This window comes from Loxodonta africana, chromosome 25 (genome assembly GCF_030014295.1).
Source record: "Loxodonta africana isolate mLoxAfr1 chromosome 25, mLoxAfr1.hap2, whole genome shotgun sequence".
Classification (NCBI taxonomy): Eukaryota; Metazoa; Chordata; class Mammalia; order Proboscidea; family Elephantidae; genus Loxodonta; species Loxodonta africana.
In genome coordinates this window covers 20,053,010-20,197,188 of record NC_087366.1, presented here as the reverse complement: position 1 = coordinate 20,197,188, position 144,179 = coordinate 20,053,010, and the positions used below count along the sequence as shown (strand labels likewise).

General features: G+C 40.2%; 2 protein-coding genes and 1 pseudogene across 2 annotated transcripts; all 3 read left to right on the top strand.

The window, feature by feature from the left end:
- Positions 1-24,402: 24,402 nt before the first annotated feature.
- Positions 24,403-25,956, top strand: LOC100673287 (transmembrane epididymal protein 1-like). Its single transcript, XM_003410855.3, has one exon. It carries the CDS (start codon positions 24,915-24,917, stop codon positions 25,686-25,688), a length of 774 nt encoding a protein of 257 aa, XP_003410903.1. The 5' UTR covers positions 24,403-24,914; the 3' UTR covers positions 25,689-25,956.
- A 17,355-nt stretch (positions 25,957-43,311) lies between these two features.
- RGSL1 (regulator of G protein signaling like 1) lies at positions 43,312-135,900 on the top strand. Its single transcript, XM_064276482.1, has 20 exons — positions 43,312-44,103; positions 48,148-48,222; positions 49,655-49,784; positions 51,922-52,026; positions 53,190-53,351; positions 54,411-55,390; positions 59,614-59,676; positions 60,899-61,124; positions 66,957-67,064; positions 74,560-74,662; positions 87,287-87,480; positions 92,096-92,213; positions 93,021-93,135; positions 96,632-96,761; positions 100,732-100,906; positions 114,352-114,490; positions 114,737-114,861; positions 117,472-117,581; positions 121,136-121,231; positions 135,797-135,900. The coding sequence occupies exons 1-20, from the start codon at positions 43,975-43,977 to the stop codon at positions 135,898-135,900; spliced, it is 3,387 nt and encodes a 1,128-aa protein (XP_064132552.1). The 5' UTR covers positions 43,312-43,974.
- On the top strand, positions 82,833-84,419 carry LOC100673000 (thiopurine S-methyltransferase-like; annotated as a pseudogene).
- Positions 135,901-144,179: the final 8,279 nt, after the last annotated feature.

The window sequence follows — 144,179 nt, the reverse complement described above, 5'->3', positions numbered from 1 at the left end:
TCCAGTAGGCATCCAAAATAAAACACCAGATGAATTTCCAGTAGAAGAAAAGGCACTAGAACTACCTGATAGAGAATTCAAATCTCTAATATTCAGAGCTATCCAAGAGTTAAAGCAAAAAGCAGACAAAAATGAGGAAAGAATAGACAAATTCATAGAAAAGGCAGACAAATTTGTCCAAGTCACAGGCAAAAAAAATGGAAGAATTCAGGAAAATAATACAGGAACAAAATGCCAAAATAAATTCACAACTAGAAGTCATACAAAAACAATTAGAAGTCCAAAAGATAAACAACAAGATTTCAGAAAGGGACGGTGTCGTAGAAGGGCCAAGGAGCAAGCTTAAAACAATGGAAGACAGGATCAGAAAAGACAAACACTTGGACACAAGTTTGTTTGAAGAAAAATCAGGAAGAAGAATGAAGAAAAGTGAAGAAACCCTGCAAATGATGTGGGATACAATCAAAAGCAAAAATTTGCAAGTGATCAGAGTTTCAGAACAGGGGGAGAAAACGGAAAACACGGAGAGGATCACTAAAGAATTGCTGAGAGAAAACTCCCCTAATATCATGAAAGATGGAAAGCTGACCATCCAAGAAGCTCGGTGAACCCCATATAGGACAGACACCCCCCAAAATCACCAAGGCATATCATAATCACACTCAATAAAGACAAAGACAAAGAAAGAATCCTGAGAGAGGCTTCAGAAAAAAGAAGAGTCATACACAAAGGGGAGACAAAGAAAGAATCCTGAGAGAAGCTTGAGAAAAATGAAAAGTCACATACAGATGGGAAACAATAAGACTAAGCTCTGATTATTCAGCAGAAACCATGCAGGCAAGAAGGCAATGGAATAACATAGATAAAACCCTGAAAGAAGAAAAAAAATTGCCAACCAAAAATAACATATCCTGCAAAAAACTCTTGTTCAAATATGATGGTGAAATTAGGACATTTCCAGATAAACAGAAATATGTAAAAGGGAATATGTAAAAGCCAAACCAAACTAACAAGAATTATTAAAGGGAGTCCTTCAAATTGAGAACAAACAACATCAGGCCACAGCCTGAATCTAGGACACAAGATTGTACAAGCCAGATACCAACCTAGGAAGTGAACTCTCAAGGACTATCCAAAACCAAAACGATTGCAAAAGGGAACCAGAGAGGTTAATCTGTAAATGACAACAAAGTCAGAACAATAAAAGAAGGAATGAACAATGTAGGCATGGAACTTTCTAATGGAGAGGAAGGCAAGGCAATGCCAAGTAATAATAGACTGGTTCTAACCTAGGAAGATCAGGATAAATATCCAGGTAACCACGAAGAGAGTTAATAAACCTACTCATCAAAATAAGGAAGAAAAACATAAAGCCTCAGTAAAAACAAAATTGACAAAAATAAAAGAAATGAAAAAAAAAATCCACAAACAAAAGGAATTCAGCACAGAGGAGTAAGAGGAACAAAGAAAATGTCAGCAATAAACTCACACCAATCAATAATTACACTGAATATAAATGGCCTAAATGCACCCGTAAAGAGACGGAGGGTGACAGAATGGATTTAAAAACAGGATCCATCAATATGCTGTCTACAAGAGACACACCTTAGAAACAAAGACATAAATTTATTAAAAATTAAAGGATGGAAAAAATATATCAAGTAAACAGCTATCAAAAAAGAGCAGGAGTGGCAATACTAATCTCAGATAAAATAGACTTTAAAACAAAATCCACGGTAAAAGACAAAGAAGGGCACTATGTAATGATTAAAGGGACTATCCATCATGAAGACATAACCATAATACACATCTACACACCCAATGACAGGGCTCCAAAACACATAAAACAAATTCTAACAGCACTAAAAAGAGAAATTGACAGTGCCACAATAATAGTAGGAGACTTCAACACACCACTCTCGGTAAAGGATAGAACATCCAAAAAGAAACTCAACAAAGATACAGAAGAGCTAAAGGGCACAGTCAACTTGACCTCATAGACATATGTAGAACACTCCACCCAACAGCTGCAAACTACACATTCTTTTCCAATGCACATGGAACATTCTCCAGAATAGACTACATCTTCAGCCACAGAGCAACCTTCGACAACATCTAAAACATTGAGATAATACAAAGTATCTTCTCTGATCACAATCCCATTAAGGTAGAAATTAACAACAGGAAGAGCAAGGAAAAAAAAAATTAACAACAGGAAGAACAAGGAAACTGAATAACAATCTTCTTAAAAACCACTGGGTAGGAGGCGGAGCCAAGATGGCGGACTAGGCAGACGCTACCTCGGATCCCTCTTACAACAAAGACACGGAAAAACAAGTGAATCGATCACATACATAACAATCTACGAACCCTGAACAACAAACACAGATTTAGAGATGGAGAACGAACTAATACAGGGAAGCAGCGATTGTTTTCAGAACCTGGAACCAGCGTACCAGTCAGGTACGGCACAAGCACAGAGAGCTGCTCCACCCCCCTGAACTAACCCCGGGAGGGGAACCAGCCGGTTCCCCGGGCGGCGTGGGATGCCGCCGGTAGGAGAAGTCTCCGAAAGGCAGTGACTGGTCTTGGAACGGGGAGAGCAGCGTCCCAGCCGGGGAACCATCCCGCCGGGATTTGGGCTGGACGCAGGTACGGCATAAACAGGGAGAGCTGCTCCACCCCCCTGAACTAACCCCGGGAGGGGGCCCAGTTGGGTCGCACGGGCGGCGTGGGACGCAGCCGGTAGGAGAAGTCCCCGGGAGGCAGCAACTGGTATTGGAGCGGGGAGAACAGCGTCCCAGCCAGGACACTCGGTCACGGCACAAGCACGGGGAGCTGCTCCACCCACCTGAACTAACCCCGGGAGGCGGCCCAACTGGTTCTCAGGGGCGGCACGGCAACACGGCTGGAGGGACGAGAAGTCCCCGGGAGGCAGCGACCAATTTTGGAGTCGAGAGTGCACCGTCCCAGTAGGGGAGCCTTGACGCTGGGCGTGGGGCTGGAAGCGGAGGATCTGACCTTGACTCCAGCGGGCCAGACCCCCCGGGGGCAATCTCCACACAGCCAGCACACATAGGCGACGCGCCCCGCGGGAATCTCAGATATAATAGTCATTCCAAGCAAGACAAGCAATTCTGGCTATATTCTGAGGTGCTACTCTCCTATCTCTCTGTTCCCTCCCACACCCTCCCCAGGTGGCTTCATTAACATCTGAATAGCCTGAGCCAGAGGGAGAACTCTGATAGGGATCTGACTGCATTTTTTTTTAGCGGATTTTCTGGAAAAACTAGTTTCCCAGTGATGGCTCGGAGACAACAATCCATATCAAACCACTTAAAGAAGCAGACCATGACAGCTTCTCCAAGCCCCCAAACAAAAGAATCAAAATCTTTCCCAAATGAAGATACAATCCTGGAATTATCAGATACAGAATATAAAAAACTAATTTACAGAATGCTTCAAGACATCACAAATGAAATAAGGCAAACTGCAGAAAAAGCCAAGGAACACACTGATAAAACTCATGAAGAACTCAAAAAGATTATTCAAGAACATAGTGGAAAAATTAATAAGTTGCAAGAATCCATAGAGAAACAGCATGTAGAAATCCAAAAGATTAACAATAAAATTACAGAATTAGACAATGCAATAGGAAATCAGAGGAGCAGACTCGAGCAATTAGAATGCAGACTGGGACATCTGGAGGACCAGGGAATCAACACCAACATAGCTGAAAAAAAATCAGATAAAAGAATTAAAAAAAATGAAGAAACCCTAAGAATCATGTGGGACTCTATCAAGAAGGATAACCTGCGGGTGATTGGAGTCCCAGAACTGGGAGGGGGGACAGAAAACACAGAGAAAATAGTTGAAGAACTCCTGACAGAAAACTTCCCTGACATCATGAAAGACGAAAGGATATCTATCCAAGATGCTCATCGAACCCCATTTAAGATTGATCCAAAAAGAAAAACACCAAGACATATTATCATCAAACTCGCCAAAACCAAAGATAAACAGAAAATTTTAAAAGCAGCCAGGGAGAAAAGAAAGGTTTCCTTCAAGGGAGAATCAATAAGAATAAGTTCAGACTACTCAGTAGAAACCACGCAGGCAAGAAGGGAATGGGACGACATATACAGAACACTGAAGGAGAAAAACTGCCAGCCAAGGATCATATATCCAGCAAAACTCTCTCTGAAATATGTAGGCGAAATTAAGATATTTACAGATAAACACAAGTTTAGAGAATTTGCAAAAACCAAACCAAAGCTACAAGAAATACTAAAGGATATTGTCTGGTCAGAGAACCAAAAATATCAGATATCAGCACAACACAAGGTCACAAAACAGAATGTCCTGATATCAACTCAAATAGGGAAATCACAAAAACAAACAAATTAAGATTAATTAAAAAAAAAAAATACACGTAACAGGGAATCATGGAAGTCAATAGGTAAAAGATCACAATAATCAAAAAGAGGGACGAAATACAGGAGGCATTGAACTGCCATATGGAGAGTGATACAAGGCGATATAGAACAATACAAGTTAGGTTTTTACTTAGAAAAATACGGGTAAATAATAAGGTAACCACAAAAAGGTATAACAACTCTATAACTCAAGATAAAAGCCAAGAAAAACGTAACGACTCAACTAACATAAAGTCAAACACTATGAAAATGAGGATCTCACAATTTACTAAGAAAAACGCCTCAGCACAAAAAAGTATGCGGAAAAATGAAGTTGTCAACAACACACATAAAAAGGCATCAAAATGACAGCACTAAAAACTTATTTATCTATAATTACGCTGAATGTAAATGGACTAAATGCACCAATAAAGAGACAGAGAGTCACAGACTGGATAAAGAAACACGATCCATCTATATGCTGCCTACAAGAGACACACCTTAGACTTAGAGACACAAACGAAAACTCAAAGGATGGAAAAAAGTATATCAAGCAAACAATAAGCAAAAAAGAAGAGGAGTAGCAATATTAATTTCTGACAAAATAGACTTTAGACTTAAATCCACCACAAAGGGTAAAGAAGGACACTATATAATGATAAAAGGGACAATTGATCAGGAAGACATAACCATATTAAATATTTATGCACCCAATGACAGGGCTGCAAGATACATAAATCAAATTTTAACAGAATTGAAAAGTGAGATAGATACCTCCACAATTATAGTAGGAGACTTCAACACACCACTTTTGGAGAGGGACAGGACATCCAGTAAGAAGCTCAATAGAGACACGGAAGATCTAATTACAACAATCAACCAACTTGACCTCATTGACTTATACAGAACTCTCCACCCAACTGCTGCAAAGTATACTTTTTTTTCTAGGGCACATGGAACATTCTCTAGAATAGACCACATATTAGGTCATAAAACAAACCTTTGCAGAGTCCAAAACATCGAAATATTACAAAGCATCTTCTCAGACCACAAGGCAATAAAACTAGAGATCAATAACAGAAAAACTAGGGAAAAGAAATCAAATACTTGGAAAATGAACAATACCCTCCTGAAAAAAGACTGGGTTATAGAAGACATCAAGGAGGGAATAAGGAAATTCTTAGAAAGCAACGAGAATGAAAATACTTCCTATCAAAACCTCTGGGACACAGCAAAAGCAGTGCTCACAGGCCAATTTATATCGATAAATGCACACATACAAAAAGAAGAAAGAGCCAAAATCAGAGAACTGTCCCTACAACTTGAACAAATAGAAAGTGAGCAACAAAAGAATCCATCAGGCACCAGAAGAAAACAAATAATAAAAATTAGAGCTGAACTCAATGAATTAGAGAACAGAAAAACAATTGAAAGAATTAACAAAGCCAAAAGCTGGTTCTTTGAAAAAATTAACAAAATTGATAAACCATTGGCTAGACTGACTAAAGAAATACAGGAAAGGAAACAAATAACCCGAATAAGAAACGACAAGGACCACATCACAACAGAACCAAATGAAATTAAAAGAATCATTTCAGATTATTATGAAAAATTGTACTCTAACAAATTTGAAAACCTAGAAGAAATGGATGAGTTCTTGGAAAAACACTACCTACCTAAACTAACACATTCAGAAGTAGAACAACTAAATAGACCCATAACAAAAAAAGAGATTGAAACGGTAATCAAAAAACTCCCAACAAAAAAAAACCCTGGCCCGGACGGCTTCACTGCAGAGTTCTACCAAACTTTCAGAGAAGAGTTAACACCACTACTTCTGAAGGTATTCCAAAGCATAGAAAATGACGGAATACTACCCAACTCATTCTATGAAGCCACCATCTCCCTGATACCAAAACCAGGTAAAGACATTACAAAAAAAGAAAATTATAGACCTATATCCCTCATGAACATAGATGCAAAAATCCTCAACAAAATTCTAGCCAATAGAATCCAACAACACATCAAACAAATAATTCACCATGATCAAGTGGGATTTATACCAGGTATGCAAGGCTGGTTTAATATCAGAAAAACCATTAATGTAATCCATCACATAAATAAAACAAAAGACAAAAACCACATGATCTTATCAATTGATGCAGAAAAGGCATTTGACAAAGTCCAACACCCATTTATGATAAAAACTCTTACCAAAATAGGAATTGAAGGAAAATTCCTCAACATAATAAAGGGCATCTATGCAAAGCCAACAGCCAATATCACTCTAAATGGAGAGAACCTGAAAGCATTTCCCTTGAGAACGGGAACCAGACAAGGATGCCCTTTATCACCGCTCTTATTCAACATCGTGGTGGAAGTCCTAGCCAGGGCAATTAGGCTAGACAAAGAAATAAAAGGTATCCGGATTGGCAAGGAAGAAGTAAAGTTATCACTATTTGCAGATGACATGATTATATACACAGAAAACCCTAAGGAATCCTCCAGAAAACTACTGAAACTAATAGAAGAGTTTGGCAGAGTCTCAGGTTATAAAATAAACATATAAAAATCACTTGGATTCCTCTACATCAACAAAAAGAACACTGAAGAGGAAATAACCAAATCAATACCATTCACAGTAGCCCCCAAGAAGATAAGATACTTAGGAATAAATCTTACCAAGGATGTAAAAGACCTATACAAAGAAAACTACAAAGCTCTACTACAAGAAATTCAAAAGGACATACTTAAGTGGAAAAACATACCTTGCTCATGGATAGGAAGACTTAACATAGTAAAAATGTCTATTCTACCAAAAGCCATCTATACATATAACACACTTCTGATCCAAATTCCAATGTCATATTTTAAGGGGATAGAGAAACAAATCACCAATTTCATATGGAAGGGAAAGAAGCCCCGGATAAGCAAAGCACTACTGAAAAAGAAGAAGAAAGTGGGAGGCCTCACTTTACCTGATTTCAGAACCTATTATACAGCTACAGTAGTCAAAACAGCCTGGTACTGGTACAACAACAGGCATATAGACCAATGGAACAGAATTGAGAACCCAGACATAGATCCATCCACGTATGAGCAGCTGATATTTGACAAAGGACCAGTGCCAATTAATTGGGGAAAAGAAAGCCTTTTTAACAAATGGTGCTGGCATAACTGGATATTCATTTGCAAAAAAATGAAACAGGACCCATACCTTACACCATGCACAAAAACTAACTCCAAGTGGATCAAAGACCTAAACATAAAGACTAAAACGATAAAGATCATGGAAGAAAAAATCGGGACAACCCTAGGAGCCCTAATACAAGGCATAAACAGAATAAAAAACATTCCCAAAAATGATGAAGAGAAACCAGATAACTGGGAGCTCCTAAAAATCAAACACCTATGCTCATCTAAAGACTTCACCAAAAGAGTAAAAAGACCACCTACAGACTGGGAAAGAATTTTCAGCTATGACATCTCCGACCAGCGCCTGATCTCTAAAATCTACATGATTCTGTCAAAACTCAACCACAAAAAGACAAACAACCCAATCAAAAAGTGGGCAAAGGATATGAACACGCACTTCACTAAAGAAGATATTCAGGCAGCCAACAGATACATGAGAAAATGCTCCCGATCATTAGCCATTAGAGAAATGCAAATTAAAACTACGATGAGATTCCATCTCACACCAGCAAGGCTGGCATTAATCCAAAAAACACAAAATAATAAATGTTGGAGAGGCTGCGGAGAGATTGGAACTCTTATACACTGCTGGTGGGAATGTAAAATGGTACAACCACTTTGGAAATCTATCTGGCGTTATCTTAAACAGTTAGAAATAGAACTACCATACGACCCAGAAATCCCACTCCTGGGAATATACCCTAGAGATACAAGAGCCTTCATACAAACAGATATATGCACACCCATGTTTATTGCAGCTCTGTTTACAATAGCAAAAAGTTGGAAGCAACCAAGGTGTCCATCAACGGATGAATGGGTAAATAAATTGTGGTATATTCACACAATGGAATACTACGCATCGATAAAGAACAGTGACGAATCTGTGAAACATTTCATAACATGGAGGAACCTGGAAGGCATTATGCTGAGCGAAATGAATCAGAGGCAAAAGGACAAATATTGTATAAGACCACTATTATAAGATCTTGAGTAATAGTAAACCTGAGAAGAACACATACTTTTGTGGTTACGAGGGGGGGAGGGAGGGAGGGTGGGAAAGGGTTTTTTACTGATTAATCAGTAATAAGAAATGCTTTAGGTGAAGGGAAAGACAACACTCAATACATGGAAGGTCAGCTCAATTGGACTGGACCAAAAGCAAAGAAGTTTCCGGGATAAAATGAATGCTTCAAAGGTCAGTGGAGCAAGGGCGGGGGTCTGGGGAACATGGTTTGCGGGGACTTCTAAGTCAATTGGCAAAATAATTCTATTATGAAATCATTCTGCATCCCACTTTGAAATGTGGCGTCTGGGGTCTTAAATGCTAACAAGCAGCCATCTAAGATGCATCAATTGGTCTCAACCCACCTGGAGCAAAGGAAAATGAAGAACACCAAGGCCACACGACAACTAAGAGCCCAAGAGACAGAAAGGGCCACACGAACCAGAGACCTACATCATCCTGAGATCAGAAGAACTAGTTGGTGCCCGGCCACAATCGATGACTGCCCTGACAGGGAGCACAGCAGAGGACCCCTGAGGGAGCAGGAGATCAGTGGGATACAGACCCCAAATTCTCATAAAAAGACCAAACTTAATGGTCTGACTGAGACTAGAGGAATCCCGGCGGCCATGGTCCCCAGACCTTCTGTTGGCACAGGACAGGAACCATCCCCGAAGACAACTCATCAGACATGAAAGGGACTGGTCAGCGGGTGGGAGAGAGACACTGATGAAGAGTGAGCTAATTATATCAGGTGGACACTTGAGATTGTGTTGGCAACTCTTGTCTGGAGAGGGGATGGGAGGATAGAGAGAGAGAGAAGCCGGCAAAATTGTCACGAAAGGAGAGACTGAAAGGGCTGACTCAAGAGGGGGAGAGCAAGTGGGAGTAGGGAGTGAGATGTGTGTAAAGTTATATGTGACAGACTGATTGGATTTGTAAACGTTCACTTGAAGCTTAATAAAAGTTAATAATAATAAAAAAAAACCACTGGGTAATGTAAGAAATCAGAGACGGAGTCAAAAAATTACTAGAATCAATTGAGAACACATCATACCAAAACTTTTGAGACACAGCAAAGGTAGTCTTCAGAGGTCAGTTGATAGCAATAGATGCACACATCAAAAAAGAAGAGCTAAGTCAAAACATCAGCTACACAACTTGAGCAAATAGAGAACAGCAAAAAAAAAAAAAAGCCCACAGCCACCAGGAGAAAGGAAATAATAAAGATCAGAGCAGAAATAAATGAAATAGAGAATAGAAAAAGAAGAGAAAGGATCGACAAAACCAAAAGTTATTTCTTTGAAAGGATCAACAAAATCGACAAACCATTGGTCAAACTGACAAAAGAAAAACAGCAAAGGAACCAAATAACTCAAATAAGAAATGAAATGGGGGACATTACAACAGACCCAAATGAAATAAAAGGGATCATAACAGAGTATTATGAAAAATTATGCTCCAACAAATTTGAAAACCTAGAGGAAATGGACAAATTTTTAGAAACACACTATCTACCCAAACTAACACAAAGTGATGTTGAAAATCTGAACAGACCCATAACAAAAGAAGAGATTGAAAAGGTAAAAAAAGGAAAAGAAAAAGAAAACTCCCAACAACAACAACAAAAATCCCTGGCCCAGATGGCTTCACTGGAGAATTCTACCAAACATTCAGACAAGAACTTACACCAGTACTATTCAAACTATTTCAAAACATAGAAAAGGAAGCCATACTTCTGAATTCATTCTATGAAGCCAGCATAACCCTGATGCTGAAACCAGACAAAGACACCATAAAAAAAGAAAAAATTACAGACCAATATCTTTCATCAATATAGGTGCAAAAATTCTCAACAAAATTCTAATAGAATTCAGCATTATATCAGAAAGCTAATACACCACAACCAAGTAGGAGCCATACCAGGTATGCAAGGATGGTTCAACATTAGAAAATCAGTCAATGTAATCCACCACATAAATAAAAGGAAAGAATCACATGATCATCTCGATCGATACAGAAAAATCATTTGACAAAGTCCAACACCCATTCCTGGTAAAAACTCTCGATAAAATAGGTATAGAAGGGAAATTTCTCCAGTAATAAAGGGGATCTATGCAAAACCAATAACCAACATCATTATCAATGAACTGAGGCTAAAAACATTCCCCTTGAGAACAGGAACAAGACAAGGATGCCCTTATTACCATTCCTATTTAACATTGTGCTGGAAGTTCTAGCTAGAGCAATAAGGCTAGAAATATAAATAAAAGGCATCCATGTCGGTAACAAAGAAGTTAAACTGTCCCTCTATGAGGGTGACATGATAGTATACATAGAAAACCCAAAAGACTCCATGAGAAAACTATTGGAACTAACAGAAAGATTCTACAGAGTCGCAGGATACAAGATAAACATACAAAAATCAGTTGGATTCCTATACACCAATAAAGAGAACAATGAAAAGGAAATCAGGAAAACAAAACCATTTATAATAGCCCCTAAAAAAATAAAATACTTAGCAATAAACCTAACCAGGGATTTAAAAGAGCTATACAAAGGAAACTACAAAATACTACTCCAAGAAATCAAAAGAGATCTACATAAATGGAAAAATATACCATGCTCATGGATAGACTCAACATTGTGAAATGACAATTCTACCCAAGGTAATTTACAAATACAATGCAATCTCGATCCAAATACCAACAACGTTCTTTGATGAGATGGAAAAACTTGTCATTAACTTTATATGGAAAGGGAAGAAGCCCCGGATAAGTAAAGCACTTCTTAAGAAGAAGAGTAAAGTAGGTGGATGCGCACTACCTTACCTCAGAACCTACTATACAGCTACGGTAGTCAAAACAGCCTGGTACTGGTACAACGACAGATACATTGACCGATGGAACAGAATTGAGAACAGAGATGTAAATCCATCCACCTATGGTCAACTCATCTTCAACAAGGGCCCGAAGTCCATCAAATGGGGAAAAGACAGTCTTTTTAACAAATGGTGCTGGCAAAACTGGATGTCCATCTGCAAAAAAATGAAGCAGGACCTATACCTCACACCATACACAAAAACTAATTCAAAATGGATCAAAGACTTAAATATAAAGCCCAAAACTATAAAGTTCATAGAAGAAAAAGTAAGATCGACGCTAGAGGCCCTAATACATTGCATTAACAGGATACAAAACACGGCCACAAGACACAAATTCCAGAAGATAAGCTAGATAACTGGGATCTTCTAAAAAAAGTTATGCTCATCAAAAGACTTCACCAAAAGAGTAAAAAGAGAACCTACAGACTGGGGAAAAAAAATGTTGCCTATTACAAATCAGACAAAGGTCTAATCTCTAAAATCTACAGGAAAATCCAACACCTACAACAAAAAGACAAATAATGCAATTAAAAAATGGACAAAGGAAATGAACAGGCACTTCACCAAAGAAGACATTAAAGCAGCAAACAGACACGTGAGGTAAAAACTTGTGAACACTAGCCATTAGAAAAATGAAAATCAAAACCACGATGAGATACCATCTCACCTCAGCATTACTGACATGAATCAAAAAACAAGAAATAACAAATGTTGGAGAGGCTGCAGGGAGATTGGAACTCTAATGCACTGCTGGTGGGAATGCAAAATGATACAACCATTTTGGAAGACGATATGATACTTCCTTAGAAAGCCAGAAATAGAAATACCATATGATCCAGCAATCAGACTCCTAGGAATATACCCTAGAGAAATAAGAGTCGTCACACGAATAGACATATGGACACTCACGTTCACTGCAGCATTTTTCGCAATAGCAAAAAGATGGAAACAACCTAGGTGCCCATCAACAGATGACTGGATAAACAATCTGGTACACACACACAATGGAGTACTGCACAACAATAAAGAACAACGATGAATCTGTGAAGCATCTCATAGCATGGATAAATCTGGAGGGCATTAAGCTGAGTGAAAGAAGTCAATCACAAAAGAACAAATATTGTATGAGACTACTACTCTGAAAACTCACGAAAAGGTTTACACACAAAAAGAAATAATCTTTGATGGTTACCGGGGAGGGGAGAGATGGGGATGAAAAAGCACTAAATAGACAATAGATAGTGGTAACTTTGGTGAAGGGTAAGACAGAACACAATACTGGGGAAGCCGGCACAATTTGTATAAGGCAAAATCATGGAAACTCCATAGACATATCCAAACTCCCTGAGAGATCGAATTGCTGGGCTGAAGGTCATGGGGACCATGGTCTCAGGGAACATCTAGCTCAACTGGCATAACATAGTTTATAAAGAAAATGTTCTACATTCTACTTTGGTGAGTAGCGTCTGGGGTCTTAAAAGCCTGTTAGCAGCCATCTAAGATACTCCACTGGTCTCACCCCTTTGGGAGCAAGGAAGAATGAAGAAAACTAAAGATACAAGGAAAAGACTAGTCCAAAGGACTAATGGACCACATCTACCATGGTCATCACCAGACCGAGTCCAATACAACTAGATGGTGCTTGGCTACCACCACTAACTTCTCTGACAGGGATCACAATAGAGGGTCCTGTACAGAGCTGGAGAAAAGTGTAGAGCAAAATTCTAACTCACAAAAAAAGACCACTTACTGGCCTGACAGAGACTGAAGGAACCCCGAGAGTATGCCCCGGACACCCTTTTAGCTCAGTAATAAAGTCATTCTTGAGGTTCACACTTCATCCAAAGATTAGACAGGCCTGTAAAAGAAAATGAGACTAAAGGGGCACAACAGCCCAGGAACAAGGACTAGAAGGCAGGAGGGGATAGGAAAGCTGGTAATAGGGAACCCAAGTTGGAGAAGGGAGAGTGTCGACATATCGTGGGGTTGTTAACCAATGTCATAAAACAATATATGTACTGTTTAATGAGAAACTAGTTTGTTCTGTAAACCTCCACCTAAAGTGTAATTAAAAAAAAAATTACATCCCAGGAAACCCTATGGGCAGTTCAGCTCTGTCACATGGGTCTCTATGAGTTGAAATCAATTCAATGGCACCCAACAACAACTTTTTCCTTGAGGGCAGGTGCCATGTCTTATTCATCTTTGTAACACTAGCTGTTGGCACAGTGTCTAGCTGATTATAGGTGGTTAATAAATATTTGTTGAATTGAAATGAAGTGGGTTAAGGCACTAGTGTTTTGAAGGTGTCCCAGTTAAATGCAAGTATGCTATTGGGGTAGTATCAGAATACTGTTGTAGCTGAGATGGCAGAAGGTAGGAGGGGATGAGGCTTACAGGAAGGCAGGATGAATCCTAAGCAGGATTCATGAATCCCTAAGTCCTCAGCTTTGCAGAGCCAGAAACTCAATTTTATCCATCTATTTGGGTTAACAAGGTTCTGAAGGACTCAATTACACTTATATATAAACCAGAAGACCAATTTTTTCATTAAAGGGTATCTTTCCAGTGCCTACTTAAGCAACATCACCACCTATGCCCTCCCTGCCCATCAGGGTAATTAGGAATAACTTTAATTAGAACCTTCTGCACATAATGGCTCAGAGGGTAGATACTAGAAGAACTCATGGGAGAAATAACGCAAGTAAAGGAAAAGCTTGGCAAATCTTTCCTTCTACAAAAAGATTTCATTTCTCTTATGATTAGAATATTCACTGCCCCAAATAAAGTCTTTCTCCTTGGGCAGCATTGGATAAAGGCAGATAAATTCTGGACTCCATGTTGACCAGCCTCTACCCCCTTCTGTCAACACATCCTTTTACCTGGAAGCCCAGCTTCAAAGTAACTGATTCACTTACAACTTTTTCCAGTTACACTTGATTGAGGATATGCTGTGGGCACTTTAATTGTAAGATGGGCGTGGCACGAAGCAGCGTGTGTGGTGCAATCAGTTGAGCATTCTACTACTAACGGAAAGGTTGGAGGTTCAAACCCATCTAAAGGCCTGCTGATTTGCTCCGAAAGGTCACAGCCATTGAAAACCGTATGAAGCAGCTCTATTCTACACACATGGGATTGCTATGAGATGGAATGAACTCGAGGCAACAGGAGAGAGAGTGTGACACCCAGAACTTCTGACAGTAGGACTCTTCTGCAGAGATGGTTCCACTTGTTTGCTGTAGACTTCTCTTTTCTTCCAGTTCTGGGGAACCTCACTTTGACCTTTCCTCTAACTGCACCACTGAGTGGTGACAGAACATCACGGTCCAGCCTGTGGGCCTGGAGTCCTGGGCCCTCATGTGACTGAGGGCACTGAGGGCTGAGGAGGCTCCCTCATGAAGGAGAATGCATAGGCTATGCTGACAAACTTGGTCGACTTTATTTTTGCCTTGTTTTGAGCTGGGTTTTTTTTGCACTCCTTGTTGATAATCAGTTTGTGACTGAATATACCAGTATATATTTTGTAACCAACTAACCCTCTAATAGGAGTCCCTGAGTGGTACAAATGGTTAAAGCTCTCAGCTGCTAACCAAGAGGTTGGAGGTTCAAGTACAGCCAGAGGTGCTTCAGAAACGAGTCCTGGCAATCTACTTCCCCAAAATTAGCCATTGAAAACCCTATGGAGCACCGTTCTACTCCAACACACATGGGGTCACCATGAGTTGGGATTGACTTGATGGCTACTGGTTAACCCTCTAGTCATGTGGCCAGCGATGGATTAACCAGTAAGCAAGGTATGCACAGACCTACAGTAAGCAAGGTCCTTATGGGCTTACTTGGTTTACTTACTGATCTGTAGTACACAATTTCACATGGGTTTCACCACATCTTTGAGTTCTCTTCTCTAAATTGCATAGCTTTGGTAGTTTGTTCCACTCTTTTGGCATTTAACACTTAGCGTTAGTGACCTCGCATCATTTATATGTACCTCTTCTTTCTTTGATGGCATACTAGTTAAGTGCTACGGCTGCTAACCAAAAGGTCAGCTGTTTGTATCCACCAGGCGCTCCTTAGAAACCCTGTGGGGCAGTTCAACTCTGTCCTATAGGGTCGCTATGAGTTGAAATAGACTCGATAGCAATGGGTTTGGTTTTGGTTTTTGCTTCTGTCTTCGTGGCTAGAGTAAAAAGCCTTCAATGGTAGAGATCACACATTGATTTGATAGTTCCTTCATTTATTCATTCACCCATCGGACATCTCCAGATGGCAGCTAGATTCTAAAAAGACAAAGATGAAACGACAGAGTGCCTAACTTGAAAGGCTTCCCAGCAAATAAACAGTTGTGAAAAAGTGTGGTGAGTGTGATGATAGAGATATGTACACATTGCCGTAGGAGCACAGAGAGGCATCCTGCCCAGTGGGGAGGAGACGATGCTTGAACTCAGCCTTGGGGAACAAGGGAGGAAGAGGAAGTTTTCCAGATGGAGTGGGAGACAAAATGGCCATTCCAGGCCAAACTGGAAGCTTCTGATATGCCTAGAGACAATGGCACATGTGGAAAGAGACTGGACATGAAGCCAGGCCATAGCATGAAGGGCCTTGAACCTTATTCTAAGGGCCTGTATTTTATCCAAAAGGCAATGGGATGCCACTGGAGAGTTCAAATGAGCCAATGACATGATTGGGTCTCTAATTACAAAGTTCACTCTGGCTACATGTTGGAGCCCAGTTAAGAGGTGTTACAATAATTTGGATTAGGTGGCACCTGAACAAGGATAATGTTGGGAATGGAGTGGAAGGAACTGATTGGAAAGTTACTTGGGAAAGAGAATCCAGAGAACTTGTTGATTAATAGGCTATGGGCCCCAGTAGAGGTGAGTGAAAATTGGTGCTACCACTTTGAAGGGAGATTTGTCATTATCTATTAAAACTTGAAAAGGGAATAGTCTATGATCTAGCAATTTAATTTCTGAGTGTCTACCCTAAGGAAGAATATTTACCTCAGCATTGTTTGTTAAAAAAAGAATATCAGATGGACTAAAACGTCCATCAATAGGAAACTGGGTAAATAAACAACACTAATTTTTTTTTAAGAGGAATAAGTAGCACCTCTATATTTTTTTCTATATAATAAAATGGTTCTATCTCCAACATACATGACTGAGTGAAAAAAAAAAGTGATTGTAGAATAATATTTAGAGAATACATGTAAACCACACAGAATTGTGATACAATCAACACTCCCGTACTCAACATTAGGTGTAAGAACAGAAAAACACTGTTATTTTCAATGTCCTGTGTGTCCTTCTCAAATCTAACCTTTCCTTCCCCTCTCAGAGGCAACCATTTTTCCTAATTTTTTTTATCCTTTCTTTGCTTTTCTTCTTAGATTTACCACATATATTTTTTACATTGTGTGGTTTTGTGTTTTTGAACTTTATATATATGCAATCATATTGTATGTATTCCATGACATGCTTTTTTCACCTAATATTATGTTTTTCAAGTTCCATGTTATTGTTAAATGTTGTAATTAATTCATTTTCACTTCTATTTCATTTTATGAGTGTTATAAATTTATTTATACATTGTAATACTGAAGGACTTTTTTGTTGTTTATCTTTTCCTTTGCCAGTTGTGAAGAGTCCTTCTATGACCATTCTTGAATATGATCCTGGTATATATGTATGATAACTCACTGTCAGTTTGTCGTATTGTGGAGGCTTGCATGTTGCTGTGTTGCTGAAAGCTATGCCAACAGCTTTTCAAATACCAGTAAGGTCACCCACGGTGGACAGTTTTCAGTAAAGCTTCCAGACTAAGGGACTAGGAAGAAGGACCTGGTGATCTACTTCTAAAAAAATTGGCCAGTTAAAACCTTATGAATAGCAGCAGAACATTGTCTGATAATAGTGTTACCCAAAGCAGGTCCTGCTCGGTGTGGTTTCTCATCAATAAAGACACACAAGGGTGAGGAGGGAGGAAGTATACTTATCGAAAGCACACAGCAAGGAGCAAGGAGGTGTATACTTCAAACCAAGCTCCTCAAACAAAGGGAAGCAGAACCTTTTATACCATCTCTTACAAGGAAGTACATACAAACATTATGGACTACATAGGTTATCATGGTAAGCAGGCACAAGAAGACAAATTGCATGTTTTCTTTGGCATGTAGGCTAGTAAACTGGGTTTGACTGCTTTTGAAATACCCAGCACTTTGAGGACAATGGACAGGAGGACAATGGTCTGAACAGCTCCCAATTGAGCCACACCCAGTGCTATCACTTAAGGCTTCATTTGATAACAGCTAAGCAGCTTTTGGCTGTGCTGGGTATCAACAGTGCTGGAAGATGAGCCCCTCAGGTGTGAAGACACTTAAAATGTGATGGGGAACAGCTGCCTCAAAGTAGGGGGAAAAAAAAAGCTTTTTGCCATTGAGTCGAGTCCAACTTATAGTGCCCATATAGGACAAAGTAGAACTGCCCCACAGGGTTCCCAAAGACCGGGTGGTAGATTTGAACTTCCTACCTTTTAGTTAGCAGCCAAGCTCTTAACCACTGTGCCACCAGAATTCTCCTCAAAGTAGAGTCAACCTTAAAGACAAGGGTGGAGTATAGCTTTCTTGCGTAGTCTTCATTTGTTGATGTGGCACAACTCAAAATAAGAAGAAATAGCTGCAAACACAATAATAATCAGAACGTAGAACGTATGAAGAGTGAATCTAGAAAAATTGGAGGTTGTCAAAAATGAAATGGAACACATAAAGATCGATACGCTGGCCATTGGGAGTCCTGGTGGCATAGTGGTTAAAAGCTCAGCAGCTAACCAAAGGGTCGGCAGTTCAAATCCACCAGCCACTCCTCGGAAATCCGATGTGGCAGTTCTACTCTGTCATAGGGTTACTATGAGTCGGAACTGACTCTATGGCACCTAACAACAACAACGAGCTGAAATGGATTAGAATCAGCCATTAGGAATCAGACAATCATGTGGTCAATTATGCCAAGAATGACAAATTGAAAAGGAATGGTGTTGCATTCATCATCAAAAAGAACACTTTAAGATCCATCCTGAAGTATAATGCTGTAGTGATAGGATAATATCCATACTCCTGCAAGGAAGACAAGTTAATAGGGCTATTATACAAATTTACATGCCAACCGCTAAGGCCAAGGATGAAAAATTGAAGATTTTACCAACTTCTGCAGTCTGATCAAGCATGCAATCAAGATGCATTGATAATTACTGATGATTGGTATTCAAAAGTTGGAAACGAAGCAGAATCAATCAGTAGTGGAAAATATGGCCTTGGTAACAGAAATGATGCCGGAGATCCCATGATAGGATTTTGCAAGACCAACGACTTCTTCATTGCAAATAACCTTTTTTTCCATAACAAAAACAGTGACTATACACATGGACCTTGCCAGATGAAATACACAGGAATCAAACCGACTACATCTGTGGAAAGAGATGATGGAGAAGCTCCATATCATCGGTCAGAACAAGGCCAGGGGCAGACTGTGGAACAGACCATCAATTGCTCATATGCAAGTTGAAGTTGAAGAAAATTCAAGCAAGTCCACAAGGGCCAAAATACAACCTTGAGTATATTCCTCTTGAATTTAGAGACCATCTTAAGAACAGATTTGACATATTGAACATTAATGACTGAAGATCAGATGAGTTGTGGGATGACATCAAGGATATCATACATGAAGAAAGCAGAAGGTCATTAAAAAGACAGGAAAGAAAGAAAAGACCAAAATGGATGTCAGAAGGGACTCTGAAACTTGCTCTTGAATGGAGAGTAGCTAAAGTGAATGAAAGAAATCATGAGGTAAAAAAGCAGAACAAAAGATTTCAAATGGTAGCCCAAGAAGACAAAGTAAAGTATTATAATGAAATGTGCAAAGATCTGGCGTTAGAAAACCAGAAGGGAAGAACTTCCACAGCATTTCTCAAGCTGAAAGAATAAGGAAAAAAAAAAAAAATTTAAAGACTCAAGTCAAAATATTGAAGGAGTTGGTGGATGATCAACCATTTCAGGAGGTAGCATATGATCAAGAACTGATGGTACTGAAGGAAGAAGTCCGAGCTGCACTGAAAGCGTTGGCAAGAACAAGACTCCAGAAACAGGACAAAACACCAATTGAGATGTTTCAGCAAATGAATGCAGCGCTGGAGGTGCTCAATTGTCTATGCCAAGAAATTTGGAAGACAGTTACCTGGCCAACCAACTAGAAAAGAGCCATATTTGTGCCCATTCCAAAGAAAGGTGATCCAATTGATCCAACAGAATGTATAAATTATCGAACAATATCATTAATGTCACAAGCAAGTAAAATTTGCTGAAGATCATGCAACGGTGGTTGCAGCAGTGCATCAACAGGGAACGGTCAGAAATTCAAGCCAGACTCAGATGAGAACATGGGACACTGCTGACGTCAGATGAATCTTGGCTGAAAGCAGAGAATGCCAGAAAGATGTTGACCTGTGTTTTATTGATTATGCAAAGGCATATGATTGTATGGATCATAACAAATTATGGATAACATTGCAAAAAATAGGGCTTCCAAAACACTTAGTTCTGCTCATGAGGAACCTGTACACAGACCAAGAGGCAGTCTTTCGAACAGAACAAGGGGATACTGCCTGGTTTAAAATTAGGAAAGGTGTGCATCACAGTTGTATCCTTTTACCATAATTATTCAATCTGTATGCTGAGCAAAAAATTGGAGAAGCTTGGCTGTATTGAAGAAGAACATGGCATCAGGATTGGAGGAAGACTGATTAACAACCTGCTTTATGCAGATGACAAAACCTTGCTTTTGGAAAATGAAGAGGACTTGAGAGGCACTTACTGATGGAGATCAAAGATTACAGCCTTCAGTATGGATTACACCTCAACATAAAAACATAAAGAAAACAAAAATCCTCACAACTGGACCAATAAGCAACATCATGATAAATGGAGAAAAGATTGAAATTGTCAAGGATTTTGTTTTACTTGGATCCACTATCAACACCCAGGGAAACAGCAGTCAAGAAATCAAACGACTCATTGCATTGGGCAATTCTGCTGCTAACGACCTCTTTAAAGTGTTAAAAACCAAAAATGTCACCTTGAGGGCTAAAGTATGCCTGACCCAAGCCATGGTATTTTCAATGACCTCATGTGCATGCGAAAGCTGGACAATGAATAAGGAAGACCGAAGAAGAATTGATGCCTTTGAACTATGGTGTTGGCGAAGAATATTGAATACATCATGGACTACCAGAAAAACGAACAAATCTGTCTTGGAAGAAGTACAGCCAGAATGTTCCTTAGAAGCATGAATGGCAAGACTTCATGGCACATAATTTTGACTTGCTATCAGGTGGGACCAGTCCCTGAAGAAGGACTTCATGCTTGGTAAAATAGAGGGCCAGTGAAAAAGACCCAGATACTGTGTCATAATAAACGTATGTTGTTTTAAGCCAAAGTTTCTGTTAATTTGTTATGCAGCCTATCCCATTGCTGTCCAGTCAATTCATAGTGACCCTATAGCACAGAGTAGAACTGCCCAATAAGCTTTCCAAGACTGTAAATCTTTATGGAAACAGACTGCCACATCTTTCTACCATGGAGTGGTTCGAACCACTGACCTTTCAGGTAACAGCTGAGTGCTTTAACCACTGAGCAACCAGGACTCCTTTGTTATGCAGCAACAGATAAAGAATACAACATTGGATCCATGGAGCAGAAAATATATTCTCAACACTGCTCAGTTCTGCAGTAAATAGAATTTATGTAGTCTATGAGAGAGCTAAGGAGCCCTGGTGGCCCAACAATTAAATGCTTGGCTGGTAACCAAAAGGTTGGTAGCTAGAACCTGCCCAGTGGCTTCATAGGAGAAAGACCTGGATGTCTGCTTCCATAAAGATTATAAACAAGAAAACCCTATGAGGCAGTTCTAATCTGTCTGTCATATGAGGTCACTATGAATTGGACCCCACTGGTAGCACCCAACAAAACAACATGAGAGAACTGACTTGTTTTCTTTGATTAAAAAATATCCTGATTAAAGATGATATGGCGCTTCCTTAGAAAGCTAGAAATAGAAATACCATATGATCCAGCAATCCCACTCCTAGGAATACATCCTAGAGAAATAAGAGTCATCACATGAATAGACATATGCACACCCATGTTCATTGCAGCATTGTTCACAATAGCAAAAAGATGGAAACAACCTAGATGCCCATTAACAGATGACTGGATAAACAAACTGTGGTACATACACACAATGGAGTATTACACAATGATAAAGAACAACGATGAATCTATGAAGCACCTGATAACATGGATGAATCTGGAGGGCATTATGCTGAGTGAAATAAGTCAGTCACAAGAGGACTAATATTGTATGAGACCACTACTCTAAAAACTCATGAAAAGGTTTACGCACACAAAAAACACAATCTTTGATAGTTACGAGGTTGGAGAGGGGTGGGGATGAAAAAACACTAAATAGATAATAGGTAACTGGTAACTTTGGTGAAGGATAAGACAGTACACGATACTGGGGAAACCAGCAAAACTTGTACAAGGCAAGGTCATGGAAGCTCCATAGATACATCCAAACTCCCTGAGGGACCAAATTGCTGGGCTGGGGGCTATGGGGACCGTGGCCTCAGGAAACATCTAGCTCAATTGGCATAACATAGTTTATAAAGAAAATGCCCTGCATTCTACTGTAGTGAGTAGCGTCTGGGATCTTAAAAGCCTGCGAGCAGCCATCTAGGATACTCCACTGGTCTCATCCCTTCGGAAGCAAGGAAGAATAAAGAAAACTAAAGACACAAGGGAAAGATTAGTCCAAAGGGCTAATGGACAACATCTACCACAGCCTCTGCCATACTCAGTCCAGTACAACTAGATGGTGCCCAGCTACCACCACTGACTGCTCTGACAGGGGTCACAATAGAGAGTCCCGGACAGAGCTGGAGAAAAATGTAGAACAAAATTCTAATTCAAAAAGAAAGACCAGACTTGCTGACCCGATAGAGACTGGCGAAACCCTGAGAGTATAGCCCCTGGACACCCTTTCAACTCAGTCATGAAGTCACTCCTAAAGTCCCCCTGTTAGCCAAAGATTGGACAGGCCCATAAAACAAAATGAGACTAAAGGGGTACACCAGCCCAGGGGCAGGGACTAGGAGGCAGGAGGGAACAGGACAGCTGGGAATAGGGAAACTAAGGTTGAGAAGGGAGAGTGTTGACATGTAGTAGGGTTGTTAACCAATGTCATAGAACAATATGTGTACTAGCCGTTTAATGAGAAACTAGTTTGTTCAGTAAACCTTCATCTAAAGTACAAAAAATAAAAAATGTGAACCCCCCCGCAAAAAAACCAAACAAACAAAAAAAGATGCATTGATAATTACTGGTGATTGGAATGCAAAACTGGAAAGAAGGAAGTAATAGTAAGTAATATAAAATAATACAAAGTATTTGATTACCTATGTATGATGTTGCATTATTTAAGGTAAAACTAGTTGCTGTAATAAATATGTCTCAAAATCACAGTGACTTAACACAATAAAAGTTTATTTCTCACTCTTAAAAAAAAAATCCCGATGAGGGGCTTACATTGGCCTAACTGGGTCAGGTGCCTTCTCTTGGTCAATCCGTGACTAGTAAAGCAGAATTTGTTAGAAGATGATTCTAATTTAACCCACACGGTTTGAGGGGCATTTTCCAGAGAAGTAGAGCTGTCATAGCTGAAATAACAATATATTTCTACCATGGTAATGCAATCAGAAAAGGTATTTTTTTTTAATAGGAAAAGAAAAAAAATATCAAAAAGGAGGAATCCAAAAAAATTTTTTTGCAGATAATATGATTATATAAAATCAGCTGAAAAATTAGTAAGAACAATGTGATAAAACAAAAAGATGATTAACAGGAAGATCAATATAAAATTATAGCTTCTTATAGGATTATTAAAGGTTCCTAAGTACCACAGTGGTTAAGCACTTTGCTGCTAACCGAATGGTTGGTGATTCGAACCCAATAGCTGCTTCAATGGAGAAAGATGTGGCAGTCTGCTTCCTTAAAGATTATAGCCTTGGAAATCATATGAGGCAATTCTACTCTGTCCTATACGGTCGCTATGAGTCGGCATTAACTTGACAGCAACGGATTTGGTTTTTTGGATTTAGATAGTGCGAACGGTTTACGCTTGACTGCTAACCTAAAGTTTGGTGGTTTGGACCCACCCAGTGACTCTGTGGAAGACAGGCCTGGTGACCTGCTTTCTTTAAGACTACAGCCAAGAAAACCCTATGGAGCACATTTCTACTCTGTAATACGTGGGGTTGCCAAGAGTTGGAATTGACTTGATGGCAACCAACAACATCGTATTAATATTAATTAGAAAATAAAACAGAAGACCCATTCGAAGTAGCAGCAAAAGAAAACTTACCAACAAATAAAACTCAGTGGAAATCTTCGGGATCTATATGAAGGAAACTTTGAGACATTTTCTATACTCAGTTGGCTGTCACAAAAGGTAATATGACCATTACATTCTAAATTAAATGCCTATTTCATGAGATAAAACATTAGATGGGCTAACTTGCACTAAGATTACTTCAGTGGTCCTCAAAATTAAGTGTGCACAATTACCTGGTGATGTTTATTGAAATACTTATTGCAAAACACCACCTCAGGGGATTCCAGTTCACTACCTCTGGGTACAACTTATTTACCTGCATTTTAACTTGGAAAAACACTGCTTCAACCTTAAGGAAGGAATCTCAGATGGTGGCATTCCAGCTTTATCGGGAGATCAGAGAAAGAGAGATTTTCAGGAGTGAACATTTTCCTGGCAGTCTTTACATTGTGTCAGAAAATTGAGCATTGTGTATGCTTCTTGTAGCTCTTAAGACTATTTATACCCAGGGGGACATTTTGTGTTTGTATGAGTAGGGATGAACCCTACTTTGTGGGTTCTCCATGCTTTCTGTGGGTTCTCCCTTATGTTCTGTGAATATGAGAGGAAAGCAAGGAAGGTAACAATGGAGTCAAGGACGAGAAAGAGGAGAAGCAAGGTGGGCCCTATAACATAGCCTCTGAGAATGGCAGGTGCCCAGATATTGTGCTGGGGAATATGCTTGTTTCATTGCGTTAGTTAGTTCTCAGTGGACCAGAGCAGAGGACAAGAACGGAAGCCGTGACACCCACCCTACCATAAGTTTGGGCTTCCTCCAAAATCATTTCCTTTCTTTGTGTGGATGCAGTGGGCTGGATAGAGAGGATAAGTAGGCTGCAGGAAGCTCCCTCCACACCCTAGAGCCTGAGGTGGCCCTGAACGAATGGTCATTGCTGGGTCTTTTGCCTCTGCCCTTGGTCAGATCTGCCTTCAGTTCCATGGGAGGCTTTGAGGGTCATCTGTTCCCGGGGCTATCTTTCTTCTTCTATGGTCTTTATCATGCACGACTGTTCTCCAGGGCCTCGATATGCAACTACCCTGTCCAGTATCCACCAACCCGTCCCTGGAGCAAGGGAAGATGGGCCAAGCTGCAGCAAATATACTATGTTGGATTGCTGAAGATGTTGAGCGCCTGTGTTTTAGTAGCTCAAGAGCTGCATAATGTTCCTGGAGAGTTTGTACTTATCACCAGGCTATTTCACCAGAGAAACTTTATATACCACAAAGAGTGGCAGCATCTCACTCTATACATGAGCTTCTTCCTGAGCGGTTGTGTGGATGCGGTAAGCCAGAACCTGCTGCCCCAGCGATGTGCTGCTCTGGAGCAAGGTGCACAAGCGCTGGCCTTTTTTATGTGTCTGCCCTTGATGGTGTCTCATATTCAGGACACAGAAGGCGTAGAGCTTCAGGCTCACATCCTGCTCATCCAGGCTATGTTCCTGCTGATGCTGGTGGTGACCGCTGAGCTGTGGGCTCCCAATATGCCTCAGATCTGGGTGATGAAGGCCTTTTTACATATGGTGGTAGGCTCTTGGCTGATTCATATAGGCTTTATGCTGTTCAAACCAATCTCTGGCTATAAATGGATGGATGATGACAAAAATGACATTATGTTTGTCACCACCTTCTTCTGCTGGCACGTGGCCTTTGCTGCCGTTTTGATGACCTGGATCTATGGCTTCTCCTTTGTGTGGTATTGTTACATTTGTTGATGCCTGAACCAGCCCCAGCTGGCTCTCACCTGCACACTCTGGGACATCTGGAAGAGAAGCTGTGAAAGGTGGAGCTGTCAAGGTGATCAGGCCTCCTCCTTTCAGAGGACCTACCTGAGGCAGCTGACTCTGCTGGGGCAGGGCATACCCGTTACTAACCTCTCGCTTTTCTTGATCTTATTTGCTGAGCAGCATGCGAAAGACGGGTAAATTAAACAAGACAGGCACATCAGTATGATCTTCATTCTTGATCCCCCAAGTATTTCCCCATCCGCACTTCCCTCTCTTCAACTCTAGCAAAGGTAATCTGCTTACACTGATCCTCTCTGCACGCCCTGCACTCCCCTCCCGTGAGAGCTTTAAGTTTACTACACCCTGTCTTTCAGACTTTATAAACATCCCTCTCCCCACCATATAGAATACCAACCACCAATCACATTCTTTAGTACATCATATTATTCCTACCCACCCTAATAATCGCACCCTCATAATTTCTGGATCCAGACCTCTTCAAAGTCCATACAAAATCTGAACTGTTATTTTGACTACATAGAAATGCATTGAACTGTTGAGATTTTTCATTTAATTACTTGATGATTCATCAACAAAAAGTCAGATCCTTAAAGGCAATTTCTTCTGCAGAGTCTAATAGAACATAGCAACATCCTGTTCACTGTGAAAGCTCAACAGGCCACGTCTGCTCCCAGGGTTTCTCTACCCCCGTCTCCTCAATCACAGAGTGTGTCAGATTCTTTTACCTGGGCAGATCAAACCATTGTTCTGTACGTGCTTGAGTCAATTTCCAAGAAGTGGACTCACCTGGATCAACATCTTTCTGGTTCAGATGTGTAATAAAATCTAATCGCTTGTTTATTCTGCATGATTTTCTTTTTAATCCCTTCAACCATACTGTTGGGTAGGGTTATAGGTGAGTAATCTAAAAATCAAAAGAACAAAGGTACTGGCTTAAAGTACCTAGACATTTACTTACAACATATAATGCTATAGCTGGGTGTTGAGGGTGGGATTCTGAGGAGTTAGATTCTTGGGGACCTGCAAAAGAATGTCTTTATACCAAGCATGTCTTTATAGCACCCCATCTGCTTCTCTCCAGGATATGGAGAATATGTCAAGCTTCCCTCACTCCTAATAAAAAATGTCACAGCTAAAACATTCAGGCTTAGGACAGAGTAGGAGTGGGGCAGGGATTCTAGAAGGCCATCATCCTTCTAGTTTCCCTTTCCGTTCTAGTTCCTTGAAGAATTACATATATCCCTGTTCCTTTCATTCTGACCCTACCTGTTCTTGTACCCAGTTAAGGTGTAACAATGTGAGTTGTGGTCTGGCTGTCAGGGACCTCCACCCTCTGGTTTCTGAAGGCTTGTGAGCATCCAAGTTATTGTGAAGGGAGGAGGTGCTTCACAGTGTCATTTAGATGGGGTTCAGCTAAGTGTCAGAATGTGGGGTATCATGCTCATGTTGGACTTTCAGTGAGCGACCAGCAAGCTGCTCTCCACAGAAAGATTACACCTCGAGAATAATGCTGCTCTTGACTGAGACAGCCCGTTGGGTGGAAATAAAAGTATTCCTCAGGCATTAATTCAGCTTCATGCTGCTCCTGGTCGTTGAACCAGTGGAGTTCCTCAGCCTTTCCATGTAGGTTCTGCCTCTTTCCAGACTGTCACCTGGGTCCTATCCCCTGGTACCTCCCCACAACCGTGGTTATCTTTTCAAGCCTTGACCTAGTCTTGGAGCTACTCCTTCCTCTAGCCCAGCTGAACTTCCTTGGGGGTCTAGTCTCCTTGGGGTGGGTCAGTGGAGAGCCTGTTCTTCATGTAACTCTTTCTAATTCTATTGATATGGCAGAAGCACAGTTTTCTGCTTCATTTGGGCTTCCTTTTTTTTTTAATGTTAAAAGCATATTTTGGAATTAAAAAAAAAACCTAAATATCAACTGTTTCTTTTTTTCACATGCTATCTTGTTTTATCATAATCTGAACTCATCTTGAGCCAATATCTTTGACTAACTAGAAGTCATAAAAAAAATATTTTTTGTTATCTTGTTTTATCATAATCTGAACTCATCTTGAGCCAATATCTTTGACTAACTAGAAGTCATAGACAAGATGTGGAAAATCAGAGCCCAAATGTTAGTATTTCAAGATACTATCTTTCTACAAAGGTGAAAGTTGAAGAGATACCAAAGCCACTTGTTCACCTTTTTGTCTGCCCCTTTTCTGAGTACTTTTGAGGTCATGTTAAATATTATGATGTATCAAACATGTATCTTCTAGAAAAAAAAAAAGTTAACTGAGAGCACTTGGCTGCTAATCGAAAGGTCAGTGGTTTGGACCCACCAACCTCTCTGTGGGAGAAAGATGTGGCAATCCGCTTCCATAAAGATTTACAGCCTTGGAATGCCTATGGGGCAGTCCTACCCTGTCCTATAGGATCACTAAGAGTCAGAATCAACTCGATGGAAGTGGATTTGTTTTTGGATTTTCGTTCAAAACCACAAAGAATTATCCCTAATGCCTGATATAATGGTGGAATGGAAGGCCTTCCTGTTTGGATGATAAGGGCCTATCTGTACTCGCATAACTGTCAGAATGAACACTCTGATAATAACCCTAACGATGTTGCAAAGTAAACCCAACTGAAGATAAACGTAGAGTACAACAAAAAACCTGAAAAGAGCTTTGGGGAGAAAGGTGTAATATTCACCATAGCCCACCAGAGGGCACCATCTTCACATTAGCCCGGAAAGGGCACTTGGTCTCCATTTGGTGTTGAATCATCAATTTAAAAGAAGTGAAAGAGGGATGGAGGGGAGAGCAAGAAGAATACGTAAGCTAACTAAGTTTGCCCAAGCATGCAGTAAGCATAATGTAGGTCCATTTGTTTTCTGTTAAGCTTAGGTATGTAGACATGAGGCACAGAATTCAATTTATGTAAACCACATAGATAAAAACAAAACAAAACAAAACAAAAAACCCCATTGCCATTGAGTTGATCTGACACATAGTGACAGTACTGGGCAGAGTAGAACTGCCCCATAGAGTTTCCAAAGAAGCGCCTGGTAGATTCAAACTGTGGAACTTTGGGTTAGCAGCCTTAGCTCTTAACCACTACACCACCAGGGTTTCCATATAGATAGATACAATAGAGATATATAGACTATGCGTGTGTCTGAACCTCAGAAGCATAACAGTTTCAAAATTTACAGCACTCAACTCTAAAAAAATCATCAAAATGCCCTAGTTTACTCTATCATGTAACAAAACCAAAACTGAACCAGTAGCTCTTGAGTCAATTTCAACTCACGGCTATCCCGTGTGTGCAGTAGTGTAGAACTGCCGCATAGGGTTTCCTTTCAGAATCACTGCCAGGCCTTTCTTCTGAGATGCCTCCAGGTAAGTTCGAGCCACCAACCGTTTGGTTAGTAGCCCAGCAATTAACCATTTGCGCCACCCAGCACCTCAGCACATAATGTGTTAAGTGCCATCAAGTCAGTTCTGACTCACGGCAACCTTATGTATAACAGAACAAAATGTTGACCAGTCCTGTGCCGTCCTCACCATAGTTGCTATGTTTAAGCCCACTGTTACAGCCATGGTGCAAAAAAATAGTTGGTGAATGGGTAAATCAAGTGTGTATCTGGTTCAGATGTGACACAGGTAAAATGTCTATTTAATTGTTTTGAAGAATAAACAGAAGTTTCTTGAGCAGAAGAGCACAGGACAGGCATTCGGAGATCTAGTATATTCCTCTACTCAGACACTGAAGTGTGGCAGTCACACACCAGGCAGTGCAGTTGCAGGGATGGAGATTTCATGGCCCTGTGGTACCAAGAGAAAACTACTGAATTTCTGCCTCCAAGGTGGGGTGGCTAAGGCAGAGCCGGACAAAATTATATTTGGAAGGGTCCAATGATTTACTTTTCAAATTGAAGGCAGAAGATTATTAATGGGCTTTTACTAGTTGAGGGGGAATGTTGTGCCCAGAAAAAAGTGCTTATAATTACTTGTATTATAATAAATATTCAAGTTACTAACGCATACATTTTCTCTGGATAACTCACTGTCACTTTGTTTTGTATTTCCCTGATCAGTTACCAATAACCTCTAACATCTTCTCACACGCTTGTCAGAATTTTGGGTTTCCTGTCCATACTTTTTGACCATTTTTCTTTCTGGGTTGCTGTCTTTTTTCTTGTTGATTTGCAGCAGTTTCTTCTGTGTGCTAATATTAATTTCTCATTCACTTGAAACATTGTAAATATGTTTTCCCATTCTGCCATCTGATATTTGTCCCATGGTGACCTGGGTGAACAGGAATCCTTATTTGGATGTTATCAAATGTATCACTTTTTCTGCCTTATGTTTTTGTGGTTTGATTCAGATGTCTTTTCCTTTGTGGTTGTCAGTGTTGTTACTGTTGGCATTAAGTATCCTTATGGGCCTTGAGGAGCCCAGGTGGTGCAGTGGTTAAATGTTTGGCTGCTAACCAAAAGGTTGGCAGTTTGAAACCACCAGTTGCTCCTTGGAAACCCTATGGGGCAACTCTACTCTGTCTTGTGGGGTTGCTATGAGTCAGAATCAACTCGAGGGCAATGGGTTTGGTTTGTTGTTTGGTAGGCCTTGAGGAAGGCCTGCATCTATACAAGTGCCAGGGCCTTTTCTGATGTCCTTTCCGAGGCTTCTCTGAGTCCCTAGAGCCTGGGAACACTCTCACACAACAAGCTCGGCTCAGCCAAGAGCATGATGTCACATCTTCAAGGTGCAGGTGCTGCAAGAGATGGGCTGAAGACAGACGACACATCATAGGGGCTGATTAAGGCATACATTTAATAACCTAATTACTAAACTTTAAAAATTGACATGTAGAACTATTTATAAATTTAGTAATTTTATATAAAACTTGCTTTCACTTATTCTTTATTATTTTTCAATGAACTTGTTGTTAGGTGCTGCCAAGCTGGTGCCGACTCATAGCGACCCTATGCACAACAGAACGAAACACTGCCCGGTCCTGCACCATCCTTACAATCGTTGTGATGCTTGAGCTCATTGTTGCAGCCACTGTGTCAATCCACCTCATTGAGGGTCTTCCTCTTTTCCGCTGACCCTGTTCTCTGCCAAGCATGATGTCCTTCTCCAGGGACTGATCCCTCCTGACAACATATCCAAAGTATGTAAGTTGCAGTCTTGCCATCCGTGCTTCTAAGGAGCATTCTGGCTGTACTTCTTCTAGGACAGATTTGTTCATTCTTTTAGCAGTCCATGGTATATTCGATATTCTTCGCCAACACCACAATTCAAAGGCATTCAATTCTTCGGTCTTCCTTCTTCACTGTCCAGCTTTCACATGCATATGATGTGATTGAAAATACCATGGCTGGGGCCAGGTGCACCTTAGTCTTCAGGGTGACATCTTTGCTTTTCAACACTTTAAAGAGGTCCTTTGCAGCAGATTTTACCCAATGCAATGCGTCTTTTGATTTCTTGACTGCTGCTTCCATGGCTGTTGATTGTGAATCCAAGTAAAATGAAATCCTTGACAACTTCAATCTTCTCTCCGTTTATCCTGATGTTGCTCATCGGTCCAGTTGTGAAGGTTTTTGTTTTCTTTATGTTGAGGTGCAATCCATACTGAAGGCTGTGGTCTTTGATCCTCATTAGTAAGTACTTCAATGAACTCATACATTTGATAAATCAAATTTTCCTAACAGATATCATTTTAATGCTTAATTTATCAAAATTGCTTTAACATTTTAATTATAAATTTAAAGTACCTGATTCTTTCAAATATCTAAATTCTCCTAAGGACCTAAAAAACTCTTGTGAAATAAGTCAGATTTTAAAATAAATTATAAGCATTTTATCTTATAAAAGAAATAGGATAAACAAATTTTAAAATATGTTTGCATAAATAAAACTTAAACAAAAAGGAAACTTATTTTTTTCATGTATTTGTGTTTTAAATTACCCACCCAACCAAAAGGAACAAAATCCCTGCCTCCAACTAGTTAAGTATGGCTTCTCTGTCCAAAACTTAGAGCTGTAATACTTATTATAGGTCAAAGAATAGCTGACCTATAGGGACCCTCTAAGACAAACCTTACAAGTGTTGGGATAGACTACTTTGGTCATATACTTGAAAATTAAAAAAAAAAACTTTAGTCAGGACTTAACCAATTACTAATCTTAAAAGATTCTGCTTCTTATAACTCATTATCTTTCCAAGAAATGGCCTGTTATTTAAACAGGTTATTTTAGTGGAAGACGTTCCAGTCCTTGGGTTTTTACCCTCTTTCCGTATGAGTATAGTATAACTGCAGCAAGGTCTGCCCCGAGACCTGGAGGTAGCAAACCAAAAGGGAAGAACAAGCTCAGCATTTCTCAAGCTGAAAGAACTGGAGAAAAAATCCAAGCCTCAAGTTGCGATATTGAAGGAATCTATAAGGAAAATATTAAACTACACAGGAAGCATCAAAAGAAGATGGAAGGAATACACAGTCCTTATACCAAAAAGACTTGGTCAACATTCAACCATTTCAGGAGGTGGCAGATGACCGGGAACCAGTGGTACTGAAGGGAGAAGTTCAGGCTGCACTGAAAGCACCGGCGAAAATCCAAGGCTCCAAGAGCTGACAATATCGACTGAGATATTTCAAGAAACTGGAAGTGCTCACTCGTCTATGCCAAGAAATTTAGAAGACAGCTACCTGGCCAACCGACTGGAAGAGATCCATATTTATGCCTATTCCCAAGAAAGGTGATTCAACCTAATGTGGAAATTGTAGAACAATATTATTAATATCACACACAAGTCAAATTTTGCTGAAGATCATTCATAAACGGCTGCAGCAGTATATCGCCAGGGAACTGCCAGAAATCCAAGCCAGATTCAGAAGAGGACGTGGAACCAGGGATGTCATTACTGATGGCAGATGGATCTTGGCTGAAAGCAGAGAACCCCAGAAAGATGTTTACTTGTGTTTTATTGACTATGCAAAGGCATTCGACTACGTAGATCATAATAAATTATGGATAACACTTCAAGGAATGAGAATTCCAGAACACTTCATTGTACTCATGAGGAACCTGTACATAGATCAAGAGGCAGCCATCCGAACAGAACAAGGGGATATTGCATGGTTTAAAGTCAGGAAAGGTGTGTGTCAGGATTGTGTCCTTTCACCATACTTACTCAATCTGAATGCTGAGGAAATAATTCAAGAAGCTGGACTATATGAAGAAGAACCAGGCATCAGGATTGAAGGAAGGCTCATTAACAACCTGTCTTATGCAGATGACACAACCTTGTTTGGTGAAAGTGAAGATTTTAAGCACTTACTGATGAAGATCAAAGACTGCAGCCTTCAGTATGGATTACACCGTAACAAAAAGAAAGCAAAAATCCTCACAACTGACCAATAAGCAACATCATGATAAACGGAGAAAAGGTTGAAGTTGGCAAGGATTTCATTTTACTTGGTTCCACAATCAACAGTCATGGAAGCAGCAGTCAAGAAATCAAAAGACACATCGTATCGAGCAAATCTGCTGCAAAGGACCTCTTTAAAGTGTTAAAAAGCAAAGGATATCACCTCGAAGGCTAAGGTGCACCGGACACAAGCCGTGGTGTTTTCAATTGCCTCATATGCATGCGAAAGCTGGACTACGCATAGGGAAGACCAAAGAATAATTGATGCCTTTGAATTGCGGTGTTGGAGAAGAATATTGAATATACTACGGACTGCCAAAAGAATGAACAAATCTGTCTTAGAAGAAAAAAAAAAAAGAAGTGCAACCAAAATGCTCGTTAGAAGCAAGGATGAAGAGACTCTGTCTCGCATACTTTGGACATGTTATCAGGAGGGATCAGTCCCTGGAGAAGGACATCATGCTTGGTAAATAGGAAGACCCTCAACAAGATGGATTGACACAGTGGCTGCAACAATGGGCTCAAGCATAACAATGTTTGAGGGTGGTGCAGGACCGGGCAGTATTTTGTTCTGTTGTACATAAGGTCGCTATGAGTCAGAGCCAACTCGACAGCACCTAACAGCACCTAATATATACTAATAACATTTTAAAAGCTTTGTTGTTGTTGTTAGCTGCTGTCAAGTTGACCCCTGACTCATGGTGATGCCATATGCTACATAGTAGAGCTGAGCTCCGTGGGTTTTCTTGGCTATAACCTTCATAGAAGCAGATTGCCAGGCCTTTCTTCCATGATACTGCTGGGTCATTCAAACTGGTAGTAGAGTGCAAACCATTTGCGCCACCCAGGCACCTCTTTGCACCCTTTACTCAAGCTAATATCACACCCCTTCTGTCTATTAAAAATTGTATCACTGCACTGACCACCATTCTGAAGTTTTTTATTGAAATCTATTATATCCACAAAGGTGACAGCAGTTTGGGGTAAGATATAAATTCTACCTGCTTGTGCCTTTTGCATTATGTAACCAACCACTAGCACTAGAAAACATGAAGTTCTGGTTCTGGGGGCAAAGTTCTGCCCAAGAGAAGACTGTGGTCTGTCAGTGTTATAGAGATAAAGTTTATAAGTTGACACAGGGACGATGACTCTATGTTATGTACTCAGTCTCTTCCTCAACCCCTTTCGGTATCCCAAGCCCCTGATCAGATGATTTTTACACCTTTGTATTTGCACAGGACTTAAAGTTTTCCAAATTGCCTTCACATCCATTTCTTAGTTGAATTCAACAAGTATTATTAAGCATCCACTATTTTTTTTTTTTTATGTGCCAGGCACTAGAGGCACAAAGGTGAATAGGACAGTGTTTAAACATTACCTAGAGTACCACCTCCTCCATGCCATTTCCTTGCAGCTGAGTTCTTCCAATCACTAATTACTGTGATTTATTAAAACAGGGTGTCCGTTTGAGAGAACAGATTGGAAAGGCGGCAGCTAGTTCAATTCTTTGTCATCCAACTTTTTGATTTGTTAAATAAGCTCTAACTGTGTGACTCTTGACTTTCTCCTATAACCCCATCCTCTCCCACCCTAACATGAATTTTGCATTGCTAAACTCAGCTCCTACGGGTTTTATAAACTATTACATTTGATGTCATTGTATTAAGTCATATTCTGTATATATTCTCTCCACTTAAGACAACAAGGTCCTAGAGGTTTGGATTCCTTTCCTCACCATGAAGTCACTGAGGACTGTCAAACACATGGCTTTCTCATGACACTGCTCTTAACGTTTTTCTTGTCCTCTTCTGAAAGGAAGTGAATATTGAGATGAAAGTCCAGCAACCCTAGAAACCTTAATAATTTAGCCAAAAATTATTGACAGAAGAGAAGGTTAAAAGAATTTAAAAGTCCCAGGATTGTTGGAAAGCTTATATAATGTCTAAAAAACCTGTTTCCTAAAACAAAGGAACTTTGAAGTTGGAAGGAATGTTGTTAATAATGAATAACCAATAAAATATCACATTTGGAAAAGTGTTATACTTGCTTTTCTTTTTTTTCCAGTTGTCATGGAATTGATTCTGACTCGTGAAAACCCCATTTGTGTCCAAGTAGAACTGTGCTCCACAGAGTTTTCAATGACTAATCTTTCAAAAGTAGACAGCCAAGCCTTTCTTCCAAGACACCTCTGGGTGGACTCTAACCTCTAACCTCTTGTTAGCAGCCGAGCATATTAACCATTTGCACCCGTAGGGACTCCATATTTGCTTTAGTATCTGTAAAGACCAGGCACTGTTTTCAAAAGTGATTTTGGTGAGAAGAGATGTTTTCCTTACTGCTTGGTGTTTTTCTTCAATCAATTATAATTACGTTATTCACTAGACCATGTAACATACACACACACATCTTAAGAGAGCTCAAGGTAAAACTCTGGATGGTTCTATAATTTTATTTCATTTCTTGGATTAACACTTCCTTTGGAAAAGGGCCATCACGACCCGGGCAAAAGAAAGAGTTGTGGTGTCTTTCTGAAAGAACGGCACATGCAAGCTGATGTATTCCCATATTCCTTGAGGTGGTATGCTTTCAGACTGGTCTTCAGTCGAACTGTGTGAAGCCATTCTACAGTCCTAAGTGATGCCCTCCATCTTCCCCACAGCTTGCAGAGGCTAACCGTTAGAGCCATTAATTACCACAGGAGGGTCTCCCCAACAACGGCAATGGCAAAAAGCCAACTTTACTGGCTAGAGGTTTGAATTGAGTAATGGCTGGATACCTGATCCTTTTAAAACCTTCCAGTCCCCAAAAGGAAAGGGTACCAGATGTCTCCCAAATTTGCATGGTAATTAAAAATATAAATTCCCAGACCCTTCTTCTGTCAACTCTGATTTAGAAGGGCTGGCATGGGACTCAGGAACCTAGATTTCATACAAGTGCCCAGATAATTATTATCATCTGGAAAACACAGGAAAAATTGTTTTTTTTAATTAGATAGGCTTGAGTTCACATCTCATACTTACTAGCTATTATTGGTTCAGACCCAGCGTCCAGTGATTTCCAAAGGTCTGGGCATCTCCTTTACCCCAGTACATAGTTACTCTGAAAATGGCAACATGTTCCTTTGGAAAAAATTAGGAAGAATATTCACAGTAAAAACTTGAAAATATTGCAAGGTTCTACCCAAAGGCAAAATGCTTTCTTTTTATTTAAGCTTCTAGGCCTGACTCAGGTCTGAAAATTTAATGAGGGGCCTGATTCTCTATCATGATGGCTGCTTTGAGGCTTCTACTTATTAATTCATTTATTCAACAAATATTGGTGGAGCACTTTCATGTGGTAGAAATCGCTGTAGACGTTTGGGATATGTCATTGTGTAAAGCAGTGAAAAGTTCTGCTGTCCTGAAATTTGTATTCTCAAGTAGTATCTTAGTGGGTTGCCCATACACTTTGATACCAGGGGCCCCATGATCAGTAGTCACAAAAAAAATACGAGGGTTGAACCCTCCTGGTATTTACACTGGCTTAGCTGCGTGTTATGACAACCAATCTACTTTGTCTTTGGTGCTTGTCACCACCTTCCACTGAAACCAGAAAATCCTTTTTAAACCATAGCATCTTCTTCCAGGATTTTTGGCCATCCCCGCTGGGCACTTGTGCCACTACTGCTGGCAACACTGCCATTGAATATTTGCTGCCACTCCATGTATAGTCTCTAATTGACCCTAAGTCTTTGAGCCACCCCTTCGAGAAGAAAAGTTCTGTATGGAGGATGTCGTTTACTGGTTCTTGGACTGTTGCCTATGTCCTTGCTGACAGGGGCACGGAGAGTGAGTGTCTGGCCCTGTCTGGCATCCATAGTAGGAGAAAGTCCTACCAAGACCCACATAGTGATTTTTCATACAAGTTGAAAGATGAACAGAGACTGGACAACTAAAACCTAAGAAAACAAATTCCCACTAAGACCCACTAAGAGCCCTGGGGGCACAATGGTTAAGCACTCAACTGCTACAAAATGTTGGTGGTTCGAACCCACCCAGTGGCTCCCTGTAAGAGAAAGACCTGCTGAACTGCTTCATAAAGATTACAGACAAGAAAACTCTATGGGGGAGTCCTACTCTGTCACATGGGCTTGCTATGAATCAGAATCCACTCGGTGACACCTAACAACAACCTGACCCATTAAGTGTCCAGGATCCCTTTTCTTGGACTTATTTACAGTATCCTTGGACATCGCAAGAAAGAATGTCCAAATGTGGTAAATCGGACCCAAAGCCTGGATTAAACCAAAATGATTTACCTTGAAGTGAAGAAAAGTTTAATCTTCCCATACTTTTAAGGACAATAAAAAAAGAAAGAAAGGACAAAAGTTAACTTTCTATATTAAAATATTTTGAACACTTGTGTCTAGTCACAAATTAGTCTATGTGAGCAAATTCATGCTGAGTTCCAAGTTTCCAACTCATAAAGGTTTTAGACCTTGGTAAGTTGGAAATACTCTAGAAAACCCTTCAGTTTTCTTATCTGTTGTAATTGTTTGATCATTTCTAGGACTGTCTCTATGTGGACAAAATGGCTTTCTCCTCTTCTCTTTGTACTGATCCTGTTCACATCTATAAGAAGGCATGATCCAGTACGCAGTTGAAAAACACTATACCGTATTGGGAAACCAAGGTGGTATAGTGGTTAAGAGTTATGTCTGCTAGTCAAAAGGTTGGCAGTTTGAGTCCACCAGGCTCTCCTTGGAAACTCTATGGGGCAGTTCTATTCTGTCTACTCTATGAGTCAGAATCGACTCCATGGCAATGGGTTTATATCATATTAAGAAAAATGAAAATGAAAGACAAATATAACTCCTTTCTCATGTTGTCTCTTCCTCACTTCTGTCTTATGTAGAGTAATTGCTCTTGCTGAATGGGAGAATGATCAAGAAATAGAAAATCTGTGGTCAGAACTGGTCTGGGAAAATCTCCAGTTTTTGAGTATGCTGTAATTTGATGAACATTTTAAGTGGCTTTGTTTCAGTCTTTGGGTAAAATTATTATATATGTAAGGTACCATATACCTTTCTGTATAGATAGATAGCTTGTCTCTTCCTTTACAACAGCTATACGAAAGAATGTCTAATTAAACATATAAACACAAAAAGTGGTTGGGTTTTAAAGAACTTGATCATATAAGGTCCAAGAGGGCTTTTTTTTGCTTCAGTACTTATGTTAGTTGAGATTTCCTTTTGATTTATAAAAATACAATTTATTTTTAGAGTAGTTTTAGGTGTGCTTAAAAATTTCTCAGAATGTACAGGGTCCCCATACCAAGGAGGTTTTCTTTTTCAGTCTGTTAAAATGCATTCTTCAGTGGAAAAGGGGGGAGAGGGTTGATTTTACTGACATAGTTGAAATATGGGCATATTTGACATAACAAGAACTCTTGAATTAAATAGGTCAGGATCAAACCTCAGTGTTGCCACTTACTATCTTTCAATGAACAGGGGATGATAATAATCTCTATTTTGCAAAGCTATAGGATCGAACGAGAACAAAGTACAAAATACCCAATCTAACTTCTACCTCATGGAAGGCATTCAGCTAGTGTTTATTCTATCCCCCCTTAAAGCCAGGAGTCCTTAGATGGACTAACAGTTAAGAGCTCAACTACTAGCCAAGCTGCCAGGTTGGCTGTTCAAACTTACCTGGAGGCTCCTTAGAAGACAGGCCTGGTGATCTGCTTCCAAAAGGCCACAGCCTTGAAAATCCTATAAGCGGCTCTACTCTGCACACTTGGAGTCACATGGCATCAGCTCGACAGCAAGCAACAATACCTTAAAGCTGATGAGTAATGAAGTAACCCACAGCCAACCAGAGTGAAATTATTTGGGAAGCACGAGAGGGCATAGGAAACAAAACTTGCATATTAGGTTGAATTTTCCAGCTTATTTGAGAAACAAGTCTTTAGACCCTTACTAAGCACCTTCTAAATTTCCAGAAGGATATTAGACCCAAGGGATACATTAGAAATAAACAGATCCCTGCCCCTCTTAAGCATACCCTCAAGTTAACTGAGAACTGAAGCTCAGGACCTTAGACAAAATTGTAAAGAACCTGTCAGTGCACACAAAATTGTATGGACTAAAGGCCCAAGTATGGGAAGAGGCTGGTAAGCTCAAGGGGATCCAGGAGATGAGGAAAGTTAAAGACGCATCTTCAGATTGAGGGCTATACCAGTGCTAAGTAGGCCACTGCCTGATAGAATCTGGAACCTCTTAGAGGAGGTATCACTGTGATTCACTGGGGTTCTGTTGGGGGGTGGTTCTCTGCTCCTAACCAATCACAGTGGTAGGAAATGCATGGCAACATGAGCAACACTGGTAAGTCTCTGCAAGAATGGTGTCTTCAAGGCTGTGAGCCCTCCAAATAAGGCAAACCACTCACCTTCCCAATCGCTAATAGGACTGAGCCATTCAGGGACATCATATGTGGCTTTAAGTTATTTATGTCCTTCGTTTTCCTTCTCTCTCTTGTTCTTGCCCCTCCTCCTACCTTCTGCTTCCAGATATTTGGGGGTAGGACACAACTCCATTGACGAGACAGATAAGGCAAGAGCAGCCACCGTGCACCTTACCTCCTCCAGGGAGACGGTCAGCATGAAGTTTGGAATTAGCCAATAATTTGTTCTCAAGTGAATATTCTTATTGCGTGGAATGGGTGCTGAAATCTTTCTCAGACTATTAGAAAATTTGAAGGCAGAACAGGTGAGGAGGAAAAAAACAAGAGTAATGAAATGGTGGGATGGAAAAACGAAGGATGTGGAAAGCCTTGCTCCCGTACCACATTAGGACTGTCTTGTCAATGATGAGCCCTATCATAGGCAAACCACTTGTCGCCAAAAGTGTGTGTGGCTATGGAAAATAGAATCAATTGGGAAACTTCTGTCATCCCACTTTCTTGCACTCGGTCTAAAAAATATGTAATCATTCAGTAAATCCATGTGAGAGTGTATAATTGACCACCAAAAAAAAAAAAAAAAATTAAATATAGTCTCTTGAAAGACAATCATTAATTGAAAGAACAATTCAGCACTTTACAGAACTTAGACATTGTGCCTAGGGAAAGGAAGATGAAAAGAGAAAGTCCCTCCTCTCACAGAGGTCAGTCTAGAAAAGAAAACAAATATATCAATGGATAAGAACAATATGATTTTTAAGGTAATAATGGAAGATGTACATGACGGTGGACCAATTCTATCATCATGAGGTGGTTCACTAAGATTACATGTAAGTTGGCTTTTTAAAAAAATTTTTAATAGTATTTTATTGTTTTCCGTGAAGGTTTACACAGCACTTTAGGTTCCCATTCACCAATTTCTACACAAGTTGTTCAGTGACATTGGTTAGATCCTTCACAGTGTATGAGCATTCTCAGTATTTCTGTTCTGGTTGTTTCATTTCCATTAATCTAGTTTTCCTGCCCCCCTTACATTCTCATCTTTGTTTTAAAGTAATTGTTGACTCTTTGGTCTCACATAGGTGATTTTTTAAAAAAGACACAGTCCTTACAAATGTTATTCATTATATTTTGAGCCAATTTTTTATTTAGCTACAAGGTGGCCTCGAGTTAGTTTCAGTTCAAGGTTTGAAGATATCTCAGGGCAATAGGCTCAGAGAGTCCATCAGTCTCAACCATCTCAGTAGGTCTGTTTTGTTTGTTTGTTTGTTGTTTTTCTAGATATTTGAGGTTCTATTCCACATTTTTCTCCCATTCTCTCAGGGTCCATCTATTGTGGCCCTGATTAGAACTGTTGATAGCTGTCATGGATTGAATTGTGTCCCTCCAAAATATGTGTCAACTTGGTTAGGCCATGATTCCCAGTATTGTGTGGTTGTCTTCCATTTTGTGATTGTAATTTTATGTTAAAGAGGATGAGGCTGGGATTGTAAAACAAACCTTTACTAAGGTTACATCCCTGATTCAATGTAAAGGGAGTTACCCTGGAGTGTGGCCTGCACCACCTTCTATCTTACAAGAGATAAAAGGAAAGGGAAGCCAGCAGAGAGGGGTACCTCATACCGCCAAGAAAGCAGTGCCAGGGGCAGAGCATGTCCTTTGGAACCTGGGTTCCTGTGAGGAGAAGCTCCTAGTTGAGAGGAAGCTTGATGACAAAGACCTTCCTCCAGAGCCAACAGAGAGAGAAAGCCTTACCCTGGAGATGACCCCCTGAATATGGACTTCCAGCCTACTAGACTGTCAGAAAATAAATTTCTCTTTGTTAAAGCAATCCACTTGTGGTATTTCTGTTATAACAGCACTAGATAACTAAGACAGTAGTGGTAGCCAGGATCATCTGTTTCTTCTAGTCTCATGGTATTTGAGGCAGTGGTTCATGTAGACTATTTATCCTGTAGACTAGTTTCTTCTTTGAGTCTTTGGTTTCCTTCTTTCTCTTTTGTTCTGGATGAATAGAGACCAATAGTTGCATCTTAAATGGCTGCTGTAAGTCAGTTCTTATTGGAAGACAGTAATTTGTGAAACAGACTGGAGTTGAAGAGGACATTTCAGGCAATGATAATGTGGGAACAAAGACGTAGAGGTTTGAGGTGTGAAGGCGTATCATGTACAGAAAATAACAATGTTTTGGTTTGGCTAATAAATTGGAGGCAGCTTGAGGTGAAGAGGTAGGAGATGAGGCCGGGAGATAACCCAAAATCTAGATGGGGTGAGGCCTCACATACAGCACTAAGAAATTTGGACTTTCCTTGTATGACAATGAGGTGACTTTGAAGGGCTGTAACAATAATAGCATCAACAGATTATGGTACTGCTCTGTGGACAATGCTTGGAAAGGGAAGAGAATGAGGATGAGGAGACAATTTAAGAAACTGATGCAATAGTCCAGGTGAGAGAGGATAAAAGCAAAACAGCTACCATCAAGGTGCCTCCAACTCATGGCGATCCTATGCGTGTCAGAGTAGAACTGTGCTCCATAAAGTTCTTAATGGCTGACTTTTCAGAAGTAGATCACCAGTCCTTTCTTCCAAAGTACTTCTGGGTGGACTTGAACCTTCAACTCTTTGGCTAGCAGCCAAACGCATTAACTGTTTATACTGCACAGGGACTCTGGCAGAGGATAGAGGCCTGAAATAAGAGTGACTTTATGGTTGAAGAGGAGAGGGATAGATTCCAGAGATATGTAAATGAAGAAACCACATCGCATGGTCTTCCACCGCATGTCGGGAGAGAGAGTGGTAGAAGGAGAGATAAGAATCAAAGATGATTCTCAGGTTTTTGGTTTTAACAATTGGATGGGTGGTGTTTGCATTAACTGAGATGAGGAATATATGAAAAAGAGCAGGTTGTGAGGCAGATGATAAAATCACTGTTGGACACGTTGAGATTAAAGTGTTTATGGGTTGTCTCTGTAGAGGTGTCCCATAGCTCATAGGATATTTAGAACTGAAGCCAAGGAGACAAGTCTGAAAATACAGATTTTGGAATCATCCATGTGCCATAGATTAAATAAATCAGGAAATGCTCATAAAAAGAAGAGCAGAAGCAGAGGGCTGAGGAAGGGGGCAGAAAAAACACACAGGGAAATTTGTAACACTAGACAGCAAGAAAAAAGATATCTGGGTAACAGAGGACAAGAACACCAGCTCTGTTACTCACAATAGCGTTTGATTGGGATTCTATTTCTACTTCTATTAATCACTCCAGTGTCAACAGGAAAAGTGAGGGAGGGGATCGTGTAGCTATTTTTATGTTACTATAACTGCTTTTTTTTTTTATAACTGCACTCTAGTGATTGTGAGGGGCACTTACTGTTCTCACCAGATACTTAACTAGACTGAGAGATGATCCTAATGTATATTATTTAGGTTTCTCATTTTATAGTCTTTAATTATAAACTGAACATGGTGGAGGAATGCTGGGTCATTGATAGAACAATTAGCTTGTCATTCACTGTTGAGCATTGTGCTGTAAACAGCATAGGCAGTGGATGAGAGTGAACTTACAGAGAGGGGTCTCCTAGTTCCCCTGTGGCCTCTATTCTTGACTTTATGATATTCAGCAATTATCTTTTTGGATAAACTTGGGCTGCATGATGATCAAACCTGAGAGAAATAGTGAATATGTTGTATGACCAAATTAATATTCAGAAAAGCTCTTGTCAGGCTGTAATATTGGGTTCAAATGAACAAGTTTTAGACTAGAATAAATACGAATTCCTGCCCTTGATTTCTGAAAAGTGACTGTCTAAATGAAGGATGGTGGAGTTAACAGTGTAATGTGAAGGCCCCCATTTCAGGCAACTGATATAACATGTCATACAGGCAAAAAACAGTTTTAGTGTGTTCTAGCCTGGAAGCATTTGGAATGCTTTAGATGTGGGTGCCATTCTAACCAACAAGAGAGGAACTGGAATGGAAATGAGGCCATGTGAGCAACAGTTGAAGAATTGCTTAGTGACTAGCAGAGAGGAGTTGGAGGTAAGCAGAAGAAGGTTATGATGTTCTTATAAATATTCAAAGCACTGTCCCATTTAAGAGAAGTTAGATATATTCTGTGCAACTTCAGAGGCAAGATTGCTACAAATGGAAAGAAGGTAAAGAAAGGAGCTTCACAGTAGGAAAAACCTACCTTTTCATCTCTTCATAAATGAGATGGGCAACCTTGTGAGGAGGGGTTGATCTCCCATGCGTGGAAGTTTTTAAGCTGAGTGACATTGTGGAGAAGAGTCCTGGAGAGGGAAAGAAAATGGAGCTAGATGACCCTAAAAGCCAGCCTCATGCTGCGAATGGCTATGTGAGATGATCTACTCAATCTCTTCATTTTTTTCATCCTGAATGCAATCTTGGTTCATGAGGTTTTTATTTTTTTCTCCCCATATAGAGATAATCGGTTCTACAAATCTTATAATTCTGCTAGAGGATGAAATCTTTGCAGATTTTTTCAACACGTTTCTTTCTCTCCCGGTAAGTATTCTCAGACTTGAATCCAAATGTTCCATCAGTAGCTGAATATCAAATCTCATGGAGTTGAGTGCCTTTTTTTTCAACTAAATTTGTTATCAAGTTAGAACCATTTCAATCAATTTGGGCAAATAAATATGACCCAGATTCTCTTTTAAAGTGTCCACAAGCTTCCCATCATTGACATAATCAGATCCCGAATCTCCTGCCTCCTTGATTGCCTTTATCTGTCCAAAGGTATTTCTCATCACACCTTCTGCTGGTACCCAGTGCTCTAGCAATGGTACCTGGACCCTCGCTGAGCATACCTGGCATTTGCCTACCTCTGCACTTCTCCTCGGGCTGTTTTCTCTGCCCTGAATGCTTTCCTTATAGTTCCACCTACCAAAGTCTTACCTTTCTTCACATCTCTGCTTAAATCCTATTCTCCTTAAGGAGTTCCTAGGTTCTCCCAATCAGAACTGATTTCTCTCTGCCTTCTTGCCCCATGGCACTTTGCATCCCTCTTGTGGAATGTGTGTGTGTGTGTGTGTGTGTGTATAATGTCTTCCCCATTCAACTGTGAAATTGTAAATTCCTGCAGGACAGGGACTGTGGATTATTTATTTTGCTCTACTCCCCTCAGCAGGTATCTGACACATAGCAATTGCTGACTAGAACCAAACCTATATATGTTCTCAGTCTATGCAACTAAAACAAACCTCAAACATCAAACTATTCTTAAAGTCAGACCTAGACTATTCCTTTATCTTTTCAGGTTTAATTCTTTGGTTACCTTTTAGTTGGTGCCTTATAAATTGTGGCTCATCTCAGAGCCCATTCCTTCCTGGGTGTGCTACTTGTAAAAAGATAAAACTTTAGACACATGGGGAAAAACACTCGGCTGCTTGCCTTTGATTCCTATATTGGTGTCAAATGATGCATCAACTCACAAACATCGGGCACTGACTTTGTGCAAAGCACTGTGCCTAGTGGTAGGGATGCGGGTAGTAATGATATTATCCTTGTCTTCAAGGAATTCCCAGTCTAATGTAAGAGAGTGGTATTTATGTTTTTTTTATAAAAAGGGTGACACGGTAGAAGTCTCCAGGAGGCAGTAGGAATCCAAGTACACAGATGGAAGAGACCACACCTAATTGGAAGCACCAGGAAAGGCTTCATTAACCAGGGCACTTGACCCAAGTCTTAAAAGAAGAGTAAATGTTTGCTAATTGGCTAGGGATGAAAAGGGGGAAGGAATGATGGGTAAAGTAGGAGTAAGTAGGAGGAAACATCTGGGGGTTAGGTAGCAAAAAAAAAAGCAGAGGGCTTCCAGTCAGACAGAGCAGAGTAACTAAAGGCATCAGGGACTACCATCCTATGGCACATTGGTAGAAACTCTAGGTGACTCAGTCAACAGCTGAAGAAAAAGTTGTGAGAGGGAGACACAGCAAGGCATCAGGCTGCACAGCCAGGATGAACCAGGCCTTGGGGAGCAGTCAGGCCATGCTTAGGGTTTGGACATCACCCTGTAGGTGATAGAGAGCCACTGAAGAGTTGTAAGTAAAGGAATACCATGATCAGACTTTCATTTGCAAAAGTTTATTTCTGTAAAGCTCTGGCAAATGGGTTGGGGTTAAAGGGGGCCATACTAGAGGCAGCAAGGCAAGTTAGGAGACTGTTTCAATAGTCTAGGTGAGAAATGATGATGGGCTAAAGGGAAAAGGATGAGGAGAATGGGACAGATAGAAATTTTTTTTTAATTTACTCTTGTTTTTGTTGAGAATATGGACAGCAGGATATACACCAAATCAACAATTTCTACATGTACAATTCAGTAAAGTTGATTACGTTCTTCGTGTTGTGCAACCATTCTTGCCCTCCTTTTTCCAAATTGTTCCTCCACCATTAACGTAAACTCATATGCCCCCTAAGTTTCCTATCTAATCTTTTGTGGTTGCTGTTGTCAATTTGATCATATACATATCTTAAAAAAGCACAATGCTTAAGGCAGACATTCTTTACTAGCTAAGCTAAGCTAAGCTATGGCTTAAAGAAGACTTCAGGGGATACTTCTGGTTTAAGGTTTCAAGATTACTTCAGGGCCATAGTTTCAGGGTCTCATCCAGCCTCAGTTGGCTCCAGAAAGTCTGGATTCCTTGAGAATCTTGAAATTCTGTTCTTCATTTTCCCTCTTTTGATTAGGATTCTTCTACAGAATCTTTGATCAAAACATTCTGTAATAGTAACTAGGCACCATTTTTAACAAAGTGAACTGTAAGATCTTGTCACTCTTTGAAGGTGAAGGAGAGGCAGTGATAGAAAGGGAGGGCTAAAAGGTCAGACTTGGGTGCTTGGGTGAATGGTGGTGCCAGCCACCAAGATACAAAAGGAAGGAAGAGAGATTGCTCTGATTAATAGCAGTTCTTTTGGGTGATCTTTACTTATATTATGGCTTCTGCCACTGCCTTAACGAAAGGTTTTAGAAGTAACACTGAGACATTTTAGTTAGTCAATTCATGAACACAATTCAAATGTTCTAGAAACACGGAAAGTGATGTGGGAGGTGGAATTCCAGCCAGAGTATAAGAGAGTCAGTGGTCTTTGGAGAGTTCCCTGGGTGGAACAAATTGTTTGCACTTGAGTACTAGCCTAAAGGATGGCCATTCGAATCCACCCAGCAGCGTCACGGAAGAAAGTCCTGACAATCTGCTTTCGTAAAGATTACAGCAAAGAATACTGTATGGAGCAGTTCTACCACATAACACATGGGGTCTCCATAAGTTGGAATCAATTCCACAGCAATGGGTTTGGTTTTTGAGAGAGAGTAGTATTTCACATTAAGTGCTGCTGTCAATTCATAAACAGTAACCATTTAATTCCCACCATCACCCTGTGTAGTGGCCATTACTCCCTTTTTACAGGTGAATCTCAGCAGTTAATGCCTTGCCTGAGATCACAGAGTGAATTGGGGTAGTCCTGGAGCTAACCAGACCTCCTGGCTCCAGGCCTGGTGTGCTCTCCACATCAACCCCGTGCTCCCTATGTTGCCACTTTCATGGAGTAAAACTGATTCCACACATCATCTTTCATAATCTCACCACTTTGCAGTCCTACCACATCCCCCTGAGTGGTCACTCAATAGACCAGAGGGGACATGCTGTGTCAAATACTGAGCAGGGAGGGACCACTTAGGATTGAGTTTCCTTTATCAGCTTCTATGTGTAAATATATACGCAGCACCCTCACCTTCTTTCCATACTTCACAGCCAGGACAAAGGAGAGAGAAAGTAGGGGACCACAGATGGATCAACATTTGGAGCTGTCAGTCTTGGGGAAACAGTCAGGCTGACAGACATGGATCTCAGTCAGAAGATGGGGTTTCAGCCCTTCTAGCTTATCACCAATACTTCTGGAGCATTCTGAGGCATATCAGTGTCTACACTGAGACTGCTAAGCTTAGACACCTACAAACCTAGAAGCTCTTTCCCGTTAGTCTCAAAGCTGGTTGCCTAGGCCATGGTCCCTTCTCCATGACAAAAGAGGACAGCAGCTGGGAATTACCCATGAATTTTGTACAGTCTGGATGGCAAAGGGGTTAATTTTGGTAATGCCCCCATAACTTGAACTCCTAATTTTCATATCCCCAGTCCTCTCTATATTCTCTAGTTCAGAAGTTTATGCAAATCCACATCTGTCGCTCATTAGAAAAAGGTCTTTTATTCTTGCTTTAATTCTGCAAGTCTATGGAGAAAGTAAATAAAACAATGCAAAAAATTAATTTGCTCTGCGAACTTTCACCCAAAGCACAATAAATAATAATAATAATGCGCAAAGCAAATGAGTTTTAGTATCATGGGCTTTGTCCTTTGCACACAGGCAAGGTAGCTTCCAGGTTGACAGAGGACAAAAAAGGGCAAGTTGATGCAGTGGAATATATTTAAGAATTAAGGTCCCTTGAAATATGGAAGCAATGGAATCTCTCTTACCCTGTGGCTACAAATGGACCGTGTCATATACATGAAGAAATCCCTGCTCCCTTGGCTGTTTCCTGGCTTTCTTTTGCAGGTCTTTGGTCAGATACCATTTTACATTGTCGAAAATTCACAGTGGAGTTTATGGCCAGAAATACCATATGACTTGGTGAGTAAGAGTCTTGAAAGGTGGAGGGCTTGGGAGAGGGGAAAAAAAAAAAAAAAATTTTTTTTTTTGAAAGAGGGAGCTATAAGTTCAAATGTGGTTTGGGAGAGGGAAAGGAAGAGAGGGCTTCGTGGGTGATTCTGGAAGAAAACAGGTGAGTAGTACAAACAATGTCACTCCCAGGTGGACATTTCTCCTTTTTTATGTTTTTGCCTCTTGGGCAAGCAATTTTTGGTGAATCCTTCCTTTTATATTCTAGTATATTGTTAGCAAAAGGGATTCATCTCTCAGATCCACTATAATTGCTGGGTAGTAGATGTTTGAAGCACTACATTGAGAAGAATTTTTGAGGCTACATCTAAGCTCAGCAAGAAGGAGTCTGGTAATTGCCTGCTAATATCTGTCATGGGTATGGACTAGGAAGTAGCAGCCCATGTGCCATAGGTTTACCATTTGCCTTGTAAGGTATAGATCAAGATAATTTACTGCATTTACTAATGGCTACTCAACCATTATCCTCCAGAGTCTCTTCTTTTCCCAATATTTTTTTTCTCTTTATACCTTTTTCCTTTTCCTTGTCTATTGTCTTTCTCTTCTCCTTTTTTACCCTCTGTTTTCCTTTCCATTATGTAGACCTTACACCTACCAACGGCTTCCATATGCATTACTGGTGGCACATGGGACAGGAAAGATTGTTCTAGGCCCTGCTCACAGCTAACTTTGTTCTCCCACTCTGATTATTATCTTTGGTTTTCCTAAGTGACCCCTGAAACTTAAATTTTTTATTTTATTTTCTCCCTTCTCTGGTGGCCCAAGCCCTCAGGGGTCCATCTCATACTCTAAATGATGCTATTGTGAACCTTTGTGTGTTTTTTTACACAGCATGCACTTTATATAGGTTATGGAGCCCTGGTAACACAGTGGTTAAGTGCTATGGCTGCTAACCAAAAGGTCAGCAGTTTGAATCCACCAGGCGCTCCTTGGAAACTCTATGGGGCAGCTCTACTCTGTCCTATAGGGTCACTATGAGTCAGAATCGACTTGATGGCAACGGGTTTGAGTTTCTGGTTTAGGGGCTTATGAGAAATAATGTTTGTCTACTAAGAAGGCTCAATAGAGTTTTTACCTGATAGCACAGACAAAAATCCCTTCTACTTCTCTGTCAACCAAGTTTTAGGTCACTTTAAGGAATGAGGAAGATTACTGATGAAAGACCAAGAGCTTAAACTCTTTCTTTTCCTACTAATCCATTTGGTAGCCTCCATCTGGAAGCCTCAACCCACGTTTCTACTCTTCTTAGATTTGATTTTTAATCACCACTCCCTCCCCTCCAGGCCATATACTGTGAGTATGAGGTTATTCATTGCCCTTTCCTAAATTGCATTTCTTAGTAGCTCCATTTCTCTTTTCCATTCCTCTTCTGTTTGGACTCTAGATTGCCAAGTACAAAGGATTATTGACCTGGTTGGAAAAATACAGGTTACCTTTCTTCTGTAAAACCAATTTATGTTTCCAGTACATTCTCTGTCAGGAACTTATCAGCTTCATTAAGTCCCCAGAAGGAGGTAAGCATGGGTGTGTATGGGGAGGTGGGGCAGAGTATGGGAATCCAGCTGTGTAACAATCCCTGTGCCTCTCAGTCCTATGTTAAGAACAAATACTGGCTGCCTTTGTAGTCTTAGACATGCTGGTAACCCAACCCATGTAAAGGAAATAGGTGAAAAAAAAAAGGCTGAAAAATGGGTTGTTGTTGTTAGTTGCAGTCGAATTGATTCCAAATCATAGCAACCACATGTGTACAGTGTAAAACTGCTCCATAGGATTTTTCAAGGCTATGATCTTTTGGAAGCAGAGCACCAGGCCTGTCTTCCAAGGTACCTCATGGTAGTCGAGTGCTTAACTGTTTGCATCACCCAGAGACTCCAAAAAATGAATACTAACAACAAGTGGAGTCCCTAGGTGGTGCAAATGGTTAACATGCTCAAATGCTAACCAAAAGTTTGGAAGACCAAGTCCCTCCAGAGCTGCCTCAGAAGAAAGGGTTGACAATCTACTTCCAAAAAAATCAGCTATTGAAAACCCTATAAAGCACAGTTCTACTCTGACATGCATGGGGCCACCAAAAGTCAGAATTCACTCAACAGCAACTGATTTTTAGAGCGATAAACAGGAGTCAAACAGGCTGGGCTCTTTGTTTCACTGCAGCCAGAAATGAGGGAGTTATTGGTGGTCACAGGACAGAGTAAATTTTTCTAAAACATAATCAGAAGTGAAAAAGTCTCACCACCTTCACTGCTACCATCCTGGTCTGAGCCACCATCATTTTTCACCCAAGTACTGGAATTGTCTCTTAATTAGTCTCTCTGCTTCTACTCCTGTTCCCTTGCTCACAGCAGCTGGAATGAGCATTCTAAACCATAAGTCAGATGATGTCGCTTCTATGCTCAATCCCCCACCTAATGATTCCTGCCTCATTGTGAAACCCAGTACCCCTACAATGGTCTTCAAGGACCTAGAGACCAGGCCCCATTTCTTCTTTGACCTTGTCTCCTCCTACTCTGCCCTTTGCTCACTCCATCCAGACACATGATGGCCTCCTTACCGTTCCTCAAATGCGCAGGACACATTCCCACCACAGGACTTGGCACTGGTTTTTTCCTCTGTCTGGAATGCTCTTCATCTAGATATCCACGTGGCTACCTCTCTAAACTCGTCAAATCTTTGTTCAAATTTCACCTTCTCAATAAAGTCTATCTTAATGACCCCATTTAATCCTGTCCACTCTTCCAGGCCCTGCCCCCAGCACTCCCAATTCCCTTTATTTGCTGTACTTTTTCTTCCTTTCTGTAGCACTTATAATCTTTAAATTTACTAGATTATTTACTTATTTATTGGGAAACCCTGATGGCATCGTGATTAAGAGCTACAGCTGCTAATCAAAAAGGTTGGCAGTTCAAATCTACCAGATGTTCCTTGAAAGCTCTATGGGGGAGTTCTACTCTGTCCTATAGGGTCGCTATGAGTTGGAATCAACTCAATGGCAACAGATTGGTTTTGGTTTTTGGTACTTATTTATTATGCTTACTGTTTTTTTGTCTGTCTCTTTAGCTAGAATGTGAACTCCTTGAGGGCAAGGATTTTTGTTCTGTTTGCTGATGTATCCCAAGCACCTAGAACAGCACTTGGCTACTAACAGGCATATACTTGTGAGAGAATAAATGAATACAATTTCCATCCAGGGTTGAATTGGTAACCTGACTAACAGCTCTAGACAAAAGCAACCAAGTATGTTCCACCCCAGGCAAAGCTAAGATTCAGGAACCTCCATGGAGTAAAATGTTGTAACAAACCACTCAACTCCCTCCTTCCATATATGTATTGGAGAAACTGGGTTAAATGCATACAAAGGGCAAAAATGCAGTCCGATGGGGACTGTAGAAGGGAGAAGTCTTTGGTTGGAGGGTGTTTGGGAGCTGTGGATTGTATGCACGCTTGTGGGCTCCTCACTTGTCACCTGATGTCACGGCAGAAGGTCTGGTGCCTAGCCTCAAAAATAATACATAACCAGGACCCAACTCATCTAACTGGCCGCCATTCTTCCTACTCACACGGAATGAATGAGGGCTGGCTGTGTGCAAGTTTGAGAGACTGACTAGCAGAAGAGCTCATTCTCCATCTCTTACTGTGGACATTTCTTGGCAGCCAAGATGATGAGATGGAGAAAGGCAGACCAGTGGCTACTCCAGAAATGCATTGGCGGGGTCAGAGGGATGAGGCGCTTCTGTGCCTACCTCAAGGGCAGTGCAGGTGGGTTCTTGGAGTTATCCCTGGGGCCTTTACACTTTCTTAACAGTTTCCAGGGTGTCCCAGACCCTGATTGGCAGATAGGTGTGTCTCTAGTGACCACGGAGTCCCTGGGTGGTACAGACGGTTTGTGCGCTTAGCTGCTAACCTAAAAGGTTAGAGACTTGAGTCCACTCAGAGGTATCTCGGAAGAAAGGCTTGGCGGTCTACTTCCAAAAAATCAGCCACTGAAATCCCTTTGGAGAACGTTCTCTGTGGTCACCATGAGTCAGAATCAACTCAACAGCAACTGGTTTTTATGGAGACTATAAAAAATGCTTAATAAAGCAGATTGGATAAAAGTCTTTGAAAGCTGAGCACCATATGTGGCAGGTACCTTGCTGGTAGCTGGGGATACAGAGATAAACAAGCGCTGCAAGTCCCTGGTTCATAAAGTTGCCACTCTCATATGGAGACAGACAAGGAGCAAGTAAACAAATCAGTCTCTGTTGCAAAAGTGTTGGAAGGCATTAGGGCAGCCATCTGCTGCTTGTTCTATTAAGTGTGTGGATAGAATATGGTTGCTGGGAGGCTAGCAGCCAGCACAGGCTGATGCTCCAGTTTAGCAAATTTAAGCTTCATCCAGGGGCAAGCCCTAGGTTAAGGGTGAAATCCTGGGTCTCCAGAAAGTAGGAGGAGAAGAACTAGACAGACCATGTCTGTAAGTCTGCCACTCAGAGTTGGCCACGCAAAGTTGAGAAATAGGGAATGCAGCCTTTGGAAACTTTAGACTCTAGCGCCTTTCCACAAGCTGCTCTGGGTCCATGATCTGGGAAATGTTTTCCTTCCCCTGATCTGCATTTTCTGGACAAAATTTAAATGTCTCATGAACAATTCTCAACGTCTTGCAGTTTTTCCTAAAGCGACAGTTCTTCTAACAACAACAACAAAAAATCACAAAAGACCCCATCCATTAAGTCCCTGTCCCATTCTTTCCCGCCCATCCCCCCTCCTCCCACCCTGCATTAGGGCTTTTCTGGAGATGATGTTTTAACCCAAAGTGACTAATGGTGATGTTCGAGGCAGCAGAGCAGGCTGGTGTAGGGTATCAGCTGCTGCACCCAGATGCAACTACCAAAGGAGCATGATGGGGGTGCAGCTCTGAGCCTCCCCTGTCTGATCTATAGGTGAAGAGCTGGTGGATTTCTGGATCCTTGCTGAGAAGATCCTGAGCATAGATGAGATGAACCCAGAACTGAGAGACCACTACCTCTCCCTCCTGCTGGTGCTGAAGGCCACCCATCTGCAGGAGGGCTCCAAGGTGGTGACTCTATGCAACGTGAACATCAGTAAGAATTCTAAAGCAAACTTGAAGTGAAATCCTCGGAGGATGTAGCAAAACAGTCAAACCAGCAACTGATAACCTTCAGTCCCTTGCTTTGCAGACTTACCGCCCTCTCCTCTATGTAGCAGGGAAGCCAGTGAGAACCCTTAGCCGGGGAAGGTTTGAGAGAGAACAGCTGCACTTAGCCTGGTACTTGCCTTGTCCTGAGATATCATCAGTCAGTGCAGGCTGGCTGGAAGGAGTGAAGGGGAATTGGTGAGAGGGTAGCTGAACAGCTCCCATCATCTTCTGAGCCTGCATGGCTCTACCACATTTTTAAATTGAAATTTTCTAGGACAACCTATAGACCATGGGCCAAATGAAGTTCATGTAGCCTGAGATCTAAAAATGGTTTTTACATTTTTAAAGGCTTTTTGTTTTGTTTTGTTTTTTTCCTTAAAAAATCTTCAGCAGAGACTGTACGTGGCTTGCAAAGCCTAAAATATTCACTGTCTCGTGCTTGACATAATAAAATTTTGAAAACCCTGACCCAGAACATCGGATTTATCAAGATTTAAAATTACTAAGTATGGAGGGATTTTTAACCCCAATACAAATGTGTTCCAGAAGATCTGCTGCTTTCCTCTGTTCATGTAGGTGATTGAGAACTGACAACATTAAGATCAGGACTAGTAAGAGTTCCTTCAAATTATTCAGTCCAAACCCCTCCTCCAGTCAGATCTGACCCTGAGGAACCCTATTCAGAGGTACACGACTTTCGTTCTTAAACATTTTTTCTTGTGCATTTTACTTTTCTTTATAATGACAGCCAATAGCCTAAAAAATAATTTCAGGAATCCCATAATATGGCTTATTTTTAAGGGGAAGAAAGAAGGTAATCAGAGAAAGGGGCCACCGTGTACTGGGCAAACCGTAAAAAATGTGTCTATTACTTCCATATTCTAGAATTGTGTGAATAACTAATGAAATGCTATATACAAAAACATCCGGGGAAATTCAAAACCTCTCCAATATCATCACCGTCTTTGAATCATTTTCACCCTTCTCTCTGTGTTCTTTTCAGAGTCCCTTCTAAACCTCTCCATCTGGCATCCAACCCAGTCAACCACCAGGAGAGAGATCCTGAGCCACATGCAGAAAGTGGCTCTCTTCAAACTCCAGAGCTACTCTCTCCCCAACTTTTATACCCATGCCAAAATGAACCTGGCCAAGGAGGAAGAGTGCCAGGGTTTGATGCAAGAATATGAGACTCGCCTTTGCAGTGTTTGCTACACCCATGAAGGCGGGCTACCTCTGAACATGAGCATCAAGAAGTGCCACTACCCCCCAAAATGGTACTCAAGCAGGAAAAGCAAGAGGAAAATGTGGCAGTCGGTAGACCATGGCTCCTGGTCTTTGGAAATGGAGCTGCCATCCATTCACTCTGAGCAAGACACCATCACCATGCCCCTACAGGAGCTCCTTTCTCGGGAGAAGGTAGTTACACAGACGCCTCCCCTGCACGTGGCCCATTCGAAGGAGAAAATGATTAGTTCCTTGGAAGAGAATATTTGCACCACGAAGTCCTGCACAAAGAAGAAAACCAAGAGTCACTTCCACATGGATGGCCTCTTTGAGACAAAGTTCTCAACCCACCTGAGGACGGTCACTCCCATTATCAATCACTACTCTCAGATGAAACTGAAAAAAGCAGTCAAGCAAAGGCTGTCCTTGGGGTACACCCACTGGGCCTTATGTGCTGACACCTATGCAGGAAGTCCCTTCCGGGACTACCTAAAGAAACAGAATTTGAGAGTGGAGACCCAACTCCTGGACCTCTGGCAGGACTTGCACCATTTCCTCAGTGTCCTGATGAATAACAGGAAGAACGGGAATGCTGTCTTTCGGCACATGCTAGGCCACAGAATCTGCGAGCTCTACCTGAATGAGCAAATTGGTCCATGTGTACCACTCAAATCGCAAACCATTCAAGGCCTGAAGAAGCTGCTGCCTTTGGGAGATGTGAACCCCTGGATTCCCAGAGCTCAGAAAGAGATCTGCAAGGTAGGCCACGCTTCACAGAAATGGGTTAGTATCTTGTAGATAGGTCAGACTGACCAAAAATTCTGTCTGGTCACCTGCACTGGCTGAATTAACTATAGAATTACCCACATAGCCCTTCGTGAATCGAAGAGTTGATTGATCTCTTAGAAACAAGCTATGCAAATTCCCAAGAACCAACTGAAATTCCAAGTAGAATCAATTGGGGGAGGGGGAGGCAGTCAATATCCACTTTCTATTCCTTTTCCACTTCCCCCTTACATGGAAACCCCCAAAACTATGAACCTCAGATTGTTCTATTGAGGGAAGTTTTGCGATTTCTTTTCTAAGCATTATGCATTGAAATTCAGCGTTTGCCTTTCCTTGATTAGCCATCAAGGAAATGGTCTTTTGGAAGTGGTTTATTCTTATCTCAAAATATTAGAATATCCTAAAGACTCACAGGAAGTGAGACCCATAGCACTGTGTGATAATGGGTGACTATTTTATGAGGGGAGCCCTGGTGGCAAAGTGGTTAAGAGCCCAAGCTGCTAACCAAACAGTCAACACCTTGAATCACCAGTCACTTTCTGGAAACCCTATGGGGCAGTTCTACTCTGTCATATAGGGTCGCTATGAGTTGGTGATGGATGGATGACCTGTATTGTCAAGAACTTGGCAGAAAACACATAGCAGAATCAAGTTGGGTAACAGATGGAAGCTGAATAAAGAGACTACATAAAAAAGGAATGGAAAAGTGCTGGTAAGAGTAACCCCTTGCCATCGAGTTGATTCTGACCCTACAGGACAGAGAAGAATTGCCCCATAGAGTTTCCAAGGAGCGCCTGGTAGATTTGAACTGCCGACCTTTTGGTTAGCAGCCATATCACTTAACCACTATGCCACCAGAGTGGGCCCCCTTTATTATTCCCGAGTTTGAAGAGTTGAGGAGGGGCAGCAGTTACCAGAAGCAGGAGAGAAAGAATGGTGGGACAGTTCTTCAGACAAGTAAGAACCAAAGTAAGTAAGGGCTGGAACAACTACAGGAGCGGTAGTCTTCAGTAGAGAGAGATAGCCGGTCCACAGTGATCTGGAAGGAGGGAGCAGGGGGAGTAGATATTCTAGCCTCACACTTCTCCTGGTTTCCCATCTGCTGCCAGGACTCTTCATTGGATGAACCCAGCTCGACGACAAGGGAACCCACCGATGTGGTCCATACAGGTTAATTTCCCAAGGCACAAGCAGGGTGGAGAGTGGACCTTCAGAAGCAAGCATAATGAGCAAATTACTTAGTGCGTTATAATGTATTTACCTTATAAAGCACATTCGCACATACTACGCCTCTTAGCACCGCTGGGGGGCAGGCAGGGTAGTTGTCTTAGTCATCTAGTGCTGCTATAACAGAAATACCACAAGTGGGTGGCTTTAACAGTCCAGTAGGCTAGAAGTCCGAATTCAGGGCTCAGGGGGAGAAGACTTTTTCTCTCTGTTGGCTCTGGAGGAAGGTCCTTGTCATCAGTCTTCCCTTGGTCTGAGAGCATCTCAGTGCAGGAATATCAGGTTCAGAAGACGCACTCTGCTCCCAGCGCTGCTTTCTTGGTGGTATGAGGTCCCCAACTCTCTGCTAGCTTCCCTTTCCTTTTGTCTCTTAAGAGATAAAAGGTGGTGCAGGCCACACCCCAGGGAAACTCCCTTTATATTGGATCAGGAATGTGACCTGGTAAGGGTATTAGAATCCCACCCTAAACCTCTTTAATGTAAAATTACAATCACAAAATGGAGGACAACCACAGAATACTGGGAATCATGGCCTAACCAATTTAATGCACACATTTTTGGGGGGACATAATTCAATCCATGACAGTAGTATCATTGCCTCTGTTGTACAGATAAGGAATATGAGACTCAGGCTAAGTGAATTAGCCAAAGACACACAGCTGGCAAGTGGAGGAACCAGGGTCAGAACCCAGTAGTCCTGGGCTCTAAGTCCAGCCTGATTTCCAATAAATCATAATTATCCAAGGTTTCACATTCCAGTAGTATCATGCTGGACCAGCCCATCAGACCTGCAGCTAAAGCTTTCCTTTGCACAACCCTTGATTAAGGAAAGCCCAGAGGCCTCCCTCAACTTTGTTGGTTCATTTGGGGCTTAGCATTGTGTTTTCCGGATCAGAATACCCCCATAGCAAAGCCCCTCATCTGGGGCTTTGTCTTTGCAAAGATTTTGGAGATATTTGTACACGGTTAAGACTGGCCTATCACGCTTTCTCCAACTGAAAATCTTGATATCATCTTTGCTTTGCTTCTTTGTTTCACATCCATGTCTATATCCTATTGCCTTGACCTTAAAAATATATCCATCATCTGACCACTTCTCCATTTCTCATCTCCCCTATCACAACCACTCTAATGTCAGCCCCATACTCTCTGGCCTGTTTACTGCAGTGGGCTCCTAATTGATGTCCCTGCATCTGCCTTGCCGCGAACAGGCTTGTTTCCACATCAGGATTCTATCAAAATTTGTGTAATTTAACTAAAAATAGGTAAAAGGAAGTGAGCGAGGCTTGAAAGTAGATGGCTTTCTGTCTCACTTGAGAGTAAGAGTGACAAGCGCCTCCCCACTCCCCCCTCCCTTCCTGGTGTTCTGAGCTCCCCTTCCCCATTCCTCTCCCCTTTGTGCTCCTCACTTCACAGTGCCAGGCACGTTGCTGGCTCAGCCATGCTGTTCCTGATGCCTGTAACGTGCAGGTATCTATCTGCACAGCCAAGTCTCTTGCTGAGTCACCTTCTCTTTGACGCCTTCCTTGGCCACTTTATATAAAATTTCAACTCTATCCCCAGTTTTTTTTCTCCTTAACACTGTATCATCTATCACATGTATAATTCTTCCAACATACGTTTATGCATATGTGTATATAACATACATCTATTAAATGTAACGCACTTTATTATATTTCTGATAGATACATAATATGTATACATATTTATAAATATATGTTTATAAATACGTATGTGTCTTTATAAATATGTATATATCTTTAATACACACACTTTTTTTTTAACTTACTTATTATATCTATTTTCTTCCTCCCTAGCAGGACAGGGGCTTTTGCCTGTTTTGTCACTACTGTCTCCCCAGCATCTAGAACATTGCCTGGCTCAACAGACACTTGTTGAATGAATGAATTAGTGAATCAATCTCAGTTGGAAATGACCCCTCTTGGTCTTGTCCCAGGACTACCTTGTCTGGTCTGAGATGAGTGACTCTGCGAGCCTTCTGATTTTCATTCATCTCTCCACTTATCCTGCAAGGCCCAAATTCCAGTTTTAATCTCCTTGCCTTTATGGATTCTTCCTGGATCTTCCTGACCCAAGCAGAAATAATGAATTATACTCCTTCCTTTCCCCTCCCAGACAACTCTTTTCATACTTTGTCATAATGTGTGTCACATGTAAGTTCATCACGCTAGAAGATGAGCTCTTGAGAACAGGGCTTATGATATATCGATCTCTACATTCCCTGCAATTTGCACAGTGCCTGGAATACAGAGGCACTCAGAAAATAAGTGTCAAATAAATAAATGAGAGTGTAAAGAAATAAATCTAGCTAAGCACTGACTGGTAGGTTCTTTTATTTGTTGTTTGTTTCACTATAACGCAATGCTTTTCACAAATGGGCAAGGTCTTCAAGTTGGAGGTACAAGAGTAGACACACCAAAAGGAGAAACTTGGTTTGCAGAGAAGTTCTGAGCCTCATATGATACCATGATTTGGGGAAGAACAGAGCACTGAGCAAATGTCAAGTCATTGTCTTTGAGTAAATTATGTGTTATATATCTTCTTGGCAACCCTGGTGGTGTAGTGGTTAAGTGCTGTGGCTGCTAACCAAAGGGTCAGCAGTTCGAATCTGCCAGGCTTTCCTTGGAAACTCTATGGGGCAGTTCTACTCTGTCCTATAGGGTTGCTATGAGTCAGAATCGACTCGACGGCCCTGGGTTTGGTTTTTGGTTTTATATCTTCTTAAGAAGATATTGATTACTACTTTCTGGGACTCAGAGGGACGATGAGCGAGCTGCCATATTCAGAGACAGAAAGGAGTACCTTCTGGTGAGAACCGATGCTCTCCCTCTGTGTCTCCAAACTGGGGTCCAGATGCTACAGCCAACCCTGCTCCCAGCTGGGCACAGAGGAGAAAGGCAGCAGGCTGAGCATCTACCTCCTAACTCTTATGTTGTGTTTGGTTTCAGATGCTCAGTCCCTGGTATGATGAATTCCTGGAAGAAGAGGACTACTGGTTTCTCATATTTACAGTAGGAGAAACTTTGGGTTGGAGAGGAATCACGAGGTTGAGGGAAAAAAAGAGTAACTTCTCTTTTAGCAGCCTTATTTGCTAAAGTAAATGAAACTTTTATTTGTCGTAGAGTCAGTTGAGGCTCAAGATGCTTCCTAACATTCTTAAGGGGTGGTACAAGTGGTTCATGTGCTCTACTGCTAACCAAAAGTTTGGAGGTTCGAGTCCACCCAGAGGTGCCTCTGAAGAAAGGCCTACCAATCCACTTCTGAAACATCAGACATTGAAAACCCAGTGGCACACAGTTCTACTCTGATACTCACGGTGTTGCCATGAGTCAGAGCCAACTCAAAGGCAACTGGCTTATGCTCGAAACTAAACCTCTCTAGGGAAAAAACTCAAGTGTGTAAACTGGCTTTGACTTCATATGGAATTTCTCCCTTGTAGAAAATGGGTTTGGTTAGGAGAGGGAGAAGGTTGGTTATGTGTTTTAGTTCTCTAGTGCTGCTATAACAGAAATACCACAGGTGGGTGTCTCTAATAAACAGAAATTTATTTTCTCACAGTTTAGAAGTCTGAATTCGGGGTACTGGCTCTAGGGGGAAAGGTTTCTCTGTCGGCTGTAAAGGAAGGTCCTTGTCTCTTCTGAGTGTCTGCTCCTGGGAGATCTTAATGTGGTTTGGCATCTCTCTCCCCCCTCTCTGCTTCTTTAATTTCCTTGCTTAATCTCTTTTATATATCAAAAGAGATTGACTTGAAATACACCCTACATTAATATGACCTCATTGACATAACAAAGACAACCCAGCCCGAATGGGATTATAACTACATGTATAAACAAAAAAACCAAGCCGTTGTCATCGAGTAGATTCTGACTCATAGCAATCCTACAGGACAGAGTAGAACTGCACCATAGAGTTTCCAAGGAGTGCCTGGTGGATTCAAACTGCCGACCTTTTGGTTAGCAGCTGTAGCTTTAGCCGTAGCTCTTAACCACTACATCACCAGGGTTTCCAATCACATGTGTAGAGGTTAGGATTTGAAACACATGTTTTGGGGGGACATAATTCAATCCATAACAGTGTGCAAACGAGCAATGACTCTTAATAAATTGAAAACAGTCAACATAAGTCGCCATAACAGGAAAACATGGAAGGACTGGGCTATTACAAAAACCTTACTTCTTGTCTAGTTCCTGTGGCAAATGTTGTTTGCCTCTTGTCCTTACTTCCTTCTCTTAGACTCAGAACAGGTTCGCCAATGTCAAGTGGCATAAAAAAGGAGACACTATGAGCAAAGAAGACAACATTCTTCTCTGTAAGAGGGTTCAGGAATCTCTGGAGTTAAGCCAGGGTTTGGCTAACATGGAGGAAATGGATTCTCTGCAATGGCAAAAGATAGTTACTGAGAACCTGAGACAAGGCGGGTCTCTCCAGGTAGAACTGACTTCTCCAGTGTTTCTGACAGGTAAGGGCAACCACTGTTAATTTATTTGACTTTACTTATAGGCAACTGAGATATATTAATATTTAGCATTTAGTGATTATTTGCTGTATGTCAGCACTGTACAGGGCAAGGGTTACTTCGTTTGATCTTCAAAATAACCTATGAAGTTAAGTACTATTATTGTTGTTAGATGCTGTCAAGTTGATTCCACTACGATATCCATTTTAGAGCTCAGTAACTGAAGCACAAAGTCCTTCGTGGTGCAAACAGTTAAGTGCTCAACTACTAGCTGAAATGTTGCCAGTTCAAACCCACCCAGAGGTGCCTCAGAAGATAGACTTGGCAATCTGCTTCCGAAAGGTCACAGCCTTGAAAACTCTATGGAGCAGTTCTGCTCTGCACATATGGGGTCATCATGAGTCAGAAAATCAACTTGATTAACTAACTACAACAAGAGGAACTGAAGCACAGAGAGGATAAGTGACCTTCAGAAGGTTACACAGTACATAGCAGGGCCAGGATTTGAATTCAGACAGACTGACTGCAGAGCCCATCCTGGCTCTGAAGGGAGCCATACCACTCAAATTTAATCAGACTCATGCCACCAAAGAGCACCACCACTGTAATGCTGAATACTCCATCCTGTGCATATGACAAGCATATTCTACCTCACTGCACCTCCTTCAGAAGCAGGTCCAAGGCATTTCTGTGATAAATTTTTAACAGCCATCCCCCATATATAACATACCAACCCATCCCAGAATGTAGAGAGCAATGGTTAGGACCACAAGGCTCTGCTGTCCCAGAAGTCTGGGATTTCATCCTAGCACTGTTTTTGGCTGTGTAAACTTGAGCAAAGTACTAACCTCTCCTTAAACCTCAGTTTTCTCATCTGTAAAATGGGAATAACAACAAGCTTGATGTAAAGATGATATAATTCATGAAACTATTAGCACATTTGACAATAGTAAGAGTCCAATAAATGTTAGCCAGTATTATTCAGATTGAACACACTGCTGTAATTATCTATGCTGAGGCAGTTGGAATACTGCAGTATTTCTCAAACTTGGATCCACAGTAAGAAATGCATGACCCAGGCAGGGAACATGGACCTGTGTGTATGACGTGCATACATATGAAATAAGAATATCACATAGCAATATCTGTGCTTCTTTCATAAAATGATGCATTCTAATATTTTCTGTTCCATTCCATTTCATTGTTTAAAAGCTGGTGATGACTCACTAAATTTATTATTTTTTTATATTCTAATGAGTCATGATTACATTTTGTAAGACATTGATAGAGTGGAGGAAAAGCACAAGCTTTCAAAATTTCATCCCACCACTCACTAGCTTTGTGAGCTTGAGCAGTTACTTCATCTCTTTGAGCCTCAGTTACTCATCTATACCATAGGGATAATGGCACTTACTTTGCAAGACGGTTGAGAGGATTAGAGGTAATGAATGTATTTACACAGCAAATAGGTGCTCAGTAAATGGCAGTTGTTAGATTACACTCCCCTGCGTCTGTCAGTTTGTCCTACTGTTGTGGCTTACGTGTTGCTGTGATGCTGGAAGCTATGCCACCTGTATTTCAATACCAGCAGGGTCACCCATGGTGGACAGGTTTCAGTGGCACTACCAGACTAAGACAAACTAGGAAGAAGGAACTGACAATCTATTTCTGAAAAATTTGGTCAGTGAAAACCTTATGAATAGCAATGGGACATTGTCAGATATAGTGCCAGAAGATGAGCCCCTCAGATAGGAAGGCACTCAAAATATGACTGGGGAAGAGCTGCCCCTCAAAGTAGAGTCAACCTTAATGACACAGATAGAGTGAAGCTTTCAGGACTTTGGATTGCTGATGTGGCAGGACTCCAAGTAAGAAGAAACAGCTGCAAACATTCATTAATAATCGGACAGCGGAACGTACAAAGTATGAATCTAGGAAAATGGAAAGTCATCAGAAATGAAACAGAAGGCAGAAAGGTCCATATCCTAAGCAATAGTAAGCTGACTTGGACTGATACTGGCCATTTTGAATCTAACAATCATGTGGCATATATGCTGGGAATGACAAACAGAAAATGAATGATGTCACATTCATCACCAAAAAGGACATTTCAAAATCTGTCCTTAGGTACAACGCTATAGTGATAGGATAATATCCATCAAAGATCAGTTAATGTGACTATTATTCAAGTTTACACATCAACCACTAATGCCAAGGATGAGGAAATTGAAGATTTTTACCAACTTCTACAGTATGAAATTGATCAAACATGTAATCAAGATGCATTGATAATTACCGGTGATTGAAATGTGAAAGTTGAAAACAGAGAAGGGTCAATAGTTGAAAAATATGACCTTGGCAATAGAAATGATGCTGGGGATCGAATGATAGAATTTCACAAGACCAAGTCTTCTTCATTGCAAATACCTTTTTTCAACAACATAAATGGCAGCTATACAGTTGGACTTTGCCAGATGGAATACGCGGGAATCAAATCAACTACATTTGTATAAAGACATGATGGAGAAGGTCAATATCATCAGTCGGAACAAGGCCAGGGGCCAACAGCAGAACAGACAGTCAATTGCTCATATGGAAGTTCAAGTGGAAGATAAAGAAAACTAGAGCAAGTCCATGTGATCCAAAATATGACCTGGATTATATCCCACCTGAATTTAGAGACTATCTCAAGAATAGATTTGATGCAAGATCAGAAGAGTTGTAGAATGGCATTAAGGTCATCAAACACAAAGAAAGCAAAAGGTCATTAAAAAGACAGGAAAGAAAGAAAAGACCAAAATGGATGTCAGAAGAGACTCTGAAACTTGCTCCTGAACATTGAGTAGCTAAAACAGGTGGAAGAAATGATAAAGTAACAGAAGATTTCAAAGGGCGATTAAAGAAGACAAAATAAAGTATTATGAAATGTACAAAGACCTGGAATTAGAAAACCAAAAGGGAAGAACAAGTTTGGTATTTCTCAAGCCGAAAAAACTGAAGAAAATAATTCAAGCCTCAAGTTGCAATATCGAAGGATTCTACAGGGAAAATATTGAACAACACAGGAAGCATCTAAAGAAGATGGAAAGCATACACAGAGTCACTGTACCAAAAAGAATTGGTTGATGTTCAACCATTTCAGGAGGTAGCATATGATCAAGAACCAGCGGTACTGAAGGAAGAAGTCCAAGCTGCACTGAAGGGAATGACGAAAAACAAGATTCCGGGAATTGATGGAAAACCAACTGAGATGTTTCAACAAATGGATGCAGCACTGGAGGTGCTCACTCATCTATGTCAAGAAATTTGGAAGACAGCTTCCTCGCCAATCGTCTGGCAGAGATACATATTTGTGCCCATTCCTAAGAAAGGTGATCCAACAGATTGCAGAAATTATCAAACAATGTCATTAATATCACACACAAGTAAAATTTTGCTGAAGTTCATTCAAAAGTGGTTACAGCAGTACATCAACAGGGATCTGCCAGAAATTCCAGCTGGATTCAGAAGAGGACGTGGAACGAGGGATAACATTGCTGATGTGAGATGGATCTTGGCTAAAAGCAAAGAATACCAAAAAGATGTTTACCTGTATTTTATTGACTATGGAAAGGCATTTGACTGTGTGGATCATAACAAATTATGGATAACATTCAAAAAATGAGAATTTCAGAACACTTAATTGTGCTCATGCAGATCCTGTACATAGACCAAGAGGCAGTTGTTCAAATGGAAAAAGGGGATACTGCATGATTTAAAATCAGGGAAGATGTGCATCAGGGTTGTATCCGTTCACCATACTTATTTAATGTGTATGCTGAGCAAATAATCCACAAAGCTGGACTTTATGAAGAAGAACCAGACACCAGGATTGGAGGAAGACTCATTAACAACCTGCAGTATGCAGATGACATACCCTTGCTTGCTGAAAGTAAAGAGGACTCCAAGCACTTACTGATGAAGATCAAAGACCACAGCCTTCACTATGGGTTACACCTCAACAGAAGGAAAACAAAAACCCTCACAACTGAACAAATAAGCAGCAGAATGATACATGGAGAAAAGATTGAAGGTGTCAAGGATTTCATTTTACTTGAATCCACGATCAACATGCATGGATACAGCAGTCAGGAAATCAAATGATGTATTGCATCTGGCAAAAAAAACTAGTCCGGCAAACCTGCTGCAAAAAACCTCTTAAAAGCATTAAAAGCAAAGGTGTCACTTTGAGGACTAAGGTGTGCCTGACCCAAGCCATGGTATTTTCAATCAACTCATATTTTTGCTGCTATTATTGTTAGGTGCCGGCAAGTAGGTTCGAACTCATAGCGACTGAAACACTGTCCTGTCCTGCGCCATCCTCACTAGCATTGTTATGCTTGAGCTGGTTGTTGCAGCCACTGTGTCAGTCCATCTCGTTGAGGGTCTTCCTCTTTTTTGCCAACCCTCTACTTTACCAAGGATAATGTCCTTCTGCAGGGACTGATCCCTCCTGATAACAAGTCTGGCCTGTTGAAGGGCCTCCTGTGTGTTTGTCCGAGCAGATAGTCTGATGCCTCCCCTTCAGGCTGCACATGAACTCAGAGTGCTAAAACTAGAACACTCTCATCGTTCATGTGGAGAAACTGAGTCCTAGAGAAGTGAAAAGGGTTGTCTGAGCCCGAATCCACTGCGGAAATGATTCACTGCTCTTCCCACATACAGCCAGATTGCCCTGGATGATGACGCTGCTGATGCTGATGGTGATGATGTTGACGACAACAGTGACATAAGGATGCCTGACATTCTGGGTCCACAACCCAGTATTACTTCTAGACTCCAGCAGTATGACCTCAGAAAGTACTGGAGTGCCCTGAAGAGTTCCAGGAGAGCTGTGTCCAGTTAGACTTACTCTAAGAGCTGGCAAACACAAATGAATGTTTTCATTTTGGGAGCAGACTAGATGCTGTTATTCTGTTTTCTATTGCCCAGAACACTGTTAAAACTTCTCTTGCAGTCTCAGTCTTATTGTCCTGCCTCACTGTGGTTACAAAAAGGTATTCCCTCTAATTCACTACACATGCCTAGAAATGAGATTTGGCTATTTCTGAAAACAATAGTTCACCCTCAGAGAACAATGACTGGCAAATATTGATGCTATTCAAATATATGAGCTGTCAATTCTGAAAGAAATGCTCAAAGAAAGAGCTGAGGATGCATGTTATCTGTCACGTGTCACCCCTAAATGCATCAAGTTCCTTGAAGCAATAGAAGAACGTTTGAAATGCATTTGCAACTCCAACCCACAACAGAGGCGTGGTTTGAAGAAGTTAACGTTCATTTGCATGGGTTATTTCTTGGATATGTATGAAACATTCACAACGATTTCAAAGTCACATCTTAGTTACCCTTACATCTCTCAGGCAGAAAACCTCCACAGGTCAGGTTTTTAAGAACGGTGGAATCCTCCCATTCTAGAGGGGGAAAGAATCCATATTTTCTTGCTCCTAATTTTGTCCTAACCAAATCAAACCCATTGCTGTTGAGTTGATTCTGACTCATAGTCACCCTACAGGACAGAGTAGAATTGCTCCATGGAGTTTCCAGGCTGTTTCCACTGTGCCACCAAAAAAAAAAAAAAAACCCCAGTGCCGTCGAGTCGATGCTGACTCATAGTGCCACCAGGTCTCCTTTAATTTGGTCTAGGGAACTTGTATTTCTTATGTAAATACTTCATCAAAACACTGTTGTCCTATTTAAGTAATATTTTAAAGGCAAAACCTCGAACAAGAGTATCTGAATCTTTGAACCCAGAGTGGACAAGCTAAGCCCTATCCCTGTTTCCCTACTTGACAGACGTAATGAAAATGTCCTTTGAGGAACTTTGCTGTAAGAATCCAAAGATGGCCATACAGAAGATCAGTGATGACTACAAACTATATTGTGAGAAATCACCTGGAATAAGTAAGTGTTTAAATGATAGATTTGAGAGACAACCAGGCAAGAGAGAATCTCCAAACCCAAGGGGCATCAGCCAAAAGTGGAATATAAGAATGATTGGGGATTGGGGGGGAGAGGGCACAACATGACCTTTTTTCCGCCTACAAAGCCAGAAAAAGGTATCATGAAAATGCGATGCAAATATAAATTTATGATTTTGATGATTAAAAAAACCCAGTGTGTGCTAATTCCTACCTTCTTATCTGTAGTCCCTGGGTGGTACAGTAACAAGCTGTCCTGCTAACCAAATGGTTACAGGTCCAAGTCCATGGAAAGTCTTGGAAGAAAGGCCTACCGATCTGCTTCCAAAAATCAGCCACTGTAAGCCCTATGGAGCACAGTTCTATTCTGACACACATGGGGTCACCATCAACCGGAATCGACTCGATGGTAACTGGCTGGCTGGTACCGTCTTATCTAGTTATCACCATGGGATTTTAAATAATGTGGATTTGTCTTTTGCCTGGTTCCTGGAGTCAGGGATTTGAGGTAGGAGGATTGTTAGAGAGTCTCCTTGGGAATAACACTTGCAAGGGAATGAGGAATGCAGAATTGCACAATGGAGACACTCAACAGCAAGGCAGTTAGAACCGGCCTCAGCAGATCCCATAAGAAGCTCTGGAACTAGGATGGCCCTTCAGATTATCCCTTCCTGAGGACAGGAGCCTGGGCATTGACTAAGATGGGGGAAGCTGAGCTGCACACTACAGCATGCACTATAGGATCCTTGACACCAAAGAGATTAACGTGGTCAACTTGGTACAGTCAAAGGAAAACTTTTATGTCTGCTCTGAGTGTGTTTCTTCAGGTGTGTTGTTTTAATATGCATTCCTAACTACTAACAATGTTGAGTGCCTCTTCATTTGTTTAATATTCAGTTGGGAATGTAGTGTGTATAATGTGTTTATTGTGAGTGTGTGTGTGTGGCATACTCCAATTCAAGTCTCTTGCCCATTTTTATATTTTGTTTTCCATCTTTTGATTATCGATTTGTATGAGCTCTTTATATGTTTTATATATGATTCACATGTCAGTTATGTGTTGCAAGGATTATCTTCTCTCTCTGTCTTGGTGACTTTAATGAACAGAACTTTTTAATTTAATGTAATCCAGTTAAAATTGTTTTCCTTTGTTGCTTCACTCCAAGATCATATTTTCTTTTTTTTTCCTAGAAACTTCTTTGTTTTGCCTTTCATGTTTAGATCTGCAATCCAACTGGAATTGATTTTTATGTATGGTTTGAGATATGAGCATCAAATTTCATTTATTTTTGACATGGATGTCTGATTGGCTTGTACCATTTGTTGAAAAGACTGTCCTTTCCCCACTATTTTGCAGTGCCACTTCTGTTATAAATCAAATTTCCTTATCTACATAGGATTGTTTCTGTACTCTTTGGTTGTGTTGATCTATTTGCCTATTCTTGAAAATATCTACACTATCTTAATTATGGTACATTTATAATAAGTGTTGATAATTCATGTAATTAAGTTCCCCATTTTTTTTCTTATTGAAGACTAACAGTTTTTCTTAGCCCTTTGTATTTTCTATGTAAATACTAGAATCAGTTTATAAATTTCCACCACTATAATTGAGGTAAAATGCACATAACAATATTAACCACTTTAAAGCATACAAGTCAGTGGCAGTCAGTGCATTCGCAGTGTTGTGCACACCACCTGTTATCAGTTCCAAAGTGTTTTCACGACCCCAAAAGGAAACTCCATGCCCATTAAGTAGTCACTCCCCACTCTCCCCTCCTTGAAGCTCCTGGCAACCACTAATCTGCTTTCTACATCTAGATACTTATCTCTTCCGGATATTTCATGTAAACGGAACCATCCAATGGATGACCTTTTGTGTCTTTTTTTTTCACTTTATGTTTTTGAGGTATATTTGCGTTGTAGCATGCATCAGTACTAAATTTCTTTTTATGGCTGAATAATATTCCATTGTACAGATAAAGCACATTTTGTTTATTCATTAATCATTTGGGTTGTTTCCATCTTTGCTGATTACGAATAGTGCTGCTTTAAACATTCACGTATAAGTTTTGTTTGAATCTATTTAATTCTTTTGGGTATATATCTAGGAGTGGAATTGCTAGATCCTATGGTAGTTCTATATTTAACTTTTTGAGTAACTGTCCAAATTTTTTCCTCAGCAGCTGCACCACTTTATATTCCTATCAGCAATGTACAAGGATTCCTTTCTCCACAATCTCAATACTTCTTATTTTCCTTTTTTAAAAATTATAGTCGCCCTAGTAGGTATGAAGCGTATCTCATTATGGTGTTAATTTGCATTTCCCTAATTACTAATGACGTTGAGTACTTTTCATGGGCTTGTTAGCCATTTGTATATTTTCTTCGGAAAAATATCTGCTCAAATCCTTTACCAATTTTTAAATTGAGTTGTTGTTGAGTTTTAGAGTTCTTTAGATATTCCAGATGCTAGACCCTTATCAGATATATGATTTGCAAATATTTTCTCCCATTCTATAGGTTGTCTTTTCACTTTCTTGATAAAGTCCTTTGATGCACAAAGTGTTTATTCGATAAAGTCCAGTTTATTTTTTCTTTTGTTACTTGTGATCTTGGTGTCATACCTAAGAACTGATTAGTAAATCCAAGGTCATGAAGATCTATCCCTGTTTTTCTTCTAAGAATTTTATAGTTTCAGCTCTCACACTTAGGTCTTTGACCCATTTTGTGTTAATTTTTGGATAGGTTTTTAAGCAGCAGTGCAACTTAGTATTTTTTGCATGTGGAAATTCAGTTATCCTAGCACCATTTGTTGAGGAGACTATTCTTTCTCGTTTAATAGTCTTGGCACACTTGTGAAAAATCAATTAGCTAAAGATGTATTTTACTTGGATCCACAAACAACACCCATGAAAGCAGCAGTCAAGAAATCAAATAACAGATTGCACTGGGCAAATCTGCTGCAACAGGCCTCTTTAAAGTGTTAAAAAGCAGAAATGTCACTTTGAGGACTAAGGCGCACCTGACACAAGCCATGGTATTTTCAATCACCTCACGTACATGTGAAACTGGACAATGAATAAGGGAGACCAAAGAAGAATTGACGCCTTTGAATTACGTTGTAGGTGAAGAATATTGAATATACCATGGACTGCCAGAAGAACGAACAAATCTATCTTGGAGGAAGTACAGCTGGAAAGCTCCTTGGAAGCAAGGATGGCAAGACTTCATCTCACATACTTTGAACATGTTATCAGGAGGGGCCGGTCCCTGGAGAAGGGCATCATGCTTGGTAAAGCAGAGGGTCAGTGAATAAAGAGGAAGACCCTCAACAAGACGGATTGACATAGTGGCTGCAACAATGCGCTCAAGCTAACAATTGTGAGGATGGCGCAGGACCGGGCAGTATTTCGTTCTGTCATACATAGGGTCGCTATGAGTCGGAACCAACTCCACAGCCCCTAATAACAACATAGATGTATGGGTTTATTTCTGGAATCTCAGTCCTATTCTGTTGGTCTATATATTCTTATGCAGCACTACACTGTTTTGATTACTGTAGCTTTGTAGTAAGTTTTGATATCAGGAAATATGAGTACTCTAACTTTGTCTTCCTTTTGCGAGATCGTCTTGGCTATTTAGAATAACTTTCAAGTTCATGTGAATTTTAGGATTAACCTTTCCATTTATATAAAAAAGGCCATGTGGATTTTGATAGAGATTGCATTGAATCTGTAGATCACTTCGGGTGGCATTGACATCTTATCAATGTTATGTCTTCCAATCCATGGACACAGAACATCTTTCCATTTCTTTAGGTCTTCTTTAATTTCTTTCAGCAGCGTTTTATAGTTTTCAGTGCATGAACTTTTTTGGTTAAACTTATTCTTAAACATTTTATTCTTTTTCATGTTATTAATGAAATTGTCTTCTTAATGTTATTTTCAGATTGTTGCTGCTGCATAGAGGTACGACTGATTTTGTGTGTTGATCTTGTATCCTGCAACTTTGTTGAATTTGTTTATTAGCTTCATAGTTTTTTGTGGGATCTTTAGGATTTTTTCTTTTATATATATAAAAGCTCACGTCATCTTTGAATAAAGATGATTTTACTTCTTCGTCTCCAATTTTACTTCCTTCCTTTTCTTTATTTTATTGTCTAATTGTTCTGGCTAGGACTTCCAGTACAATATTACAGAAAAGAGACAAAAGCAGATCTTAGAGAGAAAGCTTTAAGTCTAACTATTTGTTTACACATTAGCTGTTGTTTTCCCATAAATGGTCTTTGATATGTTGAGGAAATTTCCTTCTATTCCTACTCACTAACACTATTCTTTTTTTGTTTGTTTTTGTAGTTTTTTTTTTTTTTGTAGTTTATTTTCTTTTTTAATTTCAATTTTTATTCTTTAGATGAAGTTCTCAGACAAAATTAGTTTCTCATTAAATAATTAATACACATATTGTTTTGTGACATTGGTTGCCAACCCCATGACATGTCAACACTCTCCCCTTCTCAACCTTGGTTTCCCTGCTACCAGCTTTCCTGTCCCCTCCTGCCTTCTCATCCTTGCCTCTAGGCTGGTGTGCCCATTTAGTCTTGTTTTGTTTTATGGGCCTGTCTAATCTTTGGCTGAAGGGTGAGCCTCAGGAGTGATTTCAGTACTGAGCTAAAAGGGTGTCTGGGAGCCATAGGCTCGGAGTTTCTCCAGTCTCTGTAAGGCCATTAAGTCTGGACTTTTTTATAAGTTAGAATTTTGTTCTATATTTTCCTCCAGCTCTGTCCCAGGCCTTCTATTGTGATGCTTGTCAGAGCAGTTGGGGGTGGTAGCCAGGCACAATCTAGTTGTGTTGGACTCAGTCTGGTGGAGGCTGTGGTAGTTGTGGTCCATTAGTCCTTTAGACTAATCTTTCCCTTGTGTCTTTGGTTTTCTTCATTCTCCCTTGCTCCAGACAGGTTGGGACCAGTGGGGTATCTTAGATGGCCACTGATAAGCTTTTAAGACCCCAGATGCTGCTCACCGAAGTAGGATGTAGAACATTTTCTTTGGCAAACTATGTTATGCCAACTGAGCTAGATGTCCCCTGTGACCATGGTCCCCAGCCCTCAGCCCTGTAATTCTGTCCCTCATGGGGTTTGGATATATCTAGGAAGCTTCCATGACCTTGCCTTGGTCAAGTTGTACTGAATTCCCCAATATTGTACACTGTCTGACCCTTCACCAAAGTTACCACTTACCTATCGTCTAGTTAATATTTTTCCCTCCTCGCTCTGCCGCTCGCTCGTAACCATCAAAGATTGTTTCTTTCTGTGTGTAAACCTTTTCATGAGTTTTTATAAGAGTGGTGTCATACAGTATTTGTCCTTTTGTGATTGACTTACTTCACTCAATGTAATGCCCTCCAGATTCATCCATGTTGTCCCTAACACTATTCTTATTACTGTTGAGTGTTTATGTCATAAAAGAGTGTTAGATTTTGTCAAATGGTTTTTCTTCACCAATTTAGATAATCATGTGTGTGTGTGTTTCCTTCACTCTGTTTATGTAGTGTATCACATCGTTTAATTTTTCTTATGTTTAACCATCCTAGTATTCATGAAATTCAAATTCGAATTCCCTTATTCCTTGAGTTCTATTTGAAAGCCTGGCATGTACCTAGATGGCCCAGAATTTCAGTTTTTGTCCTCTCCTGCCCTGTAACTCTGCGAAAAGCTCTGCTAAATTTCTCAGTAGCCATTTTCTTAATTATAAAATGCCTTGAGAGTCAAAGCAGTGCCGAAATCTTTAGTCATTTTCTAAAGGCTTATGGCTTTGTCTTCTGTCTCCAAGTGGTTTTAACATTGCAAATGTCTCTAGGGCAGATAAAATATTGGTGTCAGTTTACCTTTCTAGTTTTTTTGCAACCTCTTTGTTTTCTTGACTTTATGTTTTTCTTTTGTCTTAATTTCTTATAAGCTTACTTGTGAGTTTAAAAGTGTGTTATTTTTTTTTACCCAGCATTTCTAGGTGTTTTCCCTTGGAAGGTTCTTTTTTTGTTGTTGTTAATAATATCTAGTTTTCCAAGGAGCTCTGATGATGTGATGGTTAAGCACTTGGCTGATAACCAAAAAGTTGGAGGTTCAAACCCACGAAAGGCTCCACAGGACAAAAAACCTGGCAACCTGCTCCTGTAAAGCTTACAGGCTAGGAAACCCTATCAGGCAGTTCTACTTTGTCCTATAGGGTTGCTATCAGTCAGAATTGACTCAATGGCGCAAAACAACAGTCTTCCATAGTTTGCATTTTGTTTTTACACCTATTCAAATGTATTTCTTTAGATAGAGTACATATTTCTATTGTAATGAAATCTTTTTGTATGCTGTTTGTCTCTGAAGGTTTTACTAAATCACACAAAAATTTCCTGTGGTACCTTCTACTTAATAAACATTTTTAAAGCATTTATTATGTAGCTAGGCCCTGTTCTAATTTCTGGGGAGTTGTTAAAAAAAGAAATAAGACACCATCCCTGCCTTTAATGAGTTTATGGCCTGCTTTTTTCCTACAACATTAACCTTTAAGGGCTCTTCTACTACTGAGATCCTTGTAATCTATTATCTCTCGATGCTAATATTTTAATACATATTTGAACGAAGATTTCTAAATGACACTAGGGAACCCAAACACCAAGTCTGAATTATGTGTGGTGTGATAGAATAAACCCTCAACATCTGAGAGGCTTGCTGTGGAAGCAGTATCCTCAGGAAAGAGAATGACTTCAATGAAAGCAAGAAGGTGGAGGGAATGCTTGAAAAAGAGGTCGAGAATATGGGAGAGTTTGCTGATTAAAGGAGCCTGTGTGGCTCAAGCAGTTTGCAATCGGCTGCTAACCTGAAGGCTGACAGTTCAAACCCATGCAGCAGTTCCATGGAAGAAAGGCCTGATGAACTGCTTCCATAAAGATTACAGCCAAGAAAACCCTACGGAGCAGTTCTACTCTGTAACACGTGGGGTCATCATGAGTCAGAATCCACTCAAAGCAACGGGTTTGGTTTTGGTTTTTGCTGATTACAGAGCAAGGGTCCCAGAGGGCAAGTGGAAGTGTTTAGGACAGTAGCAATGGTGTCGACAGAGACAGAATGTTATGCAGATGATGGTCCAGTACAACCGGCTGGTTGGGGGAGAGATGACTCTTGGCCTTGACTAAGGTAATAATGAGGAGAGGTATAACGGACTTGGTCTCAGCCATTTCTATGAGGTAAGTGCCCTAGACCTGGTGCTGACAAACTTAGATAACACAGCCTGTGCTGATGTTAATCTCAGAGGTGGAAATCATTCCTTAGTCCTTGTTCTCAGCAATAATGGCCTGATATGATAGCAGATGCATGGAGTGCAGTTTTTCTGCCTGCACCTAATACCTGATAAATGTCCTTGCTACTTTGCTCCTTCTTATTGTCTGCAATGCTCCTTATAACATGATGTTTCCCAATTTTTCATCAGATTTTGCAGTGGAAATTGTCAAGGAGCCGAGGATTATATCAACCACACAAAGGAAATTGTCTTTTAAAAAGACACATACAAGGAAACCCTCAATGAGACCCAGGTAAGATATAGGATCTGGTTACACCTTCCTCTCCAAACACAAGCTCTCTCTTTAATTTCAGCATGTCTAATGATGAACTTATCTTTCTCTATATAGGTTTCCAGACCTTTTTCATCTTCCACATGTATACCATGTTTTTATACAAATAACACGTGTTGTACGTTTTTGCCAACCATGCCGTTCCCCTATACAGTATTTTTGTAAGCTCGCGGTGCCAAAATTTTTTTTAGCATGCTGTTTAAAAAAAAAAAAAAAAAAAAATTAGCACAGTGCACTATGAAAATACCTCCTGGGGTGGGGGTGCTGGAGGAAGGAAGCTGTTGGCAAAAAAAAAAAAAAAAAAATGTGCAACATGCACATTATTTGAGTAAAAATATGGTATGCTAGGCACACTTTGTACTTTAAATCTTTATTTTCTAAAATTGGCATCATGCAATATATATTAGACAATAACTTTTTTTTTTAACTTAAACTGTCATGGAAATCTTTTCATGTCGATATGTGTAGATCTAACTCCTTCCATAGTATTGATGTATTATGATTTATTTAACTATACCCTTTCAATGGACATTTACATTGTCTTTAATTTTTCATTGTTATAAATATTACCACAATAAGCATCTCAGTACATGTACCCTTCCCTGTTTGTGTTTTTCTGGATTGTTTATGTACTAGTGTAGTAGCCTCCTAACTGGTTCTTTACTGCCTGTCTCTTTCCTTCATCATCAATTCTAGGTTCAGCCTTTGGTAAGGTCCCACTGCTAGGCAAAGTCTCTGTGGACTTCTCTTCCAGGGGTGCCCATCCTCCCATTTTCCTACTTCTTGTTGTTGTTAGGTGCTGTCAAGTTGGTTCCGACTCATAGCAACCCTGTGTATAATGATGAAACACTGCCTAGTCCTGCGCCATCCTCACAGTCATTGCTATGCTTGAGCCCATCATTGCAGCCACTGTGTCAATCCATCTGGTTGAGGGTCTTCCTCTTTTTTGCTGACCCTCTTGGTGGCACAGTAGTTAAGAGCTAAGCTGCTAACCAAAGGGTTGACAGTTTGAATCTACCAGCTGCTCTTTAGAAATCCTATGGGGCAGTTCTACTCTGCCCAACAGAGTCGCTATGAGCTGGAATCGACTAGACAACAGTTTGGTTTTCTTGTTTTGTTTGGCTTTGTTGGTTATACTTTACCACGCATAATGTCCTTCTCCAGGAACTGACCCCTCCTGATAACATGTCCAAAATACATGAGACAAAGTCTCACCATCCTTGCTTTTAAGAAGCATTCTGGTTGTGCTTCTTCCAAGAGAGATTTGTTCATTCTTTTGACAGTCTGTGGTGTATTCGATATACTTCACCAACTCCATAATTCAAATGTGTCAGTTCTTCTTTGGTCTTCTTTGTTCATTGCTCAGTTTCTGCATACATATGAGGTGATTGAAAACACCATGGCTTAGTCAGGCACACCTTAGCCTTCAAGGTGACACCTTTGCTTTTCAACACTTTAAAGAGGTCTTTTGTAGCAAATTTGCCCAATGCCAATTCATCATTTGATTTCTTGACTGCTGCTTCCATGGATGTTGATTGTGGATCCAAGTAAAATGATATCCTGTACAACTTCAATCATTTCTCTGTTTATCGTGATATTGCTTATTAGTCTAGTTATCAGGATTTTTGTTTTCTTTAAGTTAAGGCGTAACCTGTATTGAAGGCTATATAGTCTTTGATTTTCATCAGTGAGAGCTTCAAGTCATCTTCAGTTTCAGCAAACAGGGTTGTGTCATCTGCATATCGCAGGTTGTTAATGAATGTTCCTCCAATTTTGATGCTCCGTCCTTCATAAAGTCCAGCTTCTTGAATATTTCCTCAGCATGCAGATTGAATAAATATGGTGAAAGGATACAACCCTGACACACACCTTTCTTGATTTTAAACCACACAATATCCCCTTATTCTATTCGAAAAACTGCCTCCTTGTTTATGCACAGGTTCCTCATAAGCACAATTAAGGGTTCTGGAATTACTGTTCTTCACAACGTTATCCATAGTTTGTTATGATCCACACAGTCAAATGCCTTTCCATAGTCAAAAAAAAAAAAAAAAAACACAAATAAACATCTTTCTGGTATTCTCTGCTTTCAGCCAAGAGCTATCTGACATTGGCGATGATATCCTTCGTTCCACATCCTCTTCTGAATCCAGCTTGAATTTCTGGCACATCCCAGCTGATGTACTGCTACAACTGCTTTATTACTTGTGTGTGATATTAATGATATTGTTCCATAATTTCCACATTCCGTAGGAACACGTTTATTTGGAAAGGGCACAAATATGAATCCCTTCCAGTCAGTTGGCCGGGTACCTGCCTTGCAAGTTTCTTGGCATAGACTAGTGAGCACCTCTGGTGCTGCTTCCCTTTCCCAAAACATCTCTACTGGTATTCTGTCAATTCCTGGAGCCATGTTTTTCTCCAGTGCCTTCAGTGCCTCTTGGACTTCTTCCTTCACTACCATTGGTTCTTGATCATATGCTGCCTCCTGAAATGGTTGAACATAGCCCAACTCTTTTTGGTACAGTGATTCTCTGTATTCCTTCCACCTTCTTTTGATCATTCCTGCATTATTAAATATTTTGTCCATAGAATCCTTCAGTATTGCAACTAGAGGCATGAATTTTTTCTTCAGTTCTTTCAGCCTGAAAAATGCTGAGTGTGCTCTTCCCCAGAGTTTTCTAACTCCAGGTCTTTGCACATTTCATTGTCATTCTTTCTTTGTCTTCTCGAGCCACCCTTTGAAATCTTCTGTTCAGCTCTTTTACTTCATTTTTCTTCCATTCACTTTAGCTATTCTGCATTCAAGAGTAAGTTTAAGAGTCTCTCCTGACATCCATTTTGTTTTTTTTCTTTCTTTCCTGTCTTTTTAATGACCTCTTGATTTCTTCCAGTATGATGACCTTGACGTCATTCCACAGCTTGTCTGGTCTTTGGTCCTTAGTGTTCAGTGCATCAAATCTATACTTGAGATGGTCTCTAAATTTAGGTGGAATATACTCAAGGTTGTACTTTGGCTCTCAGGAACTTGTTTTAAATTTCTTCAGTTTCAACTTGAAATTAAGGATGAGCAATTGAGGATCTTTTCCACAGTTGACCTATGGCCTTACTTTGGCTGATGATACTGAGCTTCTCTATTGTCTTTTTCCTCAGATTTAGTTCATTTGATTCCTGTGTATTCCATCTGGCAAGATCCACATGTATTGTCACTATTTATATTGTTGAAAAATGGTATTTCCAATGAGTAGGTTGTTGGTCTTGCAAAATTCTATCATGAGATCTCCAGAGTCATTTCTATCATCAAGATCATATTTTCCAACTATGGATCCTCCTTCTTTGTACCCAACTTTTACATTTCAACCACCAGTAATTATCAATGCACCTTGATTGCATGTTTGATTAATTTCAGACTGCAGAAGTTGCTATTCATAAGGTTTTCACTGGCCAATTTTTTCAGAAGTAAACTGTTCCACTGATACCTGTGTAGCATGGGTGACCCTGATGGTATTTGAAATACCAGTGACACAGTTCCAACATCACAGTAATACACAGGCCACCACAAGGTACAATAAACTGACAGATGAGTGGTGTTTCTTTCCACTTACCTTAGCTCAAGTACCATCTCTACATAAAAGTTCTCCAAATTTTATGCTGGCTATGACTTCCCCCACCTGTGAAAGTCTGAATTCCTGAAGATGCCATGTATTTACAGTGTACTACTTTTTACTGCTGTCTATTTTTCTAAGTATGTTTTTCATCTGCCTAACTGGACTATGATTTTCTTGAAGACCATCCCATTCATTCAGTCCTTCATTTTTTTTTTTAAATAATATTTTATTGTGTTTTTGGTGAAAATTTACACAGCAAATTGAGTTCCCATTTAACAATTTCTACACAAATTGTCCAGTGGCATTGGTTACAGTTTTTACAATGTATCTGCATTGTCATTCTTCCTTTTTTGGTTGTTTGCTTTCCAGTAATCTAGTTTCCCTTCTTCCTTACCTTCATTTTTTTTTTTAAATCAATCATTACCTATTAATTACTGGCTCTTCAAAAGGTCCTAATCTAGATGATGGAGACAAGCACAAGTAAATCTGATTGTCCCAGTCACTGATAGAATATTTTGCATAGAAATCATCCCTAAAAGAATGTTCTCAGTTACTGATAATATTCATTGGGGGGTGATAAGCCCTCTGTCTATTTTTGAAACTCTAGGTAGATCTTCCTCCACTTTATGCAATTGAAATTATTCCCTGAGGTTCAATCATGTCTTTCTTTGCTTTTTCAGTTTGTACTACTCATTCCTCTCCACTATATCTACAAAAATACTTATTTTTTTCTATTTAGTTGAGTGTGGGCATCATCAAAGTCTTTTCAGATCATATATTCACAAGATTTTTAAGTTATATAGGGAATATGTAGGATCATATAGTCCAGTTTCATGTCTTCAGTTAAGACCACGATGGACTGGTCCAGAAATACTACTGTTGCAATTCTCTTAAATCCTGTCTCTAGCCATCATTCAATGTGATAAACAGTAATTGATCATACCCTGTGTCCCAGACACTCTGTGTTTGTTAATGTACAAAAATAATAATCCCTGTCCTTAATCTAATACATGACTAAATACGATACAAGGCAGATCTTAAAATTTTCTGATAAAATATTAACTAATTGTTATGGGAGTATGGTAGAAGGAAAAAGAAATTTTGAATGAAGATTAAGAAAGCTTCAAATATCAGAAAAGACCCTGAACTGCATGTAGCAATTCAATTGCAAAGAAATTGGAGCATTTTGTGGGTAGGTATGTTTTCCAAGCTGAAGGAATCACACAAAGATATAAAAGATAAAAATTTCACATACATAAAATTACATGGGTGAAAGTAGTATTTAAATATTTGAAAATAGTTCAATGGTGTTAAGTATAGAATGCATGGGGGTGAAGGGAGATAAGACATAAGGCTAAAAAGTTAGATTGAGACCAAATAACTGAAATAAGTCCTTGAGTAAATTATTAGGGAATTTGTATTGATTCAGTGGCAGTGGGGATACATTGGGATTTATTAGAACACAGGGCGGCAGGATTAAATTATTTGGATTAAAAAGGATATTACGCTGGTAGCAATCCAAAACAAAATCAAACTTGTTGCTGTTGAGTCAACTCAGACTCATAGAGATGACATTACAGGAAATCGGAGATCCAGAGACTGAAGGCAGAAAAAATAAGGTTGTTAAAGTTATTCGGGAAAGTAATTTTAAAGGCCTGAAGTAAATAGTGGAAGTGGAAATGGAGAATACAACTTTAAAAACACTAAAGAATCAGACTTCTGGAGTGGCGCCATGAGAGTCTTGCAAATCTTCTCACCAAAACTGGCAAAAACAATTTCAGAATTCTGGAAATTAAATGTTATATATTAAAAAAAAAACTTTGAAAGCATGTGTTTAAGAAAACATGTGTTTGTGGCATTTTAACTTGGAGCTGCTCCCATCACCACATAAGCATGATAGCCATGAGGACCACAAGGGGATGGTTTGATTTGGAGCTTCACAAAAAAGTTGTGACCAGGAATATTGTTGAAAACAATAGCAGTCTTGGTGGCAAATAATCAGGGAAGGTAATGATACTACTTGCAGCAATCAATAAAACAGACAAAAATGTAAAACGAAGATCTGGAGAACAAGGCAGTCACAGGGAGTTTTGACAAGGCTGTACACATGTTCAAGAGAGATTGAAGAAGGACTCAGTTGTCTACTCATCCCTGACTAATCAGGAAACACTGTGCAAAAAGAAATGAGAGATAAGACAGACTTGTAAACTGAAGTAACTTTGCGTGCATGCCCCAATCCAAACACAGATTCCCTTGACAAAGGATGGAGGGCTCATCAGTTCAAGATCTTTAAAAAAAATCTCTGACTAATCATTGACTGACTATCAAGATATAATGACCTGCACTGACATCTAGGAACTAGAATTTAATTAAATTAAAGAATTAAAAACAAAAGTGAGCAGTTACTTCAGTGGCCATACACTGCAGGAGAGACATGCTGTACAGAGCAATTCACTTAACAAAAAGCAAAACAAACAAACAAATCAACAGCAATAACCTTTGATGGTCAGGAGGTGGGGCATGGGATTCAGCTTTAGAATTGCTTCAATGTATTATCCAAAATGTCCAGTTTTAAACAAACAAACAAAAAAACCATGAGACATGCAAAAAAAGCAGTAAGTATGACCTACACAGGGGAAAAAAGCAGTCAATGAATACTGTCTCTGAGGTGCTCCAGATGTAGGATTTACCAGACCCAAAATTCAAAAGAATGTAGGATTTACCAGACCCAAAATTCAAAAGAATGTGTTCAAAGAACTAAAGAAAATCATCTTTAAAGAATTATAGGAAAGTAGGATGACTAACAGACAATATCAATATTGAGGCAGAAGTTGCATAATAGAACCAAGTAAAAATTCTGATGTTGAGAAGTATACTAACTGAAATTAAAATTCACGAGAGAGGCTCAACAGCAGATTTGAGTTGGCATAAGAGAGAATCAGAGAACCTGAGGTTAGCTCAATAGGCTATTCAGTTTGAAGAACAAAAGGAAAAAAAGAAAATGAAACAGAACATCAGAGACCTGAGGACATCAAGCCTACCAACATACAAGTAATAGAGTCCCAGAAGCAGAGAAGAAAGAAATAAAGAGGCAAAATTATTTAATATATAACGATTGAATGTGTTCCAAATTTGTTGAAAAACACTAATCTAGACATACAAGAAGCTTAATGAACTCTAAAAAAAAAAAAAAAAAGATAAATTCAAAGAGATCCACACCTAGCCACATCATAGTTATCATAGTTAAGCTGTTGAAAGACAAAGACGAAGAGAAAATTTCAAATACTGCAAGAGAAAAATGACTCATCATATACGAGAGAGCTGTAACAAGACAGCTTACTTCACATCAGAAGTAAAGACCAAAAGCAGTGGGATGACATTCAAATTAAACCCAAAGGAAGCAGAAGGAAGTAAATAATAAAGATTAGAGTAGAAATCAATAAAATAAAGAGAAAAACAACAGACAAAATCAAGGCAAGCACGTTGGTTTTTTATAAAGATCAATAAAATTGATAAACCATTATATATATTATGAAAAATAAGTGAGAAGACACTGACCACCAAACTCAATATTGAAAATTATAAAGATTGTAAGGAAATGTGAGGAACAATTTTATGCCTGCAAATTAGACAACTTAGATGAAATGGACAAATTTCTAGAAATACCCAAATACAGAAATACCCAAATTACTGAAACCAGCTCAAAAAGAAATAGAAAATCTGAATAAACCTGTAACAAGAAAAGAAATTGAATTAGTAATTAAAAATATTCCCACAAAGAAAAGCCCAGATCCAGGTGACTCTGGTGGAGAATCCTATCAAATAGTTAAAAAGAAATAATACCAATAGTCCATGAATTCTTCAAGGAAATAGAGAAAGAAGGAACACTTCTCAAATTATTCTGAGTCTAGTATCATTCTGATACCACAGCCAAAGATATTCGATATTCTTCAGAAATATAGATGCAAAAATCCTCAATAAAATGTTAGTAGACCAAATCCAGAAACATATTGTTGGGGGACAGCCCCAGCAAGGAAAGACCCTCACTGTGTGTCCTGGCAGATAATCTGAAGAACGGACACGTAGTCCTTTCCAGATTCATCCGTTCAGGGAAATTACTGACACAGGAAAGCAGCTGCTCTCCAGTGGCGGCCAGCTAGACTATTTTCCACAATCAACTAGCAAGGGACCCAAGCTTATATACCATTCCAGCTGGGACCAAGGCTCATCATTTTCTCCCATGGCCTTGGGTAGTCAGTGTTCCCAGGGACTTCACGTCCAGGCCCAGATGTTTTCCTTCTTGTCGCTAAAGAATTCCTCGGCCTTGGCGCTGGCCCAGTCATGCCACTCCCAGCCTTGTACCTTAGCACGCTTCAGAGAAGATCAAACCTGATTCCAGTAGAGAGGGGATGCATATAGCTGAATAGCATTACCCTACACATACGAAAGGATTATATACCATGACCAGTGAAAAAAAAAATGACCAAGGGGGATTTATTCCTAGAATGCAAGGTTGATTTCATACCCAGTAATCAATTAATGGGAACTTCCTGGTTGGCGAAAGATATCAATGTGTGTGCGAGGGTAGCACGTCCCTTTTTAAGATTTAGAAGTTTTGTGTTGGAACCCTTCCAGACCTTGCCTTATATGTCTCTTCATTTGCATCATTTTTGCTGTAATAAAACTGTAATCATATTGAATATATCTCCTTGTGAGGCAAAGGTGTCTACCTACAAAACTATGGATGATACAACAACTTCACTTGAAATTAAAGAGCATTCTGATACTGAGATACAGACAAATTGAACATCAACTCTGGAAGAATGACAAGAAAAGTAGATGAACCACAAAATTGTATTTCATCAACAACAAGGATATCAACTATTAAAGAAACATTAGATACTTTTCCTAACTATAAGAGTGGACTCGGGGTATTTATTCCTCTTTGTGCAAAAGCAGTTGAAATGAGATGGTAGGCAGACTGGGGATGCAGTGTAGTTGGTATGGAAATAAGTCAACTTGGGATACAGGAATTTTTACAGAGCAGAATCTCTCTTACTCAGAAGAATCAATCACCAACATTTCTGGAGCCAAAATATTTGAGTTCTTCAGGAAACATTTCATTATACCGTTGCAGCATGTTTGATCTTCTCAGAGCAAATATTGGCCAATTGAACCAGATTTGGGATAAAAAAAAAAACCAAACCCGCTGCCATAGAGTCAATTCCGACTCATAGCGACCCTATAGGACAGAGTAGAACTGCCCCATATGGTTTCCAAGGAGTGCCTGGTAGATTCGAACCGCCGACCTTTTGGTTAGCAGCTGTAGCTCTTAACCACTATGCTACCAGGGATAGGGGGACATTAAAACCAAACACCAAACCCATTGCCTTTGAATCGATTCCAACTCATAGAGACCCTTTAGGACACAGTAGAAAGAAGAGTATTAGTTGCTATTAATCTAGATGATCAAGATGCTATGCTGATATAATGCTGTCCCTAATTAGAGAAAGATTTCACTACCTCATGCCTGTTCTTTCTTATGATCCACTAAACATGCAGGCCCATCATTTTATGTTCCAGATGCTGAAATTAAAAGATTGTGGTACAAAATGCAATGTTTATTGTCTTGAGAAGGTTCATGTTTTTGAAGAATGACATAAAATTTGGGGAACTGACTACATTTTTAAAGAGTTGTATCTATTTACAGAAAAGTAAATGGGACATAAATAAAATCCAGTAACCTCAATATGCTTTTGAGTTTTTAAGAATTGAAAATTCTGCTAAGCCATTAAAATATAATTAAAGACTCTTTTTAAAAATGTTTACAAACCATATCACAGAAGCGTATATAACTTTTTTGGAAAAAAATATACTAGAATGTTAAAGTGGCTACCTTTTGAGATAAGAGTGTGATTGAATGTGGAAGTGGACTTACAGATTCTAAGAAATCTTTACAGTCAGTATGTATTTCTTGTATAATTAAAAAATAAAAGAGAAATAAAAACCTGAGATTCTTTATAAAATTTAGAACTATTGAATAAATGTAACGCTTTAGTAAGGTACAAGGTAAAATGGCCTAATAAATTATATAAAATATTAGCTTTTACTGTAAAGACTTATAGTTAAATCTTAGCACCCTTTTCACATTCTGTCTCCTTATATAATGATTTTGTACATAGCACAATCAAGAAACAAGACATTTTAATTAAATGAACCAACCTACATAGAACAACATATTTTTCCCCAAATGTAAAAATTTTTTAAAGTAAAAAAAAAAAATCAATTAATGTCATATATCATATTAAGTAGGGGAAAGTCATATGATAGTCTCCAGTGGTGTAGAAAAAGTATTTAACAAAATCTAAGACCCATTCAAGATAATAGCTCTCAATAACTTGGAATAAAAAGGAAGCATCTCATACTAATAAAGGATACCTATGAAAAATCTGTAGCTAACATCATACTAAATTATTTTTCGCTAAGATAAACAAAAAGGCGGGAATGTTTGGTCTTGTTACTTAGGAGAAAAAGAAAATTCAGATTGGAAAGGCAGAAGTAAAATTGTCTTTATTCACAGAGAAATGATCCTGTATGTAGCAAATCTTAAGGAACCCACAAAAAAATCTATTCGATCTAAAAAAAAAAAAAAGCTCAGCAAGGTCACAGGATATAAGATAAATATACAAAACAAAACTCAATTGTATTTCTATGTACTAGGAATTAACCAAACCAATCAAAGTCATTGCCATTGAGTCCATCCTGACTCAGACCAACCCTACAGGAAAGAGTAGAACTGCTGTATAGGGTTTCCGAGGAGCAGGTGGTGAATTCAAACTGCCGACCTTTTGCTTAGCAGTCGAGCTCTTAACCACTGCACAACCAGGGCTCCAATACTAGGAATTATCAATCCAAAACTAAAATTAAGAAAATAATTACATTCACGATAGCATCAGAGAGAATAAAATACTTAGAAGAAATTTAACAAGTGCAAGCTTTCTACACTAAAAACTACAAAACGTTGCTGAGGAAAATTAAAGAACATCTAAAGAGATTGAGAGGCATTCCATGTCCATGGATTAGAAGGCTCAATAATGTTAAAGTGGCATTTCTCCTGAAATTGATCAGTAGATTCAACACAATATCAAAATTCCAGCAAGATTTTTTTTCAGAAATTGACAAGTTGACCCTAAAATTTATATGGAAATGCAAAGGACTCAGAAGAGCCAAACAGTTTTGATAGTACAAAGTGGGAAGACTTTCACTTTCTTACGTCAAAACTTATTTAAAAATACAGTAATTAAGACAGTGTGGTACTGGGATAAGCATAGACATATAGATCGATGCAGCAGAATGAAATGTCCAGAAATTAATTCTTATATTTATTGTCGATTGATTTTCTTTAGAGGTATCAAGCAATTCGATGGGGGAAAGGATAGTTTTTCAGCAAAGGGTGCTGGGACAATTGGATATCCACATATAAAAACATGAACTTCACACCAAACACAAAAATTAACTCAAAATGGGTTAAAAACCTGAATGTAATAGCTAAAGCTATAAAAGTTTTAGATAAAAACATAGAAAAAAATCTTCATCGTCTTAGATTAGGCAAGGATTTCTTAATTAATATAGGCTGCGAGAAAATACTTTAAAATACTTGTTAAAGTATTTGTGTCCAGAATATATATAGAGAACTCCTAAAACTCAATAATAAAAGTCAACAGCCTAATTTAAAAATGGGCAAATGATTTGAATAGAAATTTTACCAAAGAAGATATACACATTGTTATTACTCACATGAAAAGATGCTTAACATCACTAGTCATTAGGGAAATATAAACTAAAACCAAAATGAGATACCTCTTCACATCTACTGGATGTTTACAATATAAATAAATATATAAACAACAAATGTGAGTGAGGATGTAGAGAAAAGTCATACATTGATGGCAGGAATGTAAAACAGTGCAGCCACTTTGGAAGCTTCTTAAAAAGTTGAATATAAATTTACCATAGAACACCCCAATTCCACTCCTAAGTATCTACCCAAGAGAAATTAAAGCATATGTCCACAAAAAGACTTGCATGCAAATGTTTACAGTAGTATTACTCTCTGAAATATGTAAATAACTGCAGAAGAACAAGTTGTCAATTGCAAATGTGTGTGAAGAAGTATAAATAACAACTATGACCTAAAGATGAGGTTTAATAGGCAGTTGAAATTTGGAAAAAGACCTCAGGGAAGAGTTTCACCAGCCTTCAATGAAGGTTATCAATGAAAATTGGAACCACAGAGGAGGCAGCGATTACCCAAGGAAAAGCCATAAGGCAAAAAAAAGAGAGAGAATTGAGGGTGTAATATTAAAAAAAAATATTAGGAGCACCTATATTTAAGGAAAGGAGCCCTTGTGGCACAATGGTTAAGCTCAGCTGCTAAATGAAATCTTGGCGATTTCACAGGAGTAAAGACCTGGCGATCTGTTCCCATAAAGAATACAGCCTAGAAAACACTATGGTGCAGTTCTGCTTTGTCACATACGGTCACTATGAGTCGAAAATTGACTCTATGGCACCTAACAACAACAACATATTTAAGGAACAGTGGAAGAAGAAATTAGCAGCAGAAATTTAGAAATATTGATCAATAACTGTCAAATCAGCCATGCTTTGCCTCAGAGAAATGGCTACCAATAAGGGGTTGTTTTATATGCATAATGTAAAAAAGACAGTTCCTTGAAAAAAAATTATCCCCTTAAAAACATATCCTTTCTCTGCCCGTCCGCTGTTGTTGTCAAATAACTAGACCAAGCTTACCTCTAAGGAAACCCACAAAATAACCTACTCATCCACTACGCCCTTCACCCATGGCTATTGGCCCTGTGGCCTGGGAGATGCCCTTTCCCATTTCCACATCAGAACAGAATCCAGGGTCACCATCCCTTTCTCTCCACCAAAATGATGCTTTTTTGTTTGCCAGAAACTTGACTGAAGTCCTCCTAAATACACAGCACTTGGACTACTTCAAGGAGTTCCTCAGAGAACGGAAGGCTGAGGCCCCATTGCAATTCCTGGTAGCCATACAGAAGATCAGTGTTGAGACCAATGAAAAGCTTTACAAGTCTCTCCTTGACAATGTAATGAAGACTTTCTTCCATGGCAAAGTCTCTGCTGGTATGCCTCCCCTTTGCCGTTCCCTCCTTCCTTTAGTGCCCTAGGAGAGTAATTTGAGAAAGAGCCTATCTTATGTGAGCATCGTAAGCGTGCAGAACAGTGCAGAGGCCATGTGGGGCAGAGCTGAGAAACAATTTAAAAGGAACAGTGCAAGCGGGCAGCAACAACGATAATAAATCCAAAGTAGTAATAACACCAGTAAAAGGAGCCAAGGACAAGACGCCTACACATAGGTGTTATCATTTATTTTTTAAAAAACTTTTTATTGTGGTGAAATATATATAACAAAACATTTCAATGATTTTTATGTGTATAATTAATTAGTCTCATTAAATTTTATTTAATCCTGAAAATAACCATTTAAGGCAGGGATAGATAGCTTCATTTTTACCAAAGAGGAAGGCAAAACACAGAGAAGTGAAATAACTTGTGCAGTTGGTGGGGTCTGAATTCAAACTCAAGTCTTTTGACCCTCAAATCATCTAGGCTGGAGCTAGATACAAAAAGCAAAATTGGAGTGTCCACTACACGTGGGTTATGAACAGAGTTGTACTGGGAAGGAGAACTTTCTGCTTGAAAATCTTTATTTCATAAATTTTGTCTTGTTTTCTAGTTGTCTAGGGCGGGAGGCTACCACTGGTCTGTTTGTTATACTGTGGTGCCTTGCATGTTGCTGTGATACTGAAGCTATGCCACTGGTATTTCAAATACCAGCAGGATCACCTGTGGTGGACAGATTTCAGTGGAGCTTCCAGTCTAAAACAGACTAGGAAGAAAGACATGGCAGTCTTCTCCTGAAAAAATTGGCCAGTGAAAACCTCATGAATAGCAGCAGAACATTGTCAGATATAGTGACGTGGATGGAATCAAGCTATTAGGACCTTCATTTGCTGAGGTGGCATGACTTAAAATGAGAAGAAACAGCTGCAAATATCTATTAATAATCGGAACATGGAATGTACAAAGAATAAATCTAGAAAAACTAGAAGTTGTCAAAAATGAAATGGAACACATAACGATTGATATCCTAGGTATTAGTGAGCTGAAATGTACAGGTATTGGCCATTTTGAATCAGACAATCACATGATCTACTATGCCAGGAATGAAAAATTGAAGAGGAATGGCATCAAATTCATCATCCAAAAGAATATTTCAAGATCTATCCTGAAATACAATGCTGTCAGTGATAGGATAATATCCATACAAGGAAGACCAATTAATACAACTATTATTCAAATTTATGCACCAACCACTAATGCCAAAGTTGAAGAAATTGAACATTTTTACCAACTTCTGCAGTCTGAAATTGATCGAACATGGAATCAAGATGCACTGATAATAATTGGTGATTGGAATGGGAAAGTTGGAAACAAAGTAGGCTCAGTAGTTGGAAAATATGGCCTTGGTGATAGAAATGACACCAGGGATCACATGACAGAATTTTGCAAGACCAATGACTTATTCATTGCAATTACCTTTTTTCAACAACATAAACAGTGGCTATACACATGGACCTCATCAGATGGGATACACAGGAATTAAATTGACTACATCAGTGGAAAGAGACAATGGAGAAGCTCACTATCATCAACCAGAACAAGGCTAGTGGCCGATTCAGAACAGACCATCTATTGCTCATATGCAAGTTCAAGTGAAGCTGAAGAAAGTTAAAACAAGTCCATAAGAGCCAAAGTATGACCTTGAGTATATCCCACCTGAATTTAGAGGCCATCTCAAGAATAGATTTGACACGTAGAACACTAATAAAGGAAGACCAGATAAATTGTGGGATGACATCAAGGGCATCGTACATGAAGAAAGCAAAAAGTCATTAAAAAGACGGGAAAGAATGAAAAGACTAAGTTGGATGTCAGAAGAGACTCTGAAACTTGCTCTTAAACATAAAGCAGCTGAAGTGAATGGAAGAAATAATGAAGTAAAAGAGCTGAACAGAAGATTTCAAAGGGCAGCTTGAGAAGACAAAGTATTATAAAGAAATGCACAAAGACCTGGAGTTAGAGAACTCCAGGGAAAAACACACTCAGCGTTTTTCAAGCTGAGAGAACTGAAGAAAAAAATTCAAGCCTATAGTTGGAATATAGAAAGAGTCTATGGGCAAAATATTGAACGACGCAGGAAGTATCAAAAAAAAATTGGAAGGAATATACAGAGTCACTGTACCCAAAAGAATTGGTCGATGTTCAACCTACCTTTTTAGGAGGCAGCATATAATCAAGAATCGATGGTAGTGAGGAAAGAAGCCCAAGGTGCACCAAAGCATTGATGAAAAACAAGGCCCCAGGAACTGACGGTATATCAGTTGAAATATTTCACCAAAGGAACGCAGCTCTGGAGGTGCTCACTCATCTATGCCAAGAAATTTGGAAGACAGCTACTTGGCCAGTCAACTGGAAGAGATCCATATTTGTGCCCTTTCCTAAGAAAGGTGATTCAACAGAATGTGGAAATTATCGAACAAAATCATTAATATCACACACGAGTAAAATTTTGCTGAAGATCATCCAAAAGCGGTTACTTGAATTGCCAGAAGTTCAGGCCAGATTCAGAAGAGGAAGTTGAACAAGGAATATCATTGCTGATGTCAGATGGATCTTGGCTGAGGGCAGAGAATACCAGAAAGATGTTTACCTGTGTTTTATTGATTATCGAAAGGCTTTCAACTGTATAGATCATAACAAATCATGGATAACATTGCGAAGATTGGGAATTCCAAAACACTTAATTGTGCTCATGAGGAACAGTACATAGATCAAGAGGCAGTCATTCAAACAGAACAAGGGTATACTGCGTGGTTTGAAGTCAGGACAGGTATGTGTCAGGGTTGTATCCTTTCACCATACTTAATCTGCATGCTGAGGAAATAATCCAAGAAGCTGGACTATATGAAGAAGAACCAGGCATCAAGATTGGAGGAAGACTCATTAACAACCTTTGATATGCAGATAACACACCCTTGCTTGCTGAAAGTGAAGAGGACTTAAAGCACTTACTAATGAAAATAAAAGACTATAGCCTTCAGTATGGATTGCACTTCAACATAAAGAAAACAAAAATCCTCACAACTGGACCAATAAGCAACATCATGATAAATGGGAAAAAGACTGAAGCTGTCAAGGATTTCATTTTACTTGGATCCACAATCAATGCCCATAGAAGCAGCAGTCAAGGAATCAAACAACATATTGCGTTGGCTAAATTTTCTGCAACAGACCTCTTTAAAGTGTTAAAAATGCAAAAATGCCACTTTGAATACTAAGGTCCACCTGACCCAAACCGTGGTATTTCCAATCACCTTATATGCATGGGAAACTGGACAATTAATAAAGAAGACTGAATAAGAATCAATGTCTTTGCATTATGGTGTTGGCGAAGAATATTAAATATAACATAGGCTTCCAGAAGAATGAACAAATGTGTCTTGGAAGTACAACCAGAATGCTCCTTAGAAGCGAGGATGGTGAGACTGCATCTCACATACTTTGGACATGTTATCAAGAGGGACCAGCCCCTGAAGAAGGACATCATGCTTGGTAAGACAGAGGGTCAGCAAAAAAGAGGACGACCCTCACTGAGATGGATTAGCCCAGTGGCTGCAACGATGGGCCCAAGCATAACGATGATTTTGAGGATGGCGCAGGACCAGGCAGTGATTCGTTCTGTTGTACATAGGGTCACTATGAGTCAGGACCAACTCGACGACACCTAACAACACAACAACAACAGGGTGGGATGGTAAATTTGGCTCATTTAAATTTATCTTGCAAGTAATTCTAGAGGAAAAAAGGGGGTGAGCATGATTCCACCCTTGAAGTAAATAAACCTACAACAGCAATGAGAATAGAGCCTCCTGTTTAGGCACAAACGAATAGATGGGAAGGAAGAATAGGTTTTTGTGTATTTATTTATTTTTTCTTTTTTTTTTTTTTGCTGTGGTAAACCAATATAAGGTTATACATTTTACGAAAGTAGAAAGAAGAGGTAAAATTGGCAAATCTTTATTTGTAAAAAATATTTCTTCGTTGAGTCCCTGGATGTTGAGTCCTGTACACCATGTTGAATGGGATAGAAGAGAAAGACAAGCACGAGATCCTGAACTTGCTAAGTTTCTAAGTCTTATTATTTCACACAGCCACCTCTGAACACTTGGAGAATCATATTGTTCTTACAATACTGATCTGTATTCTTGGATTCACCATCTGCCCCCAAGAATGTAACTTTAATCCCTACTCTTCTGCTCGTTCCCTATTTCCTACCACTCTCTAAAAAGAAAATCTCAAACCAGTTGCAGAAATCGATCCTTTCAAAATGCCTTTCCATTTAAGCCCTCAATGGATGTGCTTAAGGGGACACATGAATCTAAACCGTGTAAGTATTTGCTTTACCAATATACTTGCACATAACTTTTCAAATATGCTCTTGAGATTTTCAGTCAAACTGTCGACAGCGTGGGGTAGGGGTTGTTCAGAGCCTGGTCAGATTCTGAAACAGTGAGATTCTAAGATGAAAACAAACAAACCAACAAAAACAGTAGCTACCTCAGAAATGGTAGACAAAGAATGATTTTTTCTCTCTCTCTTGCAATTTTTTTTTTAGAAGAAATGCTGCAGTGCAATGCCCCTATTATCAAAGAAATCACTCACGTGCGTCAGGTCAGCGCAACCACATTGTTAACGATCCAGGGCTATGTCATGAAATCTCTGGAAGAGAAGTGGTGAGTATACTCAGTGATGGCCAGGACTCTTTCTGGAGGTGCTCTTTGGCTTCTGAAGACCACACTGATCAAAGAGTATCAGAGTCCATTATCACAGCCACCCAACAAAAGAAAAAGCCAGACTTACCTTGAAACCTCCTACCTACCTATACACACACACATATTTCTGTTTATTTGCCTTAACAAGGAACAACACAGTATTGGTCAGGAAGGATAGGCTGACATCAGCAAAGGATTTAAAGGGTAAGAAGAGTATTTTTGAGTATCTCACCATTCCCCTCTTCACATTTCTAACCCATCACCGTCAAGTTGTTCCAGCTCTATACGACAGACTAGAACCGCCCCGTTGGGTTTCCAAGGCTGTAATCTTTACAGGGAGCCCTAGTGGTGCAGTGGCTAAGCCCTCAGCTAACTGAAAGGTCAGCAGTTCAAACCCACCAGCTGCTCCACGGGAGAAAGATGTGGCAGTCTGCTTCCATAAAGATTACAGCCTTGGAAACCCTTTGGGGGCAGTTTTAGTCAGTCTCATAGGATCACTATGAGTTGAAATCAACTCAACAACACCGAGTTCGGTTTTTGGTTTTTTAGTCTTTAGGGAAGCAGACTGCCACATCTTTCTCTCCCTGAGCAGCTGGTGGGTTTAAACTGCTGACCTTAAGGTTAGCAGCCAAGCACTTAATCACTGTGCCACCAGGGCTCCTTTTTCACATTTCTGCTTCCTCCAAGAGCTGACATAGTTTGCTTTGACTGGTATCCTTCAAATGCCAGACTTTACCGTCTTTGATATTCTTGGTCTCCTGTTGGCAGGTTTAAAGATTACCAAGATCTGTTCCCATTGCGTCCTCTGGAGGTCGAAGTTGAAGAACAAGTTTCCCCTAGGAAGCCCTCAAAGACGGCAACAACTTACCTACAAGAATCACAGGTCAGTGAAGAAGAAAGGGAAAACAAGACATTGGGAACAAGAAAACCACTGCCTGTGTGTTATCCCTACCACCCGTCTGTCAGTTTGTCGCCCTGTGATGGCTTGCATGTTGCTATGATGCTGGAGGAAAACCTGGTGGCATAGTGGTTAAGAGTTCGGCTGCTAACCAAGGTGTCGACAGTTTGAATCCACCAGGTGCTCCTTGGAAACCCTGTGGGGCAGTTCTGCTCTGTCCTATAGGGTCACTATGAGTTGGAATCAACTCAACAGCAATGAGTTAATTAGTTTATGATGCCAGAAACTATGACACCAGTATTTCAAATACCAGCTAGGTTACCCATGGTGGACAGGTTTCAGTGGAGCTTTCAGAATAAGACAGATTAGGGAGAAAGGCCTGGCTGTTTACTTCTGAAAATTAGCCTATAAAAGTCCTGTGGATCACAACAGAATATTATTTGATATAGTGCTGGAAGATGAGCCCCCTAGGTTGGAAGTCACTCAAAATACACAGTGGTCGCAACAATAGTCTTGAGTACACCTGTGATCATGAAGATAGTGCAGGACTGAGCAACATTTAGTTCTGTTGTTCATGGCGTGATCATGAGTTGCAGTGGACTCGATGGCAACTAACAACGACGTGCATTATCCATTGTACAAAAGAGTTTTCACTGTTAGCCTATTTAATCACCAAAATAATTACCTTTTAGGATAAGTTTGAAATCCCCGTTTTACAAAGGAGGAATGTGAGACTGAGAGAAAATGTTACACTGGGAACTTCAAGAGAGTCGGTGTCTTTTCTATCCATAATTAGAATCAAGAGTGGGGCACATGGAGATGAAAATGTCAGTTTCGTTACTGCTAAAAGCTAATTTAGAGAACATGGATTGTCCAAATGGGTTTGATAACCTTCTGTACATACAAATTAGATTTACTTACACACACAATCACTAGCATAACTGAATAATTTAGGCTTCCCCTTACCAGGGTGAGCCCATTACTGTATGACAAAGGGCAGACCTGAACACAAGTCCTCTGCAGACAAGCCAATCCAGACAGATAATGCAAAGGGGTGAGAACTGGGCATGCACATTTTCATCTTCCAAACTCATCAACTATCTAGCTTAATCTTTCTTTCACAGGGGGAGAGAAGAAGGGAAGAAAGGAGAGATAGGAACATCAATCAGGAAAGTCTCTTCCCGTGGTATGAGCAAAGAAAAATACATATTCCACTTAAATAACCAGTTGCTCAATGTGTTGTAGAGTTGGTTAGTATCAGAAAAATTTGAACCCAGCTCTGTCTGACTCTATGAGAACATATCTCTGAAAATAATGCCTAAGCCCATTGATCCACTACTCCAGAAATGTGACGTGTATTATTGCCCTCTCTCTCCACCATACTTCCTCCATACATAAATCCACTCCACATCAAGGTGCGATGAATGTTGTTATTGTTGTTAGCCGCCATCGAGTTGATTCCAAGTCATGGTGACCCCATGTGTGCAGAGCAGAGCTACTCCATAGGGTTTTCACGGGGCTTTGAACTGGTTCGAAACAGTTCAGTCATGGCCAACAGAAACGAGGGCAGCGTATGCATTGCATAGCGACCAGAGCTATTGCCTGTGGGATTTGATACTCAGAAGGAAACAGCACTGCCCACTCAAAGATGGCGTGGCACACATTCAAAAAGGGGCAGTCAGCCACCATTGTTGAGTGGTGCGGCTCTGCTTCCTGTTCGGGACAAAATCCCACGGGCAAGAGCTTTGGTTTCTATGCAAGGAGTACGATGCCCTCGTTTCCATCAGCCATGACTAAACATTTCTGAGCCAGTTTGAAGCCCTGGGTTTTCAAGGCTGTGGACTTTTGGAAGCCAATCACCAGGCCTTTCTTCTGAGGTACCTCTGGATGGGTTGGAACCACCAACCTTTTGGCCAGTAGTAGAGTACTTAAATATTTGTGCCACCCAGGTACTCTGAATGATCATATAGGTTATTGAAAAGAATACTGTACTAGAACTAGGACACTTCATTTTAATTTCAGCTATGCCATTTGCTTTGTGACTTTAGATAAGAAAAGATCAAAGGAAACCAACATGTACTAAATGCCCACCTTTCACCAAGCATTGCATTAGGGTGTATATATATATATATTCTCTGACACTCACAATGCTGAAGACTATTGTTTCTATTTTCACATGGAGACATTGAAACACAGGTTAAATTACACAATTAGAGAGAAGCTAGACTCCAGACTCAAAGTTGCTGATTCCAAATCCAGTGTTTTTTCTACTTCACCACTGGCTCTCTAAAGCCATGCTTAGATTCTGTTTCCTTTAGCAGAGTGAAAGAACTGAACTAGATGCTCAAGATCTCATTAGATTCTTTCTGGCTCTTAATAACAACTTCATGAGGGGTAAATGTACTGGAGAAACTTATAAAATGCTTCTGCAAGTATGTATGTGTGTCTTAGTTATCTAGTACTGCTATGACAGAAATACCACAAGTGGATGGTTTTTACAAACAATTTTCTCACAGTTTAGGGGGCTAGAAGTCCAAATTCAGGGTGTCGGCTTTAGAGGAAAGCTTTCTCTCTCTGTAGGCTCCAGGGGAAAGTCCTTGTTTCTTCAGCTCCTATTTCCTGGTTCCTTGGAGACCTCCATGTGGCTTGGCATCTTTCCACTCTGCTTGCTGGATTGCTTTTTTAATCTCTTTTATATCTCAAAAGAGATTGACTCAAGACAGGTCCTACTCTAATCCTGCCTCATTAACATAACAAAGACAACCCATTCCCAAATGGGGTTATAATCACAGGCATAACCAAAAACCAAACCAAACCCACTGCTGTGGAGTCAATTCCGACTCATAGCGACCCTACAGGACAGAGTAGAACTGCCCCATAGAGTTTCCAAGGAGCGCCTGGCAGATTCGAACTGCAGCTCGGTTAACAGCCGTAGCACTTAACCACTACACCACCAGAGTTTCCAATCACAGGTATAGAGGTTAGGATTTACGACACGTGTTTTTAAGGGACACAATTCAACCCCTAACAGTATGTGAGTGCGTGCATACAATTTTACTTTTCTCTTTTAAGTACTTAGAAACGGTTTTACTTGTTTCCTTATTTTTTCAATATTTCCAAGTCTGCATGACTCATTATTCCCTTCTTGTGAGTCACGTTCATCTCTTTGCTTCCTGTTTGTAGCTCCCACACTCTGTCTGCCAATCATTACACCTCGAATCTTCACCTTCAAAGACTGTGGTTGAAGGAACATGAGTAATGGCCCCACCCGTGCCTGGCTGAAGTCAGACTCTTCCACCTGCCAGCAGCTTAATCTGGGGCAGGTTATACAAACTCTCTGACCTGAGTTCCCTCTATAAATTAATCCTTTATAGAGGTGTTGTGAGGAATACATGTAATGAACATCAAACTTCTGGCACACAGTAGACTGTCATGGAAGCAGCTATACCAATGAATATCACACATCTCTCTCCTTCTCCAGAAGAGGGGCTGGCTGAAAATGATCAGCTTTATCAAGAGCTTTTGCAAATACCGCAGATATATGTTGGATCCCATTAAGCGCCAGGAATTTGAAGACTATCTTCACATGGAACTGTACAATAACAAGGAAAGTAAGTCACTTCATTGTGTACTCCCCTTGCTGGTTGATATTTCATCCATAGGGTTAGCCCAGATAAGACTTTGCAGAGTTTATTGCTTGGTGTAATGCTTGCATCAGCCTGAGGTCTAGCAAGAACCCCAGATCCTGGGTGCAAAGCCAACCACAGGCCTGCTGAGAGAGAATGCAAGCTCACAGCTTCTGCCCAAGGAGCCAGGAAGATGGAGAACGCTTATTTAGTCCAAAACAGTACTAGAGCTTCCATTTTACAAAACTATTCCCTTATGTTGTTTAATTTGGTCCTTAAAAATGCTTTAATTTTTTTTTCTGCTTATAAAATTAGTTAAAAAAAAAAAAAACTTGTTGAGTTGATTCCAACTCATAACAACCCGTGTGTGTCAGAGTGGAACTATGCTCCACAGGTTCGTCAATGTCTGATTTTTAAGAATTATATCACCGGGTCTTTCTTCCAAGATGCTTGTGGGTAGACTGGAACTGCCAACTTTTGGGTTAGTAGCCAAGCACTCCGTAAGGAGTCCCTGGGTAGTGCGAATGGTTAACACACTCAGCTGCTAATCGAATGGTTAGAGGTTTGAGTCTACCCAGAGGTGCTTCAAAAGCAAGGCCTGGCAATCTACTTCTGAAAAGTCAGCCATTAAAAGCCCTATGGAGCAAAGTTCAACTCTGATACACATGGGGTCGCCATGAGTTGGAATCAACTTGAGGGCAACTGGTTTGGTTAGAAGCAAGTCACTCTTTTTTAATCTCAAAAGTACTTTCTTCAGTTCTACTAAGAGTCTCCATGGTTGAGGGGTCCTGGAGATCCCGACCTCATTATTAACACATGTTTTTGCCCTGTTCTGTTGTCCTGAAGTATATGCATCACCTTAGCTGGTTGTATAGTCATGGGAACCTTTTGGCATCCAGGTTCTGTCTCCCTAATGATCACATTACTTCCATAGCAGTTCATTCATTCAATAGATATTTATAAATTACCTTTTATGTACTAGGCCCTGTGCTAGATTCAGAGGATAAAACAGTAAACAAGATAGATATTGTCCCTGCGAGTCCCTGGGTGGTGCAAATGATTAACACACTCAGCTGCTAATCAAAAGTTTGGAAGTTGGAATCTACCCAGAAGTGCCTCACAAGAAAGGCCTGGCAATTTACTTCTTAAAAAATCAGCCATTGAAAATCCTATGGCGCACAGTTCTACTCTGACACACATGGGGTCACCATGAGGCAGAATCAACTGATAGCAATTGGTTAATGGAGCATGCATTTCAGAAGGGGAAGTAAGCAAAACAAGACTAACAAGATGTATTTAGTGTTAACTAGGGAAGTACATAGTTGTCTAGTTATCTAGTGCTGCTATAACAGAAATACCACAAGCGATGGCTCTAACAAAGAAAAGTTTATTTCCTCACAGTAAAGTAGCCTAAAAGTCCAAATTCAGGGCGTTAGCTCCAGGAAAAGGCTTTCTCTCTCTGTCGGCCTTCTCATCAATCTTCCCTGGGGCTAGGAGCTTCTCTGCACAGGGACCCCAGGTCCAAAGGATGTGCTCTGCTCCTAGCACTGCTTTCTTGGTGGTATGAGGTCACTCTGTCTCTCTGTTCACTTCTTTCTCTTATATCTCAAGAGAGATTGCCTCAAGACAGTCCAATCTTGTAGATTGAGGCCTGCCTCATTAACACAACTGACATCCATCCTCCATCATTAACATCATAGAGGCAGGATTTACAACATATAGGAAAATCACACAATACTGGGAATCATGGCCCAGCCAAAGTGATAAACACATTTTTGGGGGGACATAATTCAATCCATAACAATAGTACTATGAGAATCCAGGGAGAATAAAAGTAGACTACAGGATAATGGAGGGCCTCCTGGAGGAAGTAGCAACTGAACTGAATTCCGAAGGATGAGTGGGAGTAAATCAGAAAAAGGATGACGGAGAAGACGGTTCCAAGTAAAGGAAGTGGCATGTACGAAGACCCAGAGGTAAGGGAGAGAACGAAGCATTAGAAGAATTACAACAGGGTCAGTATCAGTTGGAGGTTAGGATAGGGACATTTCCTGATGTTCCGTGTCTTTAAAACCATCGTTTCATATATCGTGTCCGATTTTTTTTATTGTTTCAGGTGGAAGGATAAATCTGGTTTCTGTTATTCCATCTTGGACAAAAGTGGAAGTCCTAAAAAAAGGTTTTAGCACAGGGGTAACAAAATCCAATTTGTTTTAGAAAGATCATTGTGGCTGTAGTGCATACAGAATGTGCTAGAAGGCAGCAAAGTTCAGTGTAGAGTGGAAGTCAAGGTTGGCGCTAGGGTGAAGCAAGTGAAGCAGATAGGCACAAAAGTCAAGGAAGTACTGACTCTCAGTGTCGTGCAAGTTCCGACCCTGCACTTGTACCACCTGGAGAGTGTGGGCCTCCTTAATCTTTGTGCCCCAGGTGTCTCAGTCACCTTACTTTGGTCCTGGCCCTGAGTTAAATGGTTTTACAATAAATTAAGTGAAAGATACTGGTGCACACTGGTGCTTTAAACTAATGTGGTTGCAAGAGAGACAGAGTGGGTACATTCGAAACATATGTAGAAAGTAGAATCAATGGGGTAAGATGGCTAATTGGATGTGGAAAGAGGAAGAGGTCAAATATGACTCCCAGGTAGTAGTGTGCTGGAGCTGACTCATACTGACTCAGTGAAAGACAATTGTTAAAACATTCAGGAATTTTGTGAGCCATTGTTAAACCACTGGTAGCTTGAAATTGACCATGGTAGGGACTTTTACACTATAGAAATAGAGAAACATTACAAATCAGGCCCTCTCCCCATCACAGCACACAGTTGCTCCCAGGCTACTTGGGTGGATTTAGTACCTTCTTTTCCTAAAAACTCTGACCATTGTATCAGCTTCCACTGTTGGCCAGGCTTATTTTCTTTTTCCATCAAACTCACAAACTCAAGTCTGAGAGAGAGAGATTGTAAAACAGTAGGGCAAGTACCTTATGCCTTATACAGGTCTGTAACCCTAGTACCTAGCACAGTGTCTGGGGCATAACAGGTGCTAGGTATTTATTGAATGTTGTAATTATCCTCCCTTCCTGTATGTAACACTACGCTAAAAGGAATGATACTTATACCGTAGGGAGCACCATGCCCACATCAGTTATTACTAAACAGTACCCAGAATAAAGGATTTACAGTAAAAATAGTAAATTCTAGAGTTAGATTAGACAATTTTCTTAAACTTAGTAAGGCAATTAATTTGAGTCAAGCTGTCATATCCAGCCCCAAACTGTTCCCTTCTCATCTCTGAATTCCTATGGATGGTATACCTTGCTCAAGAAACTTCCTAGAAGAAATGTCTTATTTTTGACATGCAATCCAAGCCTTCTAGAACCTTCTATGCTCTCCTTTACTCATTCCTGCCTCTTTTCTGTTCGTTACCTTCCTTCCTTCAGTGTCTTTAAAAAAGTTCTTTATTCTTCATGTTTCACTTCTTTCTTAGTGTTGCTTTCCTACATTACTCCTTAACTACTTCCCTGACAAACCTTAAATAAATATCTTCAGAACCACACACTCCACTTCAGAGGTCCCAACTGCATGTTCCATTTTCCCAGTCTCCACAGGAACGTTAGGGATTAGCATAGCTACAGTGTGATTATATTTCTATTAGACAAGCATAAGGCAAATATCTTTCAGTGCTAAGGCGATATTTTTTTCTTAATATGTATTGTCATAGCATCTGGGCAGATGGCCTTTTCAACAGTCTCTTTCCTAGTCCATCAAGTCTAAATAAAAACTTGAGCTTAGGGGTAGGGAATGACTGTTTCAAAAAACCCAAAGATGCTTCACAGTTTGTTGTTGTTGTTATTAGTTTGTTTTGTTTTTCCTTCATTTCGGTTATACCCAAGTTGAAGCCTGAAGGCTTAAAGTGGTTTTATAAACCATTTCAACTCCTTTCTCGTTCTGTCTCAGATTTCTCTGCACCAGTAAACCCACCAGGACGCCCGGGCACAGTGCCGTCTAATGTCCGGAGCACAGACCACGAAAATGGAGAAACAACACTTACGAAGCGCCGTATATTTGGCCACAAGATTATCACGGTCAACTTTTTGGCCAATGATATATATTTCTTTTCTGAGATGGAAAAGTAAGTTTCCTACCTCTCCTTTCCCTCATGGATTTCCATCGAAAGTGCTTCCCAGCAAAGACTGATTTGGCTTTGTACATGGCACAGTGATTTCAGGCCTGCCAGGCAGTAGTCTTCAGCTGAATATCCCACTGAAGACTGTTGCTGCATCAGTTTCTGCCATCCTTTCCTTTAGCAACTACAAGGCTCTTCAGTGTTCTGCAGCTCCTAATAGTGAAATGCACTTACTTATTCCCAGGAAGTAAAGAATTTTTTTCATTATTTTAAGTATGATAGAAGTCCTCTTAAGTGGTACCACTAGATCAGTAGTTGTTTAGTTAAAGCCAGGGATTATAATAATAAAAAATGGTTGTGTGTGTGGATAAGCATATATGTCTATATAGAGACGTTAACCAGAAATTTAAGTTAAAATTTATCAATGTGCATTCATTCATATGCCAAGTTTCTGATGTAAAACCAAAGCTATTCCACTCATTTGAGATCTATACCTGTATAAACTCCAAGGAGTAGCTGGTGGCTTCAAACTGCCGGCCTTTTGGTTAGCAGCCAAGCTCTTAACCAATGAGCCACCAAGGCTTCTTGTATAAACTATTCCCAAAATGTTATCTAAAACCGCAAACCAAACCAGTTGCCATCAAGTCAATTCCAACTCATAGTGACCCTATAGAACAGAGTAGAATTCCCCCATAGAGTTTCCAGGGCTGTAAATTTTTATGCAACCACACTGCCACATCTTTATCCCACAGAGCTACTGGTGGTCTTGAGCTGCCGACCTTTCCGTTAGCAGCCAAGCACTTAGCCACTGCACAACCTGGGCTCCTTCAAATGCTACCTACTAGTTCTAATTTTGCTTTCTCTAAAGTGGAGCAAGGTCCCTGGGTGGCACAAGCAGTTTCCGATCAGCTGCTAATGTAAAAGTTGGCAGTTTGAACCCACCTAGTAGCATTGTGTAAGAAAGGCCTGGTGAACTGCTTCCGTAACGTTTACAGCCAAGATAACCCTATGAAGCACAATTCTACTCCATAATACATAGGGTCTCCATTAGTCAATCAATTCATTGGCAACTGGTTTAGTTTTTTTGGCTTAAAGTGGAGCAAGATTTTAAGGATTACTGCAAAGCGATGTTATCCTTCTGTAATTTTATACTTGTTTTTTCTATGTTTTAAATTGTCCCGACACACCTCAACAGCAATTTTTTTAAGTGTTTTGCCTCTATTAGAATGTTCCAAAGCATTCAAACTTATTTTATAGAAACAACAAATTTTCATGTTCATATTTCATCATTTTACATAAATTATTAATTACAGTAGCAAGCATAATAGGCAAAGATATTTGGGAAGAAAGCAGGACTCTTGGTAAGCATCTCCTCAACTAGTTGGAGCAGAAGTGTGGGGGTGAACTAGAAACAGTCCGCCAGTGTGTGGTCAACAGGCCATGGGCATCATCTTTTGTATTTTAGAGGAAATGAACAGCACCAACTAACCCAGTGCATCAGTTAGGGGAGTTTGTTTAAGAGATCTTCCACCCCAATAAGGGAGTTAGTTTAGTCCCACAAACTAAAGTTTATCAATTGTTTACTCTATATTGAGTGCTTGTTTTGGCATTGTATTGAATAACTATGGTGAAAGGATACAACCCTGACACACACCTTTCCAGACTTTAAACCACGCAGTATCCCCTTGTTCTGTTCCAATGACTGCCTCTTGATCTATGTACAGGTTCCTCATGAGCACAATTAAGTGCCCTGGAATTCTCATTCTTCACAGTGTTATCCAAAATTTGTTATGACCCTCACAGTCAAATACCTTTGCATAGTCAATAAAACACAGGAAAACATCTTTTTGGTATTCTCCACTTTCAGCCAGGATCCGTCTGTCATCAGCAATGATCTCTCTGGTTCCATGTTCTCTTCTGAATCCAGCTTGAATTTCAGGTAGTTCCCTGTCAACAGACTGCTGCAGCCACTTTTGAATGATCTTCAGCAAAATTTTACTTGCATGTGATATTAATGATATTGTTAGATAATTTCCACATTTGGTTAGATCACCTTCCTTGGGAATAGGCATATATATGGATCTCTTCCAGTCAGTTGGCCAAGTAGCTGTCTTCCAAATTTCTTGACATAGACAAGTGAGCACTTCCAGCACTGCATTCATTTGTCGAAATATCCCTATTGGTATTCTGTCAATTCCTGGAGCCTTGTTTTTTGCTAATGCCTTCGGTGCAGTCTGGGCTTCTTCCTTCAGTACCATTGGTTCCTGATCATATGCTACCTCCTGAAATGGTTGAACATCGACCAATTCTCTTTGGTATGGTGACTCTGTATTCCTTCCATCTTCTTTTGATGCTTCCTGCATCGTTTAATATTTTCCCAGTAGAATCCTTCAATATAGCAAATTGAAGCTTGAACTTTTTCTCCAGCTGTTTCAGCTTGAGAAACGCCAAGCATGTCCTTCCCTTTTGGTTTTCTATCTCAGGTCTTTGAACATGTCATTATAATGCTTTAGTGTGTCTTCTCCAGCTGCCCTTTGAAATTGTCTGTTCATCTCTTTAACTTCATCATTTCTTCCTTTTGCTTTAGCTACTTGATGTTCAAGAGCAAGTTTCAGAGTCTCTTCTGACATTTATTTTGGTCTTTTCTTTCTTTCCTGGCTTTTTAATGATCTCTTGCCTTCTTCATGTATGATGTCCTTGATGTCATTCCACAACTCGCCTCATCTTTGGTCCTTAGTGCTCACTGCATTACATCAGTTACTGAGATACTAAATATACTCAAGGTCGTATTTTGGCTCTCATGGACTTGTTCTAATTTTCTTCAGTTTCAACTTGAACTTGCATGTGAGCAGTTGACTGGGCCCCTGGCCTTGTTTTGACTGATGATATTGAGCTTTTCCATTGTCTCTTTCCACAAATGTAGTCGATCTGATTCCTATGTCTTCCATCTGGCAAGGCCCACTTGTATAGTCACCATTTATGTTGTTGAAAAAGGTATTTACAATGAAGAAGTCATTGGTCTTGCAAAATTCTATCATGTGATCTCTGACATTGTTTCTATCACCACGGTCATATTTTCCAACAACTGATCCCTCTTCTTTGTTTCCAACTTTCACATTCCAGTCACCAGTAATTATCAGTGCATCTGATTGCATGTTTGATCAATTTCAGACTGTAGAAGTTGGTAAAAATCTTCAATTTCTTCATCTTTGGCCTTAGTGGTTGGTGCACAAATTTGAATAGTAGTCGTAATAACTGGTCTTCCTTGTAGGTATATGGATATTATCCTATCACTGACAGCACTGTACTTCAGGCTAGATCTTGAGATGTTCTTTTTGAGGATGAATGCAACGCCATTCCTCTTCATGTTGTCATTCCTGGCATAGTAGACCATATGATTATCCAATTCAAAATGGTCAGTACCAGTCCATTTTAGCTCACTAATGCACAGGATATCCATCTTTATGTTTTCTGTTTCATTTTTCACAATTTCTAATTTTCATAGATTCATGCTTCATACATTCCACACTCTGATCATTAATGGATGTTTGCAGCTGTTTCTTCTCATTTTGAGTCATGCCATATCAGCAAATGAAGGTCCCGAAAGCTTGACTCCATCCATGTCATTAAGGTCTTCTCTACTTTGGGGAGGCAGCTCTTCCCCAGTCATATTTTGAGTGCCTCCCAACCTGAGGGGCTCATCCCCCTGCGCTATATCAGAAAATGTTCCACATCCATTTGTAAGGTTTTCACTGGGTAATTCTTTTCAGAAGTAGACCACTGGGTCCTTTTCCCTATTCTGTCTTAGTCTGGAAGCTCAGTTGAAACCTGTCCACCATGGGTGACCCTGCTGGTATTTGAATACCAGTGGCATAGCTTCCAGCCTCATAACAACACACAAGCCCCCACAGTACACAAACTGACAGATGTGTGGGGGAACTAATAGGGGTTAGTTATATTAAAAAAAAAAAATAAGGGGGAGTTGAGAGGGGCACAGAATGGGCTACTAGTCAGATTGGACAGCCTCCACACTGCTATTACTCCAATTCCCACCACCATCATCTCCACTTCCTCGAACTATATATTTTGCCCTCTGCAAACTATTCTCTGCATGGCAGTCAGAGTGGACTTTTAAAAATATAAATCATATGATGTCACTCTCCTGGTTAAAATGTTCTGATAGCTTCCCATTACCACTGGAATAAGGTCCAAGCCCCGTCCCATTGCCTATATGGCTTTATGTGAGCAGTACCTGTCTGCATCTCAGAGCTCATCTCATGCTACTTGCCACTGACGCCTAAGGTCTAGATATGCAGCACTCCACTCAGCTGCTCCCACAGGCCACGCTGTGCAGGTACCTATTTAATGGCTTTGTGCTTGCTATTCCCTCTGCATGAAGAATCTCCTGCCCTCAGATCTTCAAGTAACTGGCTCTTTTTTTCTCATTATTCAAGTCTTAGTTCCCATGCCTCTCACAATCACATCATCCTCTTTTGTCGTCTTTATAGCACTCTATTTTTTTTATTGGATATTTAATTATCCATTTATTTACTTATGTGTCTTCTCTACCTCATTGATTGTAAGCTCCCAGAGAGCAGGACCTTGTTTGTTGTGTTCTTTGCTGAATCCTTGCTCCTGTAATAGTGCAAGCCCTTAATTAATATCCACAGATGGAATAAATAAATGGATCTTGAAAATATTCATATAAGAGAAAACCTTGGTATTCTACTTTTCCTGTTGCTGTTGAGTCAATTCCAACTCATAGAGACCCTATAGGACATGGTAGAGCTGCCCCACAGAGTTTCCAAGGAGCAGTTGGTGAACTTGAACTACCGACCTTTTGGGTAGCAGCCATAGCTCTTAACCACTATGCCGCCAGGGTTCCATTCTACTATTAGGGAGATTTATAAAATGCTTAGGATTTAAAATTGCTTGAGAGAGTCCTTGTGAGCAAAATGGCAAAGTAGGCAGCTCCATGCTCTCATCCATCCACAGAAACATCTAAAAACAAGCAGAAACTGTCAGAACAAACTTTGTAAGATTCCGGAAAATAGTTATAAGGTTACTGCAACAAAGCAGATGCTGAATGAAGAAAAAAGCAACTTCAAAATGCTAAGGAAACTTTATGCCTTTTTTATTTGTCTGTGTCATGCCCTGGTCAGCTCAGCAGCCAGCTTAGAAGACCCTGGAAACTGCTTCCTGAGTGAGCAGAGGAGACCTAACTCACAAATTATTAAGTTTCTCTTTTATAATTTTTTTTGGATACCTGAAAGACTACCTGAGGATTGATGCAAAGTGCTTTTCCTTGTTTTTCCTACCTTGGAACTCACTCAAGACAGAAGATCAGCAGGCATTGCTTGAAAATACTGTAGGGCAAATAATCAACCTTGTAGCCACCTTGGGCAACAAAGCTCAATAAAGACATATGATAGACTGCCTAAGGGCTGAGAAGCAAAGATGAGAAAGAGTTTGGGAACTTAGGGCATTCAAAAGCCCCATGTTTTTGGGTAGAATTTAGAAAGCCACTAGGATACCCAGGTCAAAAAAAGCTATACTCAAAAAAAAAAAAAACCCAAGAAAACCCTAAGCTTCCATCTTAGGTTAATTTCTGGGTTCAGTATAAGCCTGGCTAAGTGTTGAAGGAGTGTCCCAACACAAAGACAACCTGCAAAGACTGAAAGAAATGGTTTTATTTTTGTTGTTCTTTTGTTTGTGTGTTTTTCTGTTCTGTTTTCAGCCTCTGACATTCAAGGAAATCTCTGTCAAAATACTAGCTAAACACAAGCTAAAGGACCAGAGACTTCAGTGACCATACATGAGAAGGAATACAGTCTTTGCAAAAATAACTTGGAAAAGTCACTAAACCTATGGACTACCCTAGCCATCAAAATTAAAAAAAAAAAAAATCTAACCCTGGGGAAGGGGAAGAATCCGATTTCTAAAGTTACCATATTATAATACTCAAATGCCCAGTTTTCAACAACAATGAACTACAAAAAGAAACAGGAAATGATAACCTATTGAAAGAAACAAAATAAAGTGACATAAACCAGCCCTGAGGAAGCCCAGACATTGGATGATAAAAACTTTAAAACAACTGTCTTAAGTATGCTCAAAGAACTAAAGAAACACATGGACAAAGAACTAAAGGAACAAAATGAGAATATCAAGAGCTAGAAATTATAAAAGGGGACCAAACAGAGAGGCTTAACAAATTAAAAATTTGCTAAAGGCATTCAATAGCAGATTTGAGCTGACAGAAGAAAAAAATGGCAAACTGGAAGATAAGACAATTGAAATTATCCAGACTCAGGAACAAAAAAAAAAAAGAATGAAGAATAGAAAGCAGAGCTATGGAGCACCATCAAGCAGACTAATACATGTGTTATTACAGTCCCAGGATGAGACGACAGAAAGAGCAGAAAGGATATTTGGAGAAATAATGGCCAAAAACACTGCAAATTTGATGAAATACATGAATCTACGCATCCAAGAAGTTCAGGCAAATCCAAGTAGTATAAACTCAAAGAGATCCACTCTGAAGCACATTATAATCAAACCATCAAAAGATGAAATGAAGAAAGCAGCAAGAGTGAAGTAGCACATCACACGCAATGGATCCTTAATAAGAATAATAGCCAGTTTTTCATTAGAAACCATTGAGGCCAGAAGGTAATGGAATGATATATTTAAAGTGCTGAAAGGAGAAAAAAAAACCTGTGAACCAAGAATTCTGTATCAGAAAAATGGTCTTCATAATGAGGGAGAAATTAAAACATTTCCAGAGAAACAAAAGCTGAGGAAGTTTGTTACTACTAGACCTACCATACAAGAAATGCAAAAGGAACTCCTTCAGGCTGAAATGAAAGGATGTTAGAAAGTAACTTGAAGCCATATAAAGAAATAAAGATTTCCAGTAAAGTTAACCGCATGGCATACATAAGTGTCAGAATTATTGTATTTTTGGTTTGTAACTTCTCTTTTTTATGTCCAACATGATTTAAAAGACAAATGCATAAAAAACTATAAATTTATGTTACTGGGCACACAGTGTATAAAAACAACAACATAAAAGAGAGGAAAAACTGAACCCAATAGGAGCAGAATTTTTATATGTTATTGAAGTTAAATGAGTATCAATTCAACCTATATTATTATACATTTAGGATGTTAAATGTAATCTCCATGGTAACCACAAAGAAAATATCTAAAAAAAATGCTCTCAAGAGAAAATGAGGAGAGAATCAAAAGTTTCACTAAAAAAAAAAATCAAGTAAACACAAAATTAGGCAGTAATGGAAGAAACGAGGGGAGAGGTATACTAAATACGAAAAGCAAGTAGCAAAAGAGCAAAAGCAAGTCTCTCCTTATCAGTAAATATATTAAATGTAAATAAATTAAGCTCTCCAATCAAAAGGCAGAAATTCACAGAATAGGTAACAAAACATGATTCAACAATATCCTATCTATAGATCCAAGGTCACAACTAAATTGAATGTGAAAGGATGGCGGGAAAAAATTTCATGCAAATAGCAACCTAAAGAGAACTGGCATGCCCATACAAATATTAAACAAAGTAGATGTTAAGCTAAAAACTATTACAAGAGACAAACAAGGACATTACATATTGATCAAAAGGGACAATAAATCAATAACAATATATAACAATTATAAACATATATGTATCTAACAAGAAAGCCCCAAAATATATGAAGCAAACATTGACAGGGAGAAATAGTCCTACAGTAATAAAACATTTAGACAGAAGATCAATAAGTAAATAGAAGACTTGAACAACATTGTAAACCAACTAGACATAAACGATATATAGAACACTCCATCCAACAGAATCAGAATAGACATTCTTCTTAAGTGCACACAGATCATTTCCCAAGATAGACTATATGTTAGCCTACAAATCAAGTCTCAACAAATTTAAAGATTGAAATGGTGCAAAGTATCTTCTCTGACCACAATGGAATGAAACTAGAAATCGATAGCAGAAAGAAAACTGGAAAATTTACAAATATGTGGAAATTAAACACCACATTCTTAAATAGCTAATGACTCAAGGGAGATTTTAAAATACTTAGGGATGAGTGAAAACTAAAACACAACATACCAAAACCGATGGGATCTAGCAAAGGTAGGCTCAGAGATAAATTTATAGCTATAAACACCTACATTAAAAATAAAAAAAAGATTTCAAATCGATAGCCTAATGTACACCTTAAGGAACTAGAAAAAGAAAAGCAGACTAAGCCCAAAGCTAAAAGAAGAAGGAAATAATAAAGATTAAAGTGGAGGTAAATGAGACAGAGAGTAAAAAAACAACAGAGAAAATCAACGAAACCAAAATTGGTTCTTTGAAAAGATCAATACATTATAAAAGCCTTTAGCTAGCCTGACAAAGAAAAAAATACCTAAAATCAGAAATAAAAGTGAGGACTTTACTACTGATCTTGCAGAAATGAAAAGAATTATAAGAGAATATTATGAACAATTATATGCCAACAGATTAGATAACCTACATGAAATGGAAAAATTTCTAGAAACTCATGGTTTACCTAAACTGACTCAAGAAGAAATAAAATCTCAATAGACCTATAACAAGTAAAAAGACTGAGTCATTAATCAAAAACCTCCCAACAAAGAAAAGTCTAGGACAAGATGGCTTTACTTCTGATTTCTACCAAACATTTAAAGAAGCATTAACACCAATCTTTCCAATCTCTTTCAAAAAATAGAAGAGGATGGAATATTTCCTAACCTATTTTATAAGGCCAGCATTGCCCTGATACCAAAGTCGGGTAAAGACATCACAAGTGAAAAAAAAAAAAAGAAAGAAAGAAACTACAGACCAATACCCTTTCTTAACATAGATGCATAAATCTCAACAAAATACAGGCATTAAGAATATCTAGATTAAGAACATCTGGTTTCTGGACAGCTCACAAGAACAGACTGCCATAAAGCCTATTGTATTAAAAATCTGAGTTAAATACAATGGTTTGTAATAATGAACGCATGCACTACTTTGTGGCATTCATGAAAACATTGCGTGGTTTGGAAGTATTTCTTCAGTGTTTTATATGCATGCAAAGTTAAAATATATGCTATATGCTAAGACAAACATTTGACTAATTGATGCTAAATAAGAACCATATGTATCTCTTCTGACTGACCTACAAATTCAACTTTAAGACAGACTTAAGAACAGATCTCATTGTAACCTGGAGGTTACTTGTGCTAGCAAACCGGACTCAACAGCATATTTAAAGGAGTTTAAACCATGACCAAGTGGGATTTATCCTAGGAATGCAATGGTAGTTCAATGTAAGAAAATCAACCAGTGTAATACAACCGCATTAATAGAAAAAGTGGTGGGGGGAACCCCATGATCACTTAAATTGGATCAGAAAAAGGCATTTGACTAAATCTAACACCCTTTCAGGAACGGTTAATGGTGATGGATGAGCAACATGATGGACATATTTAAAGTCGCTGAACTGTATGTGTGAAGATTGTTGAAATGACTAATGTTTTGTTACCTATATGCTTACCAGAATTTTAAAAATTAGGAAAAAAATCCAACGCTGTCTCATGATAAAAAAAACACTCAGAAAACTGCAATAGAAAGGGATTGTCTTCATAATAAAGGGCATTTATGAAAAACCCACAGCTAACATCACACTCAATCTGAAGATCAGAAATAAGACAAGGAGACCAATTTCACCACTGCTATTCAGCATTGTGCTGAAAGTTCAAGCCAGAGCAATGAGGCAAGAAAAAGAATTTAAAGGCGTTCAAATTGTAAAAGAAGTAAAACTATCTTTATTTGTGGATGACATGATTCTATACATAGATAGTCCCAAAGAATTCAAAAGAAAGCTATAAGAGCTAATAAAACAATCTGGCAAAGTTGCAGGGTAAAAGATCAGTACACAAAAATCTGTTGTGTTTCCATACACTACTAATGAACTATCTGAAAAGGAAATTGATAAAACAATGTGATTTATAATAGCATCTAAAAGAATAAAACACTGAGGAATAAATTTAACCAAGGAGGTGAAAGACTTGTACACTGAAAACTATAAAACATTGCTGAAAGAAAATAAAGTGTACCTAAATAAATGGAAAGACATTCCATGTACCTGGATTGGAAGATTTAATATTGTTAAACTGTCCATACTACCCATGGTGATCTATGGATTCAATGCAACCCCTATCAAAATTCCAACATCCTTTTTTACAGGAATGGAAAAGCCAGTCTTCAAATTCATAGGAATTTCAAGAGGCCTTGAATAGTCAAAACAATCTTGAAAAAGAACAAAGTAGGAGTACTCACACTTCATAATTTCAAAATTTACTACAAAGCTACAATAATCAAAACAGCGTGCATAAAGATAGACATATAGACCAATGGAATAGAATTGAAAGTGCAGATATAAACCCACACATCTATGGCCCATTGATTTTTGACAAGGGTGCTAACTCCAGTTAATGGGAGAAAAATAATCTCTTAAACAAATGGTACTGGGACAACTGGATTTTCACAAGTAAAATGAAGTTGAACACTTACCTCTCACTGTATATAAAAATTAGTTCAAAATTGATCAATGACCTAAATGTAACAGCTAAAATCATAAAACTCTTAAAGGGAAGTGTAAGGGTAAGTCTTCAAGACCTTATATTTGGCAGAGGATTCTTAAATATGACACCAAAAGCATAAGCAACAAAATTTTAAAAAATAGTTAAATTTCACTTCATCAAAATTAAAAACTTTCGCACATCAAAGGTTGTTATCAGAAAAGTAAAAAGATGATCTACAGGAGAAAATATTTACCATATTTCTGATAAGAGTTTAATATCAGAATATGTTAAGAACTCCTACAACTCAAAAAGAAAAACAATTAAAAAATGGGCAAAGAAATTGAAGACATTAAAAAAAATTTTTTTTTATTGTACTTTAGGTGAAGTTTTACAGAGCAAACAAGTTTCTCATTAAACAATTAATACACATATTGTTTTGTGACATTGGTTGCCAACCCCACTATATGTCAACACTCTCCCCTTCCCAACCTTGGGTTCTCCATTACCAGCTTTACTGTCCCCTCCTACCTTCTCTTTCTTGTCCCTGGGCTGGTGTGTCCATTTAGTTTCATTTTGTTTTATGGGCCTGCCTAATCTTTGGCTTAAGGGTGAACCTCAGGAGTGACATTACTGAGCTATAAGGGTGTCTGGGGGCCATTCTCTCAGGGTTTCTCCAGTCTCTCTGTTAGACCAGTAAGCCTGGTCTGTGTGTGTGTGTGTGTGTGTGTTTGTATGTGTGTGTGAGAGAGTTAGAATTTCTATATTTTTCTCTAGCCCTGTCCAGGACCCTCCATTATGATCCCTGTCAGAACAATTGGTCTTGGCAGTTGGGCACCATCTAGTTGTGCTGGACTCAGTCTGGTAGAGGTTCTGGTAATTGTGGTCCATTAGTCCTTTGGACTGATCTTTCCCTTGTGCTTTTGATTTTCTTCTTTCTACCTTGTTCCAGATGGGTTGGGACCAGTGCAGTATCTTAGATGGCCACTCCCAAGCTTTTAAGGCCCCAGACATTCTACCCACCAAAGTAGAATGTAGAATATTTTCTTTATAAACTATGTTATGCCAGTTGAGCTAGATGTTCCCTGAGACCATGGTTGAACAGACATTTCTAATGATGATATACAAATGGGCAACAAGCACATGAAAAGATTTTCAACACTATTATTAGTTATTAGTGAACTGCCAATCAAAACCATAATGAGAAACAGTTTCACAGTGATTAAGAGCTCCACTAATAACCAAAAGGTTGGCTGTTCGAGTTCTCCAGCTACTTCTTGGAAACGCTATGGGACAGTTATACTCCGTCCTATAGGGTCACTATGAGTTGGAATCAACTCAACGGCAATGGGTTTTATGATGGTTATTACACCAGAAAACACAGAAACTAGAAAGCATTGGTGAGGATGTAGAGAAATTGGAACATTAATGTATTTCTAGTAGGGATGTAAAATGGTGCAGATGCTATGGAAAACGATTTGGTAGTTCCTCAGAGTTAGCATGACCTGGTAATTCTACTTCTAGGTCTATACCTAAAAGACTTGAAAACAAGGACTCAAACAGATGCTTGTATACAGTGTTCATTGCAACATTATTCACAATAGCCAAAAAGTGGAAACAACCCAAGCATCCATCTACAGACGAACAGATAAATAAAATGTGGTATATCCATACAATGGAATATTATTCAGCCATAAAAAGAAACAAAGTTCTGATATATGCTATAACATGGATGAACCTTGAAAAAGTATGCTAAGTGAAATCAGCCAGACACAAAGGGACAAATATTGCATGATTCCACTTACATGAAATATCTAGAATAGGCAAATTCATAGAAACAGAAAGATTAGAGACTACCCGGGGCTAGAAGGTGGGGAGAATGGGGAGTTATTGTTTAACAGGTATAGTGTTTCTGAAACCCTGGTGGCATAGTGGTTGCGTGCTACGGCTGCTAACCAAAAGGTTGGCAGTTAGAATCCACCAGGCACTCCTTAGAAACTCTATGGGGCAGTTCTACTCTGTCCTATAGGGTCGCTATAAGTGAGAATTGACTCAACGGCCATGGGGTTTTGGTGATGACAAAGTTTTAGAAATAGATGGTGGTGATGGCTGCACACCATAGTGAACGTAATTAATGCCACTGAGTTGTATGCTTAAAAATGGTTAAAATGGCAGATTTTATATTATATATTTTTAATTGAGAGAAAAAAAATGTGTACTTAAATTCATTTTATATAAGGTATAACTGAGTTATTTGGTGGTTAGTAAAAGAATAGTAGTCCTGGTGGCACAGTGGTTAAGCACTCAACTGCTAACCAAAAGTTGGTGGTTCAAACCCACCAGCCGCTCCAAGGGAGAAAGATGTGGCAGCCTGCTTCTGTAAAGATTTACAGCCTCAAAGACCCTATGGGGCAGTTCTCCTCTGTCCTATAGGGTCACTGGAGGTTGGAATTTAACTTGACAGCAATGAGGTTTAAAAGAATATGTTGTTCTGAAGGGTGATGGTGATTGTAGGGAGGTCAGCATAGGAGAGGAAAGAAAGAGCAAGATGCCTCTTACCACTTAAAGTAGGCAGAGAAATGGCTACAGTGGCCAGGAAGGGTAAAGAAGGGAGGATGGGATAAATAATGGGTATGTGTTGAAGAAATACACTTGAAGGCACGCAGCATACTATCTGACATGTGGTAGACACTCAATTATTTGCCAATGGATAAATTCTGATCAACTGAATGAAGTCACAACCTGGCCCAGGACTGGTCCTGCCTTTTTCTAGGCTAGAAGATAGGTCTGGGTCTGGTGCCCTACCTAGTCACTGCTTTCGTCTTTTTCTTGTTGTTTTCCCACTTATTGCCTCTTTTTAGATTTAACGATCTGGTGAGTTCATCTCAAGTGCTGCAGGCCAACCGGGCATGCAACGAGAATGACGTGATCCTAATGAGATCCAAAATTAACGTCATCCTAAAGCTCTATCTGCAATCTGAGGTCCCTCCGAAACTCAGGGTAAGGGGGACTCCCACTCTGCTCTGGCCTTTTGCCAAGAAGCATTTCCCCAACAAGGAGCCTGAAAGCTAATTATCAGACACCTCCTAAATCCTGGGCCAACCACATGTATTTTGCCTACCAGTCCCATGAAAATTTTCTCCTGCCCTCTGGAGAGGGGGTGGTCCTGAGGGTCCTCGGGGCCAAGAGAGGTTTGCTGGCTCCCCCAGAGCCTCTTCTAGTGATGGGCTTTTGCTCTGTGGGTAGGTGAATATCTCTGATTCCCAGAAGGAAGCCATCCTTGCTGCCATTTTGGAGGGGCACCTAGATCGGAGCATCTTCCACGGGGCTATCATGTCTCTCTTCCCCGTCATTATGCACTTTTGGAAAAGGTAACTATCTTCCTTTATGCAAAGATCACAAGGTCAGGAAAACATGTTTAACTTTTTGGAGGGTTTTCTGTCTTCTTCTAGGCTTCTGCTTTATAGTCTACAGTTTCATGAAGGATGTCATGCAGCTTCAAATACTGCATCTTATCCTTCTTGCTACATTGCCGTCTGTCCTTCACATTCACACACTACACTGAATCAGAAGATGGAAGGCAGAATAAGAATGAGAATCAGAATGCTTGGGTTCTCACCTCTCTTCTTCTTATGCTTAGCAGAGGCATAATTAGGGTTTGACAGGTAGGGCAGGTGTTGCACTGGCTCTGGGCACATGGCACCATTGAGCAGTTTCTATTAACCCCTCGTAGCCAGTGGCGTATCTACAGAAAATCGTACCTACAGCAAGCCCTGAAATTGTGCTCCTGTCCAAACATCTGACACCCCTCTTTTAGATAACTTTACTGTAATATCAGCTCAAAGATACAAGTCACGCCTGTTAATCTTTTAATTAATACATTATTGTGCTTGAGGAAGGGCGTTGGGCCATACTGGATTAATAGAAACTGCTCAGTAGCACCACACATTGCGCAGGGCCAGTGCAATACCTTAGATATGCCACTACGTTGAAACACAAGCGTGAGTTTCTCTTAGGCTTAGATTCCTTGCCTCATGGGTAAGGATGGACTATAGCTACTCGGGAAGAAGTTCTACTAAGGTTAACATAACTGTGCTTGTGCTTAAAGACCATCATAGAGGAAGTAAACCAGAAGTGTTTTTCTTGGTAATGCCCAAGTCTGTGTAATTACTACTGGGGGGCGCAGTTGCTAGATAGTCCAATTTTCCACAGGAACTAGAAATGCAGGATTTTATGTCATATTTACCAAGGCTAAAGTGGCAAATTAAAACATGGTGAGGAACACGTGAAGGCTAAAAACACAAAAACAAAAATGAAACAATATGTCCAAGGTCAAATGCAACCCTTGGCCAACTGGTTCCTAACTTATGCTGTCAAGGTTTGGGCTGAAAACTGGGCCGAGGTTGTCCAAGCTGGTTATTTACTCCTAGGTTCCACCATGGTTCCAATTCATATTTTTTATCTGGTGAATGACAGTGCCTTGTGTGGTAGTGACCAGAGGACAACTGGCTGAAATTTTCCCAGACATGGCTATTTGGGATGTTGAGATTATTATGCATTTAGGCTTAGGGTTCCCCTCCCCTAAAAAATAAAAAAAAATATTACTTTACTAAAATAGAAGTATAAAGGGTGTTACCCAGCACCAACCTTTATTTTTAAAACCTTAAGATAACAAATTATTTAATGTGGGATTGAAAGAAACCTACATTCAGGATAAGGAGTTTAGCCTTTTCAATACTAGTTGTTATCTAGCACGATTGACTTAACTCAGTTCTCCTAACTAGAGCTAAATAGAAATGCTTCCTGAAACTTTTGGGGGGATCAAGAACCTCTGAGAAATATATGTTACTCCTGGCTTGAGTGCATGCTCATCCCTCCATCATAAGTATTTAGGAAGTTTGGGGATGCTTCAGGGAGCTTTTGAATCCCTCATCCTCATGCAGTTGGTCCTTTAGTTGCTTCTATATTTCACTTATAAAGAGCTTTATATTGTGCAAATTGTGTTCACTTATATTATCTCAAATGAACTTCCCAATGACCCTGTGAAGTGGGTGGGCAAAGAATTATTATCCCTGTTTTACCAATGAGGAAACTGAGATTCAGAGTGGTTAAGGGGCTTGCCTAGAATCACATACTTGGTAAGTGTTAAAAACCAGGATTAGAAACCAGGTCTCTTATCCTCTTGACTGTCATAAATAACGCAGCTGTGGCATAATGGGAGGTCTATGATGACAGGGAGACCCAGTTCATGAGCAGAATGAGAGAAACCAACTGTGATAGACTAGCTTGCACCCCGGGGAGGGGGTAGAGGGCAGCAGTTGAGACGATTGGCATCAAGATAGCATAGAAAATAAATTCAGTCTTAGCCAGGACTGATCTTCAAGGGGTCCAATCCAAGGGCAGACTGAGGGTAGGGATAACTAAGGATTAGGAAGATCAAGGAGGAAGAGATGGAGAGTGTTTGTGAGGACTTTAGGGATCAACAGCTCTCAGGTTCAGTGAGTATGAAAATCTGAGTCCATGTGAGGAACTACAGTCCATTCCAGGGAAAGGGGCTGTAGGGAATGGGGTAAGGGGATCAAGGCTCTCAATGAAGGAAAGGATGGAGACCAGGGATTGAGATCTAAACAGAGTCCAGTCAGATGCTCTGGCCATGCCAAGTAGGGTTAGATAAGGATACCACAGCCTGATGCTCACGAAAGCACCCTAGGGACCAACTCCACTCAGGCACAGGTACAGCAGACTCTTTACAGGTTCGTTCACTAGTGGAGAAGGAGGGCCTAATATATTGCCCATGCCAGGGCCTCACTGGGGCCAGATCTAGACAGAGGAGGCATCAGAGGATGGGCCTCTGACAGGCACCACTCCGAGGCCAGGACCCTCTGCTCTTCAGTTCTACACCCTACACTCTCTGTGAGGCCTGACCGCGGTCCCCTCAGGCTGTGGTTTTCTCCCTGTAACCACGGCCATTCTTCTCACAGGTTTTGTTCTTGGAAGGCAACCAGATCTTACTTACAGTTCAGAGGGAAGAAGCTGAAGGATAAAAGAACTCCTCCTAAACCTGTGTTCAGGTACCCTCCTTGGAGTGGAGGTAAGCTCCGCCATGCCTCACAGTCCCATTCTCTATAGAATGAGACTTGGGAAGAGAAATTGAAGGCCCAGACGGTCAGCTATAAGTCATCACAGAGGGCGTTTGCTAGAGGAGTATGCAGAACACTCAGTTATCTGTGGCTAGCAGTGCTAGCAAGAGGGCACCCCACCCATATACTACTCCCCAGCATTAACTCCCAGGGTGCTTCTGAGCATGCCTGTCACAGCCTACATGGTGGATAAACAGAGATGGTGACCTGCTTCATTAATGCTTATGAAGCCCCCTGCTCTGATTAGTTCCATGAACTCCTCTATTTGAACATTGTTTATTTTATAGTGTTAAGGGAGAAAAGAAAAAATTGAACATTCAGTATGGTTTGAATGTGGCAAATATATATACAACGAGCCTTGGTAGCACAACCGTTAAGCACTTGGCTGCTAACCAAAAGGTCACTGGTTCGAACCTACACAGTGGCTCTGTCAGAAAAAAGACTTGGCAATCTGCTCCTGTAAAGATTAAAAAGAAAAAAAATTACAGCCTAGGAAATTCTATGGGGCCATTCCACCCTGTCACATGAGGTTGCCATGAGCTGAAATCCACTCGACTCATGTATGTACAATTTTTTTGAAAGCATAGGAAAAAAACTTGGGAATAAAAATGAAAGTATTAATAGGGTTATCTCTGAAGGTGTGATTATGAAGGATTTATATACGTATTTTCTACTTTTCCATATTCTCTATGTTTTATACAGTAAGTATAAATTTTATAATCAGGAAAAAAAGTAAAAGAGAGAGAGGAAAGAAATCCTTTTGGCAAAGGACCCCTTTGGGAGGGTTAAGCATTAAGCCCAGTGTTAGAATGCACACTTAAGCACAGATGAGTTAAACCCAGTTCATTTCCCCATACTGGGTACTTGCACTGAGATCGGTACTTGAACAAAAGGGAGTTTTCATGACAGGGAGGAGGGTGCACAGGGCAGTGCCCTGCAGGGACAAGACTAGGTATCTCTGTAGTGGAAGGTCTGGGAACCAAAGAGAACAGGTCTGTGCATCTGGAAGCAGCATGAACATCAGAACAAAATGGAAATAGGACAGGAGTAGTAAAAACAGTTCCTAGAATTGTGTGTGTGTGTGCGTATGTGTGTGTGTGAAAGACAGAGAGAGGCATTGACTGGTTGTTCACATATACTGATATATACAGAGAGGCAGGAATGACCCCAGAAGCCTCCAGAGAATTCCCAGGACCCGGCCATATTTCTCTTCCATATAGGTTGCTGGGAAACTTCTTGAGCGCAGTTTGGATGCCTAGGGCACCTGCATGCTATAGAAGGTTCTCGTGTCTCTAAACTGTGGCATAAGATGAGAAACTGCACACGTGTGCATACTCAATGACCTCACAATACAAATACAAAAACAAGAAAAACAGCAGCCAACCACCCTGAGATGGAGCTGAGCATTCCGTTCCTTCAGCTCAAACTTGCTCAATGCTTGTGTCCAAGTTCCATGATATCTATCCCATCCCTACAACACCTGTCATGAACAACCATTCTGTCCCCTCCTTGGAGTGTAGATGTGGGCCCTTGAGACCTAAATCAACATCAGCCTTACCTGTATTGTTGGAAAACCACTCTGGCTTGCTGTGGAGCTCTGTAGACCCTCTGAGAGGGTCCTCAGTTCAGAAGAAGACAAATTACCTCCTTCCTTGGCTGCACCAGTCTTGAGGGTCAATAAACCTTATTTAGTATCCTTATCTCTGCCTTACAAATGTCACCTCAGCAGAGAGAAATCAGCAGTCTCTTCCACTGTTGTTATAGCTGTTATCGAGTTGTCCCTGACTCATGGCGACCCCATGCACAATGGAATGAAATGCTACCTAGTCCTGTGCTATCCCCATGATTGGCTGCAGATCGGAATATCCATAGAATTTTCATTGGCTGATATTTGGAAGTAGATTTCCACGCGTTTCTTTCTAGTTCTTCTCAGTCTGGATGCTCCACTGAAACCTGTTTAGCTTATAGCAACATGTAAACCCCTACTGACAGATAAGTTGTAGCTGTTCATGAGGTACATTGGCTGGGAAGTGGACCTGAGCCTCCTTCACGAAAGGTGAGAATTCTACCAATGAACCACCATTGTCCTTAATCTTTTCAGTACATGAAGCTAAATATCCTTGTGGGTGGGACAGCTATTTAGGATGATGGTGGGAGTGGAAGAAGAGGAAAGGAATAGTAAGAGAAAAAGGAGAGAGAGGTGACTGGTAGACCAGGAAAACAATATTCATTCGGAGAAGTGAGAAAATGTTCTAATTCTGTCTTAGTTATCTAGAGCTGCTATAACAGAAATACCACAAATAGATGGCTTTAACAAACAGAAATTTGTTCTCTCACAGTTAAGGAGGCTAAAAAAACCCAGTGCCGTTGAGTCGACCCTACAGAACAGAGTAGAACTGCCCCCATAGAGTTTCCAAGGAGTGCCTGGCGGATTCGAATTGCCGACCCTTTGGTTAGCAGCTGTAGCACTTAACCACTACGCCACCAGAGCTAGAAGTTGAAATTTGGGGCCCCAGCTCCGGAAGGCCTTCACTCTCTGTTGGCTCTGGGGGAAGGTTCTTGCCTCCTTTCAACATCTGTGGGCCCAGCATTCCTTGGAGATCTACATGTGTCTTGGCATCAGTCTTCCCCTGAGTCTAGGAGGTTCTCAACACAGAGATCCCTTCTAAAGGAAGTGCTCTACTCCAGCTCTTCTTTCTTGGTAGTAGTAAGTCCCTCTCTCTCTGCTAGCTTCTGTCCCTTTTTATCGCCTATCAAATAAAAGGTGATGCAGTTTTCCCAGGAAGACTCCCCTTCCATAAGATCAGGGCTATGACCTGAGTAAGGGTGTTACACCCCACCCTAATCCTCTTTAACATAACCTAACCTTGCCTCATTAACCACAGGCAAAGATTAGGATTTACAACACATAGGACAATTACATTAGATCACAAAATGGAGGACAACCACAGAATACTAGGAATGAGGGCCTAGCCAAGTTGACACATATTTTGTGGGGACACAATTCAATCTATGACATTCTATCCTTTAGTCCCCAAAATTCATGTTCTTGCCACATGTAAAACATTTTCACCCCATCATAACACCCCAAAAATCTTAAATCAACTTCAAGTCCAAATTTCCCCCTGGGACAAAGAGTTCCCAGTCTTTGGCTTATTTCCTACCTTTGAGCTCCCAGGAAGTAAATCTCCAAGTCTTGTCTTGTGTCAAAAGAAGGAAGAGTGCAGCAGTATGCCCTGAATTAAAGGGTCAAGTCACTTGGATTCCAGACCTGGAGACTCTTTGCATGTGAGCTGAGTGACCTTAAGCACATTGCTTCCCCATCGCTTAACCTCAGAATCTTCATCTGAGATACAAAGGTTTGCATTTAGATGAAGTTTTAGCACTAATGTCCTGTAACATAAGGATTATGAAACAAGCTCTTTTCTTGCTTATTTAGAAATATTTACTTTGTCATATGTTGCTGTAAAAGTTTTGAACGTCCCCTGCCCCTTGTTTTTCCCAGGAGACCATGCTGTTCTGAGGTTCAGCCTGCTCAGAGGTATCGAGTGGTTTCGCCCTCAGCAGCGGGAAGTGGCAGCCAGTCCAGGAGCCCAAAACTGTAAGTTTAGAGCTGGAACTCTACTGATGTTAAAAGTCCACTGCTCAATTAGAGGATGACCTTAAGGCCAGCGTGTCCAGTCCCTTTATTGACCATGAAGGAAGTAAGACCACCAAATATGAAGTGATATACTCAAGATTACACAGCTTATGAGTGGCAGAGATGGACTAGAATGTGCATCCCCTGACTCTTCTTGCAGAGCCTGGTCCACGCATAGCTCCCATATGAATAATCTTATCCTCTTGATTCTTGTATTGCCTTGGAAAGGCGGGTACCTTAAGCTACTCTATACCTCTGCTGACATCTCTGCCCATTTCCGGGCATGGTATACAATCTTTATTAAGAAACAATCATAACATCCCAAATATTGCTTTCCCATCACTCTAAAACCATCTGCTGGGTTGAGCAGGACCCCCATCCCATACCTCCTGCTTCCTGGAGGCTCCTGTTACTGGTCTTCTTATCCCTATAATAAATCCTGTGGCCCTAGTCTCCTATAGTGGGGCCACATTAGATTGTGTTTTTGGTGAAGGTTTACACAGAAGTTTAGGCTCCCATTCTACAATTTCTACACAAATTTTTCAGTGATGTTGGTCACAGGGTTTTCAAAAAAAATCAAACCAAGCCCGTTACTGTCGAGTCAATTCTGACTCATAGTGACCCTATAGGACAGAGTAAAACTCCCCCATAGGATTTCCAAGGACTGCCTGGTGGATTCGAACTGCCAACCTTTTTTAGCAGCTGTAGTTCTTTACCACTACCAGGGTCTCCATAGGGTTCTCAGGGGCTGATTTTTCAGAAGTAAATCACCAAATCTTTCTTCTGAGGTATTTCTGGGTGAACTTGAACCTTCAACATTTTAGTTAGCAGCCAAGGACATTTACTGTTTGCAACACCCAGGGATCCTCCCTCGAGATTAAACAAACAAACAAAAAAAACCATTGCCATCAAGTCGATTCTGACTCATAGCGAACCTACAGGACAGAGTAGAACTGCCCCATAGGGTTTCTAAGGAGTGCCAGGTGGATTTGAACTGCTAACCTTTCGGTTAGCTGCCATAGCTTTTGACCACTACACCACCAGAGTTTCCCCCCAAGATTAGTAGGTAGTAAATGGCAGAGTCTGGACTAGAACACGCTACTTCTGATTCTTTGTCCAGTGCTCATTCTGTGGTAACCCCACTATGTAACTTTTCAAACACAGTGTTCTGCTCATTTGCCAATTAATAGATAAAGAGACTTTGCAAAAAATTTTTTGCCTAAAGGCCTAAACAGTTGTCAGTCATCATTTTAGAGTATCTACGCCCATTTTCTGTCCTTCGAATAAAATCAAGGGTAAAATAACAGAATTTCCTAGACGAGCCCGCCACTTTAGATGATTGGGGAGGTTGGCTCATTGTCTTCTTGGGTTGCAGAAGTCACAGTTTACTGCTCAGCTGATCTTTTATTTCCTAGACTTTTCCCAAGGATAGATAATGGTGTGATATCAGAACAGGGCTCATGAAAACCTAGGACTTTGAGACCATCTGGGTGGGACTGTGATTGTGGGAGGTCCAGGAAGAGTGCAGGCAGACACGACTATGGAGCAGGTTTGGATGTAGGCAAGGTGTTGAGAGCCTCTCAGGCCACTAGAAGGTCCAACCAGGTGAGCGTTCAGGGTAAGGAAGACCCAGAAGAAAGGTTGTTGTTTTTAGTTGCCCTCAAGTTGATTCCATCTCATGATGATCCCATGTGTGCAGAGTAGCACTGCTCCGTAGGTTTTCAAGGCTGTGACCTTTTGGAAGCAGATCTCCAGGCCTGTCTTCCAAGGCACTTCTGGGTGGGTTCAAGATACCAACCTTTCGGGTGGCAGTCGATCACTGAACCATTTGCACTATCCAGGATAGTGGGAGCAAAATAACAGTACTAGGGCTTCAGAGCAGGATGTCAAAAATAGAAGAAATAGACCGTGTGAGACAAAATTCCAATTCCTGAAAATCAGGCAAGGAATTGAGGTAATATCCCAAGAAGGGAATAGAGAAAAGCCCAATTATTGGCACTGAGGTATCTAGGAAAAATCTTAGTTAAAAAGGAACAATTCAAGGGCATGAAACCAAAGATGTTAGGTCAGCAACAAGAGTGATTAATGAGGAGCTAATAAAATACCAACTCAGGGCTACATGCCTAAATACCCACGTGTAGGACTAGAGCATAGCTGAGCCTACATATTGGGAGTAGGTGTGTCCCGCTTAAGGAAAAGAAAGATAATTCAACTTGCCTATCTTCCTATTTCTTAATTCTGTCCCTCTCTTTCTGCATGTACCCCGTGTTCACCCATGGGAATACTCAAGTACGGGTACATAGCACACACAAATATGTTATTTAGAAGACCTCATAACACTAGGATTCTGCAGAATGGGAAACTACTTGCTCTTTTATTGAGTCTTACTGATTGTTTTCTTTGGTTTCTTATGTACTTCTTGTAGAGATTCCCAGATCTAGCATGTTCTTACAGCAAGCATTAAGCTAGTGTCACAATGTCACTCACCTACAGAATGCAGGCAGAAAATATACATGAGTAGGGCACCCCATGAGAGATGACAGGGAGTGGAAGAGACCACAATGAACTGGGGAACACCACAGTGACAGCAATACTCAACTCCAGCCAGCCAACCCAGTGTTGCAAGACCTTCTTACTTGAAAGGAAGGAGAGAAAATAGGGAAATTTAGATGTTTTATTATACTACACAGGTCAAACACAACTTGGCAGGGGGCAAGATTGGCCCACAGCCTAACTAACAAATTATAATCATTGCTTTAAGCTTTTTCTTTCCCCTTGGAATTAGATTTGGGTCCTGGGTCTATCTTGGACAGTGAGCATGAGCATAGGAGGGGAAGAAGAGAAGTCCAACAGTAGGCCCAAAGGGGTCACTGACATCTAAGGAAAAATCTGAGACAAAAGAGGCAGGTAAGGGGTCGGCCTACTTTAATTCCTGTATTTTCTATTGCTGCCATAACAAATTATCATAAATTTAGCAGCTTAAAACAACAGAAAATTATTATTTTACATTTCTGTAAGTCTAACATGGGACTTAGAGAACTAATATCAAAGTATCAACAGGACTGCATTCCTTTCTGGAGCATCTGGGGGAGGATCTGTTTCCTTACTAAATTGGGTTATTGACAACATTCTGTCCCTTGAATGGGATTCAAGGAATTCAGTGTAAGAGTTGCTCAGTAGTTGTAGGACTGAGGTCCGTCTATCCTTGCTGGCTGTCAGCTGAGGGCTATTCCCAGCTTCTAGAAGCTGCCCGCATTCCTTGGCTCTTGACCTCTTTCCTCCATCTTCAAAGGCAGCAACAGTGGGTTGGTTGGTCTCCTTCACACTTTAAAAACTCTCCTGCTTCTTCTTCCAACATGGCATCTCTGTCAGCCACTCTTTTACCTTCATCTTCTACTTTTAAGGGATCATGTGATTACATTCAGCCTACCCAAAAAATCAAGAATACTCTCTAGATTAAGGTCCTTAACCTTAATTCTATTTTCAAAATTCTTTTCGCCATGTGAGATAACATATTCACAGGCTCCAGGGGTTGTGGGAGAGATGGATGTCTTGGGGGGGGCCATTATTCTGCCTATCACAGTCCCTAGACTAACTTCCCCACAAATATGTGTGGAAACACAGAATCTTTGTCTCTGATATGTTACTGCCTCCTAGAATCTTGGTAACACCATTTTCTTCTTCTACGACTTTTTTTTTTTTTTTTTAATTTCTTTGACTATACTTTTTCAGACTTCTTAACTCTTCCTTTGCCTTCTCCTTAAATATCAGGGCTCCCTATGTCTCTACTGTTGAACTTGTCTTCTTACAACACACACTCTCCCATTGAATTGAAACCCCTAGTCCCAACTTCTTTTCTAAACTCAGAATCCGTATTTCCAATTACCTAATGGACACAGCAAATTTAATTCAAACCAGCTTTGCCTTCTTTATTCCCTACCTCTGATCATTACATTACCAACAACCCAGTCTTCCAAGCTAGAAATTTAGAGTCATCCTCAACTCATGCTTGCTCCTCCCCTTCCACATTTTAACTGCAGTGACAGGAAGCTTGCTAGTTCTGCCTTGGAAATGTCTCTGTCCTGTCCAGTCTCCCCTTTCTATCCTACACCAGCACTGCCTTAGTTGAGGCTCTCATCTTCTGTTGCTGGCACTTTGAAGTAACCTCCATGTTTTAATCTCCCTGCCCCCTCTCCACCTACACTTGGCACACATCTGTTTCATCCCTTACACTAAGAGCAGTCTGATCTTGTCATTTCCTCAGTGTAAAAGCCTTCATTCCCTTTCTTTTCCTGATTGAAAAGGCCTCAACTCATTAGTGTGACATACAAGGCCTTTGACAATTTGACCCCAAACTAGGGTTCCAGGCTCATTTCTTGCCTCACTCCCTAAGACACCCCATTCTCCAGCAACATGATTGCCTGAAATGTCCTTCCATTTCTTCACCTGGTGAAACCAGGTGTCACTCCCATGATACCTCCTGTTCCCTCTCACCCTCTCCTTTTTCTTTCCAAGATGCATTATCGTCCCTCTTTGAAAATGCTTTTTTGTGTATCTGCCTCACCTACTATACTATAGACTTTTGAAGGTCAAGGACCATGTTGTCTTTTTCTTTGCACCTCCAGTACCTAGCATGGTGATATGCACATAATAGCTGCCCAATAAATATGTGTTTGATGCATGAGTAAATTAACTGTGTTAAGTGCTGGGATATAATGGAGAAACTGGAAGGTATAGTTTATGCCTTCATTAATCAATTAGGATAGACAATGCTATTGACCTGAAAATCAAATAAATGATCAGTTATAATTTTTAATTAGCACTATAAAGAAGTATCAAATGTTATTTTTCTTTATGAAAATTGTTTTGAATTCCAGTAATTCTTGATGATTTAAGGACTTTTATATTTTTTAGGCAATGCACAACCTGTTCAGACTAAACAGTGACAAAAGAGGCACAGGAAAGCAGAATAAAGCAAGAGATACTGAGAGTGACTTCCCTTCCACCTTTGAGAGCCTTTTCAGATATGTGTGTCAGGTGGTGACATGAAATCTCCCCTCTTTCCACAGCCATGTCAAAGGACATCTGCCCCTCCATTCTGAGTGCCTCCAACTGATCCAAGTGTGGCCACAGAGGAGAAGGTAGTCTGCATGAGCAGCCTTTCAGGGTGCCAGTCCTCACTGCTCACCTCAACCAGAAACACAAGAACATTAGCCAGAATAAAGGATGTCCATATTCACTTTCTATAGGCTTTGTGTCCTCTCCTTAACCCTTTCAAGACCCTATTATTTTCTGCTTTGAATTTTTTTTTTTTTTTAAATATCATGTGTTTTCATTAACGGAAGCATGCTAAGTTATGGATGTGTTTAAATTTTTGATTGGTAATACAGATTTTGAGAAATTTGATTTTGGAATACATGGTTTCCACAAGCCTCGGGGGGTTCTTGTGTGCCAGGGTTGCTGAGCGCCTGTCTGTCCCCCCAGTCACTGGTGGCAGGGTGTATTGCAACACACACACAAAAACAAAACCCACCAGACCTCCCTAACTATCACAAGGAAACCATAATTATGTTTACAAGGCTCATATAGCTGTGCAAAATCCAAAAGAGAAAAATTTTACCCAATCACACTTTCTGGAGGAGCTACCTCACATTTAAGACTGATACCCCAACTATTTTGCTTCAATGAACATTTCTTTCGCATTTCACTATTACACAAGTCCCCACTGGAGGGCAGCAAATACTTTTAGTGGGAAAAGTAGGTCCCAAAAAACCTGAGAGCAGGAAAAATGGGTGGGAATACTGTATGTCCCACGGGTCCTGAAAAGGAAGAGAGAACAATGTGTTGTGTCCAGAGAACTCCTAAACTTCATTTCCGATTCAAGAGATTCCTGGAAATAATAATCCAGTCCTGGATCAGGTCCAGGGGCTAGCTGGTCTCATCCAGGAGGCTCCAACACGAGGCCCCTTCCCTACCTCACACCAAACCCACACCAGAAGGCCCTGCTGCTATCCCTTCAAAGTTTTTCCATGAGTCAGGCTAGCTTTAAATTCCATCTCCATGCCTTAGTAACTGTGTGATCATGAGCAAATTACTCAACCTGGCCAAGTCCCAACACCCTGTGTGTGAAATGGAGGTGGTAACACATACCTCATAGGGGCATTGGAGGACTAACTTGAGATAACATAGGCAAAGTGCACAGGGCAGGGCACAGAGTGTAGGGTGGGGATGTTAGTTGATACCTCTCTTTCCACTTTTTCCATAAAGTTCCCAGAACATGGAGGAAGGAAGTGATGACCAGGAGTGGTGTAGTTGAACAGTTAATTCCTGGGGAAGTTCTGAATGCATTTTTTCTAAAAGCTACATGATCCATAGTGATTAAGTGGCCACGACATCCACAAAATCTATTAATTCCTAATGCATATGTAGTGCTTTGGAGGATTCATATATGTTTACTGTTAATAGGGGATATATTAGTTTCCTAGAGCTGCTGTAACAAAATGAGTGGTTGTAAGAACAGAAATTTATTTCTCACAGTTCTGGAGGCTATAAGTCCAGATTCAGGGCATCATCTGGGTCATGTTCAATCCAAAGGCTGTAGGGGAAGATCTTTTCCTTTCTCTTCCAGTTTCTAGTAACCTCAAGTATTCCTTGGCTTGAAGCTGCAGTGTAGCTCTGTTGTCACACGGCTGTCTTCCCTGTCTCTGTCTCTCTTGTCTTTTATAAGGATACCACTCATATTGGGTTAGGCCTCACTCTACTCCAATATGACCTCAGTTAACTAATAACATCTTCAAAGACCCTATTTACAAACAAGGTCATGTTCACAGGTACCAGGGGTTAGGATTTCAACATATCTTTTTGGAGAACAATATTCAATCCATAACAGGTGATAAGATGACTTCCTCCTGTGCCCTCACCTCCGAAGAGATGCCTTAAAATATTGAGACTCTTTATTGAGCACTTACTATGTGACAGCCAGCAGGAATGGGAATCATAAGTCTTATTTTACAGATGAGGTAATGGAGGCATCAAGAAGTAGGGTGGCAACTTCAGCTACATACCTAGTAAGTGGCTCCAAAATCTGTGATGCTTCCTTGTTGCCACACTGATATTCTGTTCAAAAAGACACAACAATTCACTTAAATGCCGGAGGAAAATTAGGGAGTCTATACTGGTCATTTTTTCTTGAGAAGTGCAAAAATATGTGTTTGGGTAGGTAGGGTGGAAAGGAAAAGGTAGATAAAAGGGTTGAAGAGAAGTAGAATTTCCAGACTCAGCAAACAGGAGGTCCAGTTAAATGTGAATTTCAAATAAGCAACAAATAATTTTTTAGTATACATATACCCAAATATTGCATGGGATATACTTAACACTAAAGAAGTATTCATTGTTGACTTGAAATTTAAATATAACTAGATTTCCTGTATATGATCTAACAACCCTGAAAAGATGGAATGGGCCTGGGAATTTGTTTACTGAGGCCAATACTGAGGCTGACTGGAGTTGGGTCAGGGGCAGAGGCAGAGACCCCAGTAGGGTCTCTTGAAGGAAGAATCTACTTTGATGGAGGAATACTCTATGCCAACCCTGTCCCTTGAGACCCCACACTGAAATCTCCATGGGTGAAGGTAAGTTGTAAGTGCAAAGTCCCTGTGGATAAAGGGAGGATCGAGGAATGATGTTCAAGGGACTACAGGAAGGAGGGAGGGAAGGGGCACTCCAAGTTCTCTGGGCAACTTGATTAAGGGAAAGGAAAGATGTATATGAAACTGGGCCTCCCTATAACATTTGTACTTCAATTACATTTGGTCTAAATGAGCTTTTGATGGCCTCATTTGACAAATTCAATGCCTATTTTAATATTGTTTATGTGAGACCTTGTTTCTGCTTCCAGCGACCACCTGTCAAAGAAATTTGGAAATTAAACCCACACATACACAGAGAACTACCAACCTGTGTGATGTCACAGACAGTGGGGAGGGAGGGGGCCATGGGAAGACGCAGGAAAGGTCCCAGCAGAAAAGAGATGGCACTCTCAGAACAATCTAAGTTCGGTTTAATAAAGGAACTATTTACAAAGACACAGATGGGTGTAGGGAGACCATAAGGGAGAGTGCAGCATCCCTGACCTAGTTACACAGGGGCTCCAGTACTATCCCTAGACCCTAAGGATAAGGGAAGAGAGTGGCAAGTAGATCCCAGAAGGAGAGAAATGTGAAAATAGGACCTCCTTGCCAGGAGCAGTGACCTTCACAGGCCAGCAGGAGGGAGCTAAGGGAAAAAATAACCAAAAACCAGTTGCCATGGAGTTGATTTCAACTCATGGCGACCCCATGTATGTCAGAGTAGAACTATGCTGCATAGAACTTTTGTGGTGAATTGAGTTCCTTTATGTGGCGTTTTGCCTTGGTTCTTTGAAAAAATAACTTAAGAGGTTTTTTTCCTAAACCCTGAGGAGTTGTTTTTGCCCTAGTTCTTTGGAGGAGCTCCCAGGTTGTTTTTTACCCCAGAGTGTTTGTTATTTTTGCCTCAGGGTTTTCCCTGGTTGACTAACTGTTCCTGGGTAAGCTGTAAACAACTTGATGGTTTGATACTTTTTGTCTGGCCCTGGGCTGCGGTCTTCTCTGTGATTGGTCTATTTTACACACCTTGCAGGGTTGGTCTATTTGCTATGCAAATATCAGGTTGAAAATCCACTGAATAGGATTGAGTGACTTGTGGGGATAGGTCGATTTTGTGGTTCTGCTGGGAGAACCATGCTTTCAAATAGACAGAGTTTGCTTATATAAGCAGTCAACCCCACAGAGGTTTTTAGAGGAAAGGAGAGAAGAGAGAAGAAAAGAGAGAGGAAACAAGGAGTTTCCTAAAAGAGTTGTAATGTGGTGCAAGTATGTGTACAAGTCAGTGAGTTTAAGTCATAGTCAAGGGCTGTAACATTGAAAACAGTGAGAGGCCTGCATGGGACCCTGTGGACACAGGTGGCGACAGATGCAGAAGGGGCCCTGTGACAGCATCAGTGGTGATGGCAGAAAGCTGCTGCTAGGAAAGCAGTTAAGAGAGCTGAGCAAGCTGCTACACTGGCTATGAGCTGGACCAGTTAGCAGAGAGGCAGATGATAGGGTGGGCAAAGGCAGAGAGGTGTGCATGGCTGAAAGGGGGCATGCACAACTGAGGGGTGGCTGCGCACAGCTGAGAAAAGGGCCTGTCTACTTGCACAACTGAGAGCAACTGTCCTGGTTGGAAGCTGTCCTGCACTGAAGAAGGGGTGGATGTTATCTCAGTTATCTAGTGCTGCTATAACATATATACCAAAAGTGGGTGGTTTTAACAAGCAGAAATTTGTTGTTTTCTCACAGTTTAGGAGGCTAGAAGTCTGAATTCAGGCTGCTGGCTATAGGGGAATGCTTTCTTTCTTTGTTGGCTCTGGAGGAAGGTCCTTGTCTCTTCTGAGCTTCTGTTCCTGGGTGATCTTCATGTGGCTTGGTATTTCTCTTCCCCCATCTCTGCTCATTAGCTTGCTTGTTTAATCTCTTTTATATATCAAAAGAGATTGACTCCAGACACACCCTACACTAATCCTGTCTCATTGACGTAACAAAGTCAACCCATTCCAAAATAGAATTATAACCACTGGCATCACCCACCAACTCATAGCAACCCTATAGGACAGAGTAGAACTGCTCAGGCATAGAGGTTAGGATTTACAGCATGTATTTTTAGGGGGACGCAATTCAATTCACAACAGATGTGCTGTATACTTTAAAGGCTTGGATAGGCTATCCAAACCTCACCTGTGTGCAACCTGATCCTGATCCCGAGTTGTTCCTGTTACTTACCAGTTGTTCCTAATCCCAAATTGTATCCTGTTACTTCCCTAATAAACCACCTGACTGTGAGTATAGTCTGTGAGTTCTGTGTGGCCATTACAACAAATTATTGAAACTAGCACAGAAATAGAGTGCTGGGGGGCTGTGGGGGGAGGGGATGGCTGGTGTCAGAAATGGTGAAGAAGTTGGGGAGTGAAGGTATGTCTGACCTCCACCTCATAGGAACCAGCTTGTGCTGATCCTGATTCTTATCCGTCTTGGATTTAGGTGAGTCCTGGTGCTTCATTACAGTTTTCAATGGCTGGTTTTTAAGAAGAGTCTGAAACCTTTCTTCCAAGGCACCTGTGGGTAGACTCAAACCTCCAACCATTCAGTTAGCCACCTATCACTTAACCCTTTGCACCACCCAGGGATTCCAATATTATCCTTTGCCCTTCCTTTGATTTCCTGCTGAGACTTCTCATTGGCCAAATCCACTCATCGGCCAGAAAGTGAGGGAGTTCTTTGATATAGGCCACCCAGGTCGGAGAGGGGACAGAGAGTAGGGTGGAGACTGGAATTGGAGCAACAAACGGGAAGATATGCAGTATCAACTGGAGTCAAGGGAGCTTCCTACAAAGGGCGTACTTGAGCTGAGGCAGGAAGGAGGGAGAGCAGACTGACAAACAATCAGGAAGGAGGGGGGCTGGGAGATGGCTCAACTATAGGAATAGCACACATCAACACTGAGATGTGAAGGAGCCAGGCATATTCTGAGAACCACGGGCAGTTTAGTATGCCCTACATGGGCAAGAGGGAGGCATAGTGGGGAGAGAGAAGGAAGGTAATTACATGGCAACGGAATGTAACAACTAACATTTACTGAGCACTTATATGTTTTTCTTTAATTGTGGTGAAAATATACATAACACCAAATTTCACTTTTTATGTGTACAATTCAGTGACATAAATTACGTTCACCACGTTGCGCAACCGTCACCTTTATCTGTTTACAAATTTTTTCATCACCCTTAACAAAAACTCAGTGTCCCTTAAACAGTGATTCCTCGTTCCCTCCTCCCCCAGCCCTTCGTAACCATTAATCCACTTTGGTCTTTATGCATTTGTCTATTCTAGATATTTCATGTAAGTGGGATCATACAATATTTGTCCTTTTGTGTCTGGTTTATTTCACTCAGAATAATGTTTTCAAGGTTCATCCATGTCATAGCATGTATCAGAACTTCATTTCTCTTTACGGCTCAGTTATGTTCCACTGTACGTGTGTCCTGAATTAATCTTTCAGTAAATCTATGAGGAAGATACTATTCTTACCCACATTCTATAGGTAAAAAGACCAAGGCTTAGAAAGTTTAAATAATGTCTTCAACATTACAAACTTAGTATTTGCTGATCTGAGATGTGAATGCTGAAATCCTGTCTCCAAAGCTCTCACTATTAACCACAACTTTTTTCTATTTCCTGTGTAGTATACAGGTAGTCCCTGACTTACAGTGAGGTTCCATTCTGATGACTCCGACGTAAGTTGGTTCTGACTAAAGTCAAATACCTCATTGTTTTTCTGCTTGCTTGTTTTGGTTTGGTTTTCATTATTGTTGCCTTTTATTATCAGTATCTTTATAAATCTGATCTTTATTTGTCTTTTTGCTTTCAAAACATCAATATAAACTTACAGATACATTTTAATACATACATACATAAAAAGTACACAGATCATAAAAATCTACCCTGATGCTGAAGAGTCGGACATTGGCATTTCATCGGTTGGGGTAATAACACCACTTGTGGACGGTCTGGATCATGTGGATTATCCATGGGAACGGGGATGGCATTTCTAGTCAGAAGACTAGTGAGAATCGGCTGTCCGGTTCTTTTCTTTTTTTCTTCATATGTTTCATTGTAACATCTCACTGCTTCTCAAATCTGCCTATCGACTTTAGCAAAGCGATCAGTGTTTGGGTAGATGTTTTCAAACAACTGAAGCCCCTGAGTTTAGAAAAAACTCCAACTAATCTTTTTACTGTAAAAATTTTTGATAACTTCTCTCCTTCCTTTTCCTCATTATTTCTTTCTTCTGCAGCATTGCTTTCCTCTTCAAAATTCAAAAGTCCTGATCTGTCTATTCCCCTTCTAGGTGGTCTATGCACTCACTGTTCCATGTCGGTGATACTAAGTTCTAAAGTCTTGCCATATGGACAATTTTCATAGATATTCAATTTCCATAGATTTTCATAGATGATCTCTTTCATCGTATTATCCTGATCAAATCTTGGAGCATTATCACACAATTCAGCAATTTTTCCCATATCCCCTGCATGCATTTTCCTATAACTTCCTCCCAGGAAGATGCAATGTTCTAGAGACACTCGCAGTCATAAGTGCCGTGCATAAATGAAATACTTCTTAAGTCAAGGACTACCTATATGCCAGTGGCCCTCAACCTGGTGGCAGGTTGGAATCCCTGAGAGATTCCTCCCTCCCCGCTCATGCCCTTGAGATTCTGATGTCTTGGGTGGGACCCAGGCATCACTGTTTTTTAAAAGCTTCCCAGGTAATTCTAATGTACAGCCAGAGTCAAGAGCTACTGATATTGCCATTCCCTTTGTTGCTGAAGAAGCCTTGTCCCCTTGGCCACTCCAGTCAGCCTTCTCTGGACTGGCTTCAGGTCATTATTAAAAGAAATGTTGCCTATACGACATAACGCTGTTTTGCTCCAGGAAAGGGGCCCTGGTCCGCCTCCCTGAGAGCTCTATGTGCGCTTGCGCCATGCCTTAAAAAAAAAAAAATAGATGAGGGAAATAGTTCTAGATTTTGCTGTAGTTGCCTTCCTGATGACAACTCAGTATCTCCATGGTTTCCCTCCAAGACCAGCGATAGTTAGCCTCAATTCGTTCCGTGTGCGGTGGCTCCTGTTTCCTTTCTAGAGGCAAGAAAACAAATGCATTTTACCAACTTATAAAAAAATAAGCATAATGTTTTATTTCTCCAAAAGAAGTATTTTGTAACTTTCTTCTTGCACGTACACAGTCACCCAGTTTAGTCTAACCTCTGTTATTTTACTACCTGGATTATCATAGCATCAATGACAAGTTTAATGATTTTGCTATGAATTCACATTTCCCCCACCTTTGTTTAAAGAAAAAAGTTGTCACAGGTACTCTGTGAACTAAGAGATATAAGCAATGTTACATTATTTTTATTTAAAAAATTTTTTGTAACAGAGGCATAATTAATTTATCATACAGTTCACTCATTTAAAGTGTACAATTTAGTGTCGTTTTTTAACACACTCACAGTGTTGTGTTACCATTACCTAATTTTTAGAAGATTTTTGTCATCCCAAAAAGAAACACCAACTCCATTAGTATTCACTCTCGATTCTTCTTCACAAACCTCCCCTAGCCCTAGGCAACCATTGAACTACTATCTGTCGCTATAGATTTGCCTCTTCTAGACATTTCATATAAATAGAATCACCAGTATATGATCTTTTGTGAATGGCTTCTCTCAGTGCAATGCTTTCATGGTTCGTCCATGTTGTAACATGCATCAGTACTTCATTCCTTTTTATTGCTGAATAATGTTCTATTGTATGGTGTTATGGATTGAATTGGGTTCCCAAAAAATATCTGTCAACTTGGCTAGTCCATGATTCCCAGTGTTGTGTGATTGTCCACCATTTTGTCATCTGATGAGATTTTCCTTTGTGTTGTAAATCTGTGACATTAATGAGGGAGGATTAGATGCAGCTATGTTAATGAGGTAGGACTCAATCTACAAGATTAGGTTGTGTCTTAAATCAATCTCTTTTGAGCTATAAAAGAGAGAAGCAAGCAGAGTGGCGGGTAGGGAGGACATCATACCACCAAGAAAGTAGTGTCAGGAGCAGATCGTGTCCTTTGGGGCCCGGGGTCCCTGCACTGAGACGCTCCTAGACCAGGGGAAAATTGATGACAAGGACCTTCCTCCAGAGCCAAGAGGGATTAAGCCTTCCCCTGAAGCTGGTACCCTGAATTCGGACTTCTAGCCTACTAGACTGTGAGAGGACAAGTTTCTCTTTGTTAAAGCCATCCACCTGTGGTATTTCTGTTATAGCAGCACTAGATAACTAAGACAGAATTTGGTGTTGGGAGTGGGGTGCTGTTCTAACAGATCTTGAAAATGTGGAAGCAGTTTTGAAACTGAACGGATAGAGGCTGGAAGAGTTTAAGCGCCTAATAGTAAAAGCCTAAGTTGCCTTGAAGAGACTGTTGGTGAAATAATGAATATCTAAGACAATTCTGGTAAGGACTCAGAAGGAAGTGAAGAGAGTTGTTATACTGGAGCCAGCACAGACTGCAAGAAGCAGCAGCAGAACCAGAACAGTGCAAGGCGGCACTGGAACCAACTTGCAGAGAGATAGTTGAGTGCCTGGCAGAGTAGAGTGCCTCCAGGCACTTATTAGTGGAGCTAAAGAGGTTTGAAACACTTGCCTGAGCAGAGCAGACTCGTGTGGTGAGGCCCAAGGTGCCGAGAGGCCAAGGAACCAGGAAGCAGAAGCTGAAGAGACAAGAAACACAGGAAGCAGAGCTGCTTCAGTCTCAAAGTGTAGAGCCATGGCCTCTTGAGTTTCTAAAGAGTTTTCGACTCACCACTCAGATGGACTAGGAGAATGGAGTCACCACCCAAAGCTGAGGGAGCAGTGTTGCCATTCCAGTGGACCTGGAAGGTGGAGCTGAAGCCCAGGGCCGAGAGGCCTCCTTGCAGGATCTGGAGAGTGTGGCCAATACCCAGAGTCTGGAGGGCAGAGCCATTTTCTAAATGGTCTCAGAACAGAGGATTATTTTCAAGCCTTGAGGGCTAATGTAATGTGTTCTGCTGACTTGCTTGCTGCCTGTTATCCCTTCTTTCCCTCCAATTTCTACCGTTTCTAATGGAAAAGTCTGGCTTGTGCCTGTTTCACCATTGGAAGCAGATAAGTTGTATTTTAGATTTCACAGATGAAGGGGAATTTTTGGATTTCGGACATGGAGTTTGAGTTAAGACCTTTGTTATGATATTATGGGGTGAATGTGTTTTACATGTGGCAAGGACATGAATTTTGGGAGGCCAAAGGGTAGAATGTTACAGATTGAATTGTGTCCCCCCAAAATATCTGTCAGCTTGGCTACTCCATGACTCCTAGTACTGTATGATGTGATTTTTCTTTTTGTTGTAAACCCTACCTCTGTGATGTTAATGAGGCAGGATTAGATGAAATTATGTTAATGAGGCAGGACTCAATCTATAAGATTAGGTTGTGTCTTAAATCAATCTCTTTTGAGATATAAAAGAGAGAAGCAAGCAGAGTGGGAGATGAGGGGGAAATCATACCACCAAGAAAGTAGTGTCAGGAGCAGATTGTGTCCTTTGGGGCCTGGGGTCCCTGCACTGAGACCAGGGTAAGATTGATGACAAGGACCTCCTTCAGAGCCGACAGAGAGAAAGACTTCCCCTGAAGCTGGCACCCTGAATTTGGACTTCTAGCCTACTAGACTGTGAGAGAATAAATTTCTCTTTGTTAAAGCCATTCACTTGTGGTATTTCTGTTATAGCAGCACTGGATAACTAAGACATATGGATATACCACATTTTATTTATCTACTTATTAGTTGATGGACATTTGCGTTATTTCCATATGATGGTTAAAGTTGTTTGTCAACTTGGCTAGGCCATGATTCTCAGTGGTTTGGCAGTTAAAAAGGAGTTTGGCAGCTATGTAATGATGTAATCACTTCCATAATGAGATCTGATATAATGTAATCACTTTCGTGATGAGATCTGCTATGAGCAGCCAATCAGTTGAAAGGGAGTTTCTTTGGTGATATGGTCTGGATCCTATATAGACAGACTCTCTAGCAAAGCTTGCTGGCTTTTGCTCACTCTGGATCCTACAGCTGATTCCTGTTCATCTGACCTCCAGTTCTTGGGACTGGAGCTCGCGGCTTACCTGCTATCTTACCTGCCAAGTTTGGGATTTGTTGGTCTCTGCAATCTGTGACCCATGGGCCTGGGGTCTGACAGCTGATCTTGGCCCCTGCAGCTAGGTGAGTCATGAGAAGCCTCCAGCCTGACACACAGACTTGGGACGTTCCAGCCTCTACAGCTGTGTGAGCCATTTCCTTGATATAAGTCTGTCTATATGTTTTCTTTTTTTTTTTTTTTAATGTATTTTTATATGCTTCACTGGTTTTACTTCTCTAGAGAACCCAGCCTAAGACATTCCCCTTTTGGGCTATTATGAATAGTACTGCTATGAACACTCATGTTCAAGTTTTTGTGTCAGCATATGTTTTAATTTCTCATATATATATATATAAAAAATGCTTATTATGCAGTGGTTAAGAGTTCAGCTGTTAACCAAAAAGGTTGGTAGTTCGAATTCACCAGTTGCTCCTTAGAAATGCTCTAGGGCAGTTCTACTCTATCTCATAGGGTTACTATGAGTCAGAATCGACTCAATGGTAACAGGTTTATTACAGTTAACAATTCTTCCTCTGGACAGCTTTTCAGTCCTAATTTATGCCTAAGATTTTTTAGCTAATGGCTTTTCTGCCATCGCCTCAGCCACTTTAATGTGAAATATATGGTCTCTTTTTGTGGTAAATACATATGTAACAAAGCACTTGCCACTTCAACGATCTTCACATGTACTATTCAGTGACATTATGTTTATCATGTTGCTCAACCAACACCCTTAAATCTGAAATTATTCCATCGCCCTTAACAGAAGCTCAGTGGCCCCTAATATATTCTGTCAAACACAAATAACTTTCTTCTTTATGATTTTCAAACACAACAATCCATACTTACTAATTTTTTTTCACATTTCCACAGAGACAGAGGTAGAATGATGATAAAATGTTGGTGAAAAAATTGATTGTAAGAAGTAACAATGAATCTCCAGGATAGGAATATTTCCCCAAATTGCTTTGTATTATACCTGAGATGGTTTATCGTCACAAAGTGGAAACAACTGGGGAGTCCATTGAACAAAAGAAGCAAGGTCTGGAAAGTTATGATGAAGAGCCCTGGGATGAGCCCCAGTTTACCCAGGAGCTTTCAGGCACTTGTCTACTTTTCTGATAGATATAAATCACCAGATCTGGAACCTTCTCCTGAAAATAATCCCCAATTATCTCCTGGATTTTGGAATGAACAATAATTAAACCCCACACTCATAATGATTTGTATACCCAAAGACCACTCTATCTATCTTAGTACATTTTTCGTCATCAGAGCAGATCTATTATTCAGACAACCTCAGATGCAGCTCTATAGAATAGCAGCAAGTATAACACCTAGATTTTGCCTGCACCCTCGCCTATGAGATCAAGGCATTTAAGAAGGTGTCTAGTGCGTTCCACCAAAATACATCTCTTTCTATACCCTCACGCAGTTACCACTTCTGAGCTTCTGCAATCTGCATTCAGAAGAATTAGTTGATCAAAAAAAATCAAACCAAACCCGCTGCTGTTGAGTCGATTCTAACTCATAGAGACCCTATAGGGCAGAGCAGAACTGCGCCATAGAGTTTCCAAGGAGAGCCTGGTGGATTCGAACTGCTGACCTTTTGGTTAGCAGCCGTAGCACAACCACTACGCCACCAGGGTTTCCAATTAGTTCATAATAGGTATTAAACTGAAGATGATTTTTTTTCTCTCTTTTTTTATTGTACTTTAGATGAAGGTTTATGGAACAAATTAGCTTCTCATTAAACAGTTAATACACATTGTTTTATGACTTTGGTTAACAACCCAACAACGTGTCAACATTCTCCCTTCTTGACCTTGGGTTCTCCATTACCAGCTTTCTTGTCTCTTCCTGCCCTCTAGTCCTTGCCCCTGGGCTGGCGTGCACCTTTCGTCTCGTTTTGTTTTATGGGCCTGTCTAATCTTTGGTTGAAGGGTGAACCTCAGGAGGGACTTCAGTACTGAGCTAAAAGAGTACACAGGGCCCATACTCTCAGGGTTTCTCCAGTCTCTGTCAGGCCAGTAAGTCTGGCCTTTTTCTGTGAGTTAGAATTTTGTTCTACATTTTTCTCCAGCTCTGTTCAGGACAATCTTTTGTGATCCCTGTCAGAGCATTCAGTGGTGGTAGCCAGGCACCATCTAGTAGTCCTGGACTCACTCTGGTGGAGGTTGTGGTACTTGTGGTCCATTAGTTCTTTGGACTACTGTTTCTCTTGTGTCTTTAGTTTTCTTCATTCCCCCTTCCTCCCGAAGGGGTGAAACCAGTGGAGCATCTTAGATGGCTGCTCACAGGCTTTTGAGACCCAGATGCTACTCACCAAAGTAGAACGTAGAACACATTCTCTATAAACTATGTTATGCCAATTGAACTAGATGTTACCCAAGACCATGGTCCCCACAACCCTCAGCCCAGTAAATCCGTCCCTCAGGGAGTTTGGATGAGTCTATGGAGCTTCCACGGCCTTGCCTTGTACATGTCGTGCTGGCTTCCCCCGTATCGTGCACTGTCTTACCCTTCACCAAAGTTACCATTTATCTATTGTCTATTTTTTTTTTCTATTTAGTGTTTTTCCTTCCCACGCTTCCCCTCCCTCGTAACCATCAAAGATTGTTTCTTTTTGTGTGTAAACCTTCTCATGAGTTTTTATAGTAGTGGTCTCATACAATATTTGTCCAAATGCCCTCCAGATTCATCTATGTTGTGAGATGCTTTGCAGATTCATCATTGTTGTTTATTGTTGCATAGTACTCCATTGTGTGTATGTACCACAGTTGGTTTATCCATTCATCTGTTGATGGGCGAACTCTTAAAAATATGCAAACCTTTTAATCCAGTTATTTCCAATTCTAGGAATTTAATTTTAAAGAACTAATCAGAGGTTTGTTCAAAGACTGAACTAAAATTAATTTTATTTATCTTAGAATAAATTTGGGAGTATTCCTTTCTTTTCTATGCTCTGAAATAGTTTGAGTAGTACTGGTGTGATCTCTGAATGTTTGGTAGAATTCTCTAGTGAAGCTGTGCAAGCTACCGTTTTTTTTTTTGCTGTTGTTGGGAGGTTGTTTTATTTTGTTTTTTAACCTCTTCAATCTCCTCTCTTGTTATGGTCTGTTCAGATTTTCTGTCTCAGTTTGTGTTAGTTTAGGTAGGTGGTGTGTTTCTAGAAATTTGTTCATTTCCTCTACGTTCTTAAATTTGTTGGAGTACAATTTTTCATCGTATTCTGTTAGGATCCTTTTTATTTTACTTGGGTCGGTTGTAATGTCCCCTGTCTCATTTCTTACATGGGTTATTTGCTTCCTCTCCTGTTTTTCTTTTGTCGCTTTGGCCAATGGTTTGTAAATTTTGTTCATCTTTTAAAAGAGCCAACTTTTGGTCTTCTCTATTCTTTCTGCAGTTTTTCTGTTCTTTATTTAATTTATTTCTGTTCTAATCTTTATTATTTCCTTTCTTCTGATGGCTGCAGTCTTCTTTTGCTATTCTCTATTTGTTCTAGTCGTAGGGCTAATGTTTTGATTTTGGCTCATTCTTTCTTGATGTGTGCATTTATTGCTATAAATTGACCTCTCAGCACTGCCTTTGCTCTGTCCCAAAGGTTTTGGAATGATGTGTTTTCATTCTTATTTGAGTCTAGGAGTTTTTTGATTCCCTCTTTGATTTCTTCTATTACCCAGTTGTTGTTAAGCAAGGGGTTATTCAGTTTCCATATAATTGATTTTTTTTTTTTCCTTGATCTTCCTGTTACTGATTTCTACTTTTATGCTGTTGTGATCAGAGAAAATATTTTATGTTATTTCAATCATTTGGATTTTATGTTGTGGCTGAAATCTGGTCGATTCCGGAGAATGTTCTGTGTGTGTTGGAAAAGAATGCGTAATTTGCTGCTGTTGGGTGGAGTGTTCTATATATGTCTATGAGGTCAAGATGGTTGATTGTGGCCTTTAGATCTTTTGTATCTTTGTTGAGTTTCTTTCTAGTTGTTCTGTCCTTACCAACAGTGGTGTGCTGAAGTCTCCTGCTATTATTGTGGAACTGCCTATTTCTCTTTTCAGTGCTCTTGTAGAGTTTGCTTTATGTATTTTGGAGCCCTGTCCTAGGGTGTGTAATTATTAAGGTTATGTCTTCTTGGTGGATTATCTGTTTAATCATTATATAATGCCCTCCTTTGCCTTTTATAGTTGATTTTGTCTTAAAGTCTATTTTATCTGAGATTAATATTGCCACCCCTGCCCTTTTTTGATTACCATTTGCTTGGCATATTTTTTCCATCCTTTGAGTTTTAATATATTTATGACTTTGTGTGTAAGATGTGTCTCTTGTAGACAGCATATTGATGGGTCATGTTTTTTTAATCCATTCTGCCACTCTCTCTCTTCACAGGTCCATTTTAGCTATTTACTTTCAGTGTGGTCACTGATAGGTATGAGTTTATTACTGTCATATTGTTGTGCCTTTTTTTTTTTTTTTTGTGGTGCCAACACTTTCTTTGTTCCTCTTAGTTTCCTGTCCTGGGTTCCTTTTGTTTGTGGATTTTCATTTGTTATTATAGATTTTGTATTTGCTAAGTCTTAATGTTTTTCTTCTTTTTTATTCTAATGAGTCGTTTGTTAACTTTCCTTGTGGTCACCTTGAAATTTACCTTTGCCATCCTAAGTTTGAAGCAGTCTTTTATTATTTGATATTATCTTGACTTCCTCTCCTTTTGAAAGTTCTATACCTACACCATTTATTCCCCCTTTTACTGTTTTGATTTTGTTGTCGTTTACAGATTGACCTCTCTGTTTCCCTGTTTCAAGTCTTTTAGCTTTGTTTTACTATCGAGAGCTCTTTACCTAGGTTGGCATCTGGCTAATGCTGCCCTGTGTCCTAGACTCTAGTTGTTGTCTGATGTTGTTGGTTCTCTAACAGAGAGACCTCCTTTATTATTTATAAGGACCTCCTTTATTATTACTTGTAAATGTGGTCTGGTTTTTACAAATTTTCCTTAATTGTTTATGTAGAAATATCCTAATTTCACCATTGTATTTGAGAGAGAGTTTTCCAGGACATATTATTCTTGGTTGGCAGGATTTTTCTTTTTTCTTTCAAGGTTTTATATATGTCATCCCATTGCCTTCTTGCCTGCATAGCTTCCACCAAGTAATCAGAGTTTAGTGTTATTGTTTAGTCTTTGTTTAGTCTTTAGCTGTTCTCAGGATTCTTTCTTTGTCTTTGGTTTTGACAAGCGTGATTATAATATGTCTTGGTGACTTTCTTTTGGGTTCTACCCTGCATGGGGTTTGTTGAGCTTCTTGGATGGTCAACTTTTCATCTTTCATGATATTTGGGAAGTTTTCTGCCAGCAAATCTTCAACAATCTTCTCTGTATTTTCCATTTTCTCTCCCTGCTCTGTAACTCCGATCACATGCAAATTTCTTCTCTTGATTGTGTTTCAGATAATTCTGAGATTTTTTTTCATTTGTCTTCATCCTTTTCTATGATTTTTCCTCAAGCAAAGTGGCATCCATGGATTTGTCTTCACTCTTAGTGATTCTGTCTTCCATTGTTTCAAATTTTCTCCTAAGATCTTCTGTTGAGCTGTGCGTTTCTAAAATTTTGTTGTTTAACTTTTGGACTTCTAGTTGCTGCTTTTGTATAATTTCTAATTGTTTTATTTTGATGTTTTGTTCTTGTATTATTTTTCTGAATTCTTCTATTGCTTTGTCTATTTTTTCCTTAATTTTGGCTATCTTTTCATTGGTTTTGTCTGTGTTTTCCTTAATCTCTTTCCTAATCTCTTGGAGAGCCCTAAGGATTAGTCTTTTGAATTCCACATCAGGTAGTTCCATTGCCTTTTCTTCTACCAGAAGGTTGTCTGATTCTTTATTTTGGTTACTTGCTGGAGCCATCTTGTCCTGCTTTTTTTATATGTTTTTATATTGTCTGCTGTCTCTCAGACATTAAGGTATTATTTTTCTTTATTTATTGAATGTTGGGTCATTTGTTTCATCCTGCTTGTTTGTTTGTTTTGTTTTGATATGTCAGGGTAGGTGGGTCAGGTGTGCTTTGCTGCCTGCTCATCTGCAGCCATGATAGCACTCACTACCTTGTCCAAGGGGTCAGGGCAGCAGCAGGCAGAGCAAACCTGCTTTGCTGTACACTGGTTTGGTGAGGTGGCTAAGGGTGTACTGGGCAGGACCTGTCTGCCTCCTGATGTTGGTCCAGTGGTGTAGGAGTGTTCACGCTCCTCACTAGATAGGTGAGGATGTTAGACATGGAGTGGTATGGGCTCCCTTCCCATCGTTAAGCAGCCGATCGAGTGGCGGGAGTGGAGGGAGATGCAGAACTAAAATTAAACACATAGTGCAGGGCCTGAGTGTCACGCATACTCTAGTCACACCAGTACATGGGGGTCAGCGGAAAGGGGATGGCATATGTGGCTAGGTGGGGGAGAGAAAGAAAAGATAAGAAAGAGAAAAGAATGGTAGCATGCTGGGGGCCTGCTAGTCGGGGGTCCGCTAGTTGGGGCAGGGCTGACCCAGGTTTGATGGGAAGGGAGGGCTAAGTGGGAGGGAGAAAGAAATGAAAGGAAAAAAAAAAACTTGAAAGCATGGTAGGGGCTATGGGTGAGAGTGGGTTGGACCAGGGGCAGTGGTGGGCCAGTGCACTAGTGGCTCTCTACCTGGGGTGATACAGTGGGGTCCAGTGGGAAGGAGAGGACGTGGTGTACAGGGCTAAGTTGGAGGGAAAAAGAAAAGGAAGAAAGGTAGAAAAAAACAAAAATAGAAAAATAGGAGTTAAAAATAGATAAATAAATAAAATTAAAATAAATTTCAAAGACGAACTACATGGTGGGGTCAGCAAGAGGGGGTGGGAAAGATCCAAGGGCTGATGGGAAGAAAGGGATGTGGCTTATGGAATGAGATGGGAGGGGGAAATAAAACAAAGAGAAGAAAAAAAATGTCAGGGGTTGACAGGTGGGGGTGGGATGAACCTGGGTTAGCAGTGGACTGGTTGCTGTCTGCCCAAGTGGCACAGCATGACCCATTGGGAAAGGGTGAAGGTGGCATACAGTGCTAGGTGGGAGGGAGAAAGAAAGGGGGCGGAA

Bases quoted from the DNA above. Each gene is read 5' to 3' on its own strand.
- LOC100673287 (XM_003410855.3), top strand. From the start codon at position 24,915: ATGGGAGGCTTTGAGGGTCATCTGTTCCCGGGGCTATCTTTCTTCTTC.
- RGSL1 (XM_064276482.1), top strand. From the start codon at position 43,975: ATGCAATCTTGGTTCATGAGGTTTTTATTTTTTTCTCCCCATATAGAG. The intron at 59,677-60,898 runs GTAGGAGAAACT...TCCTTCTCTTAG, and splicing joins ACTGGTTTCTCATATTTACA to ACTCAGAACAGGTTCGCCAA. The intron at 92,214-93,020 runs GTGAGTATACTC...TCCTGTTGGCAG, and splicing joins AAATCTCTGGAAGAGAAGTG to GTTTAAAGATTACCAAGATC.